The sequence below is a fragment of the Rattus norvegicus genome, chromosome 13, assembly GCF_021556685.1.
Source record: "Rattus norvegicus strain SHRSP/BbbUtx chromosome 13, alternate assembly SHRSP_T2T, whole genome shotgun sequence".
NCBI lineage: Eukaryota > Metazoa > Chordata > Mammalia > Rodentia > Muridae > Rattus > Rattus norvegicus.
In genome coordinates, this window is record NC_141546.1 from 50,475,106 (window position 1) to 50,619,284 (window position 144,179).

Consider the following 144,179-nt stretch of genomic DNA (forward strand, 5'->3'; position numbering starts at 1 on the left):
CACACCCTCAGGGAGGAGACCCACTGCTGCTGAGTTTACCTTTCACCTCCTTCTCACCGGGAGACCCTCAGGCTCTTCCTGCTCCGAATCTCAAAAGTTGGCAGCGTCTGTTTCCTGTTCTTCCACATCTCCTTCTCTGGTTTTTACTCCACCGTCTTGGGGTGGCACAGGGCTGTGCTTCTTTGTCTGACAGATTGGAACCTTAAACTTTAAAAATAAAACTGGCCAGAGTGGTGCTAGTATGTTCCCCAATTAGAGAGAGACTTTTAATCAAATTACACACACACACACACACACACACACACACTCACACACACACACTTATACTTACAGGGCAGGGCAGGGCAGGGCAGATTTTTTTTAAATATTCATTTATTTATTATGTATACATCATACAGCTTTCTGCCTGCATGTACACCTGCAAGCCAGAAGAAGGCATCAGACCTCATTACAGATGGTTGTGAGCCACCATGTGGTTGCTGGGATTTGAACTCAGGACCTCTGGAAGAGCAGTCAGTGCTCTTAACCACTGAGCCATCACTCCGGCTCCAGGGCAGATATTTTTAAAGTTACTATCTACTGTCATAATTCCTGGAAGAAAGACCACACCAAGCAAAACAAGAAGGAAGCATGTATAGGGTGTACAAGGCCAGATCTCGCTCAGAAACAGCAGGAATGTACTATATTATAAACATTTTAATAGTGTTGTAAAAAATGTTGTACAGTTCAAACTATCAATTAGCTGAAGTAACTAAAATATATTCCGTCAATTTAATTATATGACAAAGGTGCTGAACTTTTTTTTTGTTTTGTTTTGCAGAATTGAAGCAAACAGCTTTTCCAGAGTAAACATCTTAATTACGTGTAAGAGGCCTTTAGATTTTGAATTACTCAAATGCCGATGCTTTTTTTTTTTTTTCTTTTTTTTTCGGAACTGGGGACCGAACCCAGGGCCTTGCGCTTGCTAGGCAAGCACTCTACCACTGAGCTAAATTCCCAACCCCATGCCGATGCTTTTATACTTCTGATAGCAAGCACATTCTATAAATTAGAATCTATTTTTCAGAAAGCCAAAGGGTGTGTCTAATTATGGCCTCATAACATCTTACAGAAAACACCGCCACACACCTCACCTGCAACCCACACTATAGACGTAATTTAAGAAATTAAGGTAAACTTATTAACTCAACGTTCTGACGAGGCCTCACTGTTTTCTGGTGGCTGGGTGAATACTGCTGGGTTATGCTCTGCTCTGTGATTCGTATCAGCATCTCTTATACCCCATTTCTATTTTCCACAGACAAGACAGAATTCCCTCTATTAACCTGGGTATGGTGCCTGGGGGGTGGGGGGGACAAGTCACCCAAGGTGACTTTCTTGGCAGCTTGAAGTAAACTGACTCCACACAGATAGGACTCTTTGTTGTCCCCCCAGCCTTGCTCACAATGACCCTGGAGGCCCAAGGTCCACAGTGTGAAAACCAGACAAAGGTAGTTAAGTAAACACACTTCTCTGAGTCGGCTGTTGATGCCAGGAGTTATTGTATAATATGCAGGATTTGTGGTATTATTGGACCCGATCACAAGGAGGACATGAGACCAGAGTGACCTTTAAGATGAATTTTGAGTTTATAAAAGGTTTACCTATCTTTATTTTTCTCTTTGCATCTCAGAGAGAGAGAGAGAGAGAGAGAGAGAGAGAGAGAGAGAGAGAGAGAGCTTGGTAAAACTAACTGCTGGTGGATAATTAGGTTCCAATTATAGAGCTATGCCAATTTTTTCAATTAGCATAAATTAACTACTCTCTCAATCTTGAGCTTGCTTCATGGTTCTCAGAGGTCTTTCCAAATCTCTATTTTCTGTGGTTCATAGTTTCCAGTTCCTATTTCCATATCTCAAACTTACTTCAGAATTCTTGGGGTCTAAAATATAGATGAAAGAGATTAGCCAAGAAGGGCTCCCACTGCTGCTGGACAGTGATTGTAGAGAAAGCTGTTGAATTTGGGGTGCGTTGGATACATTTGAAACTTTTATACTGCTTGGGTGCCCCTCACCTAAAGGGTTTTCAGTTGTTTTGGATTTCAGATGTTTACACATACAGAATGCTGTCTTGAGGGTGAGACCCACATTGAAATACCAACTCATTTGTGTTTCACACATAACCTGGAATGGCTTGAAGGTTGTTTTGTACATTTTCAGAATGTTCTGTTCATCACGTGAAGCCAGGTATGGAATTTTCTATTTATGGCATCCTGTCAGGCTAAAAGTTTCAAAGTGTTTCAGAATTTGGATTTTGCTCACTTTGTATGCACTGTTTACAATCCCATCTGCTTACCTGTGCCCTGTGTATCTTCAGTGTACCCCTTTAATTTTGGGGTTCAAATTCAGCATTCCTAGAGCCAGATTTAGCATCTTCCTTACACGAAGTCCAGTTCCCTTTCTGACTTCCACATTGCTGGTGGGGCAACCATTCCCTCAGACATGCTCAAACCATGATGTCATCACCGAATAACCTCCTATAATCTCCATAGCAACTGAGTCACCAAGTCCTGTGTGGTTTGCTTTCAAAATGCCCAGACTTTGATGTTGCTGCTGAAGCCCGAACCCCTGCCTCCTAACTAAATGATTCTAGCAATATTTGAATTAGCCATCCTTCCTGTTCAGTATCTTTCCAACCAGAACAGGACAATTCCAGAGATTTATTCCAACTCATCCTCTGGAGTAACCTTGCTCAGAATCCTTTAGCTTCTCCCTGTTGACAGCATCAAATCTGAGCTCCTCTGGCTGCTGTCCGAATCCCTCCTTTATCTGAGTCCGCCCTCCATCTCCCTACCCACTGCTTCCTAGCTCCAACCATCTGCCATGGCTGACTGTATGCTCCAACAGTCCTGAACACCACCGCTCAGGGATCGGACAGTTCATCAGAACTTCCGAGAACATAATAGGAATAATTAACTGCTGGCAATGAGAACCGATGTGTCATTGACGAGCTCTCTCAAAACTAAGGGAAGTGAAGAATCTGCCCACAGAAGGCCCTTTTTAATTACAGAGGAAACGCTGCGTGCCCCTCTTCCATTTTGGTATCCTGGGATATTTACCTTGGGATCCTAGAAGCTCCTAAAAGCTGGGCGGGACCCAAGAACGGGTAGTAGAATGAGTTCTGAAACTGGAGAAGCATGTTCCAACTGTCAGTCGGCCATGATGGATGAGTTAGGCAATAGGGAGGACCTACAGTGTGTTTAAGGCACTCTGGGGAGAGGAAGCTAGGTGATGTATAAGAGTTACAAAGACGTTTTACATAATCAGAGTCATTTATCACTTCATCAGCGCACACGTATATAATAGGCAGAGAACTCCTAAGTAGAAATAACGTCTTACAGGAAGTGTGCTTGGCTAGGGGCTGGCCTGTGATGTTAGCGCTGAGGAAGCAGAGGCAGGAGGATTGGCTGGAGCTTGTTCACATTCACGATCAGTACACTAGCCCTGTTCACCACCTCTTCCAGGCCTGCCAGAGCTACACGGCCACACCCTATGGCAATGCCCCTCCTCCTCCCGGAAAGAAAGCATCCTTAGGAAGATAGCAAGAAAGAGAGCTTCCGGGAGGACAGAGCTGGGGGGTTTCTGGATGTCATATTCAAACTCTGTGAAGATTTCTCATGACTATTGGTAAATGGTCACTCCATTTTCTTTAAATCCTTTTGGTGTGAAGGCTCTTTCACGTCTGTCTAGAGATGGCCACTGGGTGATTTAAAGCAAAACAGTTTGGTTTCCCAGCCTTCATTTTCCGTCTCCTGTCCTACCTTAAGACTTGGTCAAGTTGCTCCTCAGCTCCGCCCTAGGCATGCCAGGCCTTTAAGGAGGAATGAGCGCCGGGAATTCGAACCTTCAAGGATGAAGACACAAGATAAGAAGAATCCAGGTATTTCCAAGACCTGCAGGGACCTATAATTATGGTACGGGCTTTTACAACATCTTGTTCCAGGCCACCAAATGGCACCATTTTCTGCAGTCAGTTTGGGTTCCAGGAATAGCGGAGCCTTGCAGACAGATTAACCCATGATAAGACTGGCCCCTTAAGCAAGACCGGTTGGCTCATGGAGAAAACAAGCTGACCGCCCCAAGAGGGAACTGTCATCTCATGATGGAAGCCAAATTGTCTGTTTATGTGAGAAGGGTTCCCTGGAGTCTCGCAGAGCCAGTCTGAGATAGAGCTCAAACACCACAGTTTAGCCAAGACTAGTTAACTATACCTTGTGTTCCCTGCTCCAAATCTTTCCCTGCTTAACCTGAAAGTCCTGGCAGTGTCCTCCTGGAGACAGAGCTGGGCATATTGACCCCTTTCACTGCCACATACGGTCACAATGAATCAATATCCCTTCTTCATCACCATTTCTCTTACCATTTGCTTTTGGAGTCCAGTGGCTAGACTTAACTTGTTGGGTCTCCCTGAAGCCAGGCCTCCCTGTCCTGGGAATCCCCAGGCAGACGGAAGGAAGGATAGCCCTTAGCTTACAACTGTTTCTAAACGTGTTTGACTTTATTTTGAGGGAAAGATAGCAGTATGTTAAGAAATCAAAGAGCAGGGCTGGAGAAATGGTTCAGCAGTTCAGCTGAGCACAGGCTGCCCTTCCAGAGGTTCTGAGTTCAATTCTCAGCAACCACAAGGTGGCTCACAACCATCTATAATGGGATCTGGTGCCCTCTTCTGGCCTGCAAGCATACATGCAGGCAGACTGCTGTATACATAATAAATAAATTTTCAAAACAAAATAATCTGATGTTGAAAGAAAGAAAGAAAGAAAGAAAGAAAGAAAGAAAGAAAGGAAGGAAGGAAGGAAGGAAGGAAGGAAGGAAGGAAGGGGGAGAGAGAGAGAGAGAGAGAAAGTCAAATAGTGGGGCATGCCTATAGTCACAATCTTTGAGGCCTGGGCAGCTGTGACTTGGCCTGCAGCCCCCTCATGGCCCCTCTGAGCCCCCTTGGTTATAGTTCTGACACCTCGCCGGTTACATTTGCTGCACAGCTTGGCTTGCTGACGGGGCACAGGATGCTGCTCAGTCCCTGAGGTTGCAGGCAGGTGTGCATGGAAAGGGCAGGCCTTTGACAAAATGGAAAACACAGAGGCTCCTCTCGATTTCATGAGCATCAAGGTTTGATCCTGTTTCGGTTTTATGAAAGGAAGCAGAATTCTCACGGAAAGATACTCAGACAGCGCCTTATCCCATTAAAACAGCGATGAAGGAAGAGTTCACACTGTGGTGGGAGACACGATGGCTTCCCTGTTTCATCTCAGACCTTCGAGTGAAGTGTAAAGTGGTAATTACGAAAACAGCACTGTGGGTCTATTAAGAGTCCTAATAACAACAAACCAGTCGCTTCGGGGGCACCTTCTAAGCTTCCAATATGACGTAATAACCTAAGGGTGCTATGGTCGGTGAGAGCTTTGAAGCGGTGCTGAAGGAAGACGTGAGCAGAGGGTGGCTGGGTTCTTTCTGATTGTCTGCCCTTAATCCTCAGGGAGGGGAGAGCAAGAAGCAATCCAAGTGGGGCGAAGTGGCCTGAAGAGCCTGAGGTAATTGCCTTTTCTTAAATAGGCCAGTTATTAACCACATAATTTAAAGGCTGCAGCAAAGCTAATGATTAAATTACTTCTAAGATAATAGAGTCGGAATTCCTTTCTCACTAGATAGTCGTCTGTGAAGTGAAAAGGACCTATATAAGTTACATTTTGTTTAGTGAGTTTAATAAAGTTACTTTTATCTTCTGTGTATAAGTGTTTTGACTGCATGTATGTATGCATGCATGTATGTATGTATGTACATATGTGCATGTGGTTGAGTGCCCATGGGGTCCAGAAGATGGCACTGGATCCCTGAAACTAGAGTTACAGGCAGTCACAAACCACAGTGTGGGTGCTTAGAACTGAACCCAGGTCCTCTGCAAGAGCAACGAGTGTTCTTAACCACCGAGCCATCTCTCCAGCACTTTCAGTGATTTTTTTTTTTCAGGAATAAAAACAGTAAGCCAGATTTCTACACTTTAGGGGTGAAAAACACATTGCTAGCTTTTCCTACCTATTAGCGGCGTACTAATTTCTTATCATACTGAGCTCACTCTGTCCCTGCCCTTTAGCGAGTAATCATCATAATTCAGAGCTCAGAGGGCCCCAGGTGCCCAAGGTCAAAGACACAGGAGTCCCAGGCTCCTGTGGGCCTTACAGCTCTGTGGACAGTCTTCTCTGTGCTCAGCTGTGACATCGATATGACAGGATACACACTCCTTACTCCGTGCATGTGACTTTTCGGTATTTCTTCTTTCTTCTCCAAGCTGGGACCATTTCCTTTTTTTAGAAGCAAGACCTGTAGATATGGAAGTTTCTTCCGTCCCTTTTACCTCCCCTAAAGAAACCTAGGCAGCCTCGGGGCCTGTTGGAGGGTTAGGACCAAGCCTGAGCACACAGATGTCTATGAAGCATTGTGCCTGCTTTATTTCCCCATTGGCTCCCAGTGAATACTAAAGAAATAGTTACAAAGAACATGGCTTAGAATAAAATAAGACATTCAAACAAATGTATACATTAGAAAGATATATGATGTAACATAACAGACCCTATCAATAATATCGTATGTCTTTTTTTACCCTCTTACTTTTTGAGACAAGGTCCCAGTATATAGCCAAAGCTGGCCTGAAACTCGCCATGTAATTAATCCAAGGTGACCTTGAATTTGTAGTGATCCTCCTGCCTCAGTCTCTTGACTCACAGTTGTGAGATGCCATACCTGGCTTGTATTTCTTTTACAAAATCATGAATTTACGGTCAGTAAGAGCAAGGCTATTATTAGTCATGTGGTCCTAGCTACTCGGAAGGCTGAAGCAGGAGGACCTCTTGAGGGAAAACAGTGAGGCCTGCCTTGGAAAGAGGGGTATGGAGGAGGAGCTGAGGTCTGTGACATTGAAAGGTGTGTGTCTAAGTACAGAATCCATAATCTCGAATAGCTGTCGTGAGATAAAACAGAAAAGTACCCCCCTTTGTATCTATAAGCATTATAAATGACAAAATTCTTCCTTGTGTTCTTAACTGACCTGACATAGGTTTTTTTTTTAATGCCCTTAATTTGCTGATATATGGTTCGGAAACTGATGAGAATTGTTAGGACCAAGGTAAACTATTAAGGCCTACATGGAGTGTCAAGGCCTCGGTAACTGTTACCGGGCCAGCCCGCCATGATGAGGAAACTTACTCACCTGTTTCTGCTGTTATTAGGAAGCTTTCTAATGCCACGGTGGACTACACATTCTGTTCTGTTCTATGTCCTTGGAAGCCTGGCACCATAGAAATAGAATTGTTTTGTATAGTTACCCACAATGAGCATGGACCAGAATCCACCACCAGACGCACTTCCTGCACCATAAGAGCGTGTATAAGCTCTTACGGTATTTGGCTTTATAAGCTGCCCCTGCATGGACCCCAACATAAGAGAGACGCCTCTACCAGTATAAGAAACTACTTGGAATAAGACTTCCATTTTGAGTAGTGGTCTAGTAAAGTTTAAGTTCCCAAGACTCCCTGGGAACTGACATCCTACTTGGCAGGAAGAGACGTGTATGCGGGTAACTGACATCCTGGTCAGGAAGTTAAGACATGAATGTTAGGGGCTGGGGATTTAGCTCAGTGGTAGAGCGCTTACCTAGGAAGCGCAAGGCCCTGGGTTCGGTCCCCAGCTCCGAAAAAAAGAACCAAAAAAAAAAAAAAAAAAAAAAAAAAGGACATGAATGTTAGACTAGTCCCGTCCTGGTAGACAAGTTAGGACATGAATGTTAGACAAGGCAAGTCCCCTGCCACAGTTGAATACCCCGACCAATGGGAACAGGATAAACATACAACAAAGACATGTTCCTAAGGAAATCTCTTATCCCTAAGTCCTGATTGGTGAAATAACTTGGCACAGATGTTTGTGGATTTGGGGCTTTAAAACCCTGTAGGACCTTAACTCAGGGTCATGGTTCAGTTCCCGAATCTGGACCATGGTCCTGGTCCATCAGTCCTGGGGTATATATGCTCAATAAACTCTCCCTATCTGACTGAGGTCAGTGTTCATGTGATTTGTGAGGCAATTCCTGGACCCCAACAAAATTAAAATTTGGGGTTGTTGGGCTGGAGAAATGACTCAGTGGTTAAGAGCACCGGCTGCTCTTCCAGAGGTCCTGGGTTCAATTTCTATCTACCACATGGTGGTTCACAACCATCTGTAATGGAATCTGATGTCCTCTTCTGGCACAAAAGTTTACACTCTCTCTCTCTCTCTCTCTCTCTCTCTCTCTCTCTCTCTCTCTCTCCATATATATATATATATATATATATATATATATACATATATATATATATATCTTTAGAAATAAATGGGGGTTGTGTTCTATTCAGCAAATAGCTAATTCTTTCCCTCTCCAATTTGATAGGACTGCACGTTCCTGCCCTACTGGTTTGAGTTTGGTCTCACAGCTTGCACTGACCAGTGAGAGCACATGACAGGAGCAGAGGTCAAAACAAGGCAGAGTGGGTCTGTGTGCCTTCCTGTTCTTGGGCCAATCATCATGGAGGGCCCTTGCCCCAGGAGCCAGTTCTCTTTGACTTCATCCCGGGGAACAAGCCACACTAACAGGTTTGAAGGACTTTGGCACCAGAAGTAGAGCCACTGTAGGCAACTCTCAGACCTGCTTACTAAGAGAGTGGAGAGAAGAGTAAGCCAAAATGGTCTGTCACAAAATGCTGTGCAGCAGAAACCCAGGTACTGTAGAAATCTTACAGTGGTGAAAAGGAAGTCATGTTCACTAACACCTGCTATGTACCCACAATCCCATGGGGGACTGCTACTACCTTGCTTACAGATGAGGGAATGGAAGGGGAGGGAAGTCGGTGTCTTCCCCAAGATCAAACAGATAGTGTAGAAAGGCAGGAACTGAAACCCAAGTCTGGCAGGATGGGGTGAGCAGGCAGATGTGTGCCTGGAGAGATGGCTCAGTGGCTAAGAGGGCCAGAGTGGGGTTTCTAGCACTGGTGATAATACATAATTTTCAACTTCCTGTCACTCCAGATTCAGGGGATCTGATGCTGTCTTCTGACATCTGTGGGTACCCACATGCACCTGTACACACATACATACACATAGTTTTAAAAACACTGTTAAAGAAAAGAAACCATGGGTCAAGAGTGTGTTTCACACCTTTAATCGCAGCACTCAAGAGGCAGAGGCAGGCAGGTCTCTGAGAATTCAAGGCCAGCCTGATCTGAAGGAAGAGTTCCAAGACAGCCTGGGCTACATAGTTAGACTCTGTTTCAAAAAACATAAATGAACAATAAACAAACAGAAAGAAAGAAAAGAAAAAATGGGAGGAAATGCCCAGGTCTTTTTTTTTACTAGTATAGCGTATATTATTATAAAATCATTTAAATGCTAACTATTCCAAGAGCTATAATGTTGGAATGATAAAAAATGTTCATGTTTTTAAATAATGTTATTTAAGCCAGGCTTTTAATCCCAGCACTCAGGAGGCAGAGGCAGGTGGATCTCTGTGAGTTCGAGTCCAGCCTGGTCTACAGAGAGAGTTCCAGGACAGCCAGGGCTACACTGAGAAACCTTGTCTCAAAAACCATCAGAGAAAGAGAGAGGGAGAAGAAGAAAAGGAGGGAGAGGGAGGAGAGGAAGAGGGAGAGAAAGACTTATTATTTAAATTATTGTTATTATTTCACGTGCACATGATGTGTGTACGTGTGGGTGTGCATGCCATGGTGTGTGTGTGTGTGTGTGTGTGTGTATGAGTTTTTGTGTGTGTTGTGTGAATTTATGTGTATGTGTGTTGTGTGAGTGTGTGTGCATGTGTGTGTACAAGTTTTTTTTTTTTTTTAAAGATTTATTTATTTATTATATATAAGTACACTGTAGCTGTCTTCAGATACACCAGAAGAGGGCATCAGATCTCTTTACAGATGGTTGTGAGCCACCATGTGGTTGCTGGGAATTGAACTCATGACCTCTGGAAGAGCAGTCGGGTGCTCTTAACCGCTGAGCCATCTCTCCAGCCCGTGTGTATGAGTTTTTGTGTGTGTTGTGTGAATGTATGTGTGAGTGTGTTGTGTGAGTGTGTGTGCGCGTGTGTGTGTATGTGTATGAGTTTTTGTGTGAGTGTGTTGTGTGAATGTATGTGTGTGTGTTATGTGGGTGTGTGTGCATGTGCATATATGTGTGTATGTATGTGTGTGTGTATGTGTGTGAGTGTGTGTATGTGTGTACGAGTTTTTGTATGAGTGTGTTGTGTGGATGTATGTGTGAGTGTGTGTGTGCATGTGAGTGTGTGTGTGTGTGTGTATCTGTGTGTAGGTTAAGATACAAGTCTGTGGAGTTGTCTCTCTCATACCTTTATGTGTGGTCTGGGAGGAAACTTAGGTTGCCAGGCTCCAATAACAATCATCTTTACCTGCTGAGCTATCTCACTAGCCTTACTTACAAAGGTGAGTTTTTGTTTGGCTTTTGTGGGGTTTGTGAGGAAAACAGCACCAAATAGGAGACAGAACCTCTGACTTTACATATTTATTAAATTATTTACATATTTGTTAAATTTATTAACACAGAACATGAGCTGTAAGAGCTCTCGGTGACATCAAACCACATCTGAGGAGACAGATTTTTGTCTTTATGGGTGCTAGTAAACAGAAAACTACCTAGAAGGGTCATTTTTAGAGTTACCAGGAACAAAAACTGTGAGGAACTGGACATAGTCACCTCCAGAGAAGTCCTGTTGTCTCATTTGTCCACAGGGGCCTGGGTGAGCGCCTCTCTGGGAAAGTCCCATTCTGGATACGTGTAGACAAAGTCTGTGGCAATAGCCTTGTCCTCAGAAGTTCCTTGGGAAGCCAAGCAATGGGCTGCAGCTTGGGAGTTGCTCTTCTGCCACTATTCTCTCTTGGTAGAGTGAGATGATAGAAGGCAGGTTGCCCAAGCTACCTGAGATGCTGCTCATAGTGGCTAATTACTCTGCCCCTCAGTGGCCACTGGTGATCTCTCTCTCTTTTTTAAGCCAGTGAGAACTGGAGCGGTTGAGCTCCTACTCCCTGGCCTCTGTGTGTGTGTGTGTGTGTGTGTGTGTGTGTGTGTGTGTGTGTGTGTCTGTGTCTGTGTCTGTGTCTGTGTCTGTGTCTGTGTCTGTCTGTCTGTCTCTGTGTGTGTGTGTCTGTGTCTCTCTGTGTGTGTATGTCTGTTTCTCTGTGTGTGTGTCTGTGTGTGTGTGTATGTCTGTTTCTCTGTGTGTGTGTCTGTGTGTGTGTGTGTGTCTGTGTCTCTGTGTCTCTGTGCCTCTGTGTGTGTGTGTCTGTGTGTCTGTGTGTCTATGCATGTGTCTATGTTCCACAAGTGGGTGCTCTGGCTTCTCCAGTACTGTGACATTTCTCCTCAGAACTCTGGACATGTGGATCAGTGCTTGTTCTGTGCTCCTCCCCATTGTGTTGGTACCCACTCCTCTAGATTCTTGTCATTGTCCCATCCTTCTCTGTCCATTTTTGCCCACCATCCCAGCCATCTTGGATCAAACTTGGCCCCAGCCAAGACTGGGAATGACTGATGAGCTAATTCATCATGAGCAATTAGCTATTTTGACAAATTGTGAACATAAGGTTTTAGGATCAAGAAACAGGAAATGTGGATTGCTAAATACTGCTTGTCAGGTAAATGTGCTGTCTTGGTTAATTCTCCTGACAGCTCTGTGGGCTGGGCACTGCTATCCTCACTCCGTAGATGAAGAAACTGAGGCACAGAGGATGTAAGTTACGCAAGACCACGCAGCTAAGTGCAGCAGGAATCCAGACCCAGGCAACACCCTTCAGTCTCCCTTTTCTTTTTCAGAACTTTGTAGACCATGTTGGCCTTGACCCTCTGTCTACTGGAAAGAGCGTCACTCTTAATGTATACTGCAGAGAAGAGAGGCCACTCACCCAGGCAGAAAGAGAGTGCCAGGTTCCCTGGAGCTAGAGTGGTGGCCAGCCACCTGACCTGGGTATTGGAACCGAACAGTATGCCAGTGTAAGCTCAGAGCCGACAGCGTTCTTCAATGCTGAGCTCTCTATCTTTCTGTTCAGTGGTCTCCTCAGTGTCACCCAGGCGGTCACCTCCCCTTCTTCAGCCTCACTTCTACCCCTCAGGCCAATCGGGTTACTCATTGTACTGCATCGGTTTCTTATCTGGTCTCCCTGCCCTGGTGGCTGTACACCACACACACACACACACACACACACACACACACAAGGTCACACACATGTCTCACACACATACATACATGTCACACACATACATGTCACACACATACACAACCATACACACTCACACATACATATACATGACACACACATCACACACATATATAGCACACATATACACACTCATATACACACACATACACACACTCACACATACACACACATATACACACATGTGTGTGTCTGTGTGTGTATTTCTTATACTTTCATATAATTGTCCGCTCATTTCCTCAAAGCTTGTCTTTATCTGGAATTCTGTCATTAAACGAATTCTACCATTGTGGTCAAACATAGACACAGGTGGCTGCAGCTGAGCCTGGCTTAAATGCTCTATTTGTGACACCAGAAATCAAAACATCAGCCTACAGCAACAGGCCACTTCCAGCAATGTCACCCGGCCACCAGCTATGATGGAAAGCAGGAGAACTCTGTTTGATAAGAGGTATATAAGTCGGAGGAGGGTCACACAGGCACACACACACACACACACACACACACACACACACACACACACACACACACACAGTGTAGGGAGAGAACACCCACACCACTGCCTCAGACATTCCTCAAAGAAAACCTCCGAAAACCTCCATTCTTCCTAGAAATGGAAACAGAAATGAAACGCCAACCAGGGCCGACACCCATGTATAACAGGGTAGGAGGCTGGACTTAGGAGACAACCATCTGACTGTGAAAACTGTCTCCCTCCTCAGCACTCTAAGTCACAGAGTAGAAGGAGCCCAGGAAGTGTCCTCGGGAGGGGCTGGGTTCAGCCCCCACCCTCAGCTCACAGCAATCCCTCAGAGGAGCAGATCCTGCCCTCTCTGTGCAGGGCTAGCCATCCCATACTAGCGCCTTTCACACGGCGAGAATGGCATTCATTGTGTCCTCTGGGAGGAAGCTAAGCTTACAGATGAAGCTCTGATGAGAGTATCGGTTGCTTTGCTCCTGGAATGGGCTGGATCACTAGAGAGTTAAACAGTTTAGGAAGATGAGCTGAGGGGAGGTTAATGAAACTCTGCCTCACAAAAAGAATGGTCATGCACTACTAGGGTAGACTCCACAGTACATTTAAATGGTGTTCTAATAGGAACTGCAGAAAATAGTGAGGAAGGAGCCCTGGGGCTAGGTGATAATACCTGGCAATGAGGGAGATGATGGCTCCCCGTCAATGGGTACATTTAGCACTGTGTGCACTCCCAGACTTGCTACCCAGAAACAGCATCCAGCTAAGGAGGAAGCAAGAGATAAAAGGAGGGATCGATTGCCCTGGGGCTCAGAAACACAGCGTAATCATCCATTTGTTTGTGTATTTGATCGTTTATTGAGACAAGATCTCCCTCGATCTCCCTCTGTAGCACAGACATGCTTCTGACTCACTGTGTAGTAGCTCAGGTTGATCAGATGTCAACCCCTCCTGCCTCTGCCTGTCCAGCCAGCATTAGAGGGTTGTGCCCCATGCCTGGCCACAGTATTCTGCATGCCCTTCCCCTTCCTGATTGCAGTACAGAGAAGCATTCTTTGGCTTCAGGCTCATGGATACTGACTGCACAGAGACCCTATAGTTCTTTTGATGCTCTGTCGTCACCCTTTCAAATTTGTCCCTTGTCACTGGTGTATGTTTTGGTATAAGGCTTTTGGATTAATTACAGGGAGAGGGCAAGGGGTTTAGACTGAGACTATCAGGAAGTAGAGAGTCTCAGACATCCCAGCCTGGCTTCAAACTCACTATCCAGCAAAGGAGGACCTTGAACTCTGATCCTCTTGCCTCCGAGTCCCATGTTTGGGCTTACAGGCATATGTCTCCATGTCTGGTTTTGGCTGGGCCTGGGGTAATTCTGAACTTAACATTAACTTGATCCAAGCCAGGTGTCTGAGATCTAATTGTGGTAAAGCCATGATGGACTCTAACATCCTGCTGTCTGAAGTAACTTTAAACCACAGACAGGCCTCCACCAGCTGAGGCCATTGAAAGCCTGAACAGAGGGGCAGGACAACCGAGAGGTATGAGTCCGAGGGGCATTAAAATCAGGAATTCTGCCTCTTGACCTGTCTTACGATTGGCTACATACACTTTGAACCCATGACCCAAGATGGGGCTTTTATTTCATATGCTACAAGAGGAGGAAGAGGAGGAGGAGAAGGGGGAGGAGGAAGAAGAAGAGGAGAAGGGGGAGGAGGAAGAGGAGGAGGGGAAGGGGGAGGAGGAGGAGGAAATGCGTGTTGATGATGCATCGAGATGATAGTTCTCATCTATTGGATTAAATTATGTTTCGAACAGACGGCTTTCTTTTTTTTTCTCTCAACGCAGATGCTATGAACTTGTAGCGCCTGTTTTCATGGACGGTCTTGTTCTATACTTTCAAAGAATGGGAACATCGAGCTCTCCTCTCCTGAACTTGGGGGATGCGGTGAGGATCGTATCTGGTAAGCCAAACGTTTGTTCCATTTTCCTTTCTCTGGGACTCCTCGGGCCCAGCTGTTGGTCAGTGTGGCAGTCTGAGGTCAGCGAGCACTTGGGCCACTTAATAACTTCCAAGAAGCACAGCTGGGCGAGCTGGAGGACACAGTGAAGAGACCGATTCTTCGGCTGCACCGTATGAACTGAGAGAAACCCACGCAGTTCATCTCAACCTACACCACGGCTTCTGAAGACGCCGTTCACCATCCAAGACACAAGTGTCATCCCGTATTCATCTTTGTGTGCTGGAGGAAAGCGAGAGTAGGAGGGCAGGGAGAACACAGAGCTCTCTATTGAGCCTCACTCTGTGCCATGGGGACTTCTTTCTTGTCTGGGTGAGTCAGAGAACTGACTATGGTCTAGATTAAATAATAAATAAATAAATAAATAAATAAATTAATTAATTAATAATAAACCTTCTGTAAATGGGAAAGGCTTATGGGTGTATGTGGAGCTATTCGCCAAGCTGGAAGTTTGTAAGAAACATTCTTGTTTTCCCCTCTGCAAAAGCTGACACGATGCCCAATTCTCGCCACGCAGGTGGCTTCGCACTTGGCAGCTGTCCTTTTATAACCACTAGTGGGAGGGGAAATTACTGGACAGAGTCCCTTTCACGCTGTTTCTTAAGTCAGAAAATAGACATATGAACATCCAGTTCAAACCACGATTATAAACATAATAAGGTGTGTGTCGCTGCACATGCTTCCCGACATCCGAGGCGAGGAGTTTTACCAAGAAAGAAATTAGATCACAAACTATTCAGGGGACAGCTGAACGGTTTGCACATGTTTTGTGCCCTTACTGAAATCATCTGAGGCTTCCTTCTACATCTGTTGGCCAGGGAAGTGACTCAAGGTGTGTCCCTTCGTCACTGGAGCCAGCAGATGGTGACACTTCTAGTGATCAGCACCATCTTCAGCAGAATGTCAGGCATGGTCCTGGACATGCTTGAAAAGCATGGGAGGAAGAAGGTGTCTGCTGAAAGCTCTCAGCTGGTCCTTAGAAACAGGTGCTCGGGGTGGGAGAGATGGCTCAGGGGGTAAAGACACTTGCAGCCATGCGAGGTGGTGCTGTGTTCCCCAGGTCCAAGGACAGATCTGATTCCACAAAGTCATCCTTTGATCTCCACACACACATACATGGAGATCCCCCACCATCAATGTGTACACAAATATGCACAAAGAACAAAATTTTAAAAAACTAAAAAAAAAAAAAATCAAAAAGCAAGTCTTCCTATGCGACCTCATTGAAGACTCAGATGTTGCCCACTAAGCTTTGCGGCTAACCATACTTTTAAAACCTTACTAATTGGGTGGATGGCGGCGGCGGTGGCGCATGCCTTTACTCAGGAGGTATGGGCAGGTGGATCTCTGAGTTCGAGGCCAGCCTGGTCTCCAGAGCAAGTTCCAGGACAGCAGCTGGGGTTATATAGAAAAAAAAAAATCCTGTCTTGAAAACCAACTGTCAGTCACACAGACATCAACAAAGGGAGGTGTACGGGGAGGGGAAACTGTGGTTGGGATGTAATGTGTAAGAGAAGAATAAATTTTAAAAATACATATACATCTTACTAATGACCCCTAAGATAAAATGAGCATAATTCAGAGAGCAAAAGAGCATTCTGTAACATTTACTAATCCCCGAGTTCTTTTATTTATGTCTTTAAAAGGATTACTGCCTGACATAATTGCTTCTTTTAAAAAAAATCCCGGGCTGGAGAGATGGCTCAGTGGTTAAGAGCACCGACTGCTCTTCCAAAGGTCCTGAGTTCAAATCCCAGCAACCACATGGTGGCTTGCAACCATCTGTAATGAGATCTGATGCCCTTTTCTGGTGTGTCTGAAGATAGCTACAATGTATATAATAAATAAAGATGTTTTAAAAAAAAAAATCCCTGGGAGTCCTGCTAAATGACTTAGATTGCCTCACTAAGAAATCACAGCTGAACTCACAAAGACCTCATTAAACTGGATGTGGTGGTACCCGCTCGTAATGCCAACATTAGGGGAGCTGAGACAGGGGAATTGCCACAAGTTCTGACCAGCCTGGGCTGCAGAGGTGAGACCCTGTCTCAGAAAACAAAAACAAAACAAAACCTTCATCCACCAGACCAGATCAAAAAGGACAAGTGCGTAATAGCAAACCACTGGAAGCTGCCACAGCACTAGAAAACACCCCTAACCATTTTCAACGCATCTTTACGAACATCGGTTTGATGTTTGCACAGGAACCTGAGATCCAGAAAGTCTATGAAAACATCTGTTCCAGGCAGGGACGAGGAATAGAGAATGGCAGTTGGTGTCCCAGTTAATAGGCTTAAGGTACCAGGTGAGCACTTTGTGTAGCAGCTCGGCCTCTTGCATCAGTAAGGCAATGTTATCAAAATCACCTACCTCGCCCCGGGCTGCCGGGTGACTTTTGGCAGGGCGTCAGGAAGGGACTGGACTCCCCCCCACTACCGTGGTCATTAATCCAAGTGTGTGTTTTCTACGTAAGGGGACTGTAGTAAGAAGGCTCACTGTAGACCAGGCCTCAGTCTGCACGCAGCCCAGGCTTGTCAGAACTCGTAGCAATTCCCCTGTTTCAGCTTCCCAAATGTTGGCATTATGAGCGCGTACTACCACACCCAGTTTAATGAGGTCTTTGTGAGTGAATTCAGCTGTGGTTTCTTAATGAGGCCATATAAATCATTTAGCAGGACTCCCAGGGATTTTAAAGAAGCAATTAGGTGAGGCAGCAATCCTGTTTAGAAGTGCTCAGCACCTCCAGAAGCTGCGGCGCTCATCGGGGCCTTCCCTTTGACCGTAGGACCTAAGGGTGGAATCCATCATCCAAGTGCACCTTCTGTGATAGGCTAGAAAGCAGAGTAAGTACAGATACCTACAAGCGGGGAAATGCTTCTGGCATTTTAATAAGTTAAAAATTGTGCCTGGGCTTGATGGCCCAATCCACAATCCCAGTACTCAGGAGGCTGAAGCAGAAAGATCTTGAGTTACAAATCAGCCTAGGAAGCACAGTGAGTTCAAGGTCGGCTTAAACCGCAGAGGGAGACCCTGTTTCAAAAAGGCAAGGGCTGTCTATGCAGCTTTGGGGTAGAGCCCGGGAATAGCATGAGCAATGACTTTCACTTGATCTCCAACACTGAAAATAAAACTGTGAAATGGACTCAATTATGACAGATTGGTGTCTTAATAGAGGAAGGCAAACTACTCTAGGTTCCAGGGTGGCTCCGCCGCTAGGCTCCACGGTTTCTTTCAGTTTGGCGCCCTCTAGTGGAGTATTTGAAAAGTTACTTCCTTTTATTTTGGTGCTCTATGCAGAGTTTTGTCTACTTGGTTGAGACAGGGTGGGCCTAGATCAGGCTGGCCTTGAACTTTACAGAAATCTCCCGCACCTCTTTCCGGAGTGCTGCGATTACAGGAGTGCTCGACCATGCCTGTGTGGATAGGTTTTGCCTAAGTTCAAAGAGTTCATCTGTTTGTCAACCCAGTTTCTAAAACCTGTCTGGCCTTAGCGGAAGTCTTTGCAGGGAGGACAGAGGTAGGGTGAGTAATAACTGCTACCTGACAACCAAGGAGCACATTCAGATGCTGTACTCAAAACACTGTGCCAGTTCCAAATGGCTGAAATAAAATGCAAGCTGAGTGTCAAGAGCAATTGCACTGGAGGAAATGAGGGTGGGGGTGGGGTGAGGTCATGGGTCTGCTGAGTTTAATTTATCCTGTAAATCATGGAATTTGTATTAGTTAGACTGGGATGCATATATATGTGCGCCCGTGTGTGTGTGTGTGTGTGTGTGTGTGCATGTAAAGAAAACTTACTTTAGAGACTTTTGGAAATCAGATAGGTAGCTGGCCGTGGTGGTGCACGTCTTTAATCCCAGCACTTGGGAGGCAGAGGCAGGAGCACCTCTGTGAGTTCAAGGCCAGCCTAGTGTACAAATCAAGTTCAGGACAGCCAGGGTTGGTTACAATGAGAAACCCTGTCTTGGAAAAAAAAAAACAAAACAAAACAGACATGTGCTTTTATGTTTTTAAAAGCTCAGGAAATAGGTTGTTGAGGATTCAACACAGATCTTCCTGTCACAAGAGATCCCGGTCCCTTCTACCATCCTTTCATCCCTAGGGTGTGGCCTTTAACCAGTCACTGCATCCTCATATCCAAATGCACACCTTCTCAAGCAGTTTAAACTCAATTCTAGAAAATAAAAAAATCCAACTTCAGGGGTTGGGGATTTAGCTCAGTGGTAGAGTGCTTGCCTAGCAAGTGCAAGGCCCTGGGTTCGGTCCTCAGCTCCAAAAAAAAAGAAAAAAGAAAAAAAAATCCAACTTCAAAGCTTTGGTCCCTGAGTCCTCCATCTCATTTGCTGAGGACAATGACACGAGCCCTTGGTAGAGGCGTAGGAGGCCAGGACCTGAGGAGACACTTCAGAAACAGCAGAGCAAATCACTACATGCCGCAGAGGTCATCACAGTGGGCAGAGTTGACCGGAGCTAGTGGTACAGCTCTGGAGACATTAATGGTGTGGATCTTTGGTTTTGTAGAGCAGAACCCCGACAATGCTGAAGTTCTCAGAGAACTTTGCCCCTCTTTCCCCTCAATGACAGGATCATGGTGGAACAGAAGTTAGTTAGCCCTGGCATGATGGAAAATAGAGAAGGTGCCGTAGTTAGGGTTTTATTGTTATGAACCATGCTGAGACACCATAACCAAGGCAACTCATCTGAAGGAAAACATTTCACTAGGGCTGGCTTACAGTTCAGAAGCTTAGTCCATTATTGTCATGGTGGGAGGCAGTGTTATGCAGGCAGAAATGTTGCTGGAAAGGTAGCTGAGGGTTTTATAACTGCACTGGCAGGCAGCAGGAAGAGCAGGTGAAACACGTTGGGCCCAGCACAAGCATCTGAGACTTCAAAGCCCGCCCCCAGTGACACATTTCCTCTAGCGACACCACACCTACTTGAATAAGGCCACACCTCCTAATGGTGCCACTCACTATGGGCCCATGGGAGCCATTTTCTTTCAAACCACCACAGAAGGCTTTCCAGAAACTTGAAGAGAGCAGTGTCCTGTGCTTGTCCTTATCATGTCCTTGACCCAAATACATACCTCAAGGTTAGCATCCATGATGACAGCTGAGGACAGCATCTTGGTGTTCCTGGAAAATGTCTCAGATTTGTACCCATTTCACCTCAGTTTCTCTCTATTAACTCTGTGTTTTTGCCCACTTGGATCCCAATCGCTTGAGGCCCAGTACCCTCCGCCTGCCTCTTGGTTGCAACGGCAGGCTTCGCTTCTCAGTGTTCCGTTTAGGACCTTGGCTTGTGTTCTCTTGTCTAGATTGAACCCCCTTCACATGCCAAGCCTCTCCCACATTCGTCCAAAGTGTCCCGTTATCTCTAGGCCTGGGTACCTCTCCCTAAAGAAAGCTTGGTCATGAGGTAATAAAGACACAGCTGGTGCAGCTGGAAACCGGCTTACAGTTTTCATAGGAGAGATGTCAAAGACAGAGGGAAGGCTGGAAGAACTGATGTGGGAGGTCCCTGGGGAGATGGAGACAGGACCTTGGTACAGGATGGCCCCATGGACAGGGCACGGGCACTTGTGTCTCTGAGGGGAGGACTAGCTAAGGACTTCAAGAAAGGCTACTTTGCAGCTGGGGTAGAAAGCTAAGAAAAATGTATTAGTGGAGTTATTGTAGCATCTGGAGATGGACTGGTTGGTTTAGTTGTTGATAGGCTCTTATGCTCCGTGCAATAAAGTTCATGTATGTTATCCATTTAATTTAATTCTCAAAAATATCTAAGAATTTACTGTATACAATCAAAACATGTAACTATCTTCAGATTCATGAAAGCATCATATTTTTAAAAAATATATCATGCATGTCTTGCAATTTGATTTATCACTGACTCTTATTGACATTATATCTACTAATTTAAGTATGGTGATGCACACCTAGAATACCAAAACTCAAGAGGTTGAGGGCAGGAGAAGTATGAATTCAAAGGACTATCACATATAAATAAAATATAACATATAATATATGAATTATTAAATATACATATTACATACAAATATATGTGATGTATTTTACCTATAATGTACATAATTATGTATAATTATATATTATACTTATTAGCATTATATATGATATTATGTAAGCTATGCAAATATATTAATTATATACAGTATATTGTATATTTGATACATATATGTATATATAGTTGTATAATATATGATACAATATACAATATTATATACATTATGTATCACATATATTGTACATTATATATTATTTATTATATCATATAGCATATATATTAATATTTTATAAATATGTTATATATTTCTCATGCATATATTATATCCATACATATTACACAATATATGGACATATACACATAGTGAATAATATGTATATATTATGTGTAATACATATATACATTATGTGAGCATAAAAAGCGTTGACTTTACATATGCCACCACTGCTTGAAGGTGCCTGCTGCCTGCACACCAGTCCACTTAGGTCTTAGACACTGACTGTTGACAGCCACTCTTGACAAAGCACCTAAAAGCACAAACACTTCCCTGGTGAGTACCGATGAGCGTGAACTAGTTTATAAACGTTCCATCTTCACAAGATTATTCCAGGCTTTATTTGCAGGGTTGGTGGTTCCGTGGGCCGCAGCAGCACTGGCAGGAAAGGCATCTGCAGGGAGACATCCTGAAGGAGGCAAGTCCTCACATCTTATCCAGCACAAACGCCGGGGAGGAACGCCATCAATTCCCAGGTTTCCTGCTGAACTGACAAGCGTGGGCGGCTGGGCAGCTGGGCGCCAAACATGGCGTGAAGTCGTGGGGACAGTGGAAAAGTGAATATGATGAGGCCATGTGGCAATTCACACCCAAGAGGAAGACCGCCACTAGCTATGGTGGACAGCCCGAATACTTCTAGTTTGTGTTTTTCTTGGCTACCAGACCGATCCTTCTAGAAATATGTGGGAGGAGCGTCCTAACCACCTGCTCACAGCTTCCCAACCTTCCCCCTCTTCCTGTGGCTCTCCAGGTTCCCGTATTCCTTACTCCTCTCCCAGTCTAGTCGGACTGCAGAACTCTAATCAAACTTGAAAACACAAGAGCCTTGTAAACAGCTACTCTGTAGGTCACAGCGAAAATATCCCTCTAACCTGCCGGGGTCTTTGGATATTGGAGAACTGTGTCATGTCCCCAAATCAGGTGGGAGAACCCCGGCTTGAGGTGAGTCAGGAAGTTTCAACTGGTTTATCCTACCCACCTTGTACTGGTCAAATATTTCATTTTTTTCACCTTCGAAGAAACATGCACCTGGCAGTATTTTCTTCTTCTCTTTTAACAGACCATAACGAGTCCATTACAGAAGGACTGAACGATTTCTCATTGCTTATTTCCAGGGCTTAAGATCATAACCCTCATATCTCATAAATATGTCATCATCATTAGAAAGCCCCCAAATGCACTACTGGCCTTGAATATGGGTTTTAGCAATTTAGAGAGTTACACTGGGCCCTACGATTTAAGAGCTAACATTTGGTGAGCATTAATCCTATACAGGGCTCTATGCTAAGCATACATAAACTGACTTAATCCTCATTATGACTCTTTAGGATGGGTCCAGTCCTCATCTGCAATTTCCAGATGAAGAGCCTGAGTCACTCAGAGGCTAAGTGGGTGCCCTGCTAGCTGGCTCGGGACAGGATCTTTAGGGAAAAGGGCTGCCTCAGTGAAAAGGCCGAAGTGTCCAAGTCTGTCTCGTCTAAGCTAGAGGTGTGTGCAGGCAGGCCCTGAAGCATGTAATCCTGTAGAATTAGATCAGGGGTTTCAAACGTAAAGAGAGGAAAGTGGAAGTGTCGCTAGTGTTCTGAGGATTTCCTGTTAGTCACCAGAGCCCCAAGACCCTTCTGCAGGTCAAGCTCACACACGTGTGGAACATTTACCCATCACGGCTTACCAGCTTGTTCCTATTTCATGTTTAATTACTGTGTAACTTTTGAGGATTTTTTTTTCCTTTTTGAGACAAGATCCTACTCTTGCCCTGAAATTCACTATCCTGACTGCAAACTTGTAGCAACTCTCCTGCCTCCATCTAAATCCTGTGATTATAGGACCACCACACCCAAATCAATTACTATGTAGCTTAAGTGAGCACAATCCCTATGATTCAATTTGTTATGTTTTTCCTCATCTTTCAAGGTTTCATAGCGTCCTACTGTGAATGGGATGTTAGACTTTGCCAAGTTTTGACCCATTGAAGATAGGAAATATTCCTGTGAACTTCTTCAGAATAAGTTGCTTTCATATAATTACTAGGTCTGCATATTTATTGTTTTATGGATTGGAAGGGTTTGTTGATAAATATTTACTGGGCACTTAATTTATTTCAGGCCATATACGGAGCACTAGAGAGACACTGACTGACCAGACACGACCTCTGACCTCGAGAAACCTGCCAGTTTACACCTTGAATTTTCATATAAAATTATCAGCCCCAAAATTTAAAAAGAATTTCTTCACACACAGCTATTTTTTAATATCTGAGTTGTTTGCATTCTGTTTTATGTATATTGTGTGAATGAAGCATCTTTACCCAGGTTATCTATCACAAAATTATTATCATAAATTGAGATTTTTATTTATCTGTCATATTTCCTTAGTTATCTTAGACTTCTATGTTTTGAGTTATATTTGATTTTTTAAAAAAAATTCTCATGTTATTCGAGTTTACTAATCTTTTCTCTTGTCACACCACTTGCTGCTAACTGAATGAGTATTTTCTCAGTAGATCTGATAAACCATATTTTTGAGGGGGGGTGAATTTCCCTATAAGTAGATTTTAAGATTTTTAGGAGTTTAAGAATGAGGGCTGGATAGATGACCCAGTGGCTTAAGAGCACTTATTGCTTGTTCTTCCAGAGGACTTGGGTTCAGTTCTTAGTGCCCACAAGGTGTCTTACAATCGTCTGAAACTCCAGTTCCATGGGTCCCCAAAACACTCTTCTATGGACACTAGGAAAACGCACACAGTGTACAGACATAAATGCAAGCAAAACACACATATACATACATAAAACAGAAAGAAATTGTCAAGGAATAAAAATATCTTAAAAACTGACTACTTTATTGTGCAATTTTTTGTATAGTCAAAGCTACTTCTGGTTTCCTTTTCTCGCTTATTGAATATATTTCTATTATCTCCATACTGTTAATTTGGAAAAATATTTGGCTAAAATCATTCTGTTGAGCTGGTTGTTTTAGTAATTACCATTTTTAAAGCTTCGAAATGTTATTGTAACCTTTACCGCAACAACTTTGGACTTCCAGCCATACCACTTGCTACTTACTGGTCTGCCCATTCACAAGTTTATTAACAGACTGGCATAACATTAATACTTCATTTAAAAAAATCAGAGTTAAGGGGGTTGGGGATTTAGCTCAGTGGTAGAGCGCTTGCCTAGGAAGCACAAGGCCCTGGGTTCGGTCCCCAGCTCCGAAAAAAAGAACCAAAAAAAAAAAAAAAAAAATCAGAGTTAAAAAAAAAACACTAGGGTTGGGGATTTAGCTTAGCGGTAGAGCGCTTGCCTAGCAGGCGCAAGGCCCTGGGTTCGATCCCCAGCTCCGGAAAAAAGAAAACAAAAACAAAAACAAAAACACTAATTCATCTAATTACTTAGTTCACGACATCTTGCAACGACTTGAGTCAGGAATACAGAGTGCTATTATAATTAACGAGGGGCACATGGCCATTCACAATAAATCTTCGAGTAAAGCGTGGGATAGGTGAGTCACTGTCCTTTCTCCTTTAAACCCTTCAGGTGAGTGAGTGCCCGCCCCTTTTGGTGGTACCTCCCAACTCCGAGCTCTAAGCTTCAATTCCGCTCAGAGGAGGGGCGGGCCGTCACCTAGGAGATGGGGCGGGGCGTGTCTCGCGGTAGAAGCTGCGCTTCCGGGGGTGGGAGGGAGTGAAGGCGCGGCACTTGACGCTATACTCAGCGACCAATCGGGAAGCAAGGCGCGCATTCAAATTGCTGCAGCCGCGGGAGCCTGCTCAGTGAGCCCTGAGTACTGAGGGTTTGAGGAGAGGTAAACCTCTCCGAGCTGAGGTTCGAGCTGAGGTTCTGTGGTTGCTCGTCCAGAGAGCCGGTAGGCTGAGAGCGCTGCGGTGTTCGCCCAGCATACCCGGGTGCGCGGGCGGGTGGTGCGGCTCGGTCCCCTAAAGTCCGAAGGTCTCGGGAGGGGGCGCGGGGCCTCTGCTCCGTCCCATCCGGAAGCCTAGAGCTGCGCTGCGGGGGATGGAGCGACGGACTCCGAGGGGTCCCGGTACACTGTCACAGCCTGGCGTGACTGCCATAGTCGTCTGGAGCCTAGGCCTGTGGTCGTGACCGACTTCTCTTGTCTTCCTTCCAATCCTCATGGAGATCTGGTGGCCAAAACTGCAAACAAAAATAATGTTGATTCGTGCAAAGAGCAAATGGTTTTTAGTTTCTAAGACAAAGAGCTATAGTACTTAATTTCATCTTATAATGGGCGGGTTCTGTATTATCATTGAAAGTTTAGCAGTAGATGCATATACTCGGACTCACTCCTTCCTTCCTTTCTTCCTTCCTTCCTTCCTTCCTTCCTTCCTTCCTTTGATGCTTCTTATGTCAAACCTTAAAAAAAATGAGCTTCTGGTAATTTGTTCCTTGATTGTTAACAATGCTGAAATAGTTGGAATCAGTGTCATATTGTGAGGTAGACCTCGGGAATTCAATTTTAAAGAGTTGTTTATGCCATTTAAGGAGCATGATGAAGAGTGGCTTTTGCACTGTTCTGTTTTAAATAATGCCCCATAGATATTGTTCGCCTATACTCACCAATAGGTGTGTAAACACACGTCTGTCTAGTTTGTTGTATAATGAATAAAAGACAGTCTACTTGTCTAACTTGAGGGAGGAGTGGGCATGGATGACAGGGTCAGGCTGGGCTTGAAAGTTCCCTTCTCCCACCTCAGCCTCCCTAAGGCTGGCATTACAGGCACGGACCATCACAGCTGGCTATACATGCAGTTTATAGAGTGTAATGTCTGTGGTACTTACCTGAGAGTAGCCTCCCTTGTGGCATCGTGTTAGTCTCCTCTGTAGGCATTCCTGTAGTTGGCATACATTGACAAGTATTCAGAAGCCTTCTTTGCTGCGATTGACTAGATGCTGTGATTCCAAGTGGCTTAAAGTAAGCTGACATACACGTGTTAACGTTTCTCAAATCATTTGTCTTGAGAGAAAGGTCACCTGTAAGCTCCTTCTACACTAAGGATGGGAGGTCTTGTCTTTGAAGTCTTCAGAATCTGTGGGTGCTGGCCCATAATGGACCCCTCAGTAGATATTTGTTGAATAACAAGTCCAAGTCCTCTGAGGGTAGAGATTGTAGGAAGCTGTGTGGAGGTGCAGTGGGAAGTGGAGGCCGTGATTTAGTCTAATGCATCCTCTGAGTATTTACTTCTGTAGTAGGAGGACTTCTCTTTTTAAAGTTGAAGTAACCATTTTTCTCTTTTTTCGTAGTTCGTCAAAAAAAATTTTTTTTTAATTGAAAAGTACAAAATGCCCAGCGCCCCAGCAAGGTCTGAAAGTGATTAGATTCTTCACATCCTTTTTAAAATAACCTGCTGCCAAGATGTCGGTACACACTTCTCATAGCAGGCACAACATCGGGAGCCTGGAAGTGTCTTCTTCACAGAAGATTTCGGCATCGAGTGGCCTCGTCCACAGCAGCCGACTGGAACTGCGCTTGAAGTCAGATATGTCAGAGTGTGAAAATCACGATCCATTAGCGAATGCTGGAACCAAAACCATAGACATAAACAGCACTTATGTTATCTCTGCCTGTAAAAAAGCAAGAGAGACGCCCGCTACTCCTGATCCCGGGAGACTGACCCTTCAGAGAAGGACTACTTGGAACAAAGAATCCTCTTTACTTGGTAGTGAGTCGGGGCATCCTACTGGAAGAACAGCAGACACAAGTCTTAGGTTACAACGTCGTCCGCTCGCTAGAGCAGATTATGGGGAAAAGTGGGAGACATCGAATCCTGTGGGAGGTAATCCAGGAAGTAAGTCTGCTTCACAGAAAGGGAGGACAGAGGCAAAACTTGTAAATAATGACTCCTGTGCCCTGTCTTCCGTAGTTTCTGAGAAAGACTCAAATGACACCGGGTTGACAAAACGCAAAGACCCATGTCCTGCCCTCAGCACCTCTAATGAGAAGGTGACAGTTAAGAACCCAAACAGTAGAGCACCTATTGGTTCCCAGCGTCAGACTGAAGCTATGAGATCGGGACACTTAGTGGTACAACCGGTTGAGAACAAGGCAGATATCCAAGTGTCAGGAGGGGGGAACTCACACCATGGAAATGCTGGGAAGGGCATTGCAAAACACACCAGTACATTCGGAAGCTCAGAAACACGGACCCCGGCGAAATGTGTTTCAGAACATAGATCGGCACCACGGCATGACCTGCCGCCACCTAAAAGCCCAGCTTTATCCACACAGAAAAACAATGGCAAGGACATTGCAAAACATGTCAGTACATTCAGAAACTCAAGCTCAGAAACACAGACCCCGGCAAAATGTGTTTTAGAACACAGATGGGCACCAAGGCATGGCCTGCCACCCCCTAAAAGCCCGGCTTTATCAACACTGAAGAACAGGATTGCGAGCCCTCGAGTTAAACCAAGGCCAAAAAGTTCTCTCCTTGCAAATAAAAGCTCACAAGAAAGCACGCTCCCTCCTGAAGAAAAAAGTACAGTTCAGAATACCTTTACAGAACCAGACTCCTTAAAAGTAGAAAACAGTCAGGTGACAGTGGCTGTGCGTGTGAGGCCTTTCAGCAAAAGGTATGTTCGGTGTGTGCTCTCTCGGGCCGAGACAGTTCCATGTCATGATGTGTCTTTAAGACTCTCTGCTTTTAGAAAGCCAGTGTCTTTAAAGTTGTTGGCATTTTCTCTTGGTATAGGGAATTGAACCACGTGTGTACTAGGTAGGTGCTGTACCATTTGAGTCACATCTCCAGCCTACCAAAGGCTTAACTGTAGTTATACTGGTTATGTTTTATAGTAAAATACAAAATTTAAATCTATATTTTACATATATATACATATGTATGCATATATGTGTATGTATATATATAAAACCTAGCTAGGCATGATTATGTACACCTTTAATCCCAGCATTTGGAAGGAGAAGGCAGATGCATCTTTGAATTTGAAGCCAGCCTGGTTTACATAGCAAGCTCCGGGCTAATCAAAACTACAGAGTGAGGCCTGGACCTAATGTGGCCAGGGGCAGGGGGAGCTTGCTGCTGAGTGAGTCATTTTATTCTCTAATGCAACCTTCTTTTGATTCGTGGTAGTTGGGAATGTCTCTTTCCTTTTAAAAAGAGCCACACAAGCTCATAGATCCCCCAGAGAATGTTCCAGAATAGCAATCATCGACGGCATCGACTGCCTTTGGTACATAGCGTTCATAAACGCAGAGGCAGAGGACACTTGCTTTTGAAGGCATCGACTATTTCTTGAAAGGTGATTGCCGTCGGGATAGTCCCAGATTATTACTTTAAAGATTATTAAGACTTTAAAAAGTCAACTGAGTGTACAGGCTATGCCCTTGATCCCAGCTCTCAGGCAGATCCCTAAATCCAAGACCAGCCTGGTCTATAGAGTGAGTTCCAGGACAGCCAGGACTACGCAGAGAACCCTATCTTGAAAAAAAAAAAAAAATAGGGCTGGAGAGATGGCTCAGTGGTTAAGAGCACTGACTGCTCTTCCAGAGGTCCTGAGTTCAATTCCCAGCAATCACATGGTGGCTCACAGCCATCTGTAATGAGATCCAATACCCCTTCTGCTTTGTCTAAGACAGCTACAGTGTACTCATATACATAAAATAAATAAATAAATCTCTAAAATTAATAATAATTATAAAATGTGAGTGTGCAATAGAATTACTTTTAAGTATTTTCAGGATCAGTAGTTGTTAATATCTGAGTAACTTAGGAGTAGATATGGTGAGCACTGTTTCAGTGAAGGAACTTTAGAGTTTGAACTGAAAGACTCAGTAGTTAGAGGTAAGTTAGTAAGTTCTATAAAGGTCTCTTTTAGCACAAAATTGGGGTGGCGATAAGGGAGAGGGTTACTAGTGAGTTGTCCTAAGAAAGTCAAACTAACAAGAGCTTTACCACCATGAAAGGGAGAGACACAGTTGAGAGAGCCAGGACGGGAGGAGCAATGCCCACAGATGGGTGACTTGGGTGACTGCAGCTGAAAGACCCTGGGCTGTAAAGGACCAAGGAAGGGCCTGGCTCCAGACTCCTCAGGGAAGCTCAGGAGGATGAGGGTGAGGTGGGGCACGGGGCAGCACTCACCAGATTGACACAGATGGTTTAGAGGACAAGTTAGATTTTAAAGCCGATTCTCAGGCAAGAGGCTGAGCCAGCAATAGTGTCTTTTTGTACTAAGTGAAGATTTTCTAAGTGGGAGGAAGGATGCAGATGAAGACTGGAGGTCTTAACTGAGGGGCTCTCCTGCAAGGAGGGACCCCTGTACTAACAATAACAACCAGTACCCAGAGGACACTTCAGTGTCACCGCGGGGTCATTAAGACTGTGCTTATATTTTATGCCAGCGTTCTATAGATTTTTTATTCCCATGGTTTTTTTTTTTTTTTTTTTTTGGTAATAAAAAGATATTTCATGATTTGAATTGAAAAGAGATAATAGGATGGGAGCTTTAAACATTTTGCACAGAAAAGTTTAAAAATTGGTTTTCTGTACAGGGATTTGAAATATTGTTTTCCCTTTGAGTAGCTGCACTTGAAGCAACAGAAAATACATTTTGGAGACCCTCTGACCTTGGTTTCTTCATTTTCTACAAAGAGCTGAGGAATTTGTCCCAAAGGAACGATGCCCTTAAGCTTATAGAGGCCTTCCTTGTGTTCTGTGGAGATGGCATTCAGAGGAAGGAGAGGTCCTTGACTCTTCTCTCCATGCTTCTTTTCAAAGAGAGAAGACTGAGAAAGCATCCCAGGTTGTCTTCAGGAATGGGGAAGAAATAACCGTGGAACATCCCGATATGAAACAAATTTACTCTTTTATTTACGATGTTGCGTTTTGGTCTTTTGATGAATGTCACCCTGGCTACGCCAACCAGACAACTGTGTATGAGACACTGGCAGCGCCACTCCTGGACAGAGCTTTCGAAGGCTATAATACCTGCCTCTTTGCTTATGGCCAGACTGGCTCTGGGAAGTCCTATACGTAAGTACTGTCCACCATACATCTAACTAAACACGTTTACGTTTTCTGTCGTCAGAAACAGCATGGCTGTAGAAAGAATACAGTTGCTTTATTAAAATTAAAGAATATTGTATGTGTGCCGTGATTTGTGCATGGGTACATGTGCCTGTCTGTGGAGGGCAGAGGACATCTTTGTGAGGTTGGGTCTTTCCTTCTGCCTTTAGGCTCTGGGAATTGACCTTAGGTCATCAGACTTGCCTGCCTTTACCTGATGACCTATCTTGCCTTCCCAAGATTATAGTTTTGGCATCATGCAGATTCGGACTCTGGTCTCATCCGTTATTCTAAACTAGATCTAGATATAGGCACACATTTGACTCTCTAGGCTTTAGTTTACACAGGAGGTAATTTACCTCCTGTAAATATAATTGTCTCTGTTTTGCTATAACTTATATTTCTTTCTATCTATGTATCTATGTATGTATCTATCTATGTATGTATGTATGTATGTATGTATCTATCTATCTATCTATCTATCTATCTATCTATCTATCTATCTATCTATCTATCTATCTATCTATCTATCTGAGACAGGGTTTCTCTATATAGCCCTGGCTGTCCTGAACTCGATTTGTAGACCAGGCCGGCCTTGAATTCATAGAGAACCTGCCTACCTCTGCCTCCCTGAGTGCTGGGATTTAAAGTGTGAGCCACCCACCATCAGCTAATTTTATTTTTTATGTGTGAGTGTTTTGCCTGCATGTTCGTCTGTGTACCACATGCATACTGGGTGCCTGAGGAGGCCAGAAGAAGGTGTCAGAGTCCCTGGAACTGGAGTTACATATGGTTGTGAGTCTCCATGTAAGTGCTGGGAATTGAACCCAGGTCCTCTGGAAGAGCAACAAGGGCTCTTAACCACTGAGCCAATTCTCAGCCCTAACTTGTATTTCTTTTGTAAACTGAAGTCCAAAGATGATTTGTATGTGTGCGTGTATGTATGTGTGCATGTGTGCTTACACTAAGAGAATTGATAATAGGATATCTTGGTCTCTCTCATATTTAGCAGATCAAGACACCTCAATCTTCCTTGTATTAACTAGTATGAGCAACTGTGAAATTACTGGCTAAATACTTGACTATAAATTATGGTCCTATACAGGTACCTGGTTTTATTTTACTGAAGTGGGGTCTTAGTAAAGATATTTTAGTATGTTCTTTAAGCAGGAGGGTTTGAAGAAAGGTGCTCAAAAGGAAGTCTTTGCTTATATTCTCTCATAGCAACCCTTCCCTCTGTGTACTTCTGCCATTCCCATTTTAAGGACTGAATTGAGGTTTAATGGGGTTTAGTATCACATGGGAGGTCATAGGGCTAACTCAGAAACATAAAAACTCTGGTGGTTCACACCTGTAATCTCAGAACATGGAAGGCAGAGGCAGGAGAAACAAGTTCAAGACTTGCCTACAGTGAGACTCCAGGTTCAATCCCTAGCCCTGCTCCCATTCCCGGAAAAAGGAAGTTGAAGCCCACTGTGGGGATATGCGAGACTCTGGCTTGAAGAAGTAAGGCCTGGATGTGGCAGGTTTGGTTCCTGACCTAGAGTCATAGATTTCAGCGATGGATCTCGGTTTCTGTGTTCTCTAGTCCCTTCCTGGACGTTTTTTCCCACGTGAAACTTTTAAGATTTCTAAAGTAATCAATGTTGCTTACTTCTGTCCACAATATCTTTCTAGGATGATGGGGCTTAATGAAGAGCCAGGGATAATTCCAAGATTTTGCGAAGACCTTTTTGCTCAAATCGCCAAAAAACAAGCCTCAGAGGTATGTTCAAACTCACAGTCATGACCGCCCAGACCGGTGGCAAGGTCGAAAAGATGGCGTTCTGGTCTCCAGATCATGCTTCTTTGGTGTGGAGGGAGAGGGAGAGGGAAGGCGGTTCCCGATGCAGAGGCATTTCTCGCTGGGGGGCAGTGGTACAGCCCACCTTATTCATGCTGCTGTGTTCTGGTCTGTGGCGCAGGCTGCCCTTGAATTCTCTGTTCTTGTGTCCCTGCCTCCTGAGTGCTGGGACTCCATGTGTGCACCACCACGCCTGGCTCCTTTGTTTCTCTCCTTTCATGCTGTGCTTACAAGAAAGTGGCTATTTACCCATTTATGTACTTCCGTGGTCAAGTAAGTGCACAGACTAAACAGCTAGAAACAGGATAGGGAAGCCATAGTGGGAACCCTGACTCCGCTTTAAAAGTCATACCTTTCTAGCCATGCCACTGATCCATTTCTCCACTAGTGAAATGAGCCAATTCAAGCCAGGCTAGCTTGTAACTAAATTATCCTGTTTAAAATAGTCTAAGTTCTGCCCTGTGAGTTTGAGGCAAATCTGTTCCTGCCTCTGACTATCCCAGGAACTCTCTCTCTACCGGGACTTCCTATTTCCTGCCTCAGCTATAGGCTATCAGCTTTTTATTGACAGGCGGTGTTTCCATACACTACATAAGAGATTCTCTATACCATATACCTCTTCAGCTTTTGCTATCTGGAACTTTCTCTGGAGAGCGGGATGCCTCAAAGAGGTCCACCTGCCTCTGCCCCCTTAGCTCCATGATTAAAGGCATGAGCCTCCACTCCTGCCTGCATTTTTAGAGTTTTTTGAGAAACCTCCACACTGATTTCCATAGTAGCTCCACCAGTCCACACTCCTACCAACACTAAGGTCCTGTTTTTCCACAGCCTTACCTGTCTTTGTAAGATGAAATCTCAGATTAGTTTTTTGCATTTCCTTGATGTCTAATTGTATATAACACTTAAAAGAAAGAGCATCTGTGTCCTTTCTCTTGAGAACTGTCTGTTCAGTCCCGTAGACTTTTTCTTAGGTCAGGTTGTTCACTTTCTTGGTTTAGTTTTTTTTTTTTTTAAGCTCTGTATATATTCTATACACGAATTGTCTATCAGATGTATAGGTGCATTTCTTTGACAATCCATTTTCTACTGGAGAGGGTCTTGACTTCCCAGCATGGACGAGGCCTTGTTCTTCATTTCTTCACATCCTTAGCGATATGCTAAAGCCATACACCTGGTCGATAAGTACTTCAAATACTTACAGGCTTGAATTGAACTTTATCTAGAAGAAAAACTTGTTTTATGGAGATAAAATTTAAAGAACATTAATCATTTTAAAGTGTACGGTTTAGTGGTACAATTTTTTAAGTTATATTTATTGTGGGGCAGATGTGTCACAATGTGCTCCTGGGGGCAGAAGACAGCTTGTGGGAATCTGTTCTTCGTTCCATCATGTGGGTCCCGGAGATCAAACTCAGGTCATCAGGGGTGGCAGTGATGCCCTTCCCTGCTGGCCCTTCTCACAGACCCAAGTGGCAAATTCTTCATTTGTTTTCTGAGCCAGGGTTTCACTGTGCAGCCCTGGCAGTCCTGGAACTTGCTTTGTAAATCAGGCTGGCCTTGAATTTACAGAGACCCACCTGCCTCTGCCTTCTGGGATTAAAGGCATGTGCCATCACTGCTCGACTTGACGTGGTAAATTTTTTTTTTAAAGATTTATTTGTTATATGTGAGTGCACTGTAGCTGTCTTCAGACACACCAGAAGAGGGCACCAGATTCCATTACAGATGATTGTGAGCCACCATGTGGTTGCTGGGATTTGAACTCAGGACCTCTGGAAGAGCAGTCAGGGCTCTTAACCACTGAGCCATCTCTCCAGCCCCAGGTGGTAAATTCTTTATGTGATCTCTATGTAGTTCCAAAAAATTCCCATTGCCCCCAGAGAAGACTTTGAATATAATACATTGTCACGTCCCGTTATTACTTCTTCCAGACTCCGGCAGTTACTAATCTGCTTATGTATCTGATTTTGTTTGCTTTGAAATTTTCACACAAGTGTTATCACATAATGTGTAACTTACGTGTCTGGCTTCTTTCACTTGGCGTTGTTCGTCAGAGGTATATTCCTGTTTCAGCAAGTATCAGTCAGAACTTTATTCTTCCGGCGGCTGGATAATAATACAGGCTGTTTATCTCTATAGTAATGAACACTCCTACACAACTTTCCATTCGAGTACTCTTCGTATTGGTTTGATGTGTAAGATAGAAATATGAGCCCCGAGCTAAATTCATGCCTAACCTTTGAGGGACTTCTTTTCCACGGTGGCATTGTCATTTTATATTTCTCCCAATAATTGCTCATATTTTGTGTGTATGGGTGTTTGCCTACATGTACTGGTGCCCTCAGAGGCCAAAAGAGGGCATTGGGTTCACTGTAACTGGAGTTGTGGATGGCCAGAAGGTCATGTTGGTCCTGGGAACAGAATCCAGGTTCTCTGCAAGAACAGCAAGTGCTCTTAACTGCTGAGCCATCACGCCAGCCCAGTTTATTGTTGTTCATAGCTGGCCTCGCGGGTATGAAATGCTTTCTCACCGTGTGTTTTTGATTGGCATCTCCCTGCTGACAGGTGACATTGATCTGTGCTTATCCACCAGTTAGTTATGTGTGTTTCTCGGAAAAATGTCTGTCCAAGCTCTTTGCATGACTTTTAATTATATTTTTTTATGTTGGCGGTAAGAGTCCTTCGTGGATTCTGGGTCTGTATCCATACTAGGCATATGATTTACAAAGTACAAGGAATCTTAAATGGATACTTTGTTTCTGTTCCTTCCAGGTCAGCTACCATCTTGAAATGAGCTTCTTTGAAGTTTATAATGAAAAAATTCATGATCTTCTGGTTTGTAAAGGAGAAAATGGGCAGAGAAAACAACCAGTAAGATTTTAAATAATTTTTCCTACGTTTATTTATTTGTTTATGGGGAAGGGTGGCACATGTGTGGGAAGTCTGCACAACTCAGCTGGAATCACGTGGGTCCCAGGGATTGAACTCAGGTCATCAGGCCTGCTGAGTGAGCCACCTCTCCTGTCCTTAAATCATTTTTAAAAGTGTGTGTGCGCGCGTGTGTGTCTAGATGTGCATGTGTCATGGTTGTGGCTGTGGGTGCATAGAGACAGGAGGATAGGCTCATGGAGGCTATTCTCTCCTTCCAGTGTGTGTGTGTGTGTGTCGTGGTTGTGACTATCTGGATTCTTGTCATCAGAATCAACTAAGGTCATCAAGCTCGGGGGCACGCACTTTTTTTTTTTTACTTTTTTTTTTTTTTTCCGGAGCTGGGGACCGAACACAGGGCCTTGCGCTTGCTAGGCAAGCACTCTACCACTGAGCTAAATCCCCAACCCCATGGGGGCAGGCACTTTTACCTGCTGTCCCATCTGCCCTTATTTATCATTTGTTTTTATTCCTATGTGTGTTACTGCATACATTCGTGACTTCCCTTAAGCACGTGTCTTCAGTTTTTTTTTTTTTTTTTTTTTTGGTTCTTTTTTTCGGAGCTGGGGACCGAACCCAGGGCCTTGCGCTTCCTAGGTAAGCGCTCTACCACTGAGCTAAATCCCCAGCCCCTCGTGTCTTCAGTTTTTACAAAAATACTTTCATGTGGTAACCAACCCTTTGAGTCTCCAATTTAACTGCATTGTTTAGAAGTAGCTGGACATCTCGCATGAAAATTAAAGTAGTTGTGATTTAGCTTATTTTTTAATTTTCATCAAGTGGCAGGGCATGGTGGCCCACACCTTTAATCCCAGCACTTGGGAGGCAGAGGCAGGTGAATCTCTGTGCTCAAGGCTAACTTGTTCTACAGAGCTCCAGGGCAGCCAGGACTATACAAAGAAACCCTGCCTCAAAAACAAAAAAACCAAAACAACCAAAACAAACAGTAAATAAATAAATTTTAATTAGATATTGTTTAAAAGTTAAAAATAAAATATTTGCCCCATGATTTATTAAGACTACATGAGTCAAATATAGAATTTCTAATAGGCCAAAAAAATAGATCTTTTAAAAACAGTGCTCTTATGGAATATGCACTTCAATGGACTCAGGGGCACACATGCATGTGTGTCTGCCTGCGTGTGGAGGACGCCTCAGATGTCATCAGAATATTGTCTACCCCGTGAGGCAGGCTGTCTCACTGGCCTTGAGCTCACAGTTAGGCTAGACTGGCTTAGTCAGTAGGCCCCAGTGAACCTCCTGCCTCCACTTCCCCAGCGCAGGGTTACAAGGCTGTGGGCCCTAGGGTTTGAACCCAGGTCTTCCCACTTCCAAGGCTATTATTGCCCCAGTGTGTACTTATTTGATGCTTTGTAGATCATCTATGAACAAGATTTTCAGTTAAAAAAAAAAAAAAAACAAGGAAAACTGCAGCTAGAATTGAATTTTTAATTTTATGAAGGACATCTCAACCCAAGAAATGAAAATTAGAATCTCTTTGTCTTAATTAAGTTTGCCGTTGGTGACACTGAGAAACTTAAAATCACATTTTCTTTAATGAATTCTTGATTTCTATACAATTTACAATTTTTGGATAAAGCTTTAAAAGAAAAAAAGCTTGCTTTTTTTTTTTTTTTTTTAATGTTTTTCAACACAGAGTTTCTCTGTGTAGCCCTGACTGTCCTGGAACTTAACTCTATCTGCCTGCCTCTGCCTCTGCCTCCGCCTCTTGAGTGTTGGCATTAAAAGCGTGTCACTACTACAGCTCCATAAAGGTGAAAATTTTAATATCTGAAGTTTACAATGAATTTATTTTAGAGAGACTTAAAAGCATGTATAATAGCTACTATAGGATTTAATTTAAGAGTAAAAAGTAAGACACGTATACAGATATGTCTGTTTGTGTATTATGCAGCTAAAGTCTTTCTGGTGAGGATGTTCTTAGTGTCTCACACATTTTATTTCTTTCTGGATAAATTTCTATCTCAAACTCGAATATAAAAGAACAGATTCAGAATTGTATTTTCTACTAAATATTTGTCACATTCTTAAAGATGTAATGTCTCCCCACAGCTGCGAGTGAGGGAGCATCCTGTTTCTGGACCATATGTTGAAGGTCTGTCAATGTAAGTGTCCACTCAGCCAGCAAGAGGGAGAGCAGTGGTCAGAGAGGGCATGCTCACCTGTGGTCCTTATCACACTATGTGAGCGTCCCAGTGTTGAAACCTGTGTCCGTGCACTTCCCTGCTCTCGGTCCAAACCAGCTCTTAGTTCTTTGTTCTTGTATTGTTAGCTTCTTTTAAAATGCCTGCGAAGTCTGACACCAGCTATTGGCTAATCTGACTGTAATGTCCATTTCCTTCTTACTCTCATCCCCCAGCCCCCTTTAGCTTAGAGTCTTTACAACTCACTTTTACTCCTCTTACTTTAAGAGGCTAAGCGAAGAGTTTCACACCTGCCAGGAGTCACTGACTCTGTGTTCTAGCTCTGTTCGTTGGGGAAAAGGAGCATGGCTTAATATAAATTCAGCTCTGTTCAATAACATGCATATTGTACACGTCCGTATGAGTTGGTATATGTGTGTTACATAGTAGAATATTATAATGTTAAGATTCCAAATTTTTTAGTAGGGGAAAAGTTATAATTTCTGGTAAAAGTTTTAAGAAATGACCTAGGGGGAACTAGCATGATAATGTTTGTGAATTAGTTTATTATGATTGTCAGAGAATAATAAAAGATTATTAATTTACTGAACAAGATTAAAATCATTAGTAAAATTTTTTTGTCTTTTTCTTAAAAAACAGGAATGTTGTCAGTTCTTACTCTGATATTCAGGTAAGATTGGTTCTTTTTTTTTTTTTTTTTTTTTTCTTTTTTCTTTTTTTCGGATCTGGGGACCGAATCCAGGGCCTTGCGCTTGCTAGACAAGCGCTCTACTGCTGAGCTAAATCCCCAACCCCCAGATTGGTTCTATTTTATCTCGTTTTAACTAGATAAAGCACAATGATAAACATTTATTTCCCCTGAATTGTTGGCGTGAGTAAAGGAAAAATCTTGTGAACTGACTGTGCATGTTAAGTTTTAACCAAACTAGTTCAACTAAAATTCAGAACATCCTGTCACTTTAGAAGAATGGAAAAAGATTGTGTATGATTTTTTTTTTTTGAAACAGGATTTTTCTGTGTAGTTCTAGCTGACCTGGAACTTGCTCTGTTGACCAGGCTGGCCTTGAACTCACAGAGATCTGCCTGCCTCTGCCTCCTGAGTGCTGGTATTCAAGGTTTCGCCACCTCTGCCTGGCTAGAAATTCTGAAGGGCATTATTTTTTTGTGTGTGAAAGAAACAAATAGAGCAAAAACCAAAAGAGGCAGTGGCCACTCAAACTGTCAAAAGATAATTTCTTTTTATAAATTAACTAAGCATGTGTGTAACAAATTAACAAATGTATGTGAAAATCAACTGCACTTTCTCTTTTGTTACTTAATCTTTTTGAGTAAGTCACTGTAGGCCCACTGGCCTACTTCTTTCTTACTAGAGCTGGCTGGAACTGGGAAATAAACAAAGAGCCACGGCGGCCACTGGCATGAACGATAAAAGCTCCCGCTCTCATTCCGTTTTCACCCTGGTGATGACGCAGACCAAGGTATTTTTTTTATTGTAACTCAATTTCACTTTTTAATTAAAATATAATTACATTATTTACCCCTTCCCTTCCTCAAGTCTCTCCCATGCTCTCTCCTTCCTTCTCAAATGTATGACCTCTTTTCCTTTCATTGTTATCACACACACACACACACACACACTCTCTCTCTCTCTCTCTCTCCACACTCCATTTGTTTGCGTGTCTATGATCTCAGGGCTGACCACATGGTATTGGATAGCCACTTATGGTCTTTTCTCCAAAGGAGACTAATCCTGCCCCTCTCAGCATTCCTCAGGTGCCTGTAGTTTCTGGGTGGAGTCCCATAGGATTTTCCCTTTCTCGATTAGTCTCTTGGTATTGTCCCTGCTCAGGTCTTGTTTAGGCAACTGTACTATGGAGATCTCATGGGTGAAACTTTCCTGACTCTTTTAAGAAACAAAATCTCAAAGCAGTTCCCCTGGTCCTCTGACTCTTACAGCCTCTCTTCCAAGATGTTCCCTCGGCCTTAAGTGCAGGAGTGTCATACACGTACCTGTTGGGACTGGCACCCTGTGAGCAGTTGCCTCTGTTTTCTGTGAGGGTCTCATCAAAGAGAAGCTTCCTTGATGAAGAGTGAGAGCCACACTTACCGTACATATAAGGATCCGTATTTAAATTACAGCTCGGAATTATGCTACTTAGTAAAGTGGGGTAGCAGGTTCTCCTTTAAGATCCATGTCCTCATTAGCCCTGAGTGACTGGCTAGGTTTATAGGCACGGTTCCCTTCTGTTGAGCACGGTGTATTAGACAGCTGTTGGTCACCGAAATCTGAGCGCCGTTATTGCACCCTTAGCAATGTCTTGCTTGCTGGTGATGGTTGTAGTTCATAGGCGTCATGACTGGGTGGGACTGTCTGTTGCTTCCCTCCCCTGGCAGCTTCAGGTCAGTTCTGGTTAAGACCCTGAGTCCTTTGTTGGAAGTGCACAATCAGAGCAAAGTCTTTTGTTGGTGGTGGTGACTTTCATAGGTAAGAGTGCATAGGTAAAAGTCCATTTGTTTTGTGTTTGTCTTCTTTACTTGTAGACATAGAGATAGAATCTTCCAGTTGGTTATGATCACAATCAAACTTCACAAAGCTTTTAACAATCATGTGCCGTAGAAATTCTTTAAAGTTTTAGTCTACGATTATAACTGGATTTTTTCTGCTGTTAGACATTTATATTGATTTAAAACGTTTTGGTACTATACTGCTGAGATAACTCACAGTTGTTTGCTTATGATAACTAAGTCGTTAGGACTTCTGTTCCTTTGTATTTGCTGCAATCTAAATGCTGGCCAATGTGTTGTTTTTATCACACCTCACGGATACATATGTATCTATCTACACAGCAGGAGGTGGTCTTAGAAAAATAAATAACTTGGGGGCGGGGGAGATGGCTCAGAGGTTAAGAGCACTGGATGCTCCTCCACAGGTTCGGTGTTCAATTCCCAGCAACCACATGGCAGCTCACAACCATCTAAGTGGGATCTGATGCCCTCTTCTTGCCTGCAGGCACACGTGCAGACAGACCACTGTATACATAATAAATAAATACACCTTTAAAAAAATGTAACGTAATAGCTTCGCCTTTTAAAGGCTTACATTGATGACAAGTCATTTAAAAAATAAATCCCATAAACTCTCTTCCTTGTGTCGCTGTAGACAGAGTTTGTGGAGGGGGAAGAGCATGACCACAGGATCACGAGCCGCATAAACCTGATAGATCTGGCTGGCAGTGAGCGCTGCTCTACAGCCCACTCCAGTGGGGAGCGACTGAAGGTAAGGAGGGCGCCGGGCACTCCTCTCTGCCTCTCTCTGTCCTGTGTTGGGGTCTCGCTGTGTCACTGAGCTGCCCATGAACTCCTTAGCTCAGGTCACCTTCCTGCCTCAGGCCCCATAGTTGCGGGGACCACAGGTGCACCCCAGTGTTCCCCTCACTCTTCTCATGATGATGAAACTCACTTTAAGAACATTATTTTTAAGAAAGTGCCAATTGAATATACTTAACAACAAAAAAGTATCTTTGTCTTTAGTTTATAGATTGCCATGGTTTACATACTGCACTGGGATTAGGTCTCAAAGAAAATTAATGTTGTCATAAAAATGTCAATAGTTTATGGAAGAAATTATTTACTCATTAATTGTATGAGGAGAAAGGTTTGTTTTGTGAAATAAATGCATTACTGAGAAGTTAAGGAAAATAATAATTTTTGAATCTCACGCACAGGAAGGTGTGAGCATTAACAAGTCCTTGCTAACTTTGGGGAAGGTCATATCTGCACTCTCTGAGCAAGCAAACGGAAAGAGGGTCTTCATTCCATATCGCGAGTCCACTCTTACATGGCAAGTATCTTTCAAAGCATAAGTAATTGCCTTTGGTTTGGGTTTTGGTGTATGTTGGTGGTGTATGCATGTTTGTGCACATACATGTAAGATGTGTTTGCCTGTATGTGTATGTGTGTGTGCATGTAGAAGTCAGAGGTCGAACTCAGGAACCTTTTTCTATCCTTTTTCCACCTGAATTTTTGAACCAAGATCTCTCACTGAATCTGGAACTCAATGTTCAGGTTTGATGGCTGGCTACTGTTTGGAGTCCACCTAGTCCCCCAGTACTGGGGGTCTAGGTTTGTGTCTTAGTTATGACCAAGGCAATGACTTTTTTTTTTTGACCTTAGTTATGACTTTTTTTTTTTTTTTTTTTGGTTCTTTTTTTCGGAGCTGGGGACCGAACCCACAAGGCAACTTATAAAAAAGCATTTATATTAGGGTCTCAGAGAGAGGAAGAGAGACAGAGACAGACAGACAGACAGACAGACAGACAGACAGAGAGAGAGAGAGAGAGAGAGAGAGAGAGAGAGAGAGAGAGATCATGACCACAGTGCAGAGAAAAGCAGCAGGCAGGCATGGAGCTGAGAGCTTGCATCTGATCCACAACCATGAGGCAGAAGGAGAAGGACAGAGAGGGGGAAGGAAGGAGAGAGGGAGAGTTAACTGGAATGGCATGGGCTTTTGAAACTTCAGAGCCTACCCCCAGTGACACACCTCCTCCAACAAGGTCGCATCTAATCTTTCCCAAACAGTCCCTTTCACCAATCAGGGAGCAAGCATTCAAACATACAAGCCTGTGGTGGCCATTCTTATTCAAACCACCACAGTGTGTGCCACCATGCCCAACTCTTATGTGGGTTCTGGGGACCTGAGCTCAGGTCATCATACTTGCACAGCAAGTACTTAACCCACTAAGCCATCTGTTCAGTCCCTGAAGAAGAATAATTGTGTAAGATATGGTGGGCTGGGATGAGTGCTTGCCTAGTATGCACAAAGTCCTGGACCCCAGCACTGCTAAACACGCACACCCACACACGCTGAAGAAAAGGGTGATGGGCTGATTTCATATCATTTTGGAATAGAGAACTATAAATTCTAGAAACAATCTACTTTGCATCTTATAAATTCTGACTTGTTAACTCATCTGTAAAATGGAGATCACATCAAAACCTCCTTTCAAAGCAGCATAAAGTCTTTAAAGAACATCAAGTCCTAAGAGAATGAATGTAAAGTGCTCTGCTCACGCTTGTATCACCAAAGGTTTGCTCCGTGTGTAAAGTTGGATTGAAGAATTCTGTTTACCTAGCACTTAACAGCTAGCACACAGCTCTTCCGTGTTTTATAGTGAGTATATACTATACTTCTGGTACATCGTTACCCATATACATTTAATGTTCGACTTCTAGTAAGCACAAATGTAGATAGATAGCCCCAGCTTCCAATGGTTTTACTTAAAATTTTTCTGCTTTATGATGGTGTGAAAACATTCCGGAAAAAAATGACTCCTTGTTTTCAGGGCAATTTTTTTTAATATTTTGTGTTTGCGCATGTTGCAGTATGCATGTTTGTATGTCTGCATGTTGCGGTGTGCATGCAGACGTCTCACAGAGAGGGTTACCTATCACTATGGAGTGATAGCTTCACTTTTCTCGTCAGCTGACTGATAGCCCGTTGTGCAGATGCACACAGTGTCATTATGGATCTTCTGTTGGTGGGCGTCCGGGCTGTTTCCAGGATCTGGCTTTTGTGACTGGAGCAGCAGTGGAGAGGATGAGCAAACATGTCTGTAGCATGATGCTGGGTTTCTTGAGTGTACATCCAAGAGTGCTGTAGCTGGATCTTGAGGGAAATCTACTTCCGGCTTCCCGAGGAACCGCCACACTGATTTTCACAGTGTTGCACAAGTCTGCACCCAAAATGTCCTGGCCATTCTGACTGCAGTAATATGACATCTCCAAGTAGTTTTCATTGCATTTCCCTGATGACCGAGGATGTGGAACATTTCTTCAAGTGTTTCTCAGCCATTTGTGTTTTATCTTTCCAGAACTCATTTTTTTAGTTGGGTTATTTGTTTTCTTGATGTTCAGGGTATTTTTTTTTTTTTTTAGTTCTTTATATATTTTGGATGTTAGTCTTCTATCTGTTGGTTTGTGTTTTCTAGACAATTAATGTTATCAGGTGGTTGTAGACCAAACATCTAATTGTAACTGGTTTTCTCCTTTCCTTAAAGGCTATTAAAAGAAAGCCTAGGTGGAAATTCAAAGACAGCAATGATTGCTACCATCAGTCCCGCTGCTAGCAACATAGAAGAAACGCTGAGCACACTCAGATATGCCACTCAAGCCCGCCTGATAGTCAATGTTGCCAAAGTCAACGAGGACATGAATGCAAAGTTAATCAGAGGTGACTATCGTCTCAAATTCTATTATTCATTTTGTATGTATATGTGTGTGCAAACTGACTATGTGTTCAAATATATGCATGTGTGCACATGTGTTTGCATGCTCTGTTGTGGATGCCCAAGGCTAATGTAAGGCCCTGGGTTCGGTCCCCAGCTCCAAAAAAAAAAAAAATTCCACAGTTTAAGTTTAATTAATTCCAATTTTAATATATATAATTTTAAGAAAAACTATTTTTCCATGCCTATTTGCTAATATATCCTAGTTTCTTTCTTTTTTTTTTGTTGTTGTTGTTGTTCTTTTTTTTTCGGAGCTGGGGACCGAACCCAGGGCCTTGCGCTTCCTAGGCAAGCACTCTACCACTGAGCTAAATCCCCAGCCCCTATATCCTAGTTTCAAAGCCGACAGTGATGGAGGAAGGTAAGTAGGCAGTGAGAGAGGAAGTGTGTGAGGGAATCGGGAAAAGGTTAGAAAAGAGTGTGGTTAAGGGGGAATGGCAAATGGAAATCTTTTTCCAGACTTAGCCATTCATCACGCATTGTTTTACAAATCTCTAGAGTTGAAAGCAGAAATCGAAAAGTTAAAAGCTGCGCAGAAAAGCAGCCGGAACATTGACCCTGAACGGTACAGACTCTGTCGGCAAGAGATATCGTCCCTGAGGATGAAACTGCATCAGCAGGAGAGAGACATGGCAGAGATACAAAGGTGAGTGCACCCGAACCCGAAACAGGAGCAACAGGAGCGTGGTGCTCCCCACTCAGGACCGGGAGGGCTGTGAGAGAACCACCCCCCCCCCCCCCCCCCGGCTTTCTCACCACCTCCGTGAGAACAGAGCCCCTCACTATCAGTTGTCCTACGTTAAATGGTTGTCAGTGTTCTGCAAGCTTCTCTGGTGGTCTCTTAATTTCGATCCTCCACAAATGGACTTTTTTTTTTTTTTAAAGATTTATTTATTTATTGCATATAAGTACACTGTAGCTGTCTTCAGACACACCAGAAGAGGGCATCAGATTCTGTTACAGATGGTTGTGAGCCACCATGTGGTTGCTAGGATTTGAACTCAGGACCTCTGGAAGAACAGTCAGTTCTCTTAACCGCTGAGCCATCTCTCCAGCCCCACAAATGGACTTTTAACTTCAGTGTTTTCTTTTTTTGCAAAGAGTGTGGAAGGAAAAGTTTGAACAAGCTGAAAAAAGAAAACTTCAAGAGACAAAGGAATTACAGGTATCTTCTCAATTTCCTAAGCTGACCCGAAAAAGAAAAAAGTACGCCTGCGAATTCTACTTTCCATCTTTATAGTAATTTTGTAAGAAGAAATACATAAAGAATTAACATGGGGCTGGGGATTTAGCTCAGTGGTAGAGCGCTTGCCTAGAAAGCGCAAGGCCCTGGGTTCGGTCCCCAGCTCTGAAAAAAAAGAAAAAAGAAAAAAGAAAAGAATTAACATAAAGAATTGTCAGAGACTGAGGGCTCTAAGACAGCTCATAAAGCCAATGCTGGTTTCTCTAGTTCTGATCTGCTCCTGCAGAGGGATCAGGCCAGAATCTGCGTCTCCTGAGCAGACCAGGACCCCACCTAAGCGGCCTTTCACTACAGCTCTCCTGTCCAAGTGGCCAGACCAGGGCTGTCTCCCGGGACCTTGACGCAGCAGCTAAGTTTATTGGTGCGGAGGCCACCACAGTCGGTATGGCTGTTCAGGGCCTGGCATTGGAGGGGTGTTGGCAACTTGATCCATGGCTACGTCAGGAACCAGGCCCTAAGCCGCAGCTCTTCTCCTTCTCCATTCTGGGCTTTGCCCTGTCTAAGGCCGCAGGCCTTCTCTCTGGTGGTCACATTCCTTATCCTCTTCACCATGGAGTCTCTGTGGGGTCACTCAGCCGTCCCTGCTGCCCCCGATGCTGGCGTGTGCCAAGCTTTAACAGTAAAGCAAAAGAACCATCAGGATGGGAGTGTGGGGAGGAGAATATCTGGATCTAGGTTGTGAGTGCCTGGAGCCTACATGCAGGGATGGCAGCCATGGGCCACTACACCCAGTTAAGGTTTTCTTTTTAGTGGGAAAGGTGGACTTGAAGAAGGGAAGACTGTTGGAAGGAGAGCCCTTTAGGAACTGCTGGTGCGGGTGATGCATGAGACAGTGAGAGCTTGGACGGGGGCAGTGGTGGGTGTAGAGGAGGTGGGGTCAGGAGGCAGAGGTGCAGGAAAGGGGATAATTAGTTGCCTTTATTATTTTCAAACTTTTTATTATGTGTTTATGTATAATATACATCATGGGAGACCCATGTGTCCTGGAGATTCTGAATGTGGGGCGTCAGGTTTGGGAAGCACCTTTACTGAGCCCTTTTACGAGCCCTGGGATAATTGATTTTCCGGCCGGTCGTAATAGACATGGAAGTCAAGAATGATTCCAGGCTCTTGAAATGTGGGCGTTGCATTGTAAAACCACTGATGTGGGGCGCAGTGTGGAGGTAGAGGACAGTTGACTGACCAGTAACAAGATAAAGAAATAGAGCCACACATTCGAAGACAAGAACTGTGTAAGTTAGGCTGAGGAGTTGTAAGGCTGAGGGAGGAATTTTTTTGTCTTAGTTTGTATTTTTGAAGGAATCAAAACCCCTTACTGTGATGAAATCCAGAGGATATTGGAGAAGAGTTAAGAGCTGCAGAGCGGCAGTCGAGGACATTGGGCTGACAGGAATACTGTGAACTTGAGGGAAGGGGCTGGAGCCATGCTTCAGTCTTCACTTCAGCCAGTGCACAAGTGCGAGGAGCTGAGTTCAGATCCTCCGCAGCCGGGTAAAAGCAGGCCGTGGCAGAGCGTCGGGGTGCATGTCTGTCACCCCTGTGCTGGTAGGTCAGGGAGGTCGGGTAAGGAGAAAACACGTGGATCCCTGCACTTAAGTGCCAGCTAGTCTAGCTCTTCCGGATGAACCTGGTCAGTGAGAGACGCTGTCTCAAAAAACAAGGTGGAAAGCGAATGAGAAAGACAGGCAGTGTTGACTTCTGGCTTACATACCCCATCCCTACCTGAACACACACACACCCACACACACACACACACACACACACACACACACACACACACACACACACACACACACCCCTAAAGAAAGCAGGAAAAGGTCTTTGGGAACAACCAGGATAACCTAACAGAAGAGGCAGGATTTGCCAGGTGTGGAGGTCCACGTCTCTAATTCCAGCATTTTGAGGTTGGGCAGAGGATCCTGAGTTTTTGAAGCCAGCTTGGAGTACATTGTTACAGGTCAGCCTGATTTACACAGGAAAAAAGCAGAAGAAGGAAAGAGGTGATATGAGGTTGGGTGAGATTTTGCTAGGCAGAACAAAGCATGGTAGAAGAGAAGACCATATGAGGGGAGGAGCTCAAGCAGTTTTAGATGAGGTCATGAGAAGTAAACATGGGAAGATGCCATTGGTTAACTGAGCTCTGGATTTCTAGGCTAAGGAATCTTAATCTTTACTCTTTAGGAAGTAAGAAGCTCTTACAAGTATCTGACAGGGAGTTGAGGAGCCCCCCCACCCACCACTACCCATAGGGTGGGATTTGGAACAAAGGAAACAGGCAGGGTGCTCCAGAAGCTCCTGCAGGGAGGGATTCTATGTGAGCCAGTTTAAGGTGGTGCTGATGAAACTGAGCAGAAGTGATCGAGTCTGCATAGAATAGAAGCAAGCTGGCAGTGGTGCATTGATGTGACAGTGTATGAGGAGTGTGAAGAAAGCTGCAGAACCATGGGCTTAGGAGTGTCATGGTGACAGGCATTGAGAAACCACAAAGGAGGGCTTTGGGGCTATTCCTGCACGCACGCACCTGTGTGCATGCGGTGTGCGTGTGTGTGTGTTTGTGTGCATGCACATACATGTGTGTATGTGTGTGCACATGTGTGCACATGTGTGCATATGTATGCATGTGTGTGTACACGTTTGCATATGTACATGTGAGCATGAGTGCATGCTTGGAATTAAAACCAGGGCACTTCACATCCATGTACTCTACTACTGAACTTTAATCTCAATGAACCTGTATGCAATGAAACTCTATAAAGTGATCCGACATAGACTTCTTTTAGGTGAATTTAATAATCTCATGATTTTCTTTTGCTTCTACCAGAAAGCAGGAGTTACCTTTCAAATGGACAACCACTTGCCAAACCTTGTTAATCTCAATGAAGACCCACAGCTGTCAGAGATGCTGCTCTACATGGTAAAGGAGGGAATAACTACAGTTGGAAAGCACACGCCAAACTCAAGCCACGACATCCAGTTGTCTGGAGTGCTGATTGCCGATGATCACTGGTATGTGCGTCAGTCTCCTGCCACCGCCCCTTTGCTGTCAGCAGCCCTCTGGTTCTCACTAGTGGGGCCGTTGTCCACATGAGGCATTCATTCATACCGATTTTTCTCAGTTCCTCTTCAACCCTCTCCCTTTTTGGGGGCAGGGGAGGGCGGGGTTTCTCTATAGAGCCCTGACTGTTCTAGAACTCACTCTGTAGACCTCAAACTTAGAGACCTGTCTGCCACTGCCACCCAGTTCAACCCTTTCTTTAAGGGAGGACAAGCATTGTACATGTGTTTCACAACAGATGAGCTCCTCTCACTGTAAGGGTCAGGATGATGCTCTCTGTGGTGACCTGATCTGCTATTTAGAGGGTAATTTCTTCTCTTAGAATTGTAATAGTAGACATCAAAGTAAACTATCCACCTTACTTGGAAGACTTTTTGTTCGGATTGACAAATTACATTTTTTTTTTTTTTTGTTTCCTGTGAATTTGTTCACAATGGAATGATCTTGTGTATATCGTTGGGATAATAGTGTTTGTAAACATTTTTGACTCTTTGCTGTATTTTTAAATTATCAACTTCAAGAATCTTATTCCCACTGCGTGAATTACCCCATCGTTACCTGAATTCGTTGTGGGTCATTGCAGTTTACTTTCAGTAGACATGTGAGTGGTTTTTACTTTCTTCCCCTTCCAGTGTTACTATGAGTTTCACCAGGATTTCCAGGGCAGGCTTTGCAGCGGTGGGCACAGGCAGCTGGCTGCATGCGGGTGGCACCCCACATCTTGTGGAACCCTTAGCTCTACAAGTGGTCCAGGTCTTGTATAGTCCTAGCCCTTTGCCCAGCTGGCATTGCAGCTTCTGGGCAGGCTGAGGTATTGGGATTCCCTAGCCCTCGACAGTGGCCACTGTGACCGTCTCCCATGCCTGGAGTGTCTGAGCCTCCTGACTAGAGCTCTCTCTGAACCTCTTCAGCGACCAGGGTCTCTGGCTCATTACGGCCTTTGCCCTTCTTCAGCCTTAGCTCTCTGTCCTCTGTCTCCGTCCCCTCACTCCTCCTGGCTGGCAGAGCTATTGAACTGTCCAGCTGCCTCTTCAGTCTTCCCATTTTTGCCTGCCGACTGCTTGTCCGTTGCTGTCACTCCCAGGCCACTGTCTCTGCTGCTGCTGCTGCTGCTTTCTTTGTCAGCGGCTCAGCCTAGGCTATTAAAGTAACCATGAAAAGAACACCGAGGAGAAGCCTTTATCAGGCTGTAACTCTTGAGACTCCGGGGTAGGAAACAGGAAGGATGTCTCCCCTCCGATTCAGCACGCGTGCTGAAAAACCTGCTTATGTACACCCAGAAGAGGGCGGAGGAGTGTTTGCAGCAGTCACAACAGACCTTGCAAATGAGCATTTGTGTTTGCACTAGTCACAGAGATATTTCTGTAGCAGTAGTCAGTCAGCTCTGCTGGGTCATCAAAAGTGTTCCTTACCTGGCTTAGATGAAAAAGATTGCTAGAATTCCTAACACAAAGTCGTGGATAACTAGATGGAACAAGTCCTGGCTGAGGCTGCATCTTCAGGGATGTCTTGTTTACTGTTCTTTTTCTGTGGTGAAACACCATGACCAAAATACGTTACAAAAGGAAGCACTCGAGTCCTCACTTGCAGTTAAGGGTTAGCCCATGACCTTTGTGCCAAGGAGCATGATGACAGGCAGGCAGGGTGCTGGAGCAGTGGTAAGAGCTTACCTTCTGATTCACAGGCAGCAGGCAGTAAGAGGGAACCAGACTGAGCCTCGAGAAGCCTCAAAGCCCACTCCCAGTGGCACACCTCCTCCTAATTCTTTCTTCTTAAACAGTGCACCAACTGGGAACCAACATTCAGATATATGAGGGACTGTTTTCATTCAGACCACCACAGTGGCAGTCAGTGGTAATCATTCTGTAGTTTTATCACAGTCTGCAGAGTGTCCATAATGGCTGGTGCTAATATAAGGATATATAGTCTGGCTGGTTTGGACTGAGGTCCTTTTGCTCAAGGCAGCCAGGATGCAAAGGGGAGTCCAGCAGCTGCTAATTAAAGTCAAACTGATCACAAATCCCTAGCCCCTTTGCTTATTTACAGTAGGATGAACATGAGGAGTGCTAGAGGATAAGGACTTGAAGAGCTCATCGTTAATACTAACAGTGAATCTTATCAGGGCTTGGACGCACTTAACACCTTCCAGGCTCCTGGAAGCAGGGCTTGCCCTAGCTCTCCTGGACTCTGCATCTGCTGCTCCTGAGAGACTCTGCCAGAACCTGACAAATACAGAGGCGGATGCTCACAGCCAACCATTGAACTGAGAACAGGGTCCCCAATGGAGGAGTTAGAGAAAGGACTGAGGTAGCTGAGGGGGTTTGCAACCTCATAGGAAGAACATCAATATCAACCAACCAGATCCCCCAGAGCTCCCAGGGACTAAATCACTAACCAAAGAGTATACATGGAGGGTCCCATGGCTCCAGCAGCATATGTAGCAGAAGATGGCCTTGTTGGGCATTAATGGGAGGAGAGGCCCTTGGTCCTGTGAAGGCTTGATGCCTGAGTGTAGGGAAATGCCAGGGGAGGGAGGCAGGAGGGAATGAGTGGGTGGATGGGGAAGCAGCCTCGTGGAGGCAGGGGGTGGGGAATGGGATAGGGGCTTTCTGGAGGGAAAACCTGGAAAGGGGATACCATTCAAAATGTAAATAAAGAAAATACCCAATTTTTAAAAAGAGCTCCCTCCCTGAAGGAAGGCCTCAGTGAAGGGCAGGTAGTGATGTGGTTGCCTAAGTGAGGTGGGCCTCAGAGGGAGACATAGTGGCCTATGAAGGAGATTGTGGCTGAAACTGAAATACGGGGCTCAGAATGCTGGTTGTGGACTTGTGATGACAGAGAAAACAGACATGGGAGAGCAGGCTAAGTGGAATTATTTAAACCTACACCTCTGGTGGGAGAGACACTGCCCAGCAGTGAGCCGCTTTGTTCAGATCCTTTAGGGAGCCTTAATCGAACTATTGTCCTCTTATTACAAATCTCAGAGCCTCGTCAGTGCTGAAGGTTTGCAGTTAGGACCTGGCTTTTGCTGCAGTCTTCCGTTTCTGTCTAGGTAGCCTCTGTTTGGTGGCGTTTGTAAGTGATCCATCAGCTCTCCCCGGCCGGCCCACAAGGTCTGTCTAGGGAGATGGCTAAGGATGCGCTTTGTCTCCCTGCCGCTCCTCCTGTGGAATGCCTCGGCTTTCCATTAGAAAAGCCGTTCCCAGGACAAGTGAGGCAATCACTTACCAAAGCAGAAACTTAGACCAATTTTAAAAAGCACATAAAAACACCCTCTTGGAGGAATCTGTTGTCAGTATTTTATTGTTTTTTCCTTGAATTTTTTTTTTTCTGGGTATTGTTTTCATCTTTCAGGAAACGTTTGTTTTAGTATTTTGATTTGTTTTTCCAAGAGTTAATAAAAACCACAGTGAAAACTTCCTCCCCACCCGTGAGTACAATTGCTGGATGTGCAGTGGTTCTTTATTGATGTTGTTGGTGTTTATCAAACGTCCAAGTGCATCTGGGGGAAAAATACAATAATTTAAAATTATTGTCGCTTATAAATTGGTATGAACTTACTATGGGAGGGATAATCTAAGCAGATTTATTCCTCTTAGCTTTTCCTCCTTTTTCAAGTGTCCCGCAATTACAACAATGCACCGTTTGTTTTAACAGTACTATCAGAAGTTATGGAGGAACAGTGAGCATCGTCCCGGCTGGAGAAGCGAAGACATACGTAAATGGGATGCACATCTCGGAGCCCACAGTATTACACCATGTAAGCTGGCAGGAGCTGCTAGGCGCCAGGGAGTCATCCACACTTGTCATCTAGGTTCTCTCCCCCAAGTCACAGACCTGAATTGAGAACTTTTCCATTTCAAAATTTCTATTGATTAACTCATTAGTAGCCTTCCTTTGTTCAAAAAGATGTTATAATGGTATGAACTGGGAACCGGGCTTACCGCTGTGCGTCCTGGGAAGACCTGGGCTTAGGAATCAAGCCACAAGAGGCTGAAATCCTCACTCTCTCTGTCCCCTGTGCTGACACCTTTGTCAAGATACTTAATGATCGAACAGTCCCACCTGGTCAGGACACTTTCAGAATGCCTTTAAAAGGTGTCTCAGGAGAACTGGCATAAACTGTTGCAGTCAAATGCAGAATAATGGTCATTTTCTATGACTTCTACTTTTCAAGATTAGTGAAGAATTAATCTAAAAATAATTCATGCGTAATTCTTCTTACGCCATTGCTTGCAAAGAGTGGTATTCAGTTGAGTGTCTCTTTTATTAATAAAGTCTGTGTTTTACTTCCCTTTCCCAACATTGGAATAATGTATTGCTCATAAGTTGTTATGAGATGTAAATGAGACTTATTATTCATATACAAACATTCACGCACATATAAATTACTCAACAATATTCCATGTGGAAAATACTTAGCAAATGTTAGAGTTGCTATGATTTAAACATCTATCATTGATGACACTGTGTCATTGTGAACTGTGGAGTTAAAGGAATAACAGGAAAAATAAAGTACTAAAAACTATATCTGACATGCTGGAAAGATGGATCCCTGGTTAAGAGCACTGGTTGTTCTTCCAGAGGTCATGAGTTCAATTCTCAGCAACCACATGTTGGCTCACAACCATCTGTAATGGGATCCAATTCCTCTTCTGGTGTGTCTGAAGACAGAGCACTCATATACAGAAAATAAATAAGTAAATCTTTTTTAAAAAACCTATCTTATATAGGAAATCATTGTCAGTGTTTTATTGTTTTCTCCTCAAAATTTTAAATGTATATTTTTCATTTTTAAGAAAAGTTTGTAATTTTTTTCATTTAGACTCACCTCAAATCATACTTTTTTTTTGGATGTCTGTGTGTTTTAGGGTGATCGGGTGGTTCTTGGTGGAGATCATTATTTTAGATTTAATCATCCAGTTGAAGTCCAGAAAGGAAAAAAAACGAGTAGAAATAATCTCACAAGTGAAGGCCCAAAAGACTTTGAGTTTGCCAAAAACGAGTTACTTGCGGCCCAGAGATCTCGGTAAGTGACACCACTGCCTGACACATAGGTGTGAGCAAACACGTGCACTGGAATGAGCTGTTTCAGAGGCTCACCCTCCGGCTCACAGGGACACAGCCCAGTTCAGAGACCCTGAAGTGCTGCATTCACGAGCAAAGGGGACACTTCAGGGGAACTTCTGATGTTGAAGGCTAGCCCAGGATGCCATCTCAAAAAAAGGCTCTATTGTGTCTTAAAATGGAATTGGACACTGTTAGCATATCATAAAATACCCTAATTTGGTTCACTGTGTTACCTATAGTATTTATTGAAATGTTTACTGTAATGTTATGTGATACGTTTTCTTTACATGCTTTATACATTAATTTAAAATCAGACATCTGCAACAATAACTAAGCTAGCAGTAATAATATTTTCATCCTGTTCTATTTTTCTGTATAGATGTAAAACCAGTGAAAAAAAATCCAAAAATACTGTAGACAAAATACCAGAAATTAAGTTTTAAGACTTAAGATTATCATAATTAAAAACTTGCTGCTCGGGGCTGGGGATTTAGCTCAGTGGTAGAGCGCTTACCTAGGAAGCGCAAGGCCCTGGGTTCGGTCCCCAGCTCCGAAAAAAAAGAACCAAAAAAAAAAAAAAAAAACTTGCTGCTCTAAAAATATTTTGCTTCTTTGTAGGCTTGAAGCAGAAATAAAAGACGCACAGTTGAAGGCGAAGGAAGAAATGATGCAAGGGATTCAGATTGCAAAGGAGATGGCCCAGCAGGAGCTTTCTTCCCAGAGGGCTGCCTATGAGAACAAAATCCGGGCCCTGGAGGCAGAGCTGGTGAGGAGCTCTCCACCTTTCCTCTGAGGGTTTCCTCAGAGTGGTGGGATTGATTGCGACAGCCTCTGGGAGGGAGCTTAGTTGGTAGCGTGCTTACTAACATACGTGCTCTCATGGGTGTGATCTATAAACTGGGTGCGGTGATGCACACCCCAGCAACTGAGTGGTGGAGGTAGTTCAGGCCCATCTTCAGTTAAGTTCAAGGCTAGCCTGGGATACATAAGAGGAAGGGGTTGGGGGAAACAGACGGAAGAAAGAAAGGAAAGAGAGAAAGAGAGAAAGAAAGAAAGAAAAGTAAGCAAGCAAAAAGATAAACCTTACAATGAACTGGAGAAGTGTTTGATACTAAGGTTAGAGCAACAGGTAACGAGTTAATAGTAGGTCTTGGCTACTAGGAGAAGAAAATAGACTCCTTTCTCCCAGCACAGGGGTTGGGGCTCCTCATGGTGATTCAGTGGTAAACCTTTAGCCCCAGAAACCCATGTTAGAGGACATGCCCCCAAAGTTGGACCCGTGACATTCATGTCCGGCAAGATCACTAACCTGCGTGAGGTGGAGTGTTCCACAGCTCTGCTGGGTTCTTGTTCATTCGTTACAAGGGGAACTTTTACACCCTAGGCCACTGTCTTTGAGAAATGTCTTTGCATTTTTACCTGAGTTGATTCTTACTAAATGCTAATAAATTAATAAAGAGGGAAGAGTCTCAAAGGAAGAGATTGGAGGAAATAAACAACCAAAAAGCTAGTCACAAGATTGAGGAGCTGGAAAAGGCGAAGCAGCATCTTGAACAGGAAGTGTACGTGAACAAAAGGCGACTGGAGATGGAGACCCTGGCCACAAAGCAGGTAAGGCCGCGTCTGAGCCGGCACCACTGGCATGAGGGGAGCGCCTTTGATGAGAGAGCCGCAAGGTCTCTAGGAAGGAATGTCTCCCTCTGCCCACACGCCTCTGCCCCGTTTCTGCGCATGCACCAGCCCAGGACACTTTGGAAGGCACACAGCCCGCCTTTCTGAGCTCCATTCTAGTTTTCTTGTGTCTCCAACTGCCTGTCATCTGTCAACTAAATAATATTCATAAGGAAATGGCGCCAGGACCCAAAGTGCAGTAGGGAGAGAAGCAAAGCCTTTCCATCGGGTCGCATCCTGGTAGAGAGGCGGTTTCTGAGGACTGGGGTAGAGCATCGATCGGATGCCACTTCTTCCAACTCCATGAGGACAAAGGCTGTTTTATGGGGCCAATGTGAAACAGCCAAGGTTTACAAACCTGAAAGATAAGACCAGAGCATTAGTGTGTACAACATCCTCAGCCACTTTGCTGACATTTGTGCCTTTCCTTCTCTCTATACTGGTAGATTTTATGGTTTGAATGTTTTACCTGTGTGTGTGTGTGTGTGTGTGTGTGTGTGTGTGTGTGTGTGTGTGTGTGTGTGTGTGTGTTTGTGTGTGTGTGTGTGTGTGTGTGTGTGTGTGTGTATCGGTACTCTAAGAGGACATAAGAGGGGATCAGATCTGCAGTTACAGATGGTTGTGAGCCGCCATCACGAGGGTGCTGGGAGCCAAGCCCGGGTCCACAGGAAGAGCAGCCAGTGCTCATAACTGCCAAGACATCTGTCTCCCCAGCTCCACACTGTGTGTTCTCTCAGTGAGAAGCATTGGTTTCTTCTAGAAACCTGCTAGAGATGCAGATCCGGAACACACATGTAGCCCAGCTAGTCTCGAACCTTTGGAGATGTGCTTGTTCTGCCTCCCCGGTGCTGGTTTAAAGGTGTGCCCCACAGTGCCCATTTGTTCCTTGTCTCTTGATCCGAAGGGTTGTCTTAAGCAGTAGCCTTATTTTCTCTCTCTCTTTCCTTTTTTCCAAGTCTGTGGGATGAGGAAGAGCAGGACTGAGGTCAGGAGTGGAAGAAAATGCTCCCTGATGCTATCTATCCTGTGCTGTGAGCACACGGCCAGTTAACGTGCGTGGAGACCCCAGGGAACGCTGCTTAGTTCATGTCTTAACTTGAGTCAGCAAATGTTCTCAATTACTGCCCTTTTTGAGCAGTGCGCCCTGCCACCTTTTACCCCTGCAGATTCTTTACTTACTACAATGGGAAGAAAAATATTAATCTTTGCCATCAGAAATTCCTTATCATGGGCCAGTGAAATGACTCAGAAGCTAAAGAACTTGCCTCACAAGCCTAGTGACCTAAGTTTGAGCCCTGGAATCCACATAAAAATGGAAGGAGAGAACCCACTCTACACAGTTCTTTCAATCTCCACAACTGAATTTGCCATGTGTACCCCCACACACACATACAAAATCATATAGGCATGATGATGATGATGATGATAAACTCTTAGAATCCTAATGATTTTGTGAGAAAAATCATTAAAGTTTATAAATCAGTTTTTAAAAACTTTTGTTTGAGCTGGAGAGATGGCTCAGTGGTTAAGAGCACCGACTGCTCTTCCAGAGGTCCTGAGTTCAAATCCCAGCAACCACATGGTGGCTCACAACCATCTGTAATGGGATCCGATGCCCTCTTCTGGTGTGTCTGAAGATGACAGCATCCTGTCATACATATATATATGTATGTATGTATATATATATATATATATATATATATATGTATTAATCTGCTTTGAAAAAAGATTGTCTTACGTATATGTAAGGTAAATAAATGTCGTTATAAGGCTATATAAACAACAGAATGACTAGTGTGGTGGAGCAGACAAACCACACTAGTTTTGTGGATTCTCTCTCCGTATCCAACGTGCTGATCTGTGAATGCCCATCCTTTAGGCCTTAGAAGACCATAGAATCCGACACGCAAGGATCCTAGAAGCTTTAGAACGTGAAAAGCAAAAGATCGCTGAAGAAGTACAAATTCTTCAGGAGAATCGAGGAAACAGGAATAAAACTTTTACCAGTGAGTATATACTATCTATATACTAAGGTTAACATATACTTTCCTAAAGTTCTATATCCTTATTTTACATATTTAAAACGCTTGGCTGAGGGTGTAATTCAGTAAAAAAAAGTATTTGTCTGGCATGTCGCATGCAGAAAGCCCTGGGTTTAGTCCCCAGCGCCAAATAAATACAGACATGAATAAGTAAATAGGTAAATAAATAAGGCTTTATTCTAGATGCTGATTTTGTGTGTGTTAATATATTCATACGAAAGGTTTTTAATGCTCAGTTTTTAGAATGGTTGTATTGGTACTGTAGACTGAATGTTTGTGTTCCCCCACCCCCAAATTAATTTATTGAAATTGTAGCCTGAAATGAGTTGATACTGTTTCTGTGAAAGATGCCATTGGAATTTTGATGAGGATCACACTGAATCTGTGCATGACTTTAGCCAGTTCTCCTCAGGTTTACTCTAACGCATGAACACCGTGTCTATTCATTGACGTCCAGTTCATCATAGGTGGTTTGTATGTCAGTATACAGGTGTTTTATTTCTGTGGAGAGATGTATCGTTGCTTTCTGGTGTGTGTGTGTGTGTGTGTGTGTGTGTGTGTGTGTGTGTGTGTGCGTGGATGGGACTGGGGGCTCTGTGTGTTCTAGGCCAGTACTTCCCTATGGAGCTACACCCACAGCTCTGGTTCTGTGGCGAATACATTTTTTTCATGATACAGAAACACAATTATTCTTTTATATCTTGCACCTATTTTAGTGGACTCTTTCACTGCCCATCTCATCACCACACAGATAATTTTATTCCTTTTCAGTTTGGATTCCATTTCTTCCCCTTGTCAGTTTCTCTGGCTGGGACTGAATGCTTTGTTGAACAGAAGTGATAAAAGTGGGCTCCTTCTTACCTTGTTCCGGGTCCTTAAGAGAAAGCTTCATCACCACTGAAGACTAATGGTGAAGATGACCCTGGGATAACACATGGCTACTTGTTTGACTTACAGAGAGAAAATATTCATGATAACACCTCATAATTTAGGGTGGCGGGTTGTAAGTCAGTGGGAGGAAAGCACCTGGCATTTGAAAAGCTGAGTTAACTTTACAGGATGAAAAATGGAGCAGCATGCTAAATCACTCTCCTTTTCTTTGGTTACTTACTTAGTAAGAGTGTGTGTGGGCCTGTGTGCATGCTTGCGTTTTATTAAACCAAGGTCCCATGTGAAACAGGTGTTTCTCTGTGGACCTATACTTCTAGATACCCTTTTCTAATTGTTGTATTTGTCTAGAAAATTTAAATGGGGTGTAGTTTTTAATAAATTAACTGTAGTATATCTTATTGATGACTTAGAAAAACGAGATAGTAAAGAAAAACAATGGGGCTGGTAAGATCACTCGGCCTGTAAAAGCTGCCAAGGCCGATGGCCTAAATTGGATCCCAGGATCCACATGGTACAGAGAGAGAACTGATTCCCCCGACTTGTCCTCTGAGCTGTACTAGCATATCATGGCATTACCATGCCCCACCAAATCAATAAAACATTTTAAAAATTAATACTAATATTAAGGAAAAACCCCTTTAAACATTTTAGGGAAAGGGCAGTAGGTGTCCTCTCTTCCAGTATCCTTTTTCTCTGCTTTATACCATTCCACCACATACACGACAACCCACTTGATGTAAAGACCATCTTGACTTTTAAGGGAAGGGTAGTAGGTGTCCTCTCTTCCAGTATCCTTTTTCTCTGCTTTATACCATTCCACCACATACACGACAACCCACTTGATGTAAAGACCATCTTGACTTTTAAGGGAAGGGTAGTAGGTGTCCTCTCTTCCAGTATCCTTTTTCTCTGCTTTATACCATTCCACCACATACACGACAACCCACTTGATGTAAAGACCATCTTGACTTTTAAGAATTGAAAAAAGAAAATTACTCATACATTGCTCTTCTCTTGTGATACAGGATTAAAAACATCTGTTTAATGTCATTTAAAAAATGTTAACATTATTTTACTTTTCTGCCTACATGTATGTCTGTGCACCACGTGCATGGCTGGTACCCACAGAGGCCAGGAGAGGGCATCAAATCCTTAGAGATCCAGAGTTGCAGATGGTTGTGAGCTAAGGCATGGGTGCTGGGAATCAAACCTGGGTCCTCAGAAAGAACAGCCGGAGCACTCAGCCACTGAGCCACGTCTCCAGCCCCTAATGTCAGTAGAGTGGGATAGCCCTAACTGGTGAGAGATGTAGAGTGGGATAGCCCTAACTGGTGAGAGATGCTGAGGGCAGACATGCATTTCGGCTCTAATCTGTGTGGTTCTTGTTAGTTCAGCCAAACTGGAGCTCCATGAAGCTCTCCACGATGATCCAGGAAGCCAATGCCATCAGTGACAAATTTAAAAAGCACTATGTGTTTGGCAGGTGAGTAGCTTTCACATTTGTTGACCTGTACTTCTCATATATATATATATATATATATATATATATATATATATATTTTTTTTTTTTTTAAATCCAAGTTTCTCTGAAGTCTGTGTAGTAGTCTCTGTCTAGGAAAGAACAGATATCAGACTCCCTGAAAACTGCGGCTTTAGGGTTTCATTTTTAAGAGTCTACTGGGTTTTCTTTTGAGTTGAAATGTTTTTTTTTAAGATTTATTCATGTATTATATATAAGTACACTGTAGCTGTCTTCAGACACACCAGAAGAGGACATCGGATCCCATTACAGATGAGCCACCATGTGGTTGCTGGGAATTGAACTCAGGACCTCTGGAAGAGCAGTCGGTGCTCTTAACCGCTGAGCCCTCTCTCCAGCCCTTGAGTTGAAATTTTGTTCACTCACCTTCCATTTTTATTTTATGTTCATGGGTCTAGAGACTGGATCCATAGCCTCACGACTGCTCTGCATGTGCTGTGTCACCAAGCCACACCACCCAGTCTCGCATCACAATTTTTAAAAAATGATTTATTTATGTATACTGTATATGCATGTGTAACTGCTTGATTTATGTGTACCATGTGTACACAGTAGCTATTGGAGGCCAAAAGAGAGTGTCAGGGCCCCTTGAACTGGAGTTACAGGTGCTTGTGAACCAGACAGTTCGAGTGCTTGAAACCAAACTTGAGTCTCCTGGAAGAGCAGAACATGCTCTTTGCCGCTAAGAGCCCCATTGGGTGTTTATGTGTTTTAGGGTAAGCATTTTTATTTCTCTCCAGACATGATGCATCAGACAAAGGTCGTTCTGATCCTTCTGTTCGAGTGCGCAACCTCCAGCTTGGGATCTCAACTTTCTGGAATCTGGAAAAGTTTGAATCTAAACTTGCAGCGATGAAAGACCTTTATGAGGTTTGTGATTTAAAATCTGTAACATTAAAAAAAAAAACATACGCATGTTTTGCCTGCATGAATGTCTATTGTCTGTGTGCACAGCATGTGTGCCTCACACCCTCAGAGGCCAGAAAAGGGTGTCAGATCCCCTAGAATTGGAGTTACAAGGGGTTGTGAGCTACCGTGTGGGCCGCGAAAATGGAATCCATATTCTCTAAAAGAGCAGCCAGTGTTTTTAGCCCCTCTATAAACTCTTAAACACGCAGCTGGGTATGGTCATGCATGCCTCTGAGCACAGCACTAACCTGAGATGCAGAGACAGAATGATGAGTCCAAGGCCCACCTGGATTACTAGTGAGTTTGAGGCCAGACTGGTTTATATGAACCCCTGTCAGGCTCTCCACCCCTCCCAAAATATAGAGGTGACATATTGTTGCTAAATCAGAGGATATCCTTCAGTCACTGAGACCCCAGCATTAACAGCTGCCTGTGTGAATCTGCTTTCCTCGTGCATGTCTGTGGTGGTGCACTGGTTTCTGTCAACACAGATCAAGCATGGCAGCCATTCACGGCTGAGTCTGTTGTTACCGTGGGCTTTACCAGCTTGGCCTTTAAGCTGCAGGGAAGATAGTTCTGGGTATTACTGATTGTTGCTTTCATTAATCACAGTTAAAACCATCTTTCTGTTATTTTTAACATCTCTTTTCTTGCCTTATATTTTCAAAAAAACAGTAACAAAATCTGAGAGTTTTGTTTGTTGTGCATTGTTGCTTGCTCTAAGTATTGTCACAAAGTAATGTTAAGGAACTTGCTTGGCTTTTCTTTTAGTAACAGTGAAGCCAGGGTTTAACTTTGTTTCTTCTTGGTAAAGTATCCCTTGACTTCTTTTAGTTTTCCCAGGCACAACTTCCTTCCCTCCCACTGGCTGCCCTGAAGTTCACTGTGTGGACCAGGCTGGCCTCAGATTCAAAGACTCGCCTGCCTCTGCCTCTCTGCCTCTCTGCCTCTCTGCCTCTCTCTCTGCCTCTCTCTCTGCCTCTCTCTCTGCCTCTCTGCCTCTCTGCCTCTCTCTCTGCCTCTCTGCCTCTGCCTCTCTGCCTCTGCCTCTCTGCCTCTCTCTCTGCCTCTCTACCTCTGCCTCTCTGCCTCTCTGCCTCTGCCTCTCTGCCTCTGCCTCTCTGCCTCTCTCTCTACCTCTGCCTCTCTGCCTCTCTGCCTCTCTGCCTCTCTGCCTCTCTGCCTCTGCCTCTCTGCCTCTGTCTCTCTGCCTCTGCCTCTCTGCTTCTCTGCCTCTCTGCCTCTGCCTCTCTCTCTGCCTCTCTGCCTCTCTGTCTCTCTACCTCTCTGCCTCTGCCTCTCTCTCTGCCTCTCTGCCTCTCTCTCTGCCTCTCTACCTCTGCCTCTCTGTCTCTCTGCCTCTCTGTCTCTCTGCCTCTCTGTCTCTCTGCCTCTCTGCCTCTGCCTCTCTGCCTCTGCCTCTCTGCCTCTGCCTCTCTGCCTCTGCCTCTCTGCCTCTGCCTCTCTACCTCTGCCTCTCTGCCTCTCTCTCTGCCTCTCTACCTCTGCCTCTCTGCCTCTCTCTCTCTCTCTGCCTCTCTGCCTCTGCCTCTCTCTCTGCCTCTCTGCCTCTCTACCTCTGCCTCTCTACCTCTGCCTCTCTGCCTCTCTGTCTCTCTGCCTCTCTGCCTCTGCCTCTCTCTCTGCCTCTCTACCTCTGCCTCTGCCTCGAGTGCTGGGGGGTAAAGGCACGCATCACCAGCCTGGCTGCACTTTCTGTTAAGTGGTCTATGTATTTTGTTAATAAGTGGTTCTGATTTTGTTTTTTGTTTTGATTATGTGATCTTTTTCCTGGTGTGGTCTTGTGTGTGTGTGTGTGTGTGTGTGTGTGTGTGTGTGTGTGTGTGTGTGTGTGTGTAAGTGTGTAATTGCACATAGATGAAGCTGTGTGGGTGGATACTAGACTTTGATGTTGGGTGTCTTCCTTGATCACTCTCCAGCTTATTTTGGGGAAAAGAGTCTGTCACTGAGCCTGGAGCTCATCAGTTCTGCTAAGGTGGTTAACTGTTGAGTCCCAGGAATCTGGCTGTCTTCCTCTGTGCTGAGAATGCAGACATACACCCATGTACCCAGTGTTGACCATACAGATTTAGGTCCTAACACTTGCTTAGGGAACATCTAACTGGCTGAGCCCATTTCTCTGGCTCTGTGTGACCCTTTTATTGCTTTCATTCTGCTGTGAGATAGAATCTCACAGAGCACAGAGTGGGCTTGAACTTTTATGTGGCTAAAGATGACCTCAAACTCCTGATCCCCCTGCCTCTTGGGTTTTGAAGGCTCCGAAACTACACTTTTTTATTTGTGTTTAAATGTACTTTTGTTCAGAATGTTTACTGTTCAGTCCTCTATGTTTTTATTTGAAGGTACATCTTTGAATCAAATAAAAGTTGAGGCAGGAGAAATGCCTCAGTGGTTAAGAACTCATATTGTTCTTGCAGAGGACCCAAGCTCTCTTCCCACTACCCACATCTGGCAGTTCACAGCCACCTGTAACTCCAGCTCCAGAAGTACCCAAAGCCCTGGCCTCCATGGCTCACTGTCCTACTTGCCCCACGCACACACGCACAAGCATACATACATAAGTAAATACTTTCTGGTTTTTTGAGACAAGGTCTCTCTAGGGAACCCTGGCTGTCCTGAAATACACAGAGATCCTCCTGCTAAGATTAAAGGTATGAGGACTTTTTAAAAAAGATTTATTTATTTTTTATGTATATGGGCACACTGTAGCTGTCTTCAGACACACAGAAGAGGGCATCAAATCCCATTACAGATGGTTGTGAGCCACCATGTGTTTGCTGGGAATTGAACTCAGGACTCTTAACCACTGGAGCCATCTCTCTTTGTTTTGTTTTGCTTTTTTAAGAAAAATTTATTATGGTGTTTTGAAGAACATGAACTTAAAGTTATTTTCCTCTATATTGTTATTACTTAAAGTATTAAATTTTAGTATTAATATTTTTCAGATATCCCATGTTCAAATTATGTGACTGTTAGAATTATATTCTATAGTACTAAGAAAATGCTCAAAATATTAATAAAATATTATATTTTAAAGCCTAGACGGTATTGTCATAGCTTTAATTTGTGAATTACTTAATCAAAAGTGAAGATAATTAGCTCAGTCTAGATTATAAGACAAAAAAAAAAAAAAAAGCAAGTAAAGAAATCCTTGTGAGAAAAAAAGGAGTCACTAATGAATTAGATCTTGGAGACTTGAAGAGACATGTGATTCTAAGGAGCTGGGCATTTATTGTAATCTTAGCACTCAGGAACCCAATGGGGGTATTCTTAGCCACATGCAGGGCTAACCTAAGCTATATGAGATGCTGTCTCAAAAAATAAAAACAAAAAATGGTATCTAAATTGATAACAAGGTGGGCATTAGTAGTGCTTGCCTTTAATTCCGGCATTCATTAGGCAGAGCATGGGAGCTCTGTGAGTTCGAGGCCAGCATGGTCTATAGAGCAAGTTCTAGGATACCCAGGGCTACACAGGGAAACCCTGTCTTGGGGAAAAAAACCAAACAAAAACAAAAAACCAAGATGAGTAAAAAGTTCTGTCGTCAATAGAATGTTATGTTGTTTTTATATTTATTGTATTCATTTGTGTGTCTATAAGACAGACAGACAGATACACAGAGGCTGAGTGTACAGATCAGAGGACAGCTTGGAGGGTTGATTCTCCCTCTTCTCCCTTTCCTCCACGTGGGTCCTGGAGCTTTCGAGCAAATGCCCAAACTGCTGAGCCACCCTGATGTCCCGTTCGTTTGTGTGTTTGTATTCTTAGGTTGCTTACAGAATCGTGTGCTAATTAGTACACTAATTAATGAAATATAACTAATGACAAATTAATAGTTCACCGCAGCACTTGCACACATGTATTCCTATACCTGGCTCTCATTCTCATCTCTTCATTTTGTCCCTGGTTTCCCTGTGGCTGGCCCTTCCCTCACCTGGGTTCCATCCCTTTCCCTTCCTCCCTTCTCATGATCCCGTTCTACACATGTAAACATGCACGCTCACATAATTGCAAACCTAGCTTCCATATACAAGCGAAAACAGCTAAATGTCATTGTCTTTCTTGATTTATTTTGTTAACATAATGATTTCCAGTTCCGTTTATTTCTGGCTGTTATGATTTCAGTGTTCTTGACAGATGTATAAAATTCCATTGTGGTGCGTGCGTGCGTGTGTGTGTGTGTGTGCGCGCGCGCCACGTTTTCTTTATACATTCATCTTCTGATGGACATCTAGGCTAGTTTCCATCTCCTGGTTATTGCAATAATGTAAATATTCCAGCAGTAAACATGGAAGTGTCTATGGTATGTTGCCTTAGAGTCTTTCCTGTGAGACTTCTAGAAAGGAAAGACATTCTAGGAAAAGATAAATCATAAAAGCTGAATCACTGGAAGAACAACCATGTAATAATTTTAAAAGTTTATAATGAAGTAGATTCAAAAACAACAAATACAAAAATAGAGGCCTTTTCCAACTTGGTTCTGGCAGAATGGCTCACTCCAAGAAGGGTGTCGAGAAGAAGGGCCATTCTGCCGTCAGCACGGTGGTGACCCAACAGTGCACCGTGAGCATTCACCAGAGCATCCATGGAGCGGGCTTCAAGAAGTGTGCTCCTTGGGCACTCAGAAATCCAGAAATGAAGAAGGTGGGGACTCCAGATGTGTGCATTGACACAAGGCTCAATAAAGCCGGCTGGACCAAAGAAATAAGGAACGTTCTGTATTGCATCCGAGTACATTTGTGCAGAAAATGTAATGAGGATTTGTCAAACAAGCTCTACACACTGGTAATTTACGTGCCTGTTACCACATTCAAAAATCTACAGTCAGTGTGGGTGAGACTAACCTGTCAATGTCAAATAAAGTTGCAAAACTGAAAAAGAAGAAAAAAGAAAAAAGAAAAGAAAAAAAAAAAAAAGGTAGGAAAGAGCCAGGTTTGATAGCTCCCACCTGTAATCCCAGCACTTAGGAGGCTGAAAATTCAGATCAGTGGTTCCGGGCTAGCCTATGCTAAATAGAAAAGTCTAAACACATGAGAATTCGGCCAGCCTGTGCTGAATACAAAATTCTGAACACATGAGAATGTGCTCCTAAAAACTAAAAGGAATGAACAGGAAGTGGGGGTGGGGATTAAATAGGTGATAAAAAGATACTGGTTCCAGTCAACTTTATGAGCAGACTTCCAGGGTGCCAGAGAAAAGAGAAGCCCCGTTCTAAGGGAACACACACACACGCACACAGACCAAAAGCCACCACCACCTCCAAAAACCAACGAAAAAGCTGAAAACCAATCTCAATATGAACACTAGAAAAACTCTAAATGAAACCCACCAAACCAAACCTGAACCTCTTTGGTGTTTTTGTTTTTTTAAACAAACAAATTTCTACCACGAGCAAGCAGTGTTTGTTCCAGGAAAGAAAAGTGTCTGCTTTTTGTGTGTGTGTGTGTGTGTGTGTGTGTGTGTGTGTGTGTGTGTGTGTGTGTGTGTGTGTGTGTTTTGCTTGTGTGTATACGTGTATACCACATGCATGCCTGGAGCCTTCAGGATTCAGAAGTGGGCATCATGTCTCCTGGAATTAGAGCTGTAGATAGTTGTGAGCCATCATGTAGGTGCTGGGATCCAAACCCAGGTCCTCTGCAAGAGCACCAAGTGCTCTTAACCACTGAGCCAGCCTTCCAGCCCCTGCAGAGTGTACTTGAGAGATATCCCAAATCTCTCAAATCTCAAAGTGTTACGTCACAGCGGTGACAGTGTCTCTCTCTATATGGTACACGTGGGTGGTTTTCCTTTCCGTCTCTGTTAATAATTTCTGATTTTACAAGTATGCGTGTATTTGACCATTCTTGCGCCATTGCACACACTAAACCCTAACTCCATAGCTTACTGTTGGACTTCCTGCTTTTAAGTGTTTATTGAAGTTGTTTACTTTGTCTTTACACATGCTGTACTGTCTGAATCAACCTCTGTAGTATCTAGGTAGACTTTTCATTGAGAGTGCTTCAGTATCTGATGTATAGATTATTATCAGCATATTCAACCTAGAAGTGATTGGTGTGTGTGTGTGCACAAACCAGAGGACAGCCTTGGTGTTGGACCTTAGACACCGTCCGCTTTTCCTCACTGTCCTAGAGCTCGCTGTATTGTCCTGGAGATGATCAGTCTGTGGACGCTGGAGACCCAGCAACCCAGCTCTGAGATTATAAATGTGTACCAGCTCACCCCGCATTTTTCACATGGCTCTAGGAATGAATTCAGACATTGTGATGGCAAGGTAAGGGTTTTTCTGACTGAGCCATCTCCCCTGTCCAGGTTACAATTTTTTAAATACTTTGTTGTTTTTCTGAGACTTATTTTAATTTCTAGTATCGTGTAATTACAGTTTGTTGTTGTTGCTGTTTTGATTATTTTTTTAGGCTAGCTTTTCAAAATAGTAGTTTATAGGTTAGCATACAGAAATAATTAATTCCATAGTGGCATCTGCATACATGTGTTTACTATTATAATTTGTATAGTTAGTTTTTAATTTGGTCAATAATATGATATCTGTTAAGACTAATCAGATAAGCCAGGTGGTGGTGTCATGTATCTTTAATCCCAGAACTCAGGAGACAGAAGCAGATGAATCTCTGTGAGCTTGGGGCCACCCCAGTCTACAGAATGGGTTCCTGGACAGCCAGGGATACACAGAAAAACCCTATCTTGAAAAACCAAAAACAAAAGACTAATCAGATAGCCTGTAATTTGCTAGTTTTATAATTTTTTCCCTTAATGGATTTATTTATTCACTTTACATCCCAGCCGCAAGCCCAGCCCCTACTGTCTCCTCCCAGTCCCACCCTCACAAATCCCCCCCCACTACTCCCTCTTCTTCTCTTCAGTGAAAGGGAACCCCCCTCACCTTGGGTACCCACCCAGGGATATCCAGTCACAGCAGGAGTCATCCTCTCCCACTGAGGCCCAACCAGGCTGTCCAGCAAGGGGAAAGGGAAGAGAAGCAACCGAGGTAGAGATAGCCCCACACTCCACTCGTTAGGGAACCCACGAGAAGACACAGATGTGCAGGGAGCCAGGTCCAGCCTAGGCATGCTCTTTGGTTGGTGGTTCAGCCTCTGTGAGCCCCATGGGCCCAGGTTAGTTGACTCAGTAGGTCCTTAGTTTTATATTTTAAAATAATAAAATCATTTAAGCTTTTTTTCTTTTTTTACTAAATTGTAAAACATTTTCCACTCATGTTTAATGAGAAGGCTATTTTTTTCTTTTCTTCAGAGTAACAGTGGTACCAGGGGTGAGGATGTCTTTTGTGACCCTGAAGATGAGTGGGAACCGGACATTACAAGCACACCAGTTTCTTCCCTCTCTAGAAGGAGGTAAGTCGTTTATAATTGCTTTTCTTGTTCCGTGTGTAGGTGCAAGTAGATAAGTTACAGATTTACATAATATTTTATGACATATATAAAATTATCTTGAGAGATTTACTGTCATAGTATGTTTGTAATGGGACCCAGAAATATAAGTGACATTAATGTCACTGGTCAAATTATGGTGCATAGAGTATTACATTGTTTATCAGTTTCTGTATAACCAAAAATGTTCAGTATTTTTCATACTAGTTTTAAGAGCAACCTAGAATAGCATAAATCTAATTTCCTATATAAAAAAGCAATAGTATTGCTTTTAGCATCTCAAGAATATAACCTATGATATTTCATTGTAAGTTACACGTGTTTAAATGCAGTCAAGTTAGTATGAGCACCGCAAAAGAGTGAATCTGTGTGATACAGAACATCTGTACATGACAGGTACTGTCGGTTAAACCAGATACAAAAACATCCGTAGTAGGTAGATGCTGTCATGGAAAGCCTATCTGTTCTTTGATTAGAATGCAGAAGCAAATGGTATGGAAAGACTCTGGCCCGCAACGTCTAGCTCTTTAGTTTTGTTTTGTTGTTACCAAAACCAAATATTTCTATGACGGCTACTATTGGACATGTCCTGAGGAATTCATGTGATAAAACCCTCCCTGTCCTCCTGAACCAGGCACTGAGAAAGAAAAGAGGACACGATTTTACACACATTTGAGATGTAGAATCAATAGGACTTGGTGACTGGGGTCAAGGCAGTGAAAAGCTCAGGGTTGTTCCTGGTTTTAAGCTGGGGAAAGCAGTGTGTTTGAGATGGATCATCTTGTTGGCTGTGATGACTGAGATCTCCACAAGATGTTAAGTATTGTTTAGGCGAGTGTTGACTGAGGGAGCTTTCAAGGTGTGAACATCAGTAGCATTGCCCCAGCCACAGGGGCATTGCCCTTTTGTCAAGAACACTTATGGAGTCTAGTGACATGGGACGTGCATGCCTTGGATCCCAGCTGGAGAAAATTGAGCCAAGAAGAGCATGAGTTTGAGAGCACCGTAGGCAGCATAGTAGGGGTCTGTCCTTTTTGGGGGGTGGAATAAGGGAGTTATCAAGACAGGTTTCTCTGTGTAGACCAGGCTGGCCTCGAACTCAGAAATCTGCTTGTCTTGAGTGCTGGGACTAAAGGCATGTGCTACCACTGGGCAAGGTCCTGTCTTAAACACCAAACAAGCTCGGCATAGTGGCAACACTCAGAAGGCAAAGCCAAGAGGATCTCTGAGGGATCAAAGCCTCTGGTCTACACAGAAAGTTCCATGACAACCAGGGCTATATAGAGAGACCCTGTCTCAAACACACACACAAACAGAGCATGTATTGGATACTTGCTAAGACAGTGTCACTCAGTACTCAGCACAGGCCTCTGAAGTAGATGTTCTTATGACCACACATTCTACAAGTGAATAGATCAGACCTTCAAAAAGATTGAGATCAGATAACTTGCCCAAAGTCATGGAGCTAATAATAGAATGAGTTGGCACTCAGGCCAGTTTGGTTGAATGCACAGCTCCCGATTTTCCTGACTGTGGAAGCAAGTATTGTCCCCAGTGCTCATGACAGAGGAACATCCATTCTTCTGCTCAAATTTAAATTTGTTTGTGTGTGTGTGTGTGTGAGAGAGAGAGAGAGAGAGACAGAGAGACAGAGAGAGAGAGAGAGAGAGACAGACAGAGACAGAGAGAGACAGAGAGAGAGACAGAGACGGAGACAGACAGAGACGGAGAGAGACAGAGACAGAGAGAGAGACAGAGAGAGACAGACAGAGAGAGAGAGACAGAGACAGAGAGACAGACATGTGAGGGTAGCTGTGGGGTCTAAATGACAGGGTAGATTCCCTGGAACTGAAATTATAGGTGAGTGTGAGCTCGCTGGCATATGTGTTAGGAATTGAACTCAGATCCTCTGGAAGAGCTAGTTTTATGTCAGCTTGATACAACCTAGAGTCATTTTGGAATAGGAAACCCCAACTGGAAAAAATGTCCCCACATCGCTGGGCTATGGGCAGGCTTGTGGTATTTTATTTTTTCTTTTTGATTGATGATTGATGTGGGAGGGCCTGGCTCAGTGTGGGTAGTATTACACCTACACTAGTGGTCCTGAGTGCCAGAAGAAAGCAGGCTGAGAAGGCCGGTAAGCAGCACTTCTCTATGGCCTGGTCCTCAGTGAGGAGCAGTAGTAAGGAAGAATACATTTTTAAGCCCTTTGCTCCCCCAGGCTGCTTTGGTCCTGGTGGTTAGCACAGCAGACCGTCAGACAAGCTGCAGCCACCCCTAACTGCGAAGCCATCTCTCCAGACCCCTTCTAGGAAACTTTATAAGTTTTATCTCCTTCTGTTGCAGATCATGTTCTGTTTTAAACTTTTTCTGCTGGTCAAGCTTCAAGAAGTCTTGCACATGTTTGTTTTAAGCTTACTTTTGTCATCAGAGATAAAACTGCCTTTCACCAACAATCCATCACTTCTGTCATATTTGCTACATTATGTTAATCTAGAGTCTAGTAAGAAACTGCTGTGATGTCACCAGAATGTTGTGAGCGAAGCACGCAGCACAGAGTCTCCACACAGACCCTGGGCTGCTTTAGTGTAGGAAGCACGTGTATCCCCATCCCTCTGTGGTAGTTGTGGGGAAAGGTCACGAACCCTAATATCGGAGTGGGGGCAAGGACTACACAAGTCCAGTGTTGGTTCCTCACAGAGCAGCCGCCATCGTGGCTGCCCCGGTCACCTCTGGTTTCAGCATGCCATGATGCTTCAGGGTTGTTCCAAGGGCTGGGGGTGACCCGTGCAAGCCTGTTCTCTGGTGCTCAGTAATGGTTGCTCAGACTGCTGTTGAACAGTAACATACTGTAAAATTAAATCTCAGGCCTCTGGTGCATCTCAGAGATAAAGCTCTCATCCAGCATCGGGAGGTGCTATGCATTCAATCTTCCACACTGAGAAAATAATCTTTTAAATGTTAAATACAAAGAAGATATAATTGCTGATCCAGCGCTAGTAAACAAAGGTGTCTACAGGTGATCTGACTTAAGGATCAGACATGCATACTACTGGGCTGTGCTACTGACGTGATAGGGGTGATCCCTGATGCAACTGGATGTATGGGGCTTGAGAGAAGTCGGTCAACCTAGAGCGATAATGACCTCCCAGAATTTCAGCCAGACCAACAAACTGGAGGGTGATGTATGAAACCTCTTGGGTTCTAGGATTACTACCTTCTTAACAGGAAGAAGACAGTTCATTATAAACACGTGTAAGCTTCAAGCTTATTACATAATACATACATACATACATACATACATACATACATACATACATCATGGATCACAATATGAGTGTGAGTCTGTGAGCGCTAATCTTTAGTCCTTTGAATGTTGGTGATTTCATCCTATGTCTGCTGAAGTTTGGGTTACCAGGTAAGAAAGGAAGAAGTTTAAAATGTGACCCTAAAACCAAAATCCCCTTTCATATTTTGCAAGATTTTGAAACTAGGTTTTTCAGGCCACACGTGGTGGCACGTGCCTCTAGTCCCAGGACTTGTGAGACAGAGGCCGGTGGATGTCTGTGAGTTTGAGGTCAGCCTGCTCTAGAAAGTGAGTTCCAGGACAGCGGGGGCTACACAGAGAAACCAAAAAGAAAGAAGTCAGGTGTTTTATGTGGCAATGATACTTCGAGAACTTCTGTAATTCAATGATAGCGTATTTTTTAAAGTGAGTTGCTCTTAGTCTGAGACCTTGTGCATGAAGCTTCAGCCTTGTGAGAATGTTTATGACAGAGTTACAAACTCTGAGAGTGCCTGCAGGTAATGGAAATGCTGACAGATTATAGAGCTGCTGTTGGCGCTGCTGGACCACAGGGGCTCTGCAATAAAACAGGCTGCTCCTGCTGCCTGTAAATCATACCGAGTGTTGACTGGTAAAAGTGAATTGTTCTCTCAGCGTGAGTGAAAACTCTTTGAAAGGAATGCGGCAAGCATCTCCTTGTTTAAACACTGTTTAACATGACAGTGGGGCAAGAACAATACTCTTCCTAGCTTAACTTACTTTTCTTTTTATCTCCAGAAAAAGAAATACTTAGAAATTGATAGTTGTTTCCCTTTATCTTCGGTCATATTTCTGCGGTTTCATTTCTTTTTGTAAGAATTTACAGGGGGATTTATGTTTGAAACACTTAAGCTTTTGTGAGTATACTCTTCAAGAAATAGTATTTTCCTTTGGCGAGTCAACAGTAGTAGAAAGTCTGATTAGGAAGACACCGAAGGGTCGCCTGTATCTAGGTCACTGCTCAGGAGTTTCCATCCCATGGTGAGCTAGACTTGGAGTTTAGAAACTTACAGGAAGGGACTGTTTTCTGGGCCGAGGGCAAGGCTGTGGCACTTCTAGGTGGGTACTGCTTTCTCAGACTTGTCTGCCACAGGGGGTCACTTCAATGCTTTTTTACCTAGACAGTTTCCATGTTTAAATGCCTCCCCTAGATAAGTCAAGCTAGCACTTCCCCCAGCCATAGTTCTTGCCGTCTCCCCCATACTTCGTGGAAAGTAGTCGCTCAACGCTGAGCTTGGTTCTTCCCATGCTCGGCTAACCTATAGCCATGCTTCAGGGTCACTGTTCCAGGAGGCCTTGCCAACTCCACGGCCTAGACTCCTGAAGCACCCTCTGCCCTTGTAGGGCTCTCTCAGCTCTTCCCTTTGGGCAAATGCCGGGAGCCTCAGGGGTAGGGCACCAGGAAATACTTAGCCAGTTTCAGACTGTATTAGGGTGGTGCTTTCACATAAGAAGACTCTGGCTCGAGATTGAAATGAGTTAGTCCTGTTGGGAAGAGCACACATTCACCCCTGTGTAAGGATACTGCTTGCCCTAACACTGGGTCTCATGTGGGCCGTGCTAGCCTCAAACTCTCTGTCTTACGTCAGCCTTCTAAGTGCTGGGATTATGTGTTTCTACACTGCTGACAGCATTCTTAACACTCCTGTGAGGAGTAGTAGCTGATCTCAGGGTTTGTCTTTGGTTCAGGAGCAGAAGCTTGATGAAGAACAGGAGAGTCTCCGGTTGTCTGCATGACATTCATCCGATTCAGAGTATGCATCCTTCACACACATCAGGTAAGGCTGGTCAGCTTGTCCCAGTCCCCTGTCCGTGGGCAGTTGTGGAAATCAGTTTATTTTTTAGCAGCTGTGTTTCCTTTATAAAATGAGGGTGTGAACTGGATGGCCTTTCTGTTTGTAAGTGTCTGTTCTCTGGCTTGTTGGTTGAGTGACTAATTCAAATGGGAAAATATGTTTAGATAATGTGTCCAAGCTGGATGTGGTAGCATACATCTTTAAGTCCAGCACTCTAGGAGGCAGAGGCAGGCAGGTCTCTATAAGTTTTGAGGATAGCCTAGTCTACAGAGCAAGTTGCAGGACCGCCAGGGCTACACAGAGAAACTCTGTCTCAAGAAACCAAAACCAAAAAAAAAAAAAAGAGAGAGAGAAAGAAATATATATGAATGACATTCCCTCTGATTAAAAAAAAAAAAACCAAACTATGTCAGAGTACTTATTATACACTGTGATGTGTGTGAAAAGGAAATAACAGAGGGCATGTGTGTGATGCTTGCATGAGTAAGGCCTTCTAAAAGACTAGCTGATGGCTCAAGAGTCTGTGGACATGTGTTGGACAGGGGCAGAGTTAGGGGGTGTGTGTGTGTGTGTGTGTGTGTGTGTGTGTGTGTGGTGGGGGATACTGGTGGAAGGAAATGGAATGTTGGGGATTGAACTTAGGTTCTCGAGCATTCTGGACACACAATGCAGCCCTGAGCACCTGCTCCAGTAATTATTCTAACTGAAGAAAATGTTTCACAGCTTAGCGGTAGGGGACTGTCTTGCTATGCTCAAGACCCTGCAAAATGCCATTAGCATAAGAAGATAAAAAAGAAAAGAAAAATACTTAAAGCAAAGCTTATAGGAAGAATCCCCCTGAGTAATTCTCTTGGGCCACTTGTCCTTATATTAATTTACCTTAGAGGGGATGTTACACCATGCGGTTACCTGTAGTAATTCAGGTTTAAAAGTTGCCGGTAACTTAGTGCACTAGTGAGTACCTGTAGCTCCAGTGCTCAGGAGGCTGAGGCAGGAGCTTCGCTTTGAGCCACTCAGGACGATCCGTGGAATGTAGAAACCAAAAGCAAACTCACTAACTCCCAATAGCAGAGTGCAGAGCAAGGATAAAAAGAAGGAATGACCCCATCACACAACCTGGAAGAGCCCTCAAAACAGTTGGGCGGAAGAAGCCAGAGATAAAAATGAACAGTTCAGGGCTAGCTCAGTGGTTAAGAGCACAGACTGCTCTTCCAGAGGTCCTGAGTTCAATTCCCAGCAACCACATGGTGGCTCACGACCATCTGTAATGGCATCTGATGTCCCCTTCTGGAGTGTCTGAAGACAGTGACAGTGCACTCATATAAATAAAATAAAAAAATTTAAAAAATAAAAAAAAAAGAACAGTTCAAAACTATTCTGTTGTAACAGAGCCTCTGGCAGGTTAGAGTGGGGGGCGGGTTACTCTGGTTCCATTTTGATTTTGTCATTTAAGGCAGAACATTACCATGTGGTCTGTCTGCCTCCCAAGAACCAATGCTACTACATGTATATCAGACCCTGTTGGCTGGGATGCCTTTAAGACAGGGAAACCTGTTGTGAAGAGATTGTAGAAATGTCACATGTGTTGATCTAGGTGGGGGTTCCATAGGCCTGTGTAAAGAACAAAGTATAAAAATAAAGAAGTGTGCATTAAGGTGTATAATGTGTAGCTTATAAAAAGCTCAGCAGTTAAGGTCACTTGTTGCTCTTAATGAACTCAGGTTCAATTCCCAGCACCCACGTGATGGCTCACAACCGTACTCCAATCCCAGGAGATCCAATTCCAGGTGTGCACACAGTGCACAGATATTCATGCAGGCAAAGCACTTATTAGATACATAAAATAATTAAATAATCTAATTTTTTCAAGCTTGAAAGTTACTATTTAATATATTAATCTATTTGGTAAAGGTTCTAATGGAATATGAACAGGAATAAAAGAATAAAAATTCTTCTTCAATGAAATTGAGGTTTGGTTTTGTTCTTCTCTCAAAATTAGTTTGAAGGGAGATAATTATTCTTAGGACTTGTTAATGTAATCCACTGGCTACGTGTACACTGGTGTGAGCACAAACATGCACATGATAGGCATGAGTGTGAGCACACATGCTCACACACACACACACCATACCACACATACCACACAACACACACACCATACACAATGCACACACACACACACCACACACCACACACCATACACAACACATACACACCATACACAATACACACACACCACATAACACACCACACACACACACACACACCACACCACACCACACAACACACACACCATACACACCACATACACAATACACACATACCACATAACACACACACACCACATCACACATACCACACAACACACACACACCACACACCATACACACCACATACACAACACACACACACCACATAACACACACACCACACACATACACACACACACACAGGAAAAATTTACTCAGCATTGAGAGCCAGATGTTTTCCAGAGCTGAGGACCGAACCCAGGGCCTTGTGCTTGCTAGGCAAGCGCTCTGCCACTGAGCTAAATCCCCAACCGAGAGCCAGATGTCTTCTACAAGTGTTTTAAGGGAAAGCCAGAGCTGAGATCCTTGCTTATGTGAAGGTTTCCAATGGGAGAGATGGAGCTGGGTATGGTGGCAGTCACATGTAATCTTGGCAGGCACACAAAGGCTGCAGCAGAGAGATGATGAGTTCAAGGCCAGCCTGGGCCATTAGTGAAACAGTGGAAGGAGATAGGAGAGGGGAGGGAGGGAAGAAGAGAGGAGGGAGGGAGGGAGGGAGAAAGAAGGAGGGAGGGAAGAAGAAGAAGAAGGAAGAAGAGGAGGAGGAGAAGGAGGAGGCAGGGAGGAAGGAGATGCTCCACGAACATTCAAGGAGCTTAAGGGGGAGGGGTTTCTGCACCCAGGACTTGACATTTTCAGCCTTTGGAAATCTAAAGAGTGTCTGTAACTTCTCAACTCAAGAACCATAATATTTTTAAACTACATTTTATAGGTCTAAAATAATAATGTTGAATTTTAGAATACATCGTCTCAGAGAACATACATAGTTAGCTGTCTTGGGTCAACACTGGGAAAAGCCATTGTGAACTGAAGGTTTGCAGCATTGCCTTTTATACGGTTCATCACTGCCCAGGACTCCAGTTTATGAGTTAATTTCCTTAGGCCCTAGGAAAAATTAATTGCTATCAAGTATAGAAAAGTTAAGTGAAACTGGCAGTGGTGGCACTTGGAAAGCAGCGGCAGGCCGTTCTATGACAGTTTAAGATCAGCAGGGAGGGAGAAGGTTAAGTGGGATGTTTTAAGTCTCTAATTACTTATATTGAGGCTGAAGGGTCCCTCACTAAGCCTGTGGCTTCATGTGGGTGGTGGGAAGTTATTGGTCCCTGTGTGGAATTGTGTTTTCACCCTGGTGTATAGAAATAAGAATGCATTAAAACAGGAATAGCCTGTGAATTACTGGCCATCAATTCTTCAGTAACCTGCATCAACACATTTGTTTGAAAATATTGTGATCAAAAACTAGGCTTACGCTGGCTGTCTTCCATTGATACAGGATTAATGGAAAAACCAAGCACCATCTATTCAAATTCATCAGAATCATTTCTTCCTGGAATTTGCAAAGAACTGATTGGCTCATCGATAGATTTCCTTGGACAGAGTTTCGATGAAGAGAAAACTATAGCCGATAGCCTGATAAATAACCTTCTTAAACTTTATAATGGAGTGATTGCCATCTCCAAAGCCCATGAAGAACAGGATGAAGAAAGTCAAGATAATGGTAAGCAATTCCTCTGCTTCTTCCAACGTCCACCATGATGGCTCGCTACCCTTCGCTCCTTACCTGCAGTAATTACTCGACGCATCCGCTGGTGTCTCTCGACCATGTTTGTGAGCACTCTCATTGGAGACCATTGGCAGTAATTTTCCTTCTTCTTTCCAAGTGTTCTCTGACCGGGCAGCACAGGCTCTTACCATCCAGGTTGCGTGTGCCTTTGAGCAGCTTGTGGTCTTGTTCAAACACTGGCTGGATGATTTTCCGCCTTGTAGCGGCTCAGCGCGACTTGAAGAGGAATTGCGACAAGATATTAAAAAACTGGGGGGCTATTTGCAATTGTTTTTGCAGGTAAGTTGATTTCTTATTTTTGAAGAATTCATTTGTTCTAAAAGTATTTATTGGCTTCCTACCACCTGTATCTCTCCTGATATTACATCTGAGGATTTCTGGGTGCTTCCTGTTTTGAGGCCCTAAGACTGTGGGTGCAGTTAGTTTACTGAGTGAAGGCTTGTGTGTCCTCTGTGTCCTGAGAGGTTTGCAGGTGCTGATTCATTTTGTTCTCATGACAACCCCCAGATATATTCTCTTGCCATTTTATAGATGAGGAAGAGGCTTGGGAAATGACTGGTTTGCCCAGTGCTGTGTAACTACTGGGTGATAGGGATGGATTTGAATGCCCTGGGTCTCCGATCCATATACTCTGCAAGCCCCCAGTTAATTCACTGAGTCTTGCTCTGACTGTGGGCTGGCTTTCGGTTCCTGCTGAATTAGTAACAAAGCTACTGATACACAGGGGAGAAAAGTAATTTTGTTTTCTGCTTACTTTGTATCAACTTTGTAACATTGGGTTTGACCGGCAGGAAGAAGCCAGATAAAAGCTTACTTTCTGTCCCCTGGATGCAGAGGTAGGCATGGAGGTTCTGCTGCACAAAGAGAAGGGATCCTGGCTCTTTTGTTCTCCCTTCTGCGGTGCTGGAAGTGTGGACTTGGCCTCATCAAGCTCCATGGTGATAGAGCACCAGCTGAGTTGCGTGTGTGCAGCTGTGGGGAGGGGAAGCAAGGGAAGGGTCTTCCTGTAAAGGGAGTCCCTGTAAGATGTCATATGATACTCATATTCACTTGGCCAGAACTTCTCCTGACCACATCTAGCTCTATCTATCATCAAGAAGTGGGTGTTGTTGTTGTTGTTGTTGTTTGTTGTTTTTATTCTAGACACCTATGGACTAGGTTAAAAACCAAGGGTTCCATTACTGTGGAAAAAGTAGGGAACTGATGTTGAAAAATATCACATCCTTGTCATGTCAGGGAGCTCTGAAAACCTCTCAGGGAATGAGAGGAGGTGGCAGGTGAGACAATGCTGAGAAAGTTACGCTTCACGTTTTAAAATCTAAACTTTCTAGAATATTCGGTCAAGTTTTCTACAGTGATATCTGCCATGTTTTATGTAGTAATGTACATGTTGAAAGTTTTACATTTGGGGGGAGTGTGAGGAGTTATGCACAGCATAGGGCATGTGTGAAGGTCCAGGGCAACTTCCAGGAGACGATTTCCCCTTTTCAATCATGCAGGCTCTGGAGAACAATCTGTGGTTATCAGGCTTAATGGCAAATTCCTTTCCTCACCAGGCCCTCCATCTTACTAGCCCCGACTTCCACATTTTCGTAGGAAAACTTTTATTGTGACAAGTCATTCCTGAGTAGCTGAGTTAGGGGAGTCTTTTACTACCAACTGTTTTCCCAGGTCTTTCTGGGTCTTCCCAGCTTGGTCGGGTACCTCTCTTTGTTCTTTTTGCTAACCCCAAGTAATATGCCATACTACTGATGAATCCATGACAGTCTGCTCTCTGTAGGTGTAGGACTTGAGTGTGTTTTCTCAAGGCCTCATGATGTGATAGGTAGCTCATTGGCTATTTAATGTTGAATGAATGTGAAATTCACACTGAATGAAGGGAAACTTTGAACATAGACAACAAGGAAAGAGAAGAATGTAACAGAGGTGACTGCAGGCAGATGTGGGCACACTTCAGGTGAAGAAACTCTGACAGCAGAAGAAGACCCTGAACATAGAAGGACAGGGTTAGTCAGAGGACAAAGCCAGAGTCAGAATCGAGGGTGTGAGCCCTAATGACAAGGGATACAGCTCAAGATGCTCTGAGGTAGAAATGAACGAGAAGCAGTTTAGAAGGTGTGTGTGTCTGTCTTTCTGTCTGTAAGGTGGGGGGCAGAGAGAGAGAAAGAGAGAGAGACAGAGAGACAGAGAAACAGAGAGAGAGAGAATACCCACAAACCAAAACCCACTGTTGATATTTGAAACCCTGGGTTTAAATCTATGCTATGCCAATTCCTGTGCTTAGGTAAGCTGCTTAGCTTCTTGAGTCTCTCCCTTCCCTCCCCTAGAAAATAAGAGCAGCAGTGCCCGCCTGGCAGAGTTGCTGTGATTGTCAGGTGAAATCATGGTATAACAGGGCACCTGGTGGAGTTGCTGCTGTGAATTTCTTGCCTTCTCTTCATTTCCTGGGAAGCACTTTGAACTTGACTTGCAAGCTTCAGCACATGGCTTGTGTTCTATGCAATGAATGAAGGATGGAGATGCCGGGTGACTGGGAAGACTGAAGCCGCTGCTGGCCAGAACACTGTGCTAGTGAAGTGTGCTTGGGAATCCTTACCTTGTAGTGTGTAATGAGCATCTCGGAGTAACAGGCTAAGACAGGCATTTCTAAGAGCTGCAAGAGGGAGGGGCCAGCAGTAAAGGGGAGGTCCCTGTGCCTTGGCAACTTGCTCACTGAGTGTATAGGGAAGGCTGTTTAAAGTAGCTGGGCTACTTTTTTTCTCTTCTCCTTTGCCTATGCTGTGAGTATAGCTTTAGTAGCTGTCTGTTGGGTGTTACTAGGACAGTTAAAGCTGACAGGTCAGAGGTAACCATCCAGTCTCTCTTATTGATGTCTCTTTCCACTCTGTCTGGAGTTTAACTTCACCCTTGCTTTTTGTCTACCCTGTGTCAAGTCTGAGGGAGGAGGAGGCTGAATCCTGCTCATGTTACAACAGGGCTTCCTGCTTTCTGTTTCTCGCAGGCACTTGAGTGGTCATATGTTATGAAGTTTACTTTTAGATCCATGGGTATTTTGTCTGCATGTGTGCCTACGCATCACCTATGTGCCTGGTGCTCTCAGAGATCTGAAGTGGGTGTTGGATCCTCTGGAACTAGACTTACAGATGGTTGTGAACTTCCCTGTGGGGTTAGGAGTCAAACCTCTGTCCCCTGAAAGAGCACCTGTCATAGTTAGGGTTTTACTGCTGTGAACAGACACCATGACCAAGGCAAGTCTTATAAAGGACATTTAATTGGGGCTGACTTACAGGTTCAGAGCTTCCGTCCATTATCCTCAAGGTGGGAACATGGCAGCATCCAGGCAGGCCTGGTGCAGGAGGAGCTGAGAGTTCTACATCTTCATCTGAAGGCCAATAGGAGAAGACTGGCTTTCAGGCAGCCAGGATGAGGGAGGGTCTTAAGCCCTTGCCCACAGTGACACACCTACTCCAAGAAAGCCATGCCCACTCCAACCAGGTCACACCTCCTAAGAGTGCCACTCCCTGGGCCAAGCATATACCAACCATCACAGCACCCAGTGCCCTTATCTACTAAGGAATCTCTGCAGCTCTGTTGTTGTTGTTACTTTTAGTGCTGTTACTGGGGGCTTAAGTCCAGCCCCTCATGCCTGATAACTTTACCCATCGTCCCCTTTGTCTTTGCTTTATCACCCCTTAAAACCTCATATATGAGATACATGGACTGATCCATTTTTATTTCATAGGGATGCTGCTCAGATATTTCGTCGATGGTAAAAGAGGCTCAAAACAAAGTCACCGAGATTATACAGCAGGCTGTTGGGCATGTGGCTCAGCTAGCTGTTCTGAAAGGCAGCAAGCTCTGTGTTCTGGAAGACAGCAACAAGGTTTCCAGTGCCCAGGTAACACAGTGTAGGTACTGAAGACTTGGGAGGGAAGTCTGGGACGTCTGATGGTAATAACATCGCTACAGAGTGACAGAATAAAGCATATTGCTCTTTTTGGGATAACTTGTACTTTTAATAGTTTGGCAATCTTAAATTTCTTTTGGCCAAGATGGGATAAGGCTGGGCTGGGCCTCTGTTGGTAGTTTGCACAGCAGGCATGATTTGATGCCCACTGCTGTAAGTCCATATTTATAATCCAGCTCTCGGAGGCAGAGACAGAAGGATCACAAGAACAAGATCATTTTTGGTTGTAAAGCAAATTTGAGGCTAGCCTACGCTACTTGAGTACCTTTCTCAAGTAAAAAAAATATGGTTGAAATGTGCTCGGATGATTGTAGATCTTTGCAGTCCTTTTGGGGCCAGGCATGGTGAGAGACACCATTAGTACATTCAGGAGGCAGAGGCAGGTGGATCTTCGTGAGTTTAAGATCAGCCTGAACTACATAATGAGTTCCAGGACAGAGAGACCCTGTCTCAGAAAACAAACAAGAAATCCTATCGGGGCTCAGGGTAGGGTACTCACCTGTACTCCTAGTACCCAGGGGCTGAGATCAAGGACACCTTGTGCTCCATAGTGAAACCAATCTCAAAAACTAAAGGAAAAATGTCGTTTTTATCTTTTGATGGCCACTATTAACCTGTCTCTCACCCAGTCTATAAATGAAACAATTGTAATTATAGAATATTTATATTTTCCCACTTTGTTTATGCTATGAACTATATTAAGATGTGTTGTATTCTAGCACATAAAGGCCTGCCTAAAATGACCATTTTTTCCAACATGTGTTAACATGTTGAGTACTAAATTATAATGTTGTTAATTTTATTTCCCAGTAGATTTTCTTATACTAACTTTAGCTAAATTTAATGAACTGGAATGAGTTACAGTTTCACTATCTTATAATTTTGAAGCATATATAAAGCCAGGCAAGTGTGGTGGCTCAGTAGGAAGGTGCTGGCCATCAGCCTGATGCCCTCAGCGCTGTCCCTTAGACACACAGGGTGGGCAGGGTGGGAGGAAAGAACCAACTCCTACGAGTTGTCCTGGGACGCCTGCGTGTGCGCTCTCTCTCTCTCTCTCTCTCTCTCTCTCTCTGTATGTATGTATATGAGTGTGTGAGTGTGTGTGTGTATATGTGTGTGTCACACACACATGTTTAATAAAATGTTAACATGTGAAACCCGTGCTTGCCAGCTCAATGTGAGAAATTCCCCCTAACAGGAGCTCATGGCTGCTCTCCAGGATGGCACAGCCTCGGGGATGAGGAGTCTCTTAGACTCCGGGCTGGAGACTGCACAGGAACTCAGGCAGGACGTCTCCAGGCAGAGTGCACCAGAGGAGGTAAGGGTAAGGAAGGTTCTGGTACTCCCGATGCACACTTGATCTTAAAAATGGTTTTATTTCAGGATGTCTTGACTAAAATACTTTAAAATGCACAAGTGATGGTGTGACACAGTGAGTTTGTGTATTATGTATTTCAGTTTATAATGAGTTATTTTTCACTGAAGAGGCTGGTGGTGCCTGCCATGTCTCTCAAGCTCCTGAACCATACGGAGTGTGGCAGCGACACCTACTGTTCACTCTCTGGATGTCTTTCCTACCTTTCTGTTAGGTCTTTACTTTTCTACCTGAGGAACGTAAGCACCTACTGATCCAGTCATCTCCAACTGAGCGATTTTCCGGTACATTCGCACCCATGATTTCACATCAAGATGCAGACCTATGAAGACGTCAGCGCTTTCTAAGGGTGCTCTGCCTGTCTTGATGACTAACCCTGACTCAAGCCGTGCTAGCCGTAGGCCAGATCTTTTTCTGCTACATTAATTGGGTTCTAGTATCTACCTCCCTTCCAAACCTTGTTCCACCCTAATCCCTTCCAACCCACCAACACTAGGTGGGAGAGAAAGGTTAGAGAAGGGTGTAGACATCTTTAGACTACTTCCTGATGATCAGAGGCATGGGGTTCCGTGGGAGTCCAGTCTCCATCATGGTGATAACTCCATCCAGGAATCCAACAATAGTGAAAGCAGCCGGGGAGTAGCAGCCACCACAGGCCCACTTGGAGCTCTCAAGTTTACCCTGGCTCGAGGGTCCCAGACTTCCAAATGTAAACTATTGCAGCTGCCGAAACCCCGCCCTCCTAGAGCAGGGGACAGCAGCTGTGCACACCTGGGGTTAAAACAAAGGCATCGCCACGTCATACAGCCGGGGTTTGGTTTTGTTCTGTTTGCCTGAAGGCCAGAAGAAGGCACCATTGTAGGTGGTTGTGAGCCACCATATGGTTGCTGGGATTTGAACTCAGGACCTCTGGAAGAGCAGCCAGTGCTCTTAACCTCCGAGCCCTCTCTCCGGCCCCCATGTGCCTGGATTTTTAAAGAAGCCAGATTCTCACTACAGCTAGGAATGAGGGCTGGAGAAACTGCAGAAAGTCCTTCGAGGACCCGGGTTCAGCTCCACCCACACAGTGGTTCAGGGCAGTCTGACTGGAACTTCCCTATCAGGAGATCCGATACCCTATTCTGCCTTCTGAGGGTAGCAGCCACATAGGTGGTACACACACACACACACACACACACACACGTACATATGTACAGGCAAAAATCCCCACACATATAACATTTTTTAAAATTTTTAAACAGGGCTGGAGAGATGGCTCAGTGGTTAAGAGCACTTACTGCTCTTGTAGAGGTCCTGAGTTTAAATCCCAGCAACCACATGGTGGCTCACAACCATCTGTAATGGAATCTGATGTCCTCTCTGGTGTGCCTGAAGATGGCTACAGTGTGCCATATACATAAAATAAAATAATTTAAAAATTTTTTTTTGGTTCTTTTTTTTTTTCGGAGCTGGGGACCGAACCCAGGGCCTTGCGCTTCCTAGGCAAGCGCTCTACCACTGAGCTAAATCCCCAACCCCTTTTGTTTTTTGTTTTTTTTTTTTTAATTTTTAAACAAAAATAAATACTAGGAACACTGGCTGGCAGACGCTGACTTGCTCGTCTTGTCTGTGTGTGTTGTATTCTCTGAATGTGTCTGCCTCTCTTGCTTGTGTATTTTTGTCCATCTGTTTTAAAAGATGAACAAAACCAAAGGAGTCCATACTATCACTAAATCAAGATCTGTGGGTTCTGCACTATTGCAGTAGACGTGAGACCGATTCATTCTGTAGCAGGACTTTGAGGAGAGGGATGTTCTGGGCTCCAGTTAGGTCATAGTCAGAACACTGCTGACACCAAGATCAGCTATGCGCAGGAGCAGCCCCGTCCATCACTGATATCCTTTATCTACTGCTGGGGTTCTGTCCGTAAAACTTCTGCTGGCAGTGAGTTCAGAGTGTGGAGTCAGGCAGTGACGAATGGAGACGCAGTGGCAGAGGGAGGTGCTCATCCCAATGTTAAAGTAGCTGTGCATGTTAGCTTTGTTATACACACATACACACACACACACACACACACACACCACATACACACACCACATATACACATACACACACACATACCACATACACACACCACATATACACATACACACACACACATAAACCACACACACATAAACATACACACATACATACCACACATATACAATCACACAAATCATACACACATACATACACACACAAACCACATATACCACAATATGCCACATAATACACACACCATGTATTACACATATACATACAAACCACACATCATACACACACCATACACCACACATAAAAAATAAATACAATCAGGATTGTATGATGGGCTCATAGAGGGCACTGAAATTATAATTTCAAAGCTGGGTTCATGAAATAAAGAATTTACATGTACTTTTTCTTCTTACTGAGAGCCAGTCTTACCACATAGACCTAGTTTGCCTGGAACTTGCTTTGTTGTCTAGCTTGACTGAACCTTACCTTAGAGTGGTTCTAGTGCCTCTCACTCCTGAGGGCTGGGAGTGGAGTTGGGCCACCATGGCCTACTTCTTTCCTTCTTACTGGAACAGCAAGTCTGAGCTGCCCTAGACAAGAGCTTAGTGAGTAAAGCTGATTAAGCCCACGACAGGACCCCTTGCAGAAGCCTGCGTCCGCCTGCGGGGCAGCAGTGAGCAGTGGGCCCGCAAAGCTTCCCTTCTGGTTTAGTTTAAGACTTGCCTCACTCTGAGGGCAGTCACCATCTGGTTCTGATTGTCATTCGGTGAGATGCCCTGTGCAGCACCAGATCCTAACTTAAAGTCACATAACACTCATAACTTTCTCAAAGCATCGCATATTTGTCTGGTAATTCATACCCTTGCTTCTTTCTGAGAGAGTTTCATTACCTATAAATATTTAAATAAAAGGCAAATATTGAGATAGTTAGACGTCACAGTATATCCTCTCATATTTATTTTTATTGTTAGTGTATGTGTACATGTGGAGACCTGTGTGTCACATATATGTGGATGTCAGAAGACGACTTTGTGGAGTAGACCAACGCTAGGTCCACAGGTTTGCACTACGCTGCAAGGAACAGCCTTCCTATGTGGAAATCCATGTGCCATTTGTTCTGAAGGAATCCATTTATATGGTTTAAGTACCCTCAAGCCGTTTTCTGCTTAACTCACACATGGAACTTCTATCTCTTCTGGATTCTAGGCCAGAGCTCCCTGTCTGGACTCACACAGGCCTAAAAATTGCGTGTTTCTTGGTGATTGCTTGAATAATGAAATAGTTTAACATTTCTGTAGGTCACCAGGCAGATGAAAGCTAATGCTGTGGAACTGGTCGGGTCTCTTGAAAATATCTTTGCGGAATGGAGGACGGTAGGAGGAGCTTTGATTCTTCTCCCTGAGCGCCCCAGCTGGAGCTGGCTCTCCTGTGCTGCTAACCAAGCAAGCTTGTTTTCTAGTCCTCCTTTGGCGGACTCGATGCAGTCGTGTTAGTAATAGGTACATGATACCCAGGGCTTCCTAATGCCTCCTCTGTTTCTTAGTGACTGGAGCAGGGGCTGGCGGCTTGTGCCTGGCTGCAGTCTTTATAAACTAAAAAACACATTTAATGCTAATGTGCTCAAGCGATGCCAAATAGAGGCGAATTCAAATATTCTCATGTCACATATCTCACTTTATAGAAAAAGATAGATGGAGTTTAAAATCAGTGTGCTGAGAAGGCTGAAATGAAATGTTTAAGTAAATATTTAAATAAATACCGTGGAGCTGAATTCTTTGAAATTAAATGTTAGCCTTTTATGGTGTTGAATACCATGCCGCTATGTCAGTCTGTTTTTATGTGCTAGGGCTGTGGTTTAAATTAAGATTAAATTCTTACTGCTTTTTAAAAGCGATCGTTGTTAATTTTGATCTTGTTTATAGAAATGAAGTAATGCACTGGTGAGAAAATTAAATGTTTCAGTGTAATTTGTTATTGAAGTAGTTTCATTGTACAGAGCATAAACTACGTATGATGAAATTCTGCACAGTTAGAAGTCATTTTGACCTAGGTTTACTGCTGTTTAGCCTGTCACATGCATATTCTTTCTAAGTATTAATTTTGTTTATTCAGAAAAGCTTCAGAACTCAAGTAGAAGAAGGCTCTAGACAACAAGGCTCCAAGGTGTTAAACCTCGCATCAGAATTCTTGAAGCTGAAGTCTTGCTTACAGCAAACCATTGAGATGGTTGTGTCTGCGTTGAGAGGTAAGCAGCCCACTGGGTCTGCGCCAAGACCTGTATAATCCAGGGGCTCCCGTTCTCTCCTGACCCGAGCTGTGACCGCAGCCCACACAACTCCTCCAGCGTGATTAGCTACCAGTGTGGGCACTTGGGCTGCCGGGGCTGCCGCCGCTGCCAAACACACGTCAGCACCTCTGCCTGCAGAGTCAGGGAAGCCGAGCGTTCGTCCGTCAGAGAGGCACTTAGCAGAATAACCCTCAGTGCGTCGGAGTTGTGGCACAGGCTTCCTTTTACTTAAAAGATCACTGGACTCGTGTGCTAACACATGCTGACACGTGGAACTGTAACCCTCTTCTCCTTTCCCTCTTGCACAGGGTGCCCCAGTGACTTGCGCTGTCTCAGAAGCTGTACAGAAACTATCTGCGGCCTGGCTCACAAGCTTCATGGTGGCTTCAGTGCCCTCTCTGACTCTGCAGGCAGCTGTGGAAATGAGCAACCTCGTGCTGTCTGGGAGGAACTGGAATCTCTAGCTAAATCACTCCTCCTGTGTTTTGAACATGGAGAAAGACCTAGTTTCCTGAAACCCTGGGAATCTTGTACTTCGAATAGCACGGAAGAGCAGCGAGAGTCAGACAGGGCTGACTGCAGTAGAAGCGTGCCAGGACGTGCTTGTGAACCACACCGAGACCCGACCCCAGCAGAGTCCTCTGGGGACGGCACCCCCAGTAGGATTCAGTGGGTATGAAACCATTGTGCAGGCACTTGGTGACCATCCATGACCAAAAAGGACACTTGGAGACACTTTTCCTCATGCAGGAGAACATAAGAAACAAGTGTAAATATTTCAAGTCCATGTCTCTGTGTGGCCTCCTGCTGGGTGCGGAGTACAAACAGTGTGGAGTCCTGGCTTCAAAACACCTCAGTATGTGCTGACAATTTTATAGGCAGACAATTTTTAAACAAAGAGTATTCCTTGAAAATGTTGTACTCTTAGCATCAGAATGAAATTAAGTCTCAGGACCAAGTGAGTGACTGGGGCCCTCGTTTCTCCTTGTCTTGAATTTTAAATGCTTACCTTAACAGTGATACACTGTCTTTATTTAGCTGGTCCATCAGTCTGTTTGTAGATAGTTACTTTCTCATGAATGGAAATCTGAGCAGTCTGTCACTTGGACCTGTGCATTGTGTCCCCAAATATAACATATGGATTAAGTTTATGGTGAAATGCTCAGCACACGTTTAACCAAGGCAGCTTCCTAAAACTAAAATGATTTTGTCCAACGATCAACTGTCTGCCATCTTCAATAATATATGTGTGTTTCTTTCCAAACTATGCATAAAAAGTTAATATATAACTGCATATTGATAACATGACTAGATAGCATCGTACTGTGTTTTCTGTGTTCTATAATGGTTGCTTCATTTATAAAATTTAAAAGTAGTAGTGAAATGTGCCCAGAATCAATTGGGAGATCAGAGGCTGGCCTCCTTTTGGGAGTGCTTGTTTTGCTAACAGGTAATTGGTTTCCATGTTGTTTGATGGAGATTAAAGATCCTTCTATATTTCCTAGCTTCAAAAACCCTTCATCTACAATCAAGTCATAAATATATCCTACTTTAGGGTTTAACTTAAGGAAATTATTTAATATTTTTTACCTCAAGAATATGTGTGATTTGAAAGACATTTAGTATCTTAGCTGGTGACCCGAGCAGGAGGGGTTTCTTTCGAGTAGCCTGCTTTCGGCTCATAGATGCTGCCTGTACATTCAGTGCAGCTCCGTGAAGTTGGCTTGAATATACCTGTGTTTTTCTCTATGGGGAGAGCCTGGAGAGCAGGACTCCCTCGGGTGGTCGGCTGAGCCGTGGTGGTCCATCCCTTGTGCTTCTGGGAGCTTTGAAGGGGTGCAGTCACCAGGCCATCCTGAGTGCCCCAGTCCTGTCTGACTGGTGGCAGCAGAGAGGATTTGTTTCCTTTTCCCTTTTTGCCACTGGGTTTCCTCTCTGAGGTTCACTCTGCACCAGTTATTGCTCTGGAAGTGGCACGTCTGTTAGCAAGTTCAGAAGCTGTGAAGTACGCAGAAGGGTTTTCCTGAACGCTGTACTTCCTTGAACTTACTCAAGTCAAATAGCAGTTTTCACCTTGCTGGGCAGTAGTTCATTTTTAGTTCCTCTGCCTCTTCTCCCCTCAGTTTTTTTCTTGCCTTTAGACTTGGCCCAGCTGAGCAGTGCAGCGCGGCCCCACCCTGTCATCGCGCTGCCTTTGCCTCCAGAATGCTGGGGTTACAGTATCCCAAACCCAGCCAGTGTCTGTCCTCAGAAATGCTGTGGGTGTGCGTGTAAGCTTGTTTATATTTATGCTAATTTGTCAGGCTGTGTTCGAGTGGATGGTGCAAACTGCGTTGCTGTTAGAATCATGTGCACTGAAAAGTGTTATAAAGAGAGCGCCTTTAATAAATCTTATGAGCTTCAGAATTGCCTCTTAATCCAAGGGGTTTTTTTGTTTGTTTGTTTTTTTTAACTGAATTACTTTCATTCGCTTTGCTCCTGATTTAAAAACGTCACAGTGGCTCTGCCTGGCTAATACCCATCAAATAAATAAGAAACACTAAATACATGCTAAAATTAATTATTGTGGCTGCCGTGTTGCTTTTCTTGCTCGTTCCCTTCTAGAGCTGGGGACTGAGTCCAGGTGCTGTCACTGGGCTACCATGTTGCCCCTCTTTTCTCCCTCCCAAACACTGTCCCGCCCTCTGCGTCGTCTGAACACGGAACAGCTTCACTTCCCAGTTCTCTGCTTGGAAGTTGTACATGCGTTTTACACAGCTGTCTTGCAGGCTGGTGAGTAACGACACAACCTTAAAGATGGTACTTGCTGTTCCCTTCCTGGTTCCTCATCCGCAGAAGGAAAAGTCTCACCCCCTCGAAGACAGGGTGGCACATGCCTTGAGTCCCAGCACTCGGGAGGCAGAGGTGGGCAGATCTCTGAGCTACAAGCAGAGGCCAGGGTACGAGTGTCACAGTCCTCAAAGCATGTCATGTTTAAAAGTGTGTCTGCCGACGCTGGTTTCCACAGTAACCGATATAAAGGTGCGTGAGTTCCAGAGTTTACAGTATGGTCGCATCTTTTGGTGTATATATTACGATCGTCCAATCCGCTCAGCAATGCCATGTGAGGGCTAGTTTTCATCGTCAGGTTGACACATCTAGAGTCCCCTGGGAAGGGAGTCACTGAGGAATTGTCTGGGTCAGGCTGGCCTGTGGGCACCTCTGTGTGGGGTTGTCTTTACTGTGTTAGTTGAGGAGCTATTTCCTAGGCCGAAGCCTCTGAACCATGTAAGATAGAAGCTGGGCACTAGCATGCTTGCATTAATTCATTGTTCACTGCTCGTGACTGGAAATGAATGAATAGCTGCTTCCAGTTGGTTCTGCGGCCTCGTCTTATCCATGATGGCGGACTGTACCCTCAGCCAAACAAGCTGTCTCCCCGAAGTTGCTTTTATCAGGGTGTTTTATCACAAGGGGCATTAAAATATTTCCAAAATGATATCCCTTGTGCGATTCCCTTTAGTAATCTTCCTATAAAATGTATCACACGTCCACAAAGTGCCAGCATCCGTCCGTGTTCCTGCTTTGATTCAAGCTCCAGGACACTTACGGTAGTCATGAACAATCAGGCCTCGGTCAGAGGTGTCTGAGTGAAGGCCTTTGTGTGTACACAGCTGCCTTCTCGCCTGTAAACGTGGGGCTCAGTGAGCCCTGGTGGGACCTAGGTGGCTTCTCTTTGTCTCTGTAAGCTAAGTTGAACCCACTTTGAACTTGTTCTTTCCCATTTGGTGCCCCTCTGGGCCATACATCACCAGCCAGCTTTCCCGAGAGGACCAATGCGACAGTCCATCATCCAGGTGAGTGGGGGCTTTTCTAACGGATTGCTCTTATACATCAATGTGGTGGGCGGCAGCTCCAGCAATCTATTAGCGTAATATCCCACTGACTGAGGCATATTGATGGGGCAAAGCTGGTCGATCTGTGAATTGTGGATATCTAGGAGTTCGGGTCAAGTAAAGCAGTGCAGATCTCAGGCTGGATTGATGTGGCTGTGAATGGTATTTTATGATGTAAAGTTTACCTCTGATTTAGAAAGTAATTTAATGTTGGTGACAGCTCGGGTTCAGGCTAGGAGAGGTCAACCTGGCAGGTATCTTGGAAGATGTATTCCAGGAATAAAGTACTGTTGTTGATACTTCTATTTCATTTTGCCATATGTCATGGGGGGCACCAGAAGATTGGCCCGAGAGTAAAGTTTTGCACATAAAGCAAAACAGGCTCATTCCGTTGCCTGCCAGGTCAGTAAATATTCGGGAGCATGGCCTCCCAAAGCCTGTGGCCATCAGCTAAAGCTGATCGGAGCTGTGTTCTCAGGGTCTCGTTCTTGACCCTGGTATTTATGAAACAAGGTAAAATGGTCAGTGTTCCTGACCGCGCAAGGCTTCGGGGACCACTACAAGTAGTGTCTAGGCAGAGGAGCAGGAGTACAACAAATGCAAAGGCAGACCTTGGTGAACATCAGTGGGGACCAAAATGGGGACACAAGGTAACTTTGCTTAATAGATGGATGTTTTGCCCACGTGGATGTCTATTGCCACACGCATGCCTGGTGCCTTTGCATCACATCCCCTAGAGCTGGAGTCACAGGTGGTTATGAGCCACCATGTGGGTGCCAGGAATGAAGCACAGGTCCTCTGGAAGAGACACCAGAGCCGTCTCTCCAGCCCTCTGATTTTTTTTTTTTTTAACCCCAGAAAAGAAGAGCCTTTGCTCTCGGTGGCAAGGTTACTTGGCAGCATCTGACTAGGCAGAGGAAGACTCTTCTGCTTACTCTCGGGAGTGGTTCACTGCTTCTGTGCATATTAGTCTCCTCCTGCAGTCCAGCTACAGGCAGCCAGCCTCTCTGACAGTGTTTGTCCTGACTCTTGTCCAGTCCGCTGTAACATTGTCACAGTCTGCTGTAACGTTGGTCCAGTCCGCTGTAACATTGTCACAGTCCGCTGTAACATTGTCACAGTCCGCTGTAACGTTGTCACAGTCTGCTGTAACGTTGGTCCAGTCCGCTGTAACATTGTCACAGTCTGCTGTAACATTGTCACAGTCCGCTGTAACGTTGTCACAGTCTGCTGTAACATTGGTCCAGTCCGCTGTAACATTGTCACAGTCTGCTGTAACGTTGGTCCAGTCCGCTGTAACATTGTCACAGTCCGCTGTAACATTGTCACAGTCCGCTGTAACGTTGTCACAGTCTGCTGTAACGTTGGTCCAGTCCGCTGTAACATTGTCACAGTCTGCTGTAACATTGTCACAGTCCGCTGTAACGTTGTCACAGTCTGCTGTAACGTTGGTCCAGTCCGCTGTAACATTGTCACAGTCTGCTGTAACATTGTCACAGTCCGCTGTAACATTGTCACAGTCCGCTGTAACATTGTCACAGTCTGCTGTAACATTGTCACAGTCTGCTGTAACGTTGTCACAGTCCGCTGTAACATTGTCACAGTCCGCTGTAACATTGTCACAGTCTGCTGTAACGTTGGTCCAGTCCGCTGTAACATTGTCACAGTCCGCTGTAACATTGTCACAGTCCGCTGTAACGTTGTCACAGTCTGCTGTAACGTTGGTCCAGTCCGCTGTAACGTTGTCACAGTCTGCTGTAACGTTGTCACAGTCCGCTGTAACGTTGTCACAGTCTGCTGTAACGTTGGTCCAGTCCGCTGTAACATTGTCACAGTCTGCTGTAACATTGTCACAGTCCGCTGTAACGTTGTCACAGTCCGCTGTAACATTGTCACAGTCCGCTGTAACATTGTCACAGTCTGCTGTAACGTTGGTCCAGTCCGCTGTAACATTGTCACAGTCTGCTGTAACATTGTCACAGTCCGCTGTAACGTTGTCACAGTCTGCTGTAACATTGGTCCAGTCCGCTGTAACATTGTCACAGTCTGCTGTAACGTTGTCACAGTCCGCTGTAACGTTGTCACAGTCTGCTGTAACGTTGGTCCAGTCCGCTGTAACATTGTCACAGTCTGCTGTAACGTTGTCACAGTCTGCTGTAACGTTGGTCCAGTCCGCTGTAACATTGTCACAGTCTGCTGTAACATTGTCACAGTCTGCTGTAACGTTGTCACAGTCTGCTGTAACGTTGTCACAGTCTGCTGTAACGTTGTCACAGTCTGCTGTAACGTTGTCACAGTCTGCTGTAACGTTGGTCCAGTCCGCTGTAACATTGTCACAGTCTGCTGTAACATTGTCACAGTCCGCTGTAACGTTGTCACAGTCCGCTGTAACGTTGTCACAGTCCGCTGTAACATTGTCACAGTCTGCTGTAACGTTGTCACAGTCCGCTGTAACATTGTCACAGTCCGCTGTAACATTGTCACAGTCTGCTGTAACGTTGGTCCAGTCCGCTGTAACATTGTCACAGTCCGCTGTAACATTGTCACAGTCCGCTGTAACGTTGTCACAGTCTGCTGTAACGTTGGTCCAGTCCGCTGTAACGTTGTCACAGTCTGCTGTAACGTTGTCACAGTCCGCTGTAACGTTGTCACAGTCTGCTGTAACGTTGGTCCAGTCCGCTGTAACATTGTCACAGTCTGCTGTAACATTGTCACAGTCCGCTGTAACGTTGTCACAGTCCGCTGTAACATTGTCACAGTCCGCTGTAACATTGTCACAGTCTGCTGTAACGTTGTCACAGTCTGCTGTAACATTGTCACAGTCCGCTGTAACGTTGTCACAGTCCACTATTATTACTGCTATTCATCTCTCCATGCACCTAACTTATAAGTTGCTTTAGCACAGGTGTGTGTGCATATGGAAACACAGCACACATTTATTTTATGCATATATATAAAATATGCAATATTTGTGCATTTATAGGGTTTGTTATTATCCATGGTTTTATGCTTCCATGAGAGAGAATATAGCCTCCGAGGACTACAATGTAACCCAATAACAGCAAGCATTCATTAAACATCACTTATTCATATCAGCGATAAATGATAGCTGTTCAAATGTTACAATAATCATGTAAGTTGGGTAGTGGCTTGGTCAGTGCTCCATTGCTAGGAAGAAATGCCGTGACCATGGCAACTCTTACAAAGAGTTAAAAGCATTTAACCGGGGTTTGATTACAGTTTTAGAGGTTAGTTTATTATCGTCATGGTGAAAAGCAGGCAGACAGGGTGTTAGAGCAGTAGCTGAGAGCTTTACTTTCTGATCCTCGGGCAGAGATGGGGAGACACAAGCCTTAGCCTAGGTTTTTTTTCTTTTTGGTTTTTCAAGACACGTTTCCTCTGTGTAGCTCTGGCTGTCCTGGAACTTGCTCTATGGACGAGGCTGGCCTCAAACTCAGAGACCTGCCTCTGCCTCCTGAGTGCTTGGATTAATAGTGTGCTCCACCACCAGCCAGCTGGCATAGACTTTTGAAACCTTAAAGCCCACCCTCAGTGACAAACTTCCTCCAGCAGGGCCACACCTTCTAATCCTTCTCAAACAGTTCCACTCACTGCTGACTAAGCATTCAAGTATATGAATCTATAGGGACCGTTCTCCTTCAGACCACAACAGGTACTATTGCTATCTCTGTGTTAAAGGGGTCAAGAGACTTGCCCAGTGTCACATGCCTATAAAGAAGGAGCCCAGTGCTCTGGATGGAACAGCTATTTTTGGTCAAGAGTAGAATCCAAAAACTGGCTGCACATTTGAATCACCCAATAGCTTATTAAAACTACCAACATTTGAACCCTGGCTGACACCCAGAGATTCTGATTTGATTGGTCTAGGAAACGAATGACTCCTAAATGAGTTTATAAAGCTTCCTAGGTATTTTGTGTTGTGCAGACAAAGACGAGAATTGACTCTATGTGTCAGTAACACTTATCCAACAAGCCTAGCTGTCCATCCACAGATGAATGAATAAGGAAAAATGTCATATACCTGCACAAGAGGACTTAACTACGAAGGAAGCTGAAGTGTACACACCTGTAATTCTAGGGTCTGGGAAGCAGAGATGTTCTTGCGTAGGACATTGGCTCAGTTCCCAGTACCCACATGGCTTGTCTGTCTCTCCTGTTGCAGGGGATCTGACCACCTCTTCATCCTCCACACTGTATGCATGTGCTGCACATACATGCGGGCAGGCAAAACACTCATGCACATGAAATTTAAAGAAGAAAGCGAGCATATTCAAGGCCGTTCTTGACTATAAAGGGAATATAGTGAGTTCAAGGCCCATGCAGACGACGTGAAACCCTATCTCCACGAAGAGGAAGGGGACCGGATATTTGCTGGGAACTGAGATCACAGAGACCTGCAGACCTTTGCCTCCTGGATGCTGGAATGAAAGACACGTGCCACTGGCCTGGCTGAACTCCTTCAGTTTTAAGCTGCATATGGAAAACAATGCATTTATTGACTCATTGTGGTGTCTTGACTAGTGTACATGCTGGGTCCTATGTAGCCCCCTTCCTGCTAGCCCCACCTTAGCTCCAGAGCCCCACAGAGCAGCACAAACAGGGTTTTTCAGAACTTAACCAGGTCAGTTGATCCCTTTGCTTATTTCTAATGGCCCTTTTGATTTGCCAGTGTTTTTGTTTTTGTTTTGTTTTTGAAACAGGATCTCTCTGCATAGCCCAGGCTGGTCTCAAACACATGACCATCCTGTCGCAGCCTCCAAAGTGCTTGGGATTACAGGTGTATTCTGCAATGGTTCTGTAGGCACAGTCAAAGCTAAAGTCACTGTAGACATGTCTGAGACCCTGTGTCCTCTGCCCTTTCTCTTCCTAACCAACTCGGCTGTTGCTGCCTCCTGCTCACCCGACCTGAGCACCACAGGATTCCCCACTGCCTTAGATCCTAGACTTGCTGGTCCCACTGCCTCCCATGTACTTCCCAGGGAGGGCCTGCTTGGCTTCTTCATTTCTCGTAACCTCCACTCATATTTCACAGTATTAGCAAAAGTCTTCCTTGCCTGCTGTAATAGATCGAGTGTGTGTCCCTCCTGCCCAAGTTCATAAGCAGAAGATCTAGGCCCTTGTGTGATGGTATTAGAGAGGCATCCCTTGAAGATGACTAGATTTTGAGATGAGAAGAGTGTAGCCCTTGGAAGTGAAACTAGCATTCTCTCAGAGTACTGAGACAATGTACTCTATCCCTGCTTGGGGCTGCTCCCTGAAGCGGAGGTCTCTTACCTGACACCAAGTATCAGCACCTCAATCTTGGACCTGGTTCCGGCGTTTTGCTGAAGCAGCCTGAGCTGACTGAGACACCAGTTTCAGCTTGCTGTCCTTGCCTCACCGTCTTTCCCTGTTCTGGGGAGCAAATCCAGGACTTAATGCATGCCAGGCCAGCACTCTACCACTAAGCTATCCCCCAACCCCTGTTAATAAGGCAACCCCCAAAACATGGCAGGCAGGAAGCTGAGAGAACACATCTTCAGCCAAAAATACATAGCAGAGACAGCCAAACTGGAAAGGAGGCAAGGCTATAGTCTCTCAAAGTCAGCCCTAGGGGCATACTTCTTAGCCAGGTCCCCATCTCCTAGAGACTCCAAAACCTCCTGGAAACAGTGCCACCCACCGGGGAGCACACATTCAAAGGCTGGAGCGCCAGGGCAATGTTTCTCATTTACACCATAAGTCTTTGAATGACCATGGTTCCTGATTCTTGCCCCAGAGGCCAGATGGATGTGTGGATGAGTTGGTTGATTTGGGACCATTTACTGTTCCTCATGCTGTCCAGAATAAAAGTGGCATCAAGGCTCCCTTTGTAGGGACAGCTTGCAAGGAAAGGAAGCTGTGTAGCAGAACCTTCCCCTAATGAATAAAGATTTCAGGGGACCAATCACTGGGCGAGGAGTGGGCGGGAGCTCTGGGTCAGAGAGTCTACTGGGCCGAGAACAGGCCGGCGCCCAGCCAGGGATAGCGTGGGATTCATATTTTATATTTCATGCTACAGAAGTGTTCACACCGACACACCAGCTCTGGTTCTGTAAAGCTGCCGAGCCCTGTTTGTCCCAACTGCTTGGACTATGAAAGGCATGTGTGTTAGGACAAAATAATACCACGGTGATAAGGAACATTTAAAAATGCGTTTCATGATTATAGAGATGACTCAGCAGGACCTGAGGTCAGTTTTCAGCCACTCACAACCACCTGTAGCGTCAGCTCCACAGAGGTCTGATCGTTCTGGCCTCTGTGGGTACCTGCTCACGTGTGTGTGTGTGTGTGTGTGTGTGTGTCTGTGTGTGTGTGTCTGTGTGTGTCTGTGTGTGTGTCTGTGTGTGTTGAATAGAAATGTCCCATAGACTTGTGTTTGAATGCTTGACTTATAGGGAGTGGCACTATTAGGAGGTGACCCTGTTGTATGGAGTAGGTGTGGCCTTGTTAAAGGAAGTAGGTGACCATGGCTTCGAGCTCTCAGATGCTCAAGTTAGGCCTATGGCTTGCAATTCGTGTCTGCTGCCTGAAAAGCAAGATGTAGAACGCTCAGCTTCTCCAGCATGACAGTAATGGACTAAACCTCTGAACTGTAAGCCAGCCCTAGATAAATGCTTTCCTTTGACGAGTTGCCATGGTCATGTCAATAGAAATCCTAAGACAGTTTCATAAACTAAAATACCTTTGCCAGACGTGACCATGTCACAGGCTTGAGATCCCGGCAGGAGACTCATGCTTCAAGGCCAGCTTGGGCTAGTGAAATCCTGTGTCAAAACCTTTTCAATTTGACTACATCTGGAATCAACTAAAACCTAAACACCTGGCCACACCTGGGAGGGATTTTCTGTTTTCTTCACAGAATCATCTGATGTGGGAAGATGTACTCTAAACCTAGATCTCGGTTTTCAATTTGACTACATCTGGAATCAACTAAAACCTAAACACCTGGCCACACCTGGGAGGGATTTTCTGTTTTCTTCACAGAATCATCTGATGTGGGAAGATGTACTCTAAACCTAGATTATCTGAGGTCAGAAGGCCCACTCTAAATCTGAGTCATACCTTCTGATGGCAGACTATATAAAGGCTATGAAAGAACGAAGCTTTTGCCTTTTTGTCCTCTCTCTCTCTCTCTCTCTCTCTCTCTCTCTCTCTCTCTCTCTCTTGCTCTCTTGCTCGCTCGCTTACTCGCTGGTAAGTTCATCTATCCCGCTGCCAAAGCACTCCCTCTGTGGGCATTAGAGCCTATGGTTTCAGGATTCCAATGTATTCTGAAGACCAGCTGAGACATCCAGTCTCACAGACTGAATAACTATCAGATTCTTAGACTTTCTGTCAGGAAACAGCCGTTGTCAGGCTAGCCAGACTACAGCTTGGTAGCCTCTTGCAGAAGAATATCTTGTGTATTGTATGGATGCATCATCACCTGTCAATTAAAAAGTCTATGACCTATGGCATAAGCAGGAAATAGAAGGCAGGGCTTCCGGGAGGGGGAAGAATTCTGGGATAGAGCCAGGCATGGAAAGATCCACCCAAGGAGGATGTGAGGAGACGGACGATGGTACCTGAGCACAGGTAACCAGCCACGTGGCAGAGTGTAGGTTGTAATAATTGGGTGATCTAAGTTATGATCCAGTCAGAGAAGAGCCTAGCTATGTGGCCGAGGTATTTGTAAGTATATTTTGAGTCTGAGGAAGAACCGGACCAAAACTAAATTCCCTTTATATAGAGACTCATTCTCAAGAGTTCTCTTCCTCTAGAAAACCCTGACCAATACAACTATCTACTTTAAATGCCCCAAGGTTCCTTGGGAGGGGTGTGGCAGCTGGTCCACGGAGGGTTCAGTGACAATATCCGGATGCTAAGAGCTTCCACAGGAGCTCCACAGCTGTCTGTCTGTCTGCAGGTGCTGCCACTGGGACACTGAGCGACCCTCTGCTGGGTTGGCACCACTTTCACCCAGGGGTTTCTCAATTCCTCGTTTCTATTTTTAACTTAGAAATGACTTCTGCTCATTTTAGGTGAAGCTGAGTTAAATATTAAAATGTTACTTCTATTTAAACTTTTATATACAGTTATGTTATATGCTAATTAAAAGCACAAAGAATGTTAGAGAGTAGAGGTATGACGGGGCCATGACTGGATCCTTGACGGAAAGCAACAGTAGAGACAGGGTCATTATTAAGATAAATGTCGGTCATTGCTTTAGTTGGGGCTTCTATAGCTGTGGTGAGACACCATCACGAAAGAGCAAGGTGGGGGGGAAAGAATCTATTTGTCTTACACTTCCACATCACTGTTCATCATCAAAGGAAGTCAAGACAGGAACTCGAACAGAGCAGGAGCCTGGCTGCAGGAGCTGATGCAGAGGCCATGGAGGGGTGCTGCTTACTGGCTTGCTCAGCCTGCTTTCTTATAGAACCCAGGACCACCAGCCCAGGGATGGCACCACCCACAATAGACTGGGCCCTCCTCCATCAATCACTAATTAAGGAAATGCCTTACAGCTAGATCTTAGGGAAGGAGGCATTTTCTCAATTGAGGTTCCTTCCTTTTGAATAACTCTAGTCTGTGTCAAGATGACATAAAACTATTCAGTCCAGTCACTTTTGGAGTTAAAAACTAGAGGGGGTTGGGGATTTAGCTCAGTGGTAGAGCGCTGCCTAGCAAGCGCAAGGCCCTGAGTTCGGTCCCCAGCTCCGAAAAAAAGAAGGAAAAAAGAAAGAAAGAAAGAAAGAAAGAAAGAAAGAAAGAAAGAAAGAAAGAAAGAAAGAAAGAAAGAAAAAACTAGAAAGATTTGTTTTACCTACACATATGTCCATATACCACACATGTGCAGTACCTATGGAGGCCAGCAGAGGGAGTTGGACCACCCCCACCCCCACCCCCACCCTCAGGGCAGGAGTTGCAGATAATTGGGAGCCACCACGAGGGTGCTGGAAATTGACCCTAGGCCCTCAGCAAGGGCAGCCAGTTCTCCTAACCACTGAGCCATCTCCCCAGCCCCCTCCTGGCTTCACTGTGCCTGGCACTTCCCAGCAGCCCTGGACAAAGGATGCAGCAGGGAGGAAAGGACAGGGCAACCATTCATAGCCATGTGATTCGTTCCTGTACTCAGCCCAGTGGCCTTAATTCTTCAGACCCTGCTAAGGGCAGGCCTTTCTCAGAGAGATCTTTTAGCCCAGTCCTCATGGAGAGCCTACAGCTATCCGTGTTAACTGATCCCATACCGCAAAAGTACTGTACAGCGTTGCACTTTAACCGGTGCAGTCGAGTGACATCACTCTTCTTGATCCTGTGGTAAAGGCAGCTGTGCCAGGCAGGACTGGCTAAGCAGACCGCAGAGCTGTAAAGGCTTGAGTGATGTGTGCGTCACATCTCTATTTCAGTTTGACTTCATGATCCACCTAGGCATGGTGGGGTTTTTGTGTGACTCGCCACCATGGTATCTCCAAAAATCAGCATGAGAGAGAAGAAATAAAACATAGGAGTGCCTCAGAGGCACAAACATCACACAAAACAACTGATCCAGAGGTGGGTGGACTCACAATTGGTGGCCAGCAGCCTTCCAATGTCTTTGGGGTCCTGAGGAAGTAAATGGTGAATTTATCCAATGAGCCCAATTCTACGTTTTTCTCTTGAGATTGGGAATGTGTGCACAGTGCGGCTGAGAGAGGAGAATCCTCCACCTCAAACATTTTCTGACTCTTCTTTTAAAGCTCAGTTTCTACAGTTAATTTTCTACAGTTTAGATCTTTTCCTTTCTGCCACGTCCCCCTTTTATTGATCTCTCCACTATTCCTGGTGTGTCTGGCAAATAACTTCTTCCTCCTTCTCAATGTGAGTCCGAGTTGGTGGCCCATTCCAGATCTTCGTCCTTAACTACAAGATGCTCGTGGGACGGAGAAGAGCGGGGGTGGGGGAAACCCAAGGGGCTCCGTGACTTCAGTTATGTTTCTGGGCCCAGCTGTGTCTGCAGTCAGGCTCTGCTGATCTGGGCTTTTTCGGTTACATGAAGCAATTAAACTTCTATGACTAATAACCAAAATCACTGCCAAGCATTGGGGCTGGGGTGGGTAGGTTGCCAAAGGCGGTTGCCTAAGTGATGTGTGTGATCAGCAGATTGGGCAAAAGATAAGCAGTTGTGAAACAGAACAGAGTCCGTCCACCCTAGTCCTGTGTGGCCCAGAGTCCCCCAGTGCAGGCACCTGGCAATAGGAAAGCTGTTGTCTGACCTTTTCCATATACTGCTTGAGCCAGACACCCAAGGAAGGAGAAGGAACCAGGCAGGAGGGGGTTGCAGGGTGTCTTAGTTAGGGCTTTACTGCTGTGAACAGACACCATGACCAAGGCAACTCTTATAAGGCCAACATTTAATTGGGGCTGCTTACAGGTTCAGAGGTTCAGTCCATTACCATCAAGGCGGGAGCATGGCAGCATCCAGACAGGCATGGTGCAGGAGGAGCTGAGAGTTCTACATCTTCATCTGAAGGCTGCTAGCAGAAGACTGACTTCCAGGCAACTAGGATGAGGGTCTTAAAGTCCACATCCACAGTGACACATCTACTCCAACAAGGCCACACCCTCTCTCTAATCCTGCCACTCCCTGGGTTGAGGATATACAAAGCATCACAGGGGAAAGCCTAGTGGCCAGCAATCAGTCAGGAAGGGGTCAAATTCTGCCAGCATCTTGCCTAAGGAAAGGAATGGGATGAAGGGTGCTCTGTGGGGAAATCCTGGCTGCTTGCTATTGCTACAGGCTCCCGAAGTTTTTAGAGTGCTCCTGAAAGTGTGCAGCCTCCATTTATCTAGCTTTGCTTCCACACTTCCAGATCAGAGTCGTGGTGTAGGTTAGGTGTGGGAACCTAAGGCCCTGATAGACCAACCACCAGGCCAATTCACACACGCATTCCCACCAGTCTTCAGTGGATGGCTATCTGACGGTACAAATGTAGCCCACCTCGCCATGCTCTTGGATAGGAAAGAAAAATGTTTCCATTTTCCTGTTCATTGAAAAGTCCACTGCATGAGTATACCCCACGCCCTTTCTGCTGTCCTCCAGTGGGGTTGGTACCCTGCCCCTGCCACCCACTCACAGGAGGAATGTCTTCTCCTCCCACCCCACTCCCCCACTTATTGCTTTAGGTCATCATAAGGATAGTCTGACCTTTCAAAAAAGGAAATCCATCCAGGTCTCACACTTTGCTTAGATGACTTTTGACATTGCATTGCTGCTGTGACATTGAAAAAGTATTGAGGTTTCAAAGGCTTCATGCCCACGGGGCTGAGGACTCAGCAAACACTCCTGGAAAATTCATACGAAATGTTACATTCAATTGAAGTTCACGTTGATGTTTCCAAGAAGCACCCTTAGCAAATGAAGCTGCTGCATTTCTGGCAATTCCTGGGTAAATGTAGCCCTTGCTGGTCATAGGATCAGTCTGCAGGGACAGGCATAAGTCTGTAAACTTTCCCAAAGGTTCATGGTCTGCTACACGAGCTTAGGGTCCTGCAGTTTATCCTCACTGCCTCTGAAGTAGATATGCAATTACCAGAAAGTTCACTGGCTCCTAACACGATGCCTCTGAGGACCTTTTATTTTATTTGGAGCTTTGCACTGAGCCTCAGAAGGACTTAGAACATGTGCAACGACCTGGAGACAGTTGACTCAGCAGTAAGGAAGCCCACTCCTCCTTGACAGCCCTCCCTCGCTTTATTCTGCTGAAGCTGAAGTATTGAGGGAGACACTTTGTAATCTTGCAGTTCCCAAACCTAATCCTGGCTGTAACTGTTGCAAAACGCACAGATGTGACATCGTAGACATTTTACTCCCCGGGTATTTTCTAAATCCTCGGAGCAGGAATGGGCATCCTTTAAAGTGCACGGTGATTTATGCAAAGAGACTTGGTTCCTGGAAGTCCCTAGCCTGCTTATCACAAAGCATTAAGCAGGCATTCGGGGAGAAGTCTGGGGAAGTCATCATCACAGAGGTTTTCTGGCACAGGCAGAGAAGGGCTTTTCTTAAAAGCACACATGGGGACTGGAATGCTCCCAAGACCTTCCTTTCCTTTTTTGTCCATGAAGTTAACTTCAGAGTAGATTTGTGGAGAGAAAAGGCAGGACCCTGGTTAGGAGGCGTCGTCAGAGGTACAGCATCCGTGCTTGGCCAAGTGGGGCGCTCAGTGTCTCTCCTCTCTGGAGTCATTCCACGCTCCTGAAGGTGCTCTTCAAACGTCACCACCTCTGGCTCAAAACCAATGACTTCTTGGCTGGTGTAACCTGTGGCCTCTGTGTGCTTATAGAGAGAGGTTCCCCATGGGGACAACCCCACTCCCCAAATGTCTCTCTAAGTGAGCTCCCCTAGTGCTAGGATTTACACTGTTGATCATGACCCGGGGTCAAAGTTTTACACAATCGGTGGAGATTATGGCCAGGTGAAGTTTTGTGGTATTTTAATTTTATTTGAGGAGACCAGAGATTTTTCTAAGCTGTGGGGCTTGTACGAGGGTGTCTAGTAGATGCTAGGAGAAAAGCCTTCCATTCTTCCCCATCCCCCGCCCCTTCCAAGGGTTTGTACTTCTTAGAGGCAATCCCTCTTCCCCCAACACCCCTGGCCTGCACCCTGCAGCTCCCAGAAGTCCTTAATCTCCGCTGTCTGCTCTCCTTCCAGGGGGATCTGTCGGCTGTAGACAGATCCAAGGGCCGATAAAGAGGTTGAGCTCCGCTGAGGTTGAGCTCCGCTGTTTACTCGCTCGCAGAGCTGTGGTCTGGAGAGGCAGATGGCTGAGGAAGAGGCTGGCTGCATCTTTCACACACCACCGTCCCCAGGTCCATCTGCCAGCAGCAGGGAGGGAAACCATGACTCCACTTCCACCAACCCTTCCAGCTCCGGGAAGCTTGCTGCTCGTCATACTGGGTTACTGAGTCTCTTACTCTTATTTGCCCTCTCACTGCGCTTCCCTGGCTGGGGGAAAGGAAATCCAGGTCTGGATAACATTAGTCTAAGATTGCACAAGACCAGGAGACCATGACCTGAGCTTTGATTCCTGCTCCATTGTCTTTCTGTGTGCTCTTAGGCAAACAGGCCTTCTTTGTGGCTGAAAACTCTACAGTTCGGTGTTATTGCAGGGGCCACCAGAGAGGAGCTGACAGAAGTACTTTGGGGCTACTGTCCCAGATCCTCCATTCTATGTAGGTTGTAGTGCGGGGGGGGGGGGGTGCTGATAACTGGGAGAGAAAGTCAGATTAGTAGTAAGTCACACCAGCTCCCCTGAGATCGCGTTCAGATGAAATTCCACTGCCACCACCGTTCTCAGTATCTGGACAGTTTATCGTTCTGAAGAAAGGCGATAGCCTGTATCTTCCCCTGGAAGCATACGCCCTCTGGACAGCCTTGAAAGCAGGAACTTCTATCTTTACATTTCTAGAGAGGTTTTCTGTGTCCCTCGCAGGTATTTCTGCTCCTCGACTAAGTCAGGGTGTGTGGTTTCTAGTTTTAAGTTCTAAGAGCTTGGAATAAAGTTTATGTTTTATATGAGAAGACAGCAGTGTGAGTGTACGTGCGTGTCTGTCTGTGATTGATTGTGTGTGTGTGTGTGTGTGTGAGTGCATGCCTCTCTCTGTGAGTATGCATGCATGCGTGTGTGTGTGTGTGTGTGTGTGTGTGTGTGTGTGTGTGTATGCATGGCTATGCATCTGTGTGAGGAAACTGAAATTTAAAAAAAAAATACGAATTTTCAACAGTCTTTCCAGATTTTCACAGTGCACCCAATATTGTTCCGGAAGATGTGGCATCCCCAAGGCAGAAGCCAGTCAAGGCCAGCTTGGTCAACAGAGGGAGTTCCGGGGCCAGTCAGGGCAGCATAACAACTCCTTTTCTCTTCTTTTCTTTCCTTCCTTTCTTTCTTTTTTTAAAGTGGCCTCTACTAGTGCAACAGAATAAGGAATAAATTAGAGTCCAGTTCTGGGCTGGAGAGATTGCTCAGTGGTTAGGAGCACTGACTGCTCTTCCAGAGGTCCTGAGTTCAATTCCCAGCAACCACATGGTGGCTCACAACCATCTGTGATGCCCTCTTCTGGTGTGTCTGAAGACAGCGACAGTGTATTCACACATAAAATAAATAAACATAAAATAAATAAATATTTTAAAACCAACAGAATCCAGGCCTCTACAGGCCTCGCTCTTCTTTGCTTTTCACAGTTTTAGTTTAAAGAAAATTCTATGTTTACCACTGAGAGTTTTTGGTGTCACTTCTAGGAATTCGGCATTTGTCACTGGGCTTGGACAAAGACATCGGTTCAGATAAGAATGTTAGAAACAGTGACCATGGGGCTCTGTTCACTTCTTTGCTTGATCACTTTGTCTTTGATCTGAGAATTGACCACCGTGTGCTTTGGCTATACCTAGAATGATATAAAAGCAGGCTGGAGAGACATAAAGCTGCTTCAGCCTCAGCTCGGGCTGGGGTCATGTTATAGTTTTGTCTGTTCTTCTCTTTTAATCCTCACTCCCTCGCTTGAGACCCTGTTCACTGACTCAGCTGGTTTGATCAGTTTACATTAAACCCAAGCGCCACGCAAGAATTCGTTATAGGTAAAGGGATATATATGCCTTGGCCCTCAGACAAGCATTGTTTCTAGTTTGCCTTCTCCAATCTTTACATCGTACCTATGTCCCTAGTATCCTTGTGACTGTCTTCATTTTACAGATGAGGGACTGGGGCCTGTACAAGTCTGGTGTGCTCTGCACAATACTTGGTGCCTAGAAGCTGAGCAGGAAGACATCTTTTTTTTAGTGTGTGTGTGTGTGTGTGTGTGTGTGTGTGTGTGTGTGTGTGTTTGTGTGTACTAGAATTGAATCTGGGGGCCTGCTAATGCCATGGTGAGCTACACGCCCATCTCTGAAGGCACCTGTTTTACCACAGGTGCCGCAGAAGAATTCTGGTCTTTTCTAGAAGCCTCCTCTCCAGCTCTTAGATTAATCCTGCTTTCCTCTGGTGAGTTTGTCTTAAAAGGCAGCTTGGGACCCTGGCCATTTGGACATTGGCCATGTAATAGCTGTTACTCACCTCTCAGAGGAGGCTGCATTTCTATGGTGGAGGATGTCCCCGTCCCCCCTCTAACCCCCCATGATCCATCGGTGTGTTTATAAGCACTTAGAGGTCTCCGGGGGGACAGCAGGACCCGTGTAAATGTGCTGTTTATTATTCTTTACTCTCTTAATGGTGCCCCCAACAGGTCTGAATCAATTGAGAGCATTCAGGTCACAGGAAGCTCTGGGACCTCCTTCCTGGGGAGGATCCACCACCCTCAGCACTCGCCCACCCCCACCTGACTCCATGCTCCCACTGACTGAAGGTGCAGAGGAATCTCGAAGCAGCTTACTCTGCACATCCGGAAAAGAGCTCCTGAAACAAACAGTCCCCGGACTCTCTGAGAGAGCAGAGCAGCCAAGTGTAGCAAACTCGGTGTGTGGCTTCTGTCCTGTCCAGCTTATGCAGATCTTGCTGAAATTTATTGTTCCTACTCCTTGCTTTACTGCAGACTCATAAATCTTCTAAAAGTTAGAGTTTGTGTCTGATTATCCAAACGTTAGGAAGCTATCCTGCTGGTGTCCCTGAGTCGGTCCAGTGCTTACCTGGCAGACACAAGGCCCTGTGTTCAACTTCCAGTACAGCACAAACCGAGTGTGGTGGAACGCTCCTCCCAACACTTGGTAGGTGGAGGCCTGAGGCCATTAGCCATAGCAAGTTCAAAGACAACCTGGGGGGTTGGGGATTTAGCTCAGTGGTAGAGCGCTTGCCTAGGAAGCGCAAGGCCCTGGGTTCGGTCCCCAGCTCCAAAAAAAAAAAAAAAAAAAAAAAAAAAAAAGACAACCTGGGCTACATGAACTGTTGTCCTTAAAAGGAAAGCTCATTTATCAAAAACAAAAAAACAACAAAAATAGAAAATGTGTATCGACAGCCCTCTCGAGAATGGCTGTACTGACAGTCAGTTTCTGTCTGGGCTTTTACACACTCACCCACACCCATGACCACATTTCACATCCGGCTGTATCTTGCTTTTCTCATCTGACACCATTTGGGCACAACTCCTGAGTGTTTTCTTTAGGATTGAAAAGCTTTTGTGTAGATGATCGTGACAGGGAGACAGGTCTGTCTTGGGAAGTCCGGGTCTTGCAATGTCCTAGAGTCAGCATCCGGAATATTAATTTTCATTGGTCCTGTGAAAGGGGTAGGTGACCTGGCTAAAAGTGAAGCCTCAGCAGAACTCATGTTTCAGGTTGAGTATATTTTAATATACCGGTTAACAAACCATTTCTCATCCTAATGGGGCTCTCTGTACCCTGTCTCCAGGAGAGAGAGAGAGAGAGAGAGAGAGAGAGAGAGAGAGAGAGAGAGAGAGAGAGAGCGCACAGAGCACATGGGAGGTGGGGGGAAATCCCACCTAATTCACATTTTTAACTCCCTTTCTTTTCCACAGGTCTCCCTGGCCTTATATAGTCCAGGTTGGCCTGAAGCTCACAATGCTCCCACTTCATCATGTCAAGTACTGAGGTTTCAGATGTGTACCACCATGTTCAGCTCGTACTTTTCTTCCAGTTGGAAAACAGCATGGTTAAGAGCAGGTTGGACAAGAGGCACCCTCACAGAATTGAGGGTGAAGTCTCTCTCTCTCTTTTTTTTTTAAAGATTTATTTTATGTATGTGAGTACACTGTTGCTGTCCAGACACACCAGAAGAGGGCATCAGATCCCATCACAGATGGTTGTGAGCCACCATGTGGTTGCTGGGAATTGAACTCAGGACCTCTGGAAGAGCAGTCGGTGCTCTAACCACGGAGCCATCTCTCCAGCCCGTCTAGCTGAATTCTTGACTGGTGGTCTCTCTACTCCAGTGACAAGTTATGAAGTCATGAGCCAGGGATCTGCTCTCCACATTTCTGTGCCCATTTCTGCTGAGAAAACTATTTCTCACAAACAGAGACACTTACACCAAGCCAACATGTAGGGAAAGAAAATTATCTGCCCACAAGCACCCAAGAAACCTGAGAAAAGCAGAGCCAAGTCCAGCTTTCTAGGTAGCTGAGATCAAATGTTTGAAGTGGATCCTGGCCTTGGGGCAGACCTTCCTAGGCTTTCCTGGTGGGGCTCAGGTTTGCTCTCTCTCCTTGATGGCACTAGCAGGGGCTCTATATAAATTACTTCATCCAGTTCCCACCCAAAACCTACTTACAAATGTTACCTAGTAAGAGGTCTCATGCTGGGCGTGGTGGAGCATGCTCATAGTCTCAGCATTCTGCACGATTGAAACAGGAGGGTTGTGAGTTCAAGGCCCCCATGGGCTACAATGAGCTCCTGTCTCAAAACACCAAAAATAGGGACTGGGGGAAATGGCTCAGTCGGTAAAGGTCTCGCTTTTGCAAACCCAAGGTTTTGAGTTCAGTTCCTAGAATCCACATAAGAAGCCAGGTATGGTCATGTGTACCTATAAACTGTAGGGGTTGTGTGGTCCGGGTGCAGGGATAGGGCATGATGAAGAGATATGAGAAATAACGGGGCTTGCCAGTGGTCAGCCTAGCCAAACAACACCTCTGGGTTCAAGGAGAGGCCCAAGTTCAAGACTACTATCTGGGCGGTGGTGCCACATACCTTTAATTCCAGCACTTGGGAAGCAGAGACAGGAGGTTCCCTGAGTTCAAGGCCAGCCTGGTCTACAGAGCAAGTCCCAGAACAGTCAGGGCTACATAGAGAAACCTGTCTCCAAAAACAAAGACAAATGAAGAATATGGTTCAATCAATAGAGGAGGACACTAAAAATACCCCTCCTCTGGTCTCTGTGGGGATGACCTTGCACCTGAGCACATCTGCACATACACGTGTGCACACCATACACATGCGCATACCATATACATGCATATACTATACACATGTACATACTATAGCATGTATACACCACACATATACCATACACATGCACATATCACAACACATGCACATACCACACACATGCACACACCACACACACATACACCATATACATGCACACACCACACACACATACACCATACACATGCACACACCACAACACATGCACATACCGTACACATGTACACCCCACATATATGTACACACCATACACATGTATACCTACAACCCCTTCCTCATTTATGCCATAAATAATGAACCATCAACAATAATTCTTCTGAAAGTTTCATTTGGACTTCTTTTATCTTTCAATTTTATTACCCTTTATGTATTTCCCCCCAAAATTTTAACTTACGAACATGGGGTGTGTTTATATATGTGTGTGTGGGGGGGAGCATGTATTTAAGCATGGTACAGCGTGTGGCTAGAGATCAGAAAACAACCTGCTCACAACTGTCTGGAATCCAATGTTCTGGCCTCCACAGATACTCTATGCATATGAAGTGCAAACATGCAGGCAAAATGCTCATACACGTTGTCTTAATTACAGATTTACTGCTGTGAAGAGACACCATGACCAAGGCAAGTCTTACAAGGACAACGTTTAATTGGGGCTGGCTTACAGGTTCAGAGGTTCAGTCCATTATCATCAAGGCAGGAACATGGCAGCGTCCAGGGAGACATGGTGCAGGAGGAGCTGAGAGTCCTACATCTTCATCTGAAGGCTGCTAGGAGGAGACTATTCCACACTGGGTGGAATCAGCATAGGAGACCTCAAAGCCCACCCCCACAGTGTCGCACTTTCTCCACAAGGCCACACCTCCTAATAGTGCCACTCCTTATGGGCTGAGCATTTGAACACGTGAGCCTATGGGGCCATACCTATTCACACTACCACACGCATGAAAACAAATACGTTTTTAAAAGAAGAAAAAGTTGAAGACGTGGAAGAATAAAAATGGAATGATTATTCACAACCCTGCTGCCCAGGGAACCAACATTAACATTTATGAATCTTTTTCTATTCGAGTGTTAAATATGTGTCTTCCTTTGCCTTAGATGTTAACTTGACACAGTCCAGAGTCGTCTGAGGGAGTCTCAATTGGAGGATTGCCCACACCAATGGCCTGGGGCCACATCTATGAGAAATTATCTTGATTGATATGGGAGGGCCCAGCTTGCAATCTCTCAAATACAGGAGTGAGCGAGGGTGCGTGTGCGCACACACACACACACTTCCAGTTTTTCTCTAACTTCAAGTTTTTCATCTTTTAAATTTTCTGCTTGTTTCCCTGCCTGCCCTCCTTTCTTCCTTTGAAGGAAGTCCCTTCCTACATTTGTGCTTTGCAGAGGAGGGACACAGGGAGCTTTCTGTGAGATACTCACGTGTTCCAAGCTGACTTTCAAGTCCTTAAGTACCCAGGGATGACCTTGTTCTGATTCTCCTGCCTCCTGCTCACAAGTATTGGGGTTGCAGGCAGGTGCCATAATGCCCAGTGTCTTTTCACAAAAACTACTTGAAAAATTCTCCTAAACATTATTTCCACTGGTAGGCATAAAACATCTTCCACGAGCACACCATTGAGCCAGTCTTCCAGTGTCAGAAATCTCACAACCACAAACAAAGCAGCAGCATTTTGTTATAAAACTCACATCTCTAGCAAGCCCCGCAGTGTACACTCACGAGGGTGAGAGACCTTGTACTCAGCACTGACTGGACTCCCGGCACTCGCATATGGACGCATGCAGTGGAACAGCCTCATTGACTTAGATTATTTTTTTTTTAAAGTTCTAGGTCCTGTGATGGGTGGAAAATGCATCTTGAAGCGCTGGTTTCCTCCAGTGTTTCCATGACTACCGAAGTCACATTGTTCCATGCTTTAATGGTTTGTAATTTATTTATTTGTTTGTTTACTTTTTGATACAGTTTCTCTGTGTTTCCAAGGCTGCTCTAGAACTCACTACTCAGCCCAGGCTAGTCTGTGCTCCTCGTAATCCTCCTGCTTCAGTTTCCTTCAGACTGGGAGTATAAACACGTATCCACACGCCCTGCTTTATCTGGTTTTTCTTTCTTTTGTAAGGAAAATTGTGCTTTTTGTGCATTTTTCTGCTAAGGTGCTAGTGAGGGTCTGGCTTGGCTACTTAGTTTGGCTTTTATTTTACTTCGTTGTTTAGATTTTAAATATTTTACATTTATTTAGTGTGTGTGTGCGCGTGCGTGTATGTGTGTGTGCACGCACGCGAGTGAGTTTAAGTGTACACATTTGCACAAGCCATATTGTGTGTAAGGTCAAAGGACAGCTTTAGTGAGTTCACTCTCCTCTTCTACCATTCAGGTCTCAGGGGTCAAAGTCAGGTCACCAGGCTTTCAGGGGAAGCTTCTTTACCCATGGGACTAGCTTGCCAGCCTATGTTTCATGGTTTTATAAGGATAATAAGTATTTGTTATTTGTCGCCCAAATACTCTATCATTTTCCGGTTCACTTTTTTATTTTGTTTGCTCATTTTTGAAATACAGAAATTTAAAATTTTATGAAGTCGAATTTATTTGATTTCCTATTCTGTTCTCTTCTTGCACAAGTTTATAGCTAGAAAGATCTTTCCCCTCACTCAGAGCATGTGGTCATCCAGGCTAGACACCAACTTACTATGTAGCTGGGTTCAAGCCTTGAACTCCTGGCCCTTCTGCCCGCAAGAGCACCAATACCCAGTTTTTGCTGAATTTTTTTTTCTTTTCTTTTTTTTTTTTCGGAGCTAGGGACCGAACCCAGGGCCTTGTGCTTGCTAGGCAAGCGCTCTACCACTGGGCTAAATCCCCAACCCCTTTGCTGAATTTTTAAAAAATATTATTGTGTTTAGAATTCATTAACCCATGTACTAAGTGAGTAAGGCATCTCTCTGAGTCTGTTTGTCTCTTTCTCTGGTGCGTTGGTAATTCTAATTGAACATGAGAAAGGCCCTAAAAATCCCTGCCAGAGAGCAGAGGGAAATTGGAAGCAGAGACTTGCTCTTTGGGGTGACATATACTGGGCATTATATATTTTGCTGTCAGAATGACTAGAAAACGAGAGAACAGTAAACGCTTTAAAACCGGAGAGTTAGACAGGCGGTTTAAAAAATGGAAGTCATGTGCCTGTCCGTGGGCGTGGACAGCGTAGAAGTGGCTTTCGCTGGAAATGTGTTGCCCACACCCAGGAGAATGGGCAGGATAGGCTTCCTTAGTAACCTTGCCTGCTCTCCGTGTCAGGGAGTGGCAAGCTCCAAGGGGCCTAGGCTCAGCCACCTTCCTGTCCTGTGCCCCCTTCCCCTGTGGGTCAAACACCACTCACTCAGCTGAGACAGGACCAGATGTCAGGGATTTCAGAGAACAGATTCAACCTTATTTCATGGAACATGTTCTTATAGGCATCTGAGGGGAACATAAACAAACAAACAAACAAACAAACAGACCAAAAAAGCCTCCTCTTTTTGCTTTATAAAGAATGTTTAACATGGACTGCTAGAATACCTCAGCGGGTAAAGGTACTTGCCCTCAAGCACCGGAGTTTTGTCCCCAAGATCCATGTGGTGATAGGAGAGGACCAACTTCCAAAAGTTGTCTGTCTTCTGACCATCACAGTGCACTGTGGTGTGTGTGCCCCCAATAAATAGAAGTGAATAAAGATTGTCCAGTGTACAGTGAACCAGTCATAAAAGTGTGTCTCGCACTCTTCGTTCCACTATAAGGGGCTTTTCCTTACAAAGAAAGTAATTTTTTTTATCTCAAAAAGACTATTTTAGAGGGTTATTAGACTGAACGGGCAGACTGCAGCTGCCATGAATAACCTTTGCATGGAGGGACTCAATACCGTAAACTCTCATTTTTAATGTGTGTCACAGCCAAGTGTGGGTCAATGATGCAGGACCACTCTGCTCCATGTGGTCTTGTGGGTACCCAAACTGTGCCCCCCAAGAGACCCCACCTCCCCTTAGGTCCTAGTAGGGTGAGAAAAGAAACCCTCCCCTTCTCAACAGAAACATTTTTATGCAAACTTCACTATCTAGGAATATAAAATAGATAAATCAAACATCTATTGAAAATAAATCATAAATTTATTTAAAAGCAATATTTGGTATACATACAATTTTACCACTTAAGAAGAAAGTGAATTTACATATTAATGAGATTGACGCACTTGCACTTTTTTTCACTTTTTAAAAAGGTTTATTTATTTATTTATTGTATGTAAGTACACTGTAGCTGTCTTCAGACACACCAGAAGAGGGCACTGGATCCCATCACAGATGGTTGTGAGCCACCATGTGGTTGCTGGGATTTGAACTCAGGACCTCTGGGAGAGCAGTCAGTGCTCTAACCACTGACCCATCTCTCCAGCCCCACTTGTACACTTTTAAATGGAGACTTAACTATGGGTTCGTATTTGATGCCTCAGGACTCAGAGCATCTTCGATGTTTTTCAGAGTTGCACGGAGCCCCGGTGGAACACCTCCTTAGTCCCAGCACTCAGGAAGCAGAGGCAGGAGGATCTCTGAGTTGGAGGCCAGCCTGCTCTACAGAGCAAGCTACAGGACAGCCAGGGCTACACAGAGAAGCCCTGTCTAGAAAAACAAATGGAGTTCGGCGATACTGTGATTTTATAGTTGTGGAGCTAAGAACATTGTTTTGCATAAACTTATCACAAAATGAGAGAAATAAGTTCTGGGATGCATCAGAAATGGTTAGAAATTCTGTCCTGACGCTAACTCATGAGCGTCTTATGAAACTCAAGATAAAACATTCCATCTGCCAGACATGACCTTTAATCTGCCCTCCAGAGACAAAGGCATGTGGATCTCTGAGTTCCAAACCAGCCAAGGCTACATAGTCTCAAACAAAACAAAACCCAAAATGGAATAATAAAAAAATTAACGGGGGGGTTGGGGATTTAGCTCAGTGGTAGAGCGCTTGCCTAGGAAGCGCAAGGCCCTGGGTTCAGTCCCCAGCTCCGAAAAAAAGAACAAAAAAAAAAAAAAAATTAACGGGCTGGAGAGATGACTCAGTGGTTAAGAGCACTGACTGCTCTTCCAGAATCCTGAGTTCAATTCCCAGCACCCACATGGTGGCTCTCAACCATCTGTAATGAGATTGGGTGCCCTCTTCTGGTGTGTCTGAAGACAATGACAGCATGCTTACATAAAACAAACAAATAAATAAATCTTTTAAAAAATTGGGGCTGGGGATTTAGCTCAGTGGTAGAGCGCTTACCTAGGAAGCACAAGGCCCTGGGTTCGGTCCCCAGCTCCGAAAAAAAAAAAAAAAAAAAAAAGAAAAAAAAAAAAAGAACCAAAAAAAATTATCATAAAGCATTGGCACTTACCTGCTGAAGAACAGCGATAGTAAAATACTATGTGTTTGTTTTCCACCGTTGAACAATGATGTTTCTGTAAGAGCAGAATACTTTGTATGAAAAGTGAAAACCCTTAAAGAAGCCAGAAGTATACGACCTACTGTGTGAATCACACACAGTATGTCTTCAGTATTACTTATTTTTACTGCGAAACACTGACATCACGCACCATGTGCTTTCCTCTCGAACCTTACTTCTATCGTTAACCAATTAAATGGCTGGGTTTTCTCTATCACTCATTCTAATATTAAGATATTAATATATTATTAATACTAACATATAAGTCAAAATATTTCATAGTTTTATTATGATCCACTTGTGTGTTTCATACCCAGGGAAGAGCAACACTCTTTTGTGAGTCTGGAAGAGACTGGGGGTATAGTCAGCGAGAACTCTGCTGAAAGGAAGGCCCCAGGTTGCTAAATGGAACCTACGTGTGTGTGTGGGGGGGTGCTTATCCGCTGTGATGTTCACATTGGACACTAGATGGCACTGTCTCACAGGCAGATGGCGGCCCACTCTGTCTTTCTAATGGTCTTTCAAGTCCTAAGTGTAGAGCCACAGGAAAATGGAAGGAGCAACATGAAAAATATATCCTTTCTGGTCTGAATAATGCAGAGAGGAAATATCTCTAAACATTCTTAAAATGTTTTCCATTTTTTAATACCTGGAGGCCAGCAGACTAGTTCTGTTTTCTGAGACCTGTGTCTCTTCACAGTTTGCACGCACATTTTGGTGCTGGACGCGGTGGAAGCTGCTGATAGAAGCTCTCATTCTCCGTGTGTGTGTGTGTGTGTGTGTGTGGTGTTGGTGGGGAGATTCGACAACACTTGCCTTCGGAGACGCTGAAAGGGCAGCTAGCTATCCACAGGGGATCATGTCCACCGGGCCTGGAGCGGAAGCTAGGCAAGGTTTTGTTGGTTATATTTACCTCACATCTATGGTTTGCTTGTTCTCTCTCTCTCTCTCTCTCTCTCTCTCTCTCTCTCTCTCTCTCTCTCTCTCTCTCTCTCTCTCTCTCTCTCTCTCCAGAATATCAATTCAATGTGTGTGGGCATTAAAAATGAGCCCTCAAAAGGACACTCAGCAGAAGAAGTCACAGCGGCTGCCAGGCTCTGAGATGCTGCTTTGGGTCAGTTCTGTTATTCACCGTCATTTTGTAGGTGAGGAGGTAAGACCTTTGCACAAAGTCTGAGCATAAACATTAGATTTAGGATGATAAGGCGGGCTTATTCATTTGTTTAGCATTTCCCATGACCCTCCAGGTGTCAAAAGCTCTCACATAGGGTCTCAAGAGGCCTTGAACTTGCTGTCTCACCCAGCCTTGAACTCACTGTTTTTAGACTTCCAGCCCCCTTCATGCTGGGGTTACAAACGTGTGTTCCCATGCCCTCCGTAGACTCACCCTGAAATCATGCTTCTGTTTGGTTGTTTGCTTTTGTTTTGTTTTGTTCTATGCGATTTTTAAGACATGGTTTCTCCGTGGAGTCCTGGCTGTTCTGGAACTCTGTAGACCAGGCTGGCCTCAAACTCAGAGGTCCACCTGCCTCTGCCTCTGCTCTCCAATGCTGGGATTAAAAGTGGGGGCCACCTCCACCTGGCTTGAAGTCAAGTTTTAAATTTTGCTTTAAAAACATCTGTCGTAAGTCAGCTGTGGGAATGGTCTAACTTCACAGACACAGCTGAGCTTGGCGGATCATGTTTTTGTGATTACCTGATTGCCACAGGGCCTAGACTGACTGCATCAGTTCGGTGGCAGTGATGAATCTTTTGTTGACCCTTCCCAAAAGTGTCAAGACCAGTTGGTCAAAGAATCCGAGTGATCACAGTATAGAATAAAAATAAAGATAAAAATATACATGTTCTATTTCCCTTTGACTTGTTCTTGTATTTGTAAGAAGTCAAGACGAGAGCTTATTTTATCATAATTTTACGACGTTGAAAAGCAATTAAAACAACTCAGAAAAGTTACATTTGAAATCAGGAGGGACCGAGCTCCTATCCTGAAGGAGCCGCCGTTCCCGGGGGAATTCAGCGCACAGTGGCACAGAGATGGTCACCCCAAGCCTTCAAGGAGGTGAACTGAAAACTCTGCTTCTGAGTATGCAGAGGAGAGATTGGCTTTGAAGGGTAAAGCGGGTGCCTGGGAGCCCCGGGGAGTGGGAAGGAGGACAGGCAGGTGTGGGTGGTGATGGATGGAGCCTCGGCTCTCTACCACCCCCAGAGGCCCGGTCTCCAGCTTTGTCTCTGCAGAGGCAAGCTTGATACTTCCGGCACCTGTCTTCTCCAGAAAATCCCCACTTCTAACTTTTGCACTAAATCTCCACCTTTAATGAGAAGCAGCTCTTGGTATCAGCAATAGTTCTGGCGACTCCTCTGCCTGCTGTCAGGTTTGTGGGTTTTATTTTTGTGTGTGTAATTGGAAAATTCCCTCGTGGGACTGGGGAGGAACATTAATGTCACTATAGAGATGGGCTCTTGGTCCAACCTATAGGATTGGGCGAGCTTCCGAAAGTGAAGCCCATCAAAGAGGTGAGGGTCAGCTGGGCAATTTCGAGCGTCATTTTGGTGGGACTTTGGTCTTTGTTCTGTGCTATTAGGGGAGGGTAACTGCCTGGGCACGATGAGGCCTCAGCCAGCAACGGGAAGCATAAAACACGTTTATGACCCCTGCAGTGGCAGAGCCGGTGGCTGCTGTGAGGTCCAGGACCAGGACCTGGTTTGGCCTTATTCGACAGCAATTGCTGCAGCTTCCTAAAGTCCCGACTGGGATGTCCCTCCTCCTACACCCCTCCTCCTACTCTCTCTCTCTCTCTCTCTCTCTCTCTCTCTCTCTCTCTCTCTCTCTCTCTCTCTCTCTCTCTCTCTCTCTCTCTCTCTCTCTCTCTCTCTCTCTCCTTCCCATTATCTTCTCCAAAGATGGGGGAAAGATTATTCGGAATATGTTCAAAAGCTATGCTTGCACGCGCATGCGCGCACCCAAGCACCCGCGTCCTATCTCTGATCTTCAACCATTATTTTGTTGGAATATGTAATGGAAGGTTTGTATTTCTTGCTGTAATAATCCTGTGACTGAATGTTGGCGTGGTGGATAAGCAGTGTGCTGTTGCAGTTCAGCGGCAGGAAACGTTTGCCTGCGAGGCAAGTCTTTTAGCTTATATCGCTACGCACCGGTTCTCCATGTCCTGCTCTTCTCCGCCACGCCCCACGTTTTAGGAAACGTGCCCCTCAGTGGTGAAGACTTCCAGTGTCGCCTGTGGAGAGAGTGCCCTCATGGCTCTCAGTGGAAACTTACTCCATGCCCTCTTCTCCACTTTTATGTCTAAATTTCCAAAATGTTTGGGCCCATATTTAATAGACCCGTGTTTGTATAAATCAACACCTATAAACCGTTCACTTGAGAGCAGGGAGCTGGTCATTTTTATGACTCAAAGGACAGTAAAAGCAGCCGACATAGGGTAGCCTCAAGTTTTGTGATTGGGCTATTAAGTTCTTGTTAGCTCCGTCCTATCCTGACCCTACCCCACATCCCTTGGAGCTTGTAATTGCTCTAGTAAGAACTGAGTCAAAGGACAAGCCACTTCCACTCAAACAACCAAACAAGCTAGCGGCAAATAAAAACAAAAGCAAAACCCTGAGCACTCAAGTGTGCTTGGGGCTTGAGAAGTCACTTCACTGTGACTCCCCGAGAGGGTAAGAATGAGATATGAAGTATGAAACAGATTAAATCTATTGTACCCGAATTTGCCTTTGGATACCTGTTTATCTTTTTTAAAAAGATTTGTTTATTTTATGTATGAATGCTCTATCTGCATGTATACCTGTGTGCCAGAAGAGGACATCAGCTCCCATCACAGAATCATAGATGGTTGTGAGCCACCATGTGGTTGCTGGGGATTGAACTCAGGACCTGTGGAAGAGAAGTCAGTGATCTTAACCACTGAGCCATCTCTATAGATCTCTCTCTCTCTCTCTCTCTCTCTCTCTCTCTCTCTCTCTCTCCCCCCATCTGTGTGTGTGTGTGTGTGTTTGTGTGTGTGTGTGTGTGTGTGTGTGTGTGTGTGTGTTTTGGTTTTACAAGGTAGGGCTTCTCTGTGTAGCCTGGGCTGTTCTGGAACTCACTCTGTAGACAGGCTGACCTCTCAAACTCATAGAGATTTGCCTGTCTCTGCCTTCTGAATGCTGGGATTAAAGGTATTTGCCACTGGGGCTGGAGAGATGGCTCAGCGGTTAAAAGCACTGACTGCTCTTCCAGAGGTCCTGAGTTCAATTCCCAGCAACCACATGGTGGCTCAGAACCATCTGTAATGGGACCTGATGCCCTCTTCTGGTGTGTCTGAAGACAGCTACAGTGTACTTATATATAATAAATAAATAAATCTTAAAAAACAGAAAACAAGATGTATGCCACCAGCCAGCTTGTATTGACTTAGTGCATTCTTCTAGAGGATTTAGGATTGGGGGGGGGGGGGGGGGGCAGTAAGAATGGCTTGCACACAAACCTGGCCACTGTTTGGTGGGCTTTTTTCTTTTGTTTTGTTTTTGTTTGTATGATTCATCTTATTTATCATGTGCATGGGGTTGTGGAAGTCAGAGGACAACTTTTGGGAATCAACACCCTCCTTCCACTAAGGTTGCCTGTTGGTGGCAAGTGCCTTTACCTGGTGAGCCACCTCTCTCGGCCCTCTAGACTTTTAATGGTTGAAAAATTGTCAATCTGGGAACAGTAGTCGTGCCTTTGATCCCGGCACTCAGGAGGCAAAGGTAGGCAGCTCTCCATGAACTCAAGGCCAGGCCAGTCTGTGTAGTGAGTACCAAGCCAGCCAGGACTACACAGTGAGACTGACTCAAGGTCGGGATTTCATGAAATTTCAATATTGAGCATGCATGAATAAAGTTTTATCAGAACACACCTGTGCTCAATCACTTGTCTTGACAGGACTGCTTTTTGCCCTGATGACAGAGGTAAGCGTTTGCTACAGAGCACAGAGTTTTGCACAGCCTGAAGTCATCGATACCTGACTCTCTAAGAGCGAGCTGGTAGATCTTGCTTCAGAAAAGCCCAACTGCCTCTTCCTTTACAAGTAAACTCTCAGAAGCAAGTCCCCAAGTGGCTGGGCAGTCCTTTCCTCTTCGTGAGTGTTCCTTTCCAGTCTCCCGAGGGCTTTCTCAGAAGCGTTGGCCTTGGAAGAATGCTATTCAGGGAACATAAACTCTTCACTTAAATAACACAAAAACAACAAAACAACCTACCCTTCATATCTGGTTATATTCTGTAATTACCAGCGGAGTTTTAAAAACTCTCAATGGCTAAGTCTTACCCTGTATCTACTCCATCCGGTTTCTGAGGGCCAGGGCCAGGGCCAGGCCTCGCTAGTTCTTGACATTCCCAGAAGGTTGTGGTGTGTATTAGGGGTGACCACCACTGGGAAACTACGCCTGGGTGCTCCCTCTGCTGTTTAGAATTAATATATATATTTTTTTTTTTTGGTTCTTTTTTTCGGAGCTGGGGACCCGAACCCAGGGCCTTGCGCTTCCTAGGCAAGCGCTCTAGAATTAATATTTTAATCACTCTAGCCATTTCCAGTGGCAATTCAATTCCCTTCCACAGTGTTTGTTGCCTATAAAATGCTAATTGTGCTAGAAGCTGTGTGTCAAGAGAAAGGAATGAGTCTGTCTGAGTTCTACGAACAAGACGTTTCTCCACGGACTGTGTGTGCCTCTCTTCTCCCAGGCAGACGGCATCTACGTCTTCATTTGGGGGTGGCTTTGAGATGCAGAATTTGTGTGTAGATTTGTGGGAAGGAAAAGGGTATTAATAAAACAGTACTAGCTTTTGAGCTGTCTTGTCGGTGTGTGGGAAACGGCTGCATCCCTACAAACTGAAAATGAGTTTGGAGGGAACCTACAAGCTTGTCAATTAGATGCAGCACTGTGGAAGGATAAAGCCACGGACCTTCCCACATTCCCCTTCAGTGCTGTTAGATTCTGTCCAGTTTTCACAGGCTGAGGTCATTGTGATACTGCACCATATACCTTAAGTGGTTTGGAAAAACATGATTCATTCTCTCTCTCTCTCTCTCTCTCTCTCTCTCTCTCTCTCTCTCACCCACACACACACACACACACACACACACATATCATTCATTCACAAAACAACAACCAAAAATCAAAAAACAAAAAACAGAAAACCCAAAACAACAACAAAATAACCCACTGACTTCGGCCTGGAGAGATGGCTCAATGGTTAAGAGCACTATCTGCGGGGTTGGGGATTTAGCTCAGTGGTAGAGCGCTTGCCTAGGAAGCGCAAGGCCCTGGGTTCGGTCCCCAGCTCCGAAAAATAGAACCAAAAAAAAAAAAAAAAAGCACTATCTGCTCTTCCTAGAGGTCCTGAGTTCAAATCTCAGCAAACACATGGTGGCTCACGACCATCTGTAACAGGATCTGGTGCCTTCTGGCCTGCAGGAATACTTACAGGCAGAATGTTGTATACATAATTAATAAATAAATAAATCATCAAGAACAAAACAAAGAAACCACTGGCATGACTAAAAGCCAAGGTGAAGAAGGATGAGGTCTGAAGGTATCTGAGTCCACCATGGGGGGATTTACTCCTATGCTTGCTTTAAAAGCAAGAGCCATCGAAATGTAGGAGAGCAGACCAAGATCCTCTGCAGGGCTCCTTCTTCCTGTACTGACTCGAAACAGTGCAGGTGTGTGATCACTTGATTTCCCACCTCCAATCCGTCAGCGGCTACACTCAGGAAAATTTACATAAACCAAATACGTACAGCTTTTCTTTAGACTATACCTCAACTTGTTTATAGTGTACATTATATGTACATTTATAGTACAGTGGGTAAGACAAAGACCTGAGTTTGAATTCGTAGCACTGGTGTAAATGCCACATAAATGTAGCAGCCTGCACAAAGGGAGCCAGAAAGATGTGAGGCAGGGATCCAGAGGCCAGTTAGTCTAGCCAATCAGTGAGCTCCAGGGTTAGTAAGAGGCCCTGACTCCAAAACCAAGACATGGCTGGGCAGATGGCTGATCAGCTAAGTGCGTGTTCTGTTCTTCTAGAGAACCAGAGTTTAGCTCTCAGCACCTGCAGAAGGGTGCTCACAACCGTCTGTAACTTTATCTCCAGGGGGATCTGATGCCTCTGGCCTTTCTGGGCACCCACTTTCATGTGCACAAACCCACATGGAGACACTCACATAACTAAAAGTGATTTTTAAAATATATATATAAAAAAATGGAGTATGATAGAAAGACACCCTGTATTGACATATGACCTCTACATGACCTCTACATGAGCCCACACAGAGAAAGAGGGAGGGGAGAGAGAGGGAGACAGAGAGAGAGACAGAGGGAGAGGGAGAGAGAGAGAGCGCGCGCGCATTATAGCAACACAATCCTCATCCCAACATTTCCTGAATAGAATGTTAAATTGTTGGCAATATCCTACAGTTTTGTAGCGTGTCCTTCCACAGGGAGATGAGTCCACTGCTGTCATCTTGCCTCAGTGGTACAGGCAGACTCAAATGCTAGGCTGGAAGATGCATAGGGCAAGAGGCATGGAGCTGCCAGCTGCATCCCTGCCAGTGCCTTCCGGAGACCCTCCCTCCCCAAGCATTACCTTCTTCCTACTAGACTGCCTTCCGGGTAAAGAATAGGGGTAGTTCCTCTCCATGTGAAGAAGTCAGGTAAAATTGCCCACCAGAGACTTCACATTCCTAAGCATAAGCTCAAGCCTTTCATCAAATTGTGTAATTTGGGGCACTTGAGTTTACATTCCAAAATATACAACAAAACGTCATCTATACATAGAAATGATCAGACTAATAATAATGACTTAAAATGACAGTGTTCCATAGGGTGGTGTTAAGGGTAAATTAATGGATTTTGAATCGCTCATGTGTGGACACACACACACACACACACCACACCACACACCATGAACTCATTCTGCTAGCATCCTCCCGCTTGGGCTATTGCCCAGTGAATCTTGTGTCAGATGCTGTCTCTATGGCAGCCTCGGAGTCATGCACGCCTTTGCCAGCTGTAGATGTAAGTGTGGTCTGCTGTCGGGAATGAGCTTCAGAGCTACAGATTTTGTTTTTCCGATGAGCCTTGCTTTTTTTTCCTTTTTTTTTTTTTTTTTTTTTTTAAGCATGGAAAAATTCCATTTCCCCACTGCGGTCAAGTTCGGCTCACCAAAACCAAGGAAGAAACGGTAGCAGCAGACCTCATCCAAACGCCGAGGGAAACAGCAGAGGACTTACATGTGATCAGAGTTAAGGGAAGGTTTGCCAACATGGGATCCTTTTCTTAAATTTCTTCTCCCATTACTTAAATATATACTTAATAAAGAGAATTCTGCAAGCAGTGAGATGCCCTTCTGAGGACACTGTTTCAAAGGAGAATCCAAATTGGCAGTGGATTGAGGCTAGCTGGACCCTACTGGTTTGTAATTGATGGGTGAAAAGCTGGAGTGGAACCGAGGAGCAGATCAGTGGCAACCTCTTCTCCCAGCTGTCCCAGCCGTGGCCTTTCACTCAGCCCTAACATGCTCCGGGGCAGCCTTCAAAGCACCTCCTTGCTTGTGGAATTTCTGGAAATAAATTGCTTAGAAGCTGAGAGGCAACTGGCTCCCCTGCGCGCATTTGTAGTGACTCGGTGTATTACCTTAGCAATCCCCTTCTTCAAGAGTAGAGAGGACAGTGTACCCTTCAGGGAAGAGCCAGCAAGCTGGCTGAGGTGCAAAGCCAGGGTTTTCTTTGTAGGAATGTTATTCATGCTTTCTTTTTATAAAGCGGACGTCCAGTGGGTGAGCCATCTGCAGCGGGTAAGCAAGCCGTCGGGTTCCAAAGAGCGAGCAACTAAAAGCGTCTCTGTGTACGCATCCATTGCCGCCGGGTGTCCCCATTCCCACGTGATGCTTCTGTGTAGGCACCCACTGCCGCCATGTGTCCCCATTCCCATGTGAAGTCAGGAACTCCAATCTCCTTCCACATTGACAGTTTCAACCTCCCCGTTGCCCCTCAAGTAGGAATGGTGATTGGCTGGGGCAGGGGTGGAGGGTGGGGCGAAGCTGAAGGAGCCAGAAGCAGAGCTTCCGGCTTCCCTCCATGCGCGATGTGTGGTGGGGTTCAAGGGCAAGAAAAGTGCCAGCAGTTCATGGCTCATTTGTCCTACTGGCTGAGCACCATCACTTACACGTTTTTGAAGGTAGCAAACGGAGGTCCACAGATGCAGATAAATGACAAACGAGAAGCAATCCTTCTTAGTCCGACCACAGTGTTTCCACTTCCTCCGTTCAATACTGTGACTTTAAGATTTATTTATTTGTATTTTATGTGTGCTGGTGATGCCTACACCTATGTCTGTGCACCATGTTCGTGGGGTGCTCACGAAAGCCAGAAGACATTAGATCCCCGATGGAACTGGAGTTATAAACAGCCGTGAGCTGCCACAACTGGGAATAGAACCCAGGGCCTCTGGAATAGCGGCCAGAGTCCCCTCTCTAGCCCCTTAATATAACACTTTTAACAATTCTGTGTGTGTGCGGGCGTGAATGTGTGTGTGTGTGTGTGTGTGTGTGTAAAACATTTGTGTGTTTCAGTGCAAGGCACACGAATACCAGAGTACAAATGTGGAGATCAAAGCATAGCTTAGCCTGTCAGTCCTCATCTGCCTTGCTTGAGACAAAGTCTCCCTTCTGTTGTTCAACACTGAGTACCCCAGTGGCGCTGACAGAGACCTTGCAGGGATTATTCTGCCTCTCACTGCACTAGGATTACAGATGTTAGCACACCTGGTTTTCACGTGGGTACTGGGGATCTGAACCGTGGTCCTCATGCTTCCACAATGCTTACAGGCCTTACCCATAGCGCCATCTTCCCAGCCCTACAGAGTACTTTATATTGAAAGGGGGGCATGTGCGACTATGGTCTTTCGGGTCTCTTCTGGCCCTTCGACTCTGAATCTGTGATCCCAAAACATCACGACTGGTTTTTCATTCACAGAGTATCTCGTAGACGTTTTCCAAGGCTGTGTCCTGAGTGGAGTCACTCAGAGAAAGTGAGGCTTACCTCTGAGGTCAGAAGCAAACTGGAGGTATTTACTGTTGTTCTCACTGCATCTGCATATGTCTGATGAGACAAGGTCTCCATGCGTAGTTCAGACTGGCCTCAGACTCCTGATTCTCTTGTCTCAGCCTTTGGGATGCTGGGTTGACTAAATACACGGCCATATTTAACTTTCTAAATTTTTTTAAAGATTTATTTATTATATATAAGTACACTGTAGCTATCTTAGACACACTAGAAGAGGGCATCAGACCTCATTACAGATGGTTGTGACCCACCATGTGGTTGCTGAGATTTGAACTCAGGACCTCTGGAAGAGCAGTCAGTGCTCTTAACCGCTGAGCCACCTCTCCAGCCCAACTTTCTAAATTCTTATTTTGTTTTAAGACAGGGTCTCACTGTGTAGTTCTTGCTGTGCCGGAGGGCACTGTGTAGACCAGGCTGGTTTAAAACTCACTGAAATCTACCTGCCTCTGCCTCCGGAGTGCCGGGATTAAAGGCATTCGCCACCATGCCCAGCTTCTAAATACGTTCTTAAAAAGTAACTTCCTATGCGCCTCTGCCTCCCTTGAGGATCACGGTCTTGAGGTCCAAGGCCTATACACGCTTAGCAAGCACAAACACCTGAGCTACAGCCCTACCCCTACCAAGTAGTTTCTAAGTCAACAACGAATAAACCCATGTAGGCTATGTTCACGGTTATAGCAGGGTCAGAGATAAGCGGAGCAACAAAATAAAGAAGGAATGGGGCTGGAGAGATGGCTCAGCGGTTAAGAGCACCTGACTACTCTTCCAGAGGTCCTGAGTTCAAGTCCCAGCAACCACATGGTGGCTCACAACCATCTGTAAAGAGATCCGATACCCTCTTCTGGTGTATCTGAAGACAGGTACAGTGTACTTATATATAATAAAATGAATAAATCTTAAAAAAAAAAAAAAAAAAAGAAGAGAGGACTGGAGAGATGGCTCAGTGGTTAAGAGCACCGACTGCTCTTCCTGAGGTCCTGAGTTCAAATCCCAGCAACCACATGGTGGCTCACAACCATCTGTAATGAGATCTGATGCCCTCTTCTGGTGTGTCTGAAGGCACAGTGTACTCATACAATAAAATAAAATCTTAAAAAAATAAATTTATAAAAAAAAAAAAAAAAGAAGGAATGAAAGACTGCATAAAGAGACTCTTGGCCTGGCGAGATGGCTCAGTGGTTAGGAGCACTGACTGCTCTTCCAGAGTTCAATTCCCAGCAACCACATGGTGGCTCACAACCACCTGTAATGGGATCCAAGGCCCTCTTCTGGTGTGTCTGAAGACAGTGACCGTGTACTCACATACATAAAATAAATACATCTCGAAAAGAAAAGAAAAGAAAGAAAGAAGAGAAAAGAAATTCTTGCCAGCTCAGATGCCTGATGCTAAAATGACTGTGCAGTCTCTCAGATCTCCCCATCGTGCTGAGGCTGCTCACGGAAACCTAGCGGCTTGCTTTTGTTTTCTGAGTAGCACTGGGAGACCCATAACCCCACACTCCCTCATGAAAACAAGACTTCAGAAACATAGGCTGCGTGGGAGTTTCATTTTTAAATATACGTCTCCCCCCCACCTACTTCTAAACATGACATGGAAACATTTCTCTTTGTTTTTTAAACACAGAGTGCATATTTCTGAGAGCCACAGAGGAGCTTTGGTCTCCCGCACTTACTGTTTATTTACCTTGCCATTATCTGACATGTCAGAGGTGTCTCCTAATGACTCGTGTCACACAAAAGCAAGCACGGTCACATTACATTAATGACTGGGCTGAGATCGCATAACTCACTGACGAGAATGCTAGGCCCCTTTCGCTACAGAAAACATGACCCTAAATCCAGCCAGCTTTGGGAGAAAAGGCCCCACAATTACGATACAGCCACAAAAGCTCACGTTATATACAATTTGATTGTTTCAATGCTCTCGGCTGGCCACTCTCTAGTGGGAAATCTACCTTTTGGTATTTTAGGCAAAATGCTCATTTTGCCCAGCATGTTGCGCAGGATAAAACTAAATACGGTGGAATCCTCTTATAATCTAGCCATTTGAAGTCAGGACTAAACCCACCTGTAACTGTAATCACAAACCTTTTCCATATGTCTCCTTGGTCCCTAAATGAGGTGAGTGTCAATGTCATTTAAACACACAGCAAGTCACTCTAAGGCCATATGGTTTGCTTTTATAGATATGCAGCAAGTGCGAACCGTAGCGATGAGGCCACCCTCTCTCTGGTCTGTTACTCAAGGACCGGACAGAGGTTTTTCAGTCAAACCAATGAAAAGATTCCGGTTCTGTTAGTCAGGGTGGACCTGCCGTCTGCCTCCCAGGTAGGGCCTCTGTCGTGCATTCTTGTCCTTCCTGAGAGGGTGTCTGAGTTGTGTTTAGGAAGCCAGAGAGACCTGCCCCCCCCCCCGCCCCCGCGCATTGTCCCATTTGTGCCGGCGGCCTTTATTCCTTACAGCAAGTGTGTTGGGGGCAAGTGTTGACGCTTATTAATCTGTTTCTCGTCTTACAAATGAGCTTATGCATGATTAGTGGTGACGCTGTGCGCTGACGGCTCCCCATGCCGCCTCCACGGCAGGCAGGACGAGATCGTTACACTGAGCAGGGCTGTTCGGGCTTGTTATTCTTTGTAATTACCTCCATTAAGTGAAAGCATGTGTCAATCAACTTGGAACCTTTCAGTGTATGGGCAGTTTGCAAGAAGAATGCACTTCTAGTTCCTACAGGCACATGTGTGCTGGCAGATAAGCGTATATGAGGTGTATACGCTGTGTTGGAAATATGCTGCTGTGTTTTATTTTCTATAGAACATTTTCCCGGTTTGCACTTGGTACCTCTTTTTCTTCAGTATTGAGGATCAAATCGGTGACCTCTCACACACTAAGCTCTACCCCAGTTGATGTCACAATGCTTTTTTTTTTAATTATTATTTATTTAATGTGTATGAGTACACTGTAGCTCTCTACAGACACACCAGAAGAGGGCATCAGATCCCATTACAGATGGTTGTGAACCACATGTGGTTGCTGGGAATTGAGCTCAGGACCTCTCCAAGAGCAGTCAGTGCTCTTAACCGCTGAGCCATCTCTCCAGCCCAGTGTCACAATACTTAAGTATAGAGCGCACACCTCTTGAGAATGACTCTGGCAGGGGACATTTAATAAACAGGTAATTCATAAATGAGTATGAGCAGATTTACTTTAAACAATTTACTCATTTTTAAAATATTATGTGTATTGGTGTTTTGCATGCCTGTATGTAAGTGCACCCTGAGCTTGCCTGATGCCCACGGAGAGCAGAAGAGGGCATCAGATCCATGGAACTGGAGTTACAGATGGCTGTGAGCTGCCATGTGGGCTCTGGGAATGGAATTTGGGTCCTTTAGAAAAGAAGCTAATGCTCAGGGGCCCCTGAGCCATCTTTCCAGCTCCTGATCAGATAGTTTAAAATAGCACTCTTAAGGCTGGGAAGCATAGGGAGTAGATTAGCAACCTGGGACTCCACTTGGTGTGGGTCATGAATTCCCACCCCTCTTCTGAGAACATAGTTAGCAGGCCGGTTTCTTTTCCTACACATATTGTATGCACATATACATCTCAGAATAATTCACCTAGCACCCCCTCAGTTGCAAGGACCTATATCATGCACTCCCCTCTGAGCAACAGCCTCAGTCTCTCCTCCCCTACCAAGAATCAAGTCTAGATAGTTTCTATTTAAATATATTTCCGATGTACCCACATACAAAGAATAGAAGAGCTGATCTAGGCTGAACCAGTTTGGGATGCTTGAGAACTAAGGCGAAACTGTGTCTTCAAGTGAACTTTGAGGGAGAATCCGTTTACCAGCTTATGCCTATGCAAAATCGGGCAGGCATACGGTTAAAACAAGAGGCATTATGGGAAAGGACATGCTCTCTAGGAAAACTATTTGATCGAATCTGTCTATCAAAGCAAGGACCACATTGCTATGGTCCCTCTCTGAGCTTTCCGTGGAAGCCACCTCAACTTTAAAGAAGTACTGCTTGTGGTACACGTCAGTGAACCACATAAGTCAATGCCCTAGTCAGAGATGGTGGCGCCTGCCTATCTGCCCAGCTCTTGGGAGGATGAGGCAGAAGGATTAAAGTTTAAAGCCTGTCTGGGTTACGTAATGAATAAGACCCTATCTCAAAAACAAACAAACAAACAAACAGACAAACAGACAAACAAACAAACAAAACAAAAAAAGTGGGAAGAAAAGAAATACAATAATAGAACAGTGCCCGCTCTCTCTCTCTCATTGTCCTTAGTGTTAATGAATACCCCATGCCTGCTTCATCCATCCATCCAACCGACATGTATGACAAACTGTACTGTGCTCGGTACCGATGCTCAAAGGAAGATGCAGGAAGGAAAGCAGAGAGTTGCAGAATTACCTCGACTTCAGCCAGGTGCATTCAAACTCCTTTTTGGCTTGGACATGGCCAGTGACTTCCACCAGGGGGTGTTCAGGGACAGAAAAAAAAGATGCAGGTGCTGGAGGGACCAGTGCAACCGCCCAGGCCTGCCCCCTCCCCAGGGCTTCTGGAGGACAGTTCCTTAGACCTGTCCGGCCTCACCCTGGCAACCCTTCATCCATCTCCTAGACTCCTCCACAGTCACACTTCCTGCCTTGGCCCTGGCTCCCCTCCGCTCCCCCACTTCATCTGACTCACTTTTCACCCACAACCCACTTTCAAGCACTCGCTTCAGCTAACTCCCTTCTCACCTGTAAGCAGCACTTGGGATGTTTCAACATTCTGAGGGGCTGGAGAGACAGCTCCTAGCTGCCTATAACTCTGGGTCCAGGGTATCTGATACCCTCTTCTGCCCTTTGCACACACACACACACACACACACACACACACACACACACACACACACACACATACACCTGCACAGGCACATAAACATATAGAAACCAATGTTCTTTATAACTTAATTTCTGCACTGTTGGTCTCAGCTCACAAGGGATTGTTTTTGTGAGCAAGGATTTTTGTTTTATTGGCTGATGTGTAGAACCCAATAAATGTCTATTAAGTTGTTTGGTTTTTTTTTTATCAGAATACAAATAAAAGTTTATTGTACAAAATTAAGGCTTCGTATTTCATAGTTCACCAAAACTAAAAAAAAAATAAAAAAAAATAAAATAAATGAGGTGACTCTTTTCCCAAAACCTCACCTTCACTTCCAACCATTTAAAATGACTTGACTGAATGTGATCCAAACAAACCCTATAAACAATACCAAGTCCTTTAAAACTGGCACTCCCTGTGTCACTTCTTGGCATAGGGAATCTTCATGGCATGGGCTGGTGTGATCTTAAACCCGTGCAGGGCATCTCTGGCAGCTCCAGCCTGCCCATCATTTTCAAATTCTACAAACGCAATGTCATGTCTCCCCGGGACCGAGCAAACTTCCTTGAAACCAGGGAACTGGTTGAACAACATGGATAACATCATCTCATTTGTCTGTTCTGGTAAGTTATTAAGGAACAGGAGGATATAGTCTGCAGGCTAATCAGGGACCTGGGGATTTGGTGCTGCGTCTCCTTGGGTATTAGCTGAATTTCGTGTTCCCGGACCAGGCTTCCTGTTTGCAGCTGCTGCAGCCTGTTCCATGGTTGGAGCTTCCTTCTTTTCCTTGTCAGCGAAAGTGCCACACATTTTAGATATTATATTGGAATCTGTTTTTGCATACTGAATTCTCATTGGTTTACCAGAAAATGGAAGTCCTAATAATTGCCTCAAAGCATTTGTGGATGAGCCCAGTTCCTTAAATATAACACAAGCCTGTCCCCTTGCCTTCTTTAAAGCCACAACATCGACCACATGTCCAAACTGAGAAAACAGGGCATACAGAGATCTCTTCAATTCTTCTTGTTTAATTTTGTCATTCATGTTGTTGATATAAATCGTGTGATTTTGTCTGATACCCATGTTTGGGTAAAACTCTTCAAGTAGCCTGAAGTGGGCGCTGTCCGCTAGAAGCCCGTTTCTTGGTTTTGTTTTTGTTTTTGTTTTTGTTTTTGTTTTTGTTTTCCGGAGCTGGGGACCGAACCCAGGGCCTTGCGCTTCCTAGGCAAGCGCTCTACCACTGAGCTAAATCCCCAACCCCCTTGTTTTTGTTTTTTAACATACAGGTATTTGCTCAAAATATTCATCAATTCACACACAGTGGGACAGCTTTAATGTTTGTGCTGCTCAAATGTTCATTGATTGAACTTTGCCATTTCTTATACACAGCTGGGGTGGGCACTGTGCATGAATAACTAGAAAGAACTCGGAGTACCTGGCCACCCTGCAAATGCAGGAGCTCAGCTCCCAGCTAGGAGCCTCGGCCCCCACCACCCATCGCCACACACACACACACCTGCCCTCACTAGCAGGTCTGGCCTGGCACACCTTTCCTGGCTATGTGGCCTGGGAAAGGCCCAGAACTCCAGGTGTTCTAATTCCATATAAAGGAGGCACTAAACTCCTGGGAGAGTGAAGCTCACGCTACCACATCTTAGCTAGATGCTCAGACAAGAAGCTGGTAGCTTTTAGTCTTTCAAGTGGCTGGAGAAGGCCAGGGAGGGTCAGACTACACAAAGTCTGAAACAAAACCAACAAAACCCAAGTATCTTCCAAGGGTTTAGGAACACACAGAAGTGACCGACCTAGACCCAGAGCTTCTGAACAGTTTGAGAAAACTTGGGGAGCTTCCTGGAAAAGGGGTGTAGTTGGGGTAGGTATCGGGGTGGGTCATTTAGGAGGAGGATTCTACACAGCTCTGGGTTTCATTTGGAATAGAGGGGCACTCCCACAAAGTCCCCTGTGGTCCTGGGAGGGTGATGTCTGATGGGGATGGGATTGTTTCTGTGTCTCTATGCCTTGGATGAGGGTCTGTAAAACGTAGAGCCCTGGGCTGGGGATGCAGTTCCATTGGAAGGCTGTTCATCCAGGCGGCATGGAGCCCTAGTCCCACCCCAGCACTACATAAATAGGAGGAGGAGTAGTGTACAGCTGTGGAGGGCAGGCTATTTTTTTTTCCAACTTGATATGAACTAGGGTCATCTGGGAAGAGAGGTCTTCAACTGAGTAAATCCCTCCATCAGAGTGGCCAGTGGGCAAGCCTGCACGGCATTTTATTGATGTTGGAGGGTTCAGCCCACTGTGCACAGTGGCGTCCAGGTCTTGGGATCCTGCCTTAACTTTCCTCTCTCTATGATACACTCTATGATGCAGGAGCATCAGCCAAATAAACCCTTTCTCCCCTGGTTGCTTTCGGGTCCCGGCGTTTACCACAGTAGAAGAGAGCAAACTGGAACGACAGTATGCACCCATGAGCCTGTCGCTCTACTTGGGAAGCGGAGGCAGGAGGACCAGAAGTTCAGGTTCTTAGCTCCAAAGTGAGTTCGAGGCTAGCCTGGGACAGGCGAGCCCTATTTCAAAAACAAAACCAAACAAATCCGGCCGATCAGTCAGTCAAAGAGACACACCACAGAACCCTGATTCCCTCCACTAAAAACTACTAGAAGTTCTTCAGGCACCCAGAAGTTAAAGGAATCACTGAAATCCGCTTGGCGAACTCTTCTGAATTAAATGGGTAGAGGGAAAGATGTGAGGTATTTTATGATGCCTCCAAGCAGTACACAGAGAAGTTCCTGCACACTCCAAAGGGAAGGAAAATACCTTTGGCAGGGATGGCTCATGTCTCTCTGTTTCATTCAGACTGCAATGGCTGTCAGTATTCCAGACAGCACACCATTGTAGGGGCTCTGCAGTTCTTGCCATGGGCCTTCTGTGGTGGTTTGAATGCTTAGCGCATAGGGAGTAGCACTGTTAGGAGATGTGACCTTGCTGGAGGAAGTGTGTCACTGTGGGGGCGGGCTCTGGGGCCTTAGATGCTCAAAGGAGGCCTATTGTCTCAGTCGCTTCCTGCTGCCTGTGTATCAGGTTGTAGAGCTCTCAGCTCCTTCTCCAGCACCACATCTCCCTGCAAGCTGCCATGCTTCCTGCCGAGATGATAAAGGACTGAACCTCCGAAACGGTAAGCCAGCCCCAACTAAATGTTTTCCTTGATAAGAGTTGCCATGGTCATGGTGTCTCTTTAGAGCAATAGAAAGCACTTTCTAAATACGATTATTTCAGATTATTTCATTATATCAGTCTTCTGTCGAAGTGCGGATTTTTCTCTTTAACAGCTTTAGGATCATTGAAGTCTAAAAATATGTCACAATACCTGGGAGATGGCGGCAGCATACGACTTTAAACCTGGCACTGGGGAGGCAGATGCAGGTGGATCTCTGAGTTTGAGGCCAGCCTGGTCTACAGAGTATGTTCCAGGACAGCCAGGGTTACACGGAGAAACCTGTCTCGAAAAACCTCTCCCTCCAAAAAAGTCATAATACCTGGGACATTTTATCTTGGTTGTCATCTAACAAGGTCTAGAGTCACTAAGGAGACAAGTTCTGGGCGTGATTATCTAGATTAAATTAACTGAAATGGGAAGACCCACCTTACCAGTGCTTGGCACCATTGCATGCGTTTGGGTCTTCAACTGAAAATAACGAGAAAATGATTTAAGCTTCCGCCATCATAACTTCCCTATCATGAATGATAGCCTTGAAGTATGAGCCAAGATAAATTTTTTCCCACTTACGTTGTGTCTTGTCTTGAATTTCGTAAAATCCATGAGGAAAATAATTTAATATCTAGTGCATTTTAATTAATGTTTTTGGAAACCGGACTTTGCTGTGTGGCTAGGCTAGCCTTGATCTTGTGACCCTTCTTCTTGGGCCGGAGTTAGAAAACTATCAGGCTAAAACAGAGGTTTTCTTTCTTTCTTTCTTTCTTTTTTTTTTTTTGGTTCTTTTTTTCAGAGCTGGGGACCGAACCCAGGGCCTTGCGCTTCCTAGGCAAGCGCTCTACCACTGAGCTAAATCCCCAACTCCTAAAACAGAGGTTTTCAACCTGTGGGTCGAGTATCAGATATCCTGCACATCAGATATTTACATTACGAATCATAAGAGTAGCAAGATTACAGTTATGAAGTAGCAGTGAGATAGTTTTGTGGTTGGGGGTCCCTGCAACATGAGGTACTGTGTTAAAGGGCTGCAGCATTAGGAAGGATAAGAACCACTGCTCTAAATGAAACTTCTCAATTGGTAGCCACATTTCATTGTGATTGACTCACCAGGCATGATGCTTTCCGGAATTTTCCACGTCATAGCATACATCATTCTTATTTATGAATGAGTAATATTCAGTTTGGATGGCTATCCCGCATCTTGTTTATTCCTACTTGTTGACGGACATTTGGACCATTTCTGCTTTGGACTATTATAAACGATGCCACTATGTATATTGGATTCCACGTCTAAATATTTATTTTAATTTCTTGGGTATATATAGGGAGTGAAATGGATAGACCATATCATTAACTCATTGTTTCACCTTTGGAGAACAGCCAAACTTTTTACTTTTTAAAATTACATTTATTTGTGTGTGTGTGTGTGTGTGTGTGTGTGTGTGTGTGTGTGTGTGTGTACAACTTCTGTATGCCATGGCACATGTGTGCAAGCAACTTTTGGGAGTCTATTCTTTCTAACATATGGCTCCCGGAGATCAAACTCCCACCCTCAGTGACCAGTGCTGCTTTACTGACTGAGCCATCTCACTGGCGTGCGTGCGTGTGTGTGTGTGTGTGTGTGTGTGTGTTATACATAAAATGTATATTATATTTTAAAATGTATATATTATACATAAAATGTATGCTTTAACACTGCATTTATATGTATATATATACATTTATGCATACGTATACACACACGTATAACTGCAGTACCAAAGCATACATTTTTGCAATAAAGATTTCTCTAAGTGCTGTAGCTTTTTCTCCAAGTTTCTCGACAGACCTCCTGGACCCCAAACGATGGACAACTTGCCCACTACCTCACTAACAGGTATCAGGGAGAAACCAGGACAAGGAGGAAAGGAACAGGAAAGACAGAATGAAAAAATACGCAACTGAGGCAGAACAGGAGAGAAACGAGCTCTCTGAGAGGCTATCGAGTCTTACACCCAAACATTACTAATGTGTTTGTAGTATGAGGTTTCTGAGTGTTTCTCTCATGTGCTTTAAAGGTAGTGGAAAGAGAGACATTGTGTCATCAGCTGTAGCCCATACTGCAAAACAGCTCGCAAAACAGCTTGCTTCATGTGTAGTGGAATATCTGATGAAATTGGGCATCGCCCGGGAGCTTTTGGCTATAGTTTGGGCATTGAACCCACGATGCTGTCTGTATGCTAGGCAAGTACACCCACCCGTCCAGGAACTTAACCGTTACCCCTCATCCGGGAGTTTTAGAAAAATGGCCAGTGTTATTCTCCTAGACTTCCTCTAGGGCAGAGCCTGAGAGCAGATTTTAAAAGTCCCTTAGGAAGCTCGCGCATGCGCACGTGCACGCATGCGCGTCTGCTGGGATAAATAAGGCAAAGCAAGCAAAACCAAGTGCTCTAGTGAATAAGAAGGTTTGAGTCTGGGGGCTGGGGATTTAGCTCAGTGGTAGAGCGCTTACCTAGGAAGCACAAGGCCCTGGGTTCGGTCCCCAGCTCCGAAAAAAAGAACCAAAAAAAAAAAAAAAAAAAAAAGGTTTGAGTCTGTCTCCTTGGAGCGCTCATCCAGAAGCCACACTATTTTAGGCCATGGAGCCCAGCGGCTGGGTTCTGTGAAAATTTCTAGGTTAAAGGGAACAGTCTCAGGGCGAGTCGAGTGAAGCCCCTTAAGCTTACAGAGTTCCCTGGGCCCAGATTTGAGGGAGACTCTAGAGGTAAAATTCTGAATCTGGCCACGAATCATCAGAGAACGGATCCATCTTTTTCGTGCTTGCTAATAATGATTCGGACCAGATCATGGGACTTCGGGCTTTATGTACTTGAGTAACCTTTATGTGTCCCGATGGCTGTCTGTGTTTCTCTGAGTCTACTCATTTAGAAGAGCTAAGAGTAAAATGAAATAAACAAGCCAAATGCACACCTCTAAACCCTGAAGAGGCAGGCAGAGCTCCCTGAGTTCAAGTCCAGGCTAGTCTATATAATGAGACCCTGCGACAACAAAACCAAACCCAAAAAAGGTTCCCCAATTCATCTTTCCCTGGCTCAAAGATCTGAATGGCTTCTTGCCACACTCAGCACAAGTCAAGTTCCTTTGCTCTCCCTGGCTCTGCAGTCTTCCGGCTTTGTTTATCTTCTTGTTCTTTACCTCTCCTGGGCCTTTGCACTCGCTGTTTGCTCCATTCGGAGCGTCCCCCCCCCCCCCCCGCCCCAAATAACCAGTTGCTGTTTCCTCTGCTGTGACCCTCATGAGATTGCAAACCTTTCAAATGCAAAGACCCTTTACCAACCGTGCGGGCATCCTTCATGGCTTCTAGTAAAGCCCAGTGCATTTAATAATTCCTTGGTAGCACTCGTAGTTATATGAGTGAGCAAAAATAGGAGGAATATGACAGGCCAGAAAGGAGCGCCCGCCGGAGTTCTCGGGGCAGGTAACCCAAAAGAGCCGAATCAGCATATGGAGTCTGATGTGTTTCTTGCTGTGCAGAGAGCCGCACGAAGTTTACGCTTGTGCAAGCAGATCCTCCAGAAGTAATTTTCTCTTTAGAGAGGTGCCGCACACGGTCTCAGCAGTAAATTCACAGTATTTTTTTATAAGGAAATAAAAAGTGGAAATCATATGAAAAGTGGCAACCACCCACCGGCAGCCGCCGTCTTCCGTGGACGACGCCGTGACATTCTCCCCACCCCCCTCCATGCCCAGTGGCAGGTCTAACTAGCAAGATCCGGAACCACGGTGGTAGGAGTTCAGCCTCAAGCAGCCTTTGTTTTGTTTATCTCGTCCTTTACATGATAGAAGGCTTTGCACAGTATCCCACAATAGCACAGGACAATGAAAGCAGCTCTGGTGTCTTGGGTGGGTCACCGGCTCAGTGAAGGTGAGGTTGGCTGTCTTCTGTGCGTTCCTTATCCGCGCATCCCTTTCCAGATGCTCCCCCCCTCGTGCATTTCTTCTGCTTGGTGCCCTGAAAACCGCTCCTCGTCGCTCAAAATCTGCTTCTGCTTGTCCTCGGCGGTTTTGTTTTTCCTTAAAAAACAAACCCTCAAGCTAGATTATTTGAAAATACGAAAAATAAGGAAGAAATAGTCACCCCCAGGGAATGAGTCACAATGATTTCTATTTTTCCTAGTCTGGAAGACGTCAATATTGTACCACGTTCTCCACCTCCCCCCTTGTGATTATGAAAACAGTGTTTCTTTAGTGTAAAAGTTTTGGAGTATGAAAACTTAACAAAAGGCAGCTCGTAATGGAGAATACTTTTGTTGTTTGTTTGTTTGTTTGTTTCCATTCTGGAGTTACAGATTTGTGCCTCCACAACGGATTTATAGAGACTTTTTGGTACTCGGTATTGCTGGCTCACACACAGGGAAAGCAAATGCTCGATTGCTGGAGGAAGCCGGTGAAGATAAGATAAGGAACCTTCCTCAAAGCCTGAGAGGAGATACATTTGTAGCTTCTCAGTACTGGCTCTATCTTGTGTCGCGAGAAGCTGAGGCAACTGCCGATGGAAGTCTGTGGTGTGACTCAGAACCCACAGAAGGTGGGCAGAGCAGCAGGCTGAGGAGGAGCAGGTGTGTGTTTGCTGGGGACGTAGAAAGAAGGTGGGGCAATCTTGCAGACACCCAGAGTGGAGAAGGGGAGAGAATGGGGGATGGGTCAGTGAGCATAGTTGGTCCAGCTGCAGAGAGGCTGTGACTTGCAGGCAGCCCCCAGATGCTTGTTAGAGCTAAGGTCCTAGCTCTGTCTCAAGGACCTTCTAGTGTAGCAGCCTTCCCAGTGTCTAACAAGACTCTCTTGCCCGTTAGTTAGTTCCAAACGAACGAAGCCAGGAAAGATCATGGGGTGGGAGGATGGGGTGGGCAGGACCTGGGCATGTCACTGAGAGCTGGCACCTGCTGTCCTAGTGCTTCGGGGAGCCTCCGCTCTTGTGAAAGACCTCTCTGCTGGAAGTCCACAGGATGTCCGGCTCTACCCCAGCTGGAATACTAGCCAGACTTAAGCCTGTCACTGTCAGGCATCTCCCAAGGATGGCTTTGTTCAATGATGACTACATAGAAGAAGGTAGCCCCATAAGATTACATTCTTAGTGATAAGGCAGCCATCCTAGTTTACACAGACAGTGACATCTGCATAATGATGTTGTCCAACTGCACAGTTCTTAGTATTTATCCCCATGGTTAAGTTTCGGACTCTTCTTTATCCCATGTAAGGGGGGAAAAAAAACCCACAAAAAATAAAAGCCACAAAGTGAGATGATGGTGGGGGGGGTGGGGGTTGGATGACCCCAAACCATCCCTCGCCAAAAGAAACAAGTTATATGACTTGAACCTAGGTTCACTAAGCCATCTCGCCAGCTCCTAACTTTATAATTTTAATAGAGAATGTTTTGAAGTAGAAAATATTGTGAAATACGCCTGAGGCCAGTTGTTTTTGCAGTGAAAACTATATTGTGCATTAAGAAAATGTTCAAAAGAAGCCAGTGAGAGGATGCCTGAGATTTGCTAATTGCTTTCCTTGGCCAGCCGTGCACTCTGCACACACAAACACACACACACACACACACACACTTTCCTTTAGTTCATTTACTAAGAAGATGACACAAACGAACTCCTATACACAGCCGTTGGGTTAGCCTTGTGCCCACGTGCTTACTCTGCACAGGCGGATGTGCACACATTGTGACGTTTTTAGTTTAATGTGTTTACTCTTGCCAGGCATTGTGACAAAAATGTTATTTCATGCCTAAGCCGAGCCACCTCTAAGTCTACTGCTGGCTTCATTGAGCTTTTACATTTCAAGTCAAGAGACCCAGGGGGCACCAGAGGCAGCGCAGACTCTAGCAGAGAAGATGGGCAGAGCTCCAGGGCAGGGACCTATGTCCACTGAGCCAGCTAGTGGCAGGGGTGGGCTTGGTAATCTCCCTGCCTTGTTATCTCAGCCTCAAGGAGCTGAACTAAAATGGGACTGGGGTAGGAGATAAGGGGTTTTGGGTTTTCTGTCTTTTTATCATCTATTTATTTTCCTGTTTTGTTGTTGTTTTTGCTGCTGTTGTTGTTTGGTTGGTTGGTTGGCTTTTGTTGTTGTTTCTGAGACAGGGTTTCTCTGTGTAACAGCTCCCGCTGTTCTGGAACTTGCTTTGTAGCTTGGGCCAGCCTCAAATTTACTGAGTTCCACCTGCTTCTGCTCTGACAGCTGAGATTAAAGGGATACACTTCTATATCCAGCTTGTTATTGTTTTTTTTTTTTTTGCATGTGTGTGGGCGTGGGCGTGTGTGCGTGCGCATGCCGGAGCGTGCACTTGTGAGGACCTGGCTTTCTCCACGTGGGGCTTGGAGATTGAACTCAGGTGCCCAGGCTTGGCGCAAGCGCTTTACCCACCGAGCCTCGGATGGATGGATTGGATGGATCGTGAGTGGTAGTAGTTTCTCTCCTCCTGCCTCGCAGCCACACCCAGATGACTTCCTAGTGCTGAAGTTATGGGATGGAAGCTGCTAAGTTCACGGTGGGAACAAACCTCAAGCAGCTCAAGTACTGAGATTTACTTCTGCTGTCTCTGTGTCTCTCGGTTTCTTGTCTGGCAAATCTGTGGAGTGTTCCTTATATTTTCACCAAACCAACCCTACACATCGGTAACTTACCTACTCGTTACCACATTCAGAAATCCACAGACGGTCAATGCGGACGAAAACTGATCTGATGAAGTCAAATAAAGTGGCAGAACTGCCCCCCCCCAAAAAAAAGACAAAAATAAACCTTTTAAAAAGTTAAATGAATCTGGGAAGCAAAAAAAAATGCTGAATAATATTTTTATAACAAAAGCATATAAGAGGATAATCCCAATCTCACACCACGGCATTACAAACTCCCTCTTCTAAAATTGCTACGGTTACTGAATTTATATATGAATTATGCTTTCAGAAAAGAAAGTTATTTGCTTTTAGAGGGTGGAAAGGGTTTTGTTCTGTTTTTTGTTTGTTTTGTTTCTTTTTTCTTTCTTTGATAAGCTCAGCACTCTATATATATGAGACAGATATTTTTTTCCACTGAAAACCCTTGCTTTTTTGGACAGATTCTCACTATGTAGTCCAGGTTGGCCTTGACCTCTAGATCCTTCTGCCTCTATCTTGAGAGAAAAAATTAAGTTTTATTTTTCTTTTATAGACTATTATGTATAACTAAGTATTTATTTAGTAGTTGACATAAAATGAACTCATTAGGGTTTTTGTTTAGGTTGGTTTGGTTTTTTTCGTTCTCCAAGACAGGGTTTCTCTACATAGCCTTGACTGTCCTGGAACTCCCTGTGTAAACCAGGATGGCCTTGAGTTTATAGAGATCCGCCTGTCTCTGCCTCCCAAGGGCTGGGAACAAAGGTATGTGCCACTACCACCTGGCATCTTTTTTTTTTTTTTAATTACCCCAGCTTTTGACTTTTTCTTTTCTTTTCTTTTTTTCAGAGCTGAGGACCAAACCCAGGGCCTTGCGCTTGCTAGGCAAGAGCTCTACCACTGAGCTAAATCCCCAACCCCGACTTTTTATTATTATTTAATGTTATTTGTATGTATGTGGTGTGTGCACACTTGTGCATGTGCAGAGGCCAAAGCTGTCCGGTGTCCTGTTCTGTCACTCTCCTATTCCCTTAGGAGAGAGGGGCTCTCTCTGAACCTGAAACTAGGCTGGCAGCCAGAAAGCCCAGGGATCCTCTTTTCTGACAGCTCTACCCCAGAGATGGGGATACGAGCATGTGAACACGTCTAGCTCTTTACACAAGTGCTGGAGATTTGAACTCAGCCTTATGCTTGCACAGCGGCTACTCTTACCACTTTGTCCCCCTGGCCGAAAGCCACTCACTCTTGCTCACTTCCCTATTTTCTGCCTGCATAGTCTCTGCGAGTCCTCCTTAACTGAGTGGTGGTCACCGCAATGGTTATCTAATGATCAAAAGGATGGGTAACTTTCTTCCCGTCTGTGTGTCTCTTAAAAGTCAGCATGTACTTGGAAATTAGCATGGTCTATCACTTATGCATTCCACCATTACCCCCAACTTCTGAAAAATAGAAGCTTTAAGTCAAGAAAGAAATGTGGTCTTGTGCTGATCTCATTGCAATATCGAAGCAAACATAAACCCCTTACCTTAAAATAGTGTTTAAAATCTCTAGGGCAAACCCTGCCCTTTGTGTGTGAGAACAATAGCACAATCTCGTTGGGGAGACTCGTTTCTTGTCAACCCTCCTAGGATGACAGCAGAAGGACAGGTACCATTAGCCTGAGGTGACAATGTAGAATTCACCCGGCTCAGTTAGAAAGTGGTTTCACCTTCCAGTTTGTGGTAGACAGATAGCTTCAGGGACTGTCACCCCCACCGCCTGCCTTACCACCAAAGAGTTCCTTTGAGTTTATGCCCCTTCTGTCTGAAGTTGGGATAGAAATTGTTTTTGAGGAAAAAAATGGATCTATATTCCAATCAAAGTGCTTTCCAAGGCCCTAGAATCCTGTTTATTTGTAAATCCATAGTTTACTGGACCATTTTACCTTGCTTGTAAGGGATTCGTGTACAAATTAACAATAGATTCTCTGGTTAATTTATTTCTGCTGCCGTTCCTGGATTTTAAAAGCAAGCATCACTCAAGATCACCCAGCTCATAAATACCTCTGGGATGTCTCAGAGTGTACTCGAGAGAGCGGGCGAGCATGTGCACACACACACACACACACACACACACACACACACACACACACACATACAGAGAGAGAGAGAGAGAGAGAGAGAGAGAGAGAGAGAGAGAGAGAGGGAGAACTAGGCAGGGCAGGCTCCTTCCAGCTGCTGTCTTTTCTGTGGAACGACATATTCAGATAGATATCCACAAGCAGATACGAACTCCGTGACCCCAGAAATGTGTCTGATCAAACCTAACAATAAAAATGGAACATAGCCACAGGGCATAAGTGCACTGCTCTGCTTTACACACACACACACACACACACACACACACACACACACACACACACACACACGATGGGGAGGGCATGGAGGGTCACCTGACTCCTGTGTGGGATGCCTTAATCTGTGCTTTCCAATCTTCCCCATGTGCACATATAAGCGCACAGTTGTTCTGTATTAGATCTGGTTCGACTCCATTGGAGTGTACGGGTTTCTCTTCCTTGAGAAAAACTGACACAGTGAGCCTGCTGGCCCCTTACAAGGCTCGTCGGAGGATGGCAGAACCATGCCGAGAATTCTTCGTAAGGAGACTGACGGGCAGGCTGCCGATGTTTAGGTCTCCCCACCTGCGTCCAGATCACATTAACTGACTTGTGACGATAGTGTTTGAGAATGTCTGTGCTTGCCAGCACGTACCCTCCCTGCTCTTAATGACAAGCACTGATTAAACAAGGATGGACACACACGGAACTCCTTACGGATGTTTCAACTAAGTGGTGCTAAGACAGAACAGTTAAACGTGCTGAACTTCATCCGGGTGACTTTAAAAAAAAAAAAAGTTAATTTTAAGTTACTGTGAGATGTAGCCTGTGACTTTACTGAAATGTTTTAGTAAAACCCAGCAGATAAATCAAGTATCTTGAATTCCTTGAATAGCTGTTATTATCGGTTTGACATCTTATTTTAAAGAAACTGCTAAAAATTTGACAAAACAAATGTGGATGGTTATAATTGAACGTGACAGTCTGTATATGGGGGAAGGAATGATCTGAGAGCTGAGAGTGAGCGCTCTTGGCCATATCCCTCCAGCCACACGTTCAGGTTAAATGTGTGCACATCCTGGTGGCCAGAACATCTGTTTCTAGCTTGTTGTTCCTCTTGGCTGCCTTTCAATTGGATTTCCTCGAGCAGGTCCCAGGCTTGTCACCGCAGCCAGGGTCTGTTAAACATCACCACTGGTCCTACATTAAGTGGGAGGTTCAGGGCTAAGCTAATAACTTGCCTGCCTCTCTGACTGATCACAGGGATGTTCTCTGGGGCCACTTATCATGCGGGCTCCTTGGGGAGGGTACTCTTTGTCTGCACCTCTGGAATTGGTTTTGTTTCCCTCATTCCCAGAGTTATGGGTGGACGGACAGGGCTCACAGTCAGCGTCGTGGCTGTGTTAGGATTTACCAATGGCTCCCTGACAGGGGTCAAAAGGACTGCCTATCAGACACAACGCCTGCTGTGTCCTTCCTATGTGAACTCTACGATAGGTAGCAATCCTCTCTTCTTCATTCACTCTGAAAAGCAAACAAAAAGGAAGTACTTAGCATTGACGGGAACTTGGTGACTCTGGGGATGGGACTGGAACTTAACATTCTGAATCTTGGTTCTGATGTGCCAGGGACGCACAGCTGCAAACTGCTGTTGTTCATGGCACAGAAGTGTGTCATCCATTTCCAAGGGTGGCCATAAAGATGCTTAGAGATACCTTTGTGTGCCCGACGGTTGTGGCACACGCCTTTAATTACAGCCCTCAGAGGCGGGGGTGGGGGTGGGGGAATCTCTGTGAGTTTGAAGCCAGCCTGGTCTATAGAGAGATTTCCAGAGCAGCCAGACAGGAGTATACAGAGATCCTATCTTGAAAAACCAAAAAGAAAGAAAGAAAGAAAGAAAGAAAGAAAGAAAGAAAGAAAGAAAGAAAGAAAGGAAGGAAGAAAGAAAGAAAGAAAGGAAGGAAGAAAGAAAGAAAGAATGAAAGAAAGAAAGGAAGGAAGGAAGGAAGAAAGAAAGAAAGGAAGGAAGAAAGAGAGAGGAAAAGAAAGAAAACCTTCATGTAAGCCAATGGCTTCCACTCTTTAACTGTTCTAGCTAACTTATAATCAAATGTTCAGGGCTGGTAAGATGGCTCAGTGGTTAAGAACACTGACTGCTCTTCCAGAGGTCCTGAGTTCAATTCCTGGCAACCACATGGTGGCTCATAACCATCTGTAGTGGGATCTGATGCTTTTGGTGTAGCTGAAGACAGTGACAGCGTACTCAATATACATAAAATATATAAATCTTTAAAAAAATAAAAAAGGAAAATGTCCAAGTCCTCGGATAGACAAAAAGGCCTTTGGTAAAGATGGATATGGTTGATTCCTTTCCCATTTCTGTTTTCTAGGTGGCTTCTCAGGTAGTGAAGAAACTTATAACCTGGGGTTGGCTTTTCCCGTGATTTGCAAACCGGGCGTTCTCTGAGAGAAGCAGGCTCCTGCTGCCAAGGCTGAAAACATTCCTTTCCCCAGGGCAGGTGTTCATAGGGATCCTCTCCATTTGCCAAACCTCTCCATGGTCCCTTGCAAGATGCAAGATGGATATAGGATAACGTCACCACCGGAATCCAAGTATCGGGGTCGTGGGGTACTGAAACACAGGCAACGGGGCAGGATGTGAGGGCTTTGCACGTGAGAGTTTCTCTTCAGAAGAGGAGGCTGTAGCAGAGGGAGGGAACTAGATGTTATCAGGCTTCACGCTAACAGAAGGCATGAGCAAACCATCAGTGTCTTACTAGCTTTGACGGGTCAGATGGTTTGTTCTCATTTTCAGAGTCTGCAAGCACTTCTAAGAAAAAGAATCCAGTTTGTCATTAACGTCTGCCATTGGTTGGTTTTTAAAGAGAAGAACTCCTTTGTTAAAATGCTCTGAGCTTTAAAGGACAGAATCAAGGAGTTTGGGGTGAGCTCGACTTCTCTCACTGGCAAGGAAAAAGAAAAACAGTAGTTGCTCTGGCTGCCCACAGTTAGCGGAGCGCGCTGGCCAGGGCTGGCAGAAATGGCGTTTGCAGGCATCGCCTGCGTATGACTCTCCTTAATCAGCCAGAGAATCCCACCTACGCCAGGTCTCTGCTGCCTTGCGTTCACCGAGCAGAGACACTGAGGTGGCACAAGCTCAGCATGCTTCCGTTTCTGTGGAAGGAAAATCTGAGAAACGCCTGAGTCAGATCCTACTTCTTTCATTTTCTTATAAACAGAGGGAAATGCATTATATATAAATAAATGTAGGGTGGACTGAGAAAAACCCGGAAGAGGGCCTGGGAGTGGGTAAGAATACTCACTATAGCTTGAGGGCTGGGGTCCAAATTCTCCAGACCTGTTTTAGAAGCTGGACATGTTTAGCTGCATCTATAAACCACCCCCCAAGTACTTGAGGGGGTGAGGGGGGAGGAAGCCGGAGGGGAGCCCAGGAGGACAGCCCAGGAGGACAGCATAGCTCGGGGTTCAGTGAGAGACTCTGTCTCAAGAGAGAATAAGAGAGTGATTGAGCAGGGGGCTTGGCTTCCTCCTCTGGCCTCCTGCAACGTCTGTGCACATAATATCCACACCACACACACACAACACTTACAACATACCACAGAGAGAGAGAGAGAGAGAGAGAGAGAGAGAGAGAGAGAGAGAGAGAAGGAGAGAGAGAGAGGGAAGGAGAGAGAGAGGGAAGGAGAGAGAGAGGGAAGGAGAGACAGACACACACATATACACATAGAGAGACAGACGCATACCTTTTTTTTTTTTATTAGAAATTTTGAAGAAAGCAGTGTCCACAGAATAGAAGTCACCTGCACTGGTAGTAGTATCATCCCTCAGCCCTGCAGAAGTCCAAAAGTCTAGGGGCACGGGGACAAGGTGGCAGGGAGTAACTGCAGAAGGAAGTGACTGTAACCAAGCAACAAATGGGATCTCCAAGGTCATCAGGGTTGTCTGACATGGGCTGGGGAGATGGTCGGAGGTTCTTGCAGAGGACCTGGGTTTGTTTCCCAGCACATAAATGGTAGCTTACAATCACTTGTAACTCCAGTTCCAGAGGATGTGACACCTTCTTTTACCCTACAAGGGTACCCAGCACACACATGATGCACTTAACATAATGTTAAGCACCTAAACACAAATAACGTTAAAAAAATAGTGACTCCAAGGTTTAAAAAAA

The 144,179-nt window shown here is 44.9% G+C and overlaps 1 protein-coding gene and 1 pseudogene across 3 annotated transcripts; one reads left to right on the forward strand and one right to left on the reverse strand.

The window, feature by feature from the left end:
* Nucleotides 1-24,848: 24,848 nt before the first annotated feature.
* On the forward strand, nt 24,849-88,378 carry Kif14 (kinesin family member 14). Of its 3 annotated transcripts, none has more exons than XM_087581220.1 (30): nt 24,849-24,981; nt 26,339-27,667; nt 29,827-30,081; nt 31,792-31,879; nt 34,730-34,828; nt 36,959-37,011; nt 37,690-37,720; nt 38,421-38,528; nt 40,211-40,327; nt 40,776-40,891; nt 43,107-43,279; nt 43,833-43,980; nt 44,436-44,499; nt 47,399-47,583; nt 51,290-51,392; nt 52,504-52,661; nt 53,321-53,468; nt 54,161-54,313; nt 56,253-56,379; nt 58,696-58,789; nt 59,587-59,716; nt 67,043-67,143; nt 72,194-72,282; nt 75,883-76,107; nt 76,271-76,452; nt 79,916-80,071; nt 81,339-81,458; nt 84,830-84,904; nt 85,644-85,776; nt 86,127-88,221. In XM_087581220.1, exons 2-30 carry the CDS (start codon nt 26,451-26,453, stop codon nt 86,495-86,497), a joined length of 5,019 nt encoding a protein of 1,672 aa, XP_087437346.1. In that variant the 5' UTR covers nt 24,849-24,981; nt 26,339-26,450; the 3' UTR covers nt 86,498-88,221. The 3 variants fall into 3 exon arrangements, with proteins under 3 accessions (XP_087437346.1, XP_087437345.1, NP_001414162.1); XM_087581219.1 differs by having other exon boundaries at nt 24,849-24,941; NM_001427233.1 differs by lacking the exon at nt 24,849-24,981 and having other exon boundaries at nt 86,127-88,378.
* A 40,088-nt stretch (nt 88,379-128,466) lies between these two features.
* Nucleotides 128,467-129,154, reverse strand: Snrpb2-ps1 (small nuclear ribonucleoprotein polypeptide B2, pseudogene 1; annotated as a pseudogene).
* Nucleotides 129,155-144,179: the final 15,025 nt, after the last annotated feature.

Coding starts and splice junctions, on each gene's coding strand:
- Kif14 (XM_087581220.1), top strand. CDS start 26,451: ATGTCGGTACACACTTCTCATAGCAGGCACAACATCGGGAGCCTGGAA. Junction 58,790..59,586: donor AAGCACTATGTGTTTGGCAG/GTGAGTAGCTTT, acceptor ATTTCTCTCCAG/ACATGATGCATCAGACAAAG. Junction 80,072..81,338: donor ACAAGGTTTCCAGTGCCCAG/GTAACACAGTGT, acceptor TCCCCCTAACAG/GAGCTCATGGCTGCTCTCCA.